Source organism: Trachemys scripta, chromosome 12 (genome assembly GCF_013100865.1).
Source record: "Trachemys scripta elegans isolate TJP31775 chromosome 12, CAS_Tse_1.0, whole genome shotgun sequence".
Classification (NCBI taxonomy): Eukaryota; Metazoa; Chordata; order Testudines; family Emydidae; genus Trachemys; species Trachemys scripta.
The window spans coordinates 34,823,260-34,962,112 of NC_048309.1; the positions used below are offsets into that span (position 1 = coordinate 34,823,260).

Consider the following 138,853-nt stretch of genomic DNA (forward strand, 5'->3'; position numbering starts at 1 on the left):
CCGCGAACATTTGAATTTCATTTCCTGTTTGCTCAGGATGGAGAGCACAGGTGACCACGCACAGCTCATCAGCACAGGTAACCATGATGGAGTCCCAGGATCGCAAAAGAGCTGCAGCATGGACAGAACGGGAGGTGCGGGATCTGCTCGCCATATGGGGAGAAGAATCATTGCTGGCTGAACTCCGAAGCAGTAAACGAAATGGCAAAATATTAGAAAAGGTCTCCAAGGCCATGAAGGACAGAGGCCATAACAGGGACGCACAGCAGTGCCGCGTGAAAATTAAGGAGCTAAGGCAAGCCTACCACAAAGCCAGAGAAGCAAACGGAAGGTCCGGGGCAGAGCCGCAAACACGCCGCTTCTATGCGGAGCTGCATGCCATTCTAGGGGGTGCAGCCACCACTACCCCAACCGTGTGCTATGACTCACTCACTGGAGAAACACACAGGGAATCGGGTTCGAGGTATGAGGAAGATGAGGATGGAGAAAATGTAGATAGCTCACAGCTGCAAGGAAGCGGAGAAACCGGTTTCCCCAACAGCCAGGATATGTTTATCACCCTGGACCTGGAACCAGTAACCCCCGAACTCACCCAAGGCATGCTCCCAGACCCTGAGGGCACACAGGGGACCTCTGGTGAGTGTACCTTTGTAAATAGTACACATGGTTTAAAAGCAAGCGTGTTTAATGATTAATGATTAATTTGCCCTGGCAATCGCGGCCAGTACAGCTACTGGAAAAGTCTGTTAACGTGTATGGGGATGGAACGGAAATCCTCCAGGGACATCTCCAGAAAACTCTCCTGGATGTACTCCCAAAGCCTTTGCAAAAGGTTTCTGGGGAGGGCTGCTTTATCCCGTCCGCCATGGTAGGACACTTTACCATGCCAGGCCAGTAGCAGGTAGTCTGGAATCATTGCATAACAAAGCATGGCAGCGTATGGTCCCAGTGTTTGCTGGCATGCAGAAAACATCCATTCCTTATCGCTCTTTGTTATCCTCAGGACAGTGATATCATTCACGGTCACCTGGTTGAAATGGGGCAATTTTATTAAGGGGACATTCAGAGGTGCCCGTTCCTGCTCTGCTGAACAGAAATATTCCCCGCTGTTAGCCACGCGGTGGGGGGGAAGGGTGAAGTGATCATCCCAGAGAATTGGGTGTGTGGGGGAGGGGAGTTAGTTGGGTTTGTGCTGCATGTTAACCCTGAAACCGCAGCCCCTCCTTTTACATTGCAAACCCATTTTAAATGGCCAACCCAACAGGTGCTTGGTATGGGAAATGAGAGCACTACCTTTTGAAACCATTCCCACATGTTAAGAAGGTTAAAAAAGCCAAAAGACTGTGGCTTACCATGGCTGCCTGCAAGCTGAAATCTGTGGCCTGGCACTGCGTAAGTGATCTCTCACATCAAACCGGCAGGCCCTCAATATAAAAGGAAAAATTCGACCTTGTAACGAAAGCACATGTGCTGTGTAATGTGAACAGCAAAATTTAACGTGAAAGAGTGTACCCATTGTTCTCTAAAATGTGTCTTTTTTAACCACCTCTCCCTTCTCCTCCACCAGCTGCAAATGTTTCTCCTTCACAGAGGCTAGTGAAGATTAGAAAGAGAAAACATAGGATGCGTGATGACATGTTCACAGAGCTACAGATGTCCTCCCACGCTGACAGAGCACAGCAGAATGCGTGGAAGAGGTCAATGACTGATTACAGAAAAGCACAATATGAACGAGAGGAGAGGTGGCGTGCTGAATCGCGGGATGAACAGAGCAAGTTGCGGGCTGAAGATGATAGGTGGCGTCAGCTTGCAGACAGAAGGCAAGAGTCGATGCTCCGGCTGCTGGAGCATCAAACTGATATGCTCCAGCATATGGTTGAGCTGCAGGAAAGACAGCAGGAGCAGAGACCGCCGCTACAGCCCCTGTGTAACCAACAGCCCTCCTCCCCAAGTTACATAGCCTCCTCACCCAGACGCCCAAGAACATGGTGGGGGGGGCCCCGGCCACCCAGTCACTCCACCCCAGATGATTGCCCGAGCATCAGAAGGCTGGCCTTCAATAAGAGTTAAAGTTTTAAACTGCAGTGTGTCCTTTTCCTTCCCTACTCCCCCACCCATCCCGGACTACCTTTGCAATTATCCTCCTAGTTGTGTGATGATTTAATAAAGAATGCATGAATGTAAAGTAACAATGACTTTATTGCCTCTGCAAGCGGTGCTCGAAGGGGGAAGGGGAGGGTGGGGTGGTTGGCTTACAGGGAAGTAGAGTGAACCGGGGGGGGGGGGGGGCGGGGGGAAGGGAACGGCCACACCGCCGTTCGACACTTTACNAAGCGGAGATCAAAAGGGGGAGGGGGGGGTGGTTGGCTTACAGGGAAGTAGAGTGAAGGGGGGGGGGGGGCGGAGGGTTCATCAAGGAGAAACAAACAGAAGTTTCACACCATGGCCTGGCCAGTCACAAAACTCATTTTCAAAGCTTCTCTGATGCGCACTGCGCCATGCTGTGCTCTTCTAACCGCCCTGGTGTCTGGCTGCGTGTAATCAGCGGCCAGGCGATTTGCCTCAACCTCCCACCCCGCCATAAATGTCTCCCCCTTACTCTCACAGATATTGTGGAGTGCACAGCAAGCAGCCATAACAACGGGGATATTCTTTTCGCTAAGGTCTGAGCGAGTCAGTAAGCTGCGCCAGCGTGCTTTTAAACATCCAAATGCACATTCCACCACCATTCGGCACTTACTCAGCCTGTAGTTGAACAGGTCCTGACTCCTGTCCAGGCTGCCTGTGTACGGCTTCATAAGCCATGGCATTAAGGGGTAGGCTGGGTCCCCAAGGATCACAATAGGCATTTCAACATCCCCAACGGTTATTTTCTGGTCCGGGAAGAAAGTCCCTTCCTCCAGCTTTCGAAACAGACCAGAGTGCCTGAAGACGCGAGCATCATGTACCTTTCCCGGCCATCCCATGTTGATGTGGGTGAAACGTCCCTTGTGATCCACCAGGGCTTTCAGCAGCATTGAAAAGTACCCCTTGCGGTTTATGTACTTGGTGGCTTGGTGCTCCGGTGCCAAGATAGGGATATGGGTTCCGTCTATGGCCCCACCACAGTTTGGGAATCCCATTGCAGCAAAGCCATCCACTATGGCCTGCATGTTTTCCAGAGTCACTACCCTTGATATCACCAGGTCTTTCATTGTCCTGGCAACTTGGATCACAGCAACCCCCACAGTAGATTTGCCCACTCCAAATTGATTCCCGACTGACCGGTAGCTGTCTGGCGTTGCAAGCTTTCACAGGGCTATCGCCACTCGCTTCTCAACTGTGAGGGCTGCTCTCATCCTGGTATTCTGGCGCTTCAGGGCAGGGGAAAGCAAGTCACAAAGTTCCATGAAAGTGCCCTTACGCATGCAAAAGTTTCACAGCCACTGGGAATCGTCCCATACCTGCAGCATGATGCGGTCCTACCTGTCTGTGCTTGTTTCCCGGGCCCAGAATCGGCGTTCCACGGCATGAACCTGCCCCAGTACACCATGATTTCCACATTGCTGGGGCCTGTGCCTTGTGAGAGGTCTATGTCCATGTCAATTTCCTCATCACTTTCATCGCCGCGCTGCAATCGCCTCCTCGACTGGTCCTGGTTTTGCTTTGGCATGTTCTGGCTCTCCATATACTCCAGGACAATGTGCGTGCTGTTCATAGTACTCATAATTGCCGCGGGCTCCATGATCCCAGTGCTAGCTATGGTGTCTGGTCTGAAAAAAGGGGTGAAACTAGTATCTGATGGACCAGGGGAGGGAGGGAGGGAGGGGCGAGTGATGACATGGCGTACAGGTACAGGGAATTAAAATCAAGAAAGGTGGCTGTGCATCAGGGAGAAACACAAACAACTGTCACACAGAATGCTCCCCCCCCCCAAAGATTGAACTCAAAACCCGGGGTTTAGCAGGCCATTGATTTGACGGAGGGAGGGGGAAGCAAATGAATACAGAACAAATCTATTTTTTACATCTTAAGACGACAGTGCAGCATGACTGATAGCCCTTGGCATCTTCTGGGTGCTTGGCAGCAAATACTGGGTGCTTGCCAGTTAGTGCACTAAGACTGATAGCCACATTTTTCCTGTATGATGATGATGGCCTTCAGGCCTATTGCACGATCTGCTGCTCAGGGAAAACTCTGCTAATGTGCGATGATCCAACTTGTAATAGGACGGTTACCAGTCGTAATACACCATCTACTGCCAAAAGGCAAAAGGCAAGGGGCTAGTGCAATGCAGCCCTACGGCTGCCAGCCCCACAGCTGCCAGCACCCAGATTGCCGATGAAGGCTACCAGTTATGCTGCACCGTCTACCGCCAAAAGGCAATTAGCTGCTGCTGCTGTGTAGCAATGCAGTCCCACGTCTGCCAGCACCCAGATGACATATGGTGACGGTGAGCTGAGCTGAGCGGGCTCCATGCTTGCCGTGGTATGTTGTCTGCACAGGTAACCCAGGTAAAAAGGCGTGAATCTATTGTCTGCCGTTGCTCTGACGGAGGGGGAGGGGCAGGTAAAAAGGTGCGAATCTATTGTCTGCCGTTGCTCTGACGGAGGGGGAGGGGCCTGACGACATGTACCCAGAACCTCTCGCGACACTGTTTTGCATCATTCGGGCATTGGGATCTCAACCCAGAATTCCAATGGGCGGAGGAGACTGCGGGAACTGTGGGATAGCTACCCATAGTGCAATGCTCCGGAAGTCGACTCTAGCCTCGGTACTGTGGACGTGGTCCGCCGACTAGAGCACTTAGAGCATTTTATGTGGGGACACACACAATTGGCTGTATACAACCGATTTCTATAAAACCGGCTTCTATTAATTCGACCTAATTTCGTAGTGTAGACATACCCTGAGAGTCATAGATTCTTAGCAGTTTTAAGACCTCAAGGGACCAGTGATATATAGTCTGTTCTGCTGCATAGCAGAGGCCAGAGACTCTTGCCCTTGTCTGGAGAAAACCTCCAACTCCACCTAACATGCTTGATTTAAACACCTTTTAGTCACAGATATTAATTCATAATATTAGTGAGTATCCATCATTTCACATGCAGTATTTTTAGATATATTTGTAGCCAATCCGTTCATTTTATCATCCATTTATCACTGTATATGTGATGTTATGGTCAACTCATATGCTATATATAAAACCAATGAATGCTAAATAGATTTATAGTATTACAGAAGTGTAGGATTGATAAATATTTCAGAGTGATGAGTGTGTTTTAGGTTTTAGTAAAGCAGGGCTGAGACTCAAGGCCTACAGGCTGAAACCTGCAAGAATTTAGCTTAGCCATATTATGCCTGTGATGTTGCACGCCATAAGGCTTTATGGAAATATGCTTATGGATGTATATATGACATAACTGGAATATGTTTTATGCTACATATGCCATGTAACATATCTCTACAAAGGTTATGATCTTATGAATATATTCATCCTATTTGTATGTATGTGTCATTTTTGTATTCGAAGTTATGAATATTGGCTGTGTACTTGCTTGATTTTAAGTAGCCTAGTAGAGCATTTTGTCAGCTTCTTGAGAAAGGAATGTTCAAATTAAGTGCCCAATCAAGAACCACTTAAGCCAACAATGAACTTGAAGACACCAATTCACATCTGAGCTTTCCCAGGAATGTGGCTTGGCTGGTAAGAAACTCAGTCATGCATGGACATGTGACTTGACCCTGTGATTCCAAAACTCCATTTTGTAGCTGGATTCTACACAGGGGGAGGGAGGGGTGTCCACCCACAAGAGAAAGTTTGTTTAATCCCTTGGAAGATCCCTCCATTTTGTCTCCAGCTGGCTCAAGACATAGCCTTTCCACCCCCAAAAGATACCTGAAACAAACTGGAATGAAGGACAGTAACCATGGGGGGTGTGAGTGATTGCTGGACCCAGACTAGAAGGAGACTAGCCTGTAAAAGGAAGCTTACTGTAACACCTCTGGGGTGAGGTTTTATCTGTATTCAGTTTTCTTACTGTATTAGGCAAAGAATTGCGTGTTTTATTTTATTTTGCTTGGTAATTCACTTTGTTCTGTCTGTTACTACTTGGAACCACTTAAATCCTACTTTCTGTACTTAATAAAATCACTTTTTACTTCTTATTTAATTCAGAGTATGCATTAATACCTGGGGGCGGGTGGGGGGGAGGAGGCAAACAGCTGTGCATATCTCTCTATCAGTGTTATAGAGGGTGAACAATTTATGAGTTTACCCTGTATAAGCTTTATACAGAGTAAAATGGATTTACTGGGGGTTTGGATCCCATTGGGAGCTGGGCATCTGAGTGTTAAAGACAGGAACACTTCTTAAGCTGCTCTCAGTTAAGCTTGCAGTTTGTGGGACGTGGTTCAGACCTGGGTCTGTGTTTGTGGCTAGCAAGCATGGCTGGCACAACCAGCAGGGTTCTGGAGTCCCAAGCTGGCAGGGAAGGCAGGGGCAGAAGTAGTCTTAGCACATCTGTTGGCAGCCCCAAGGGGATTTCTGTGATCCAACCTGTCACAAAGCCATAGGCTTAAGAATGCTTGACATGAGTGTGTGACCTAGGAATTACCCTATTCCTCAAAGGTCACAAGATTACTGTAAAGATGGGCCAATAGGTGATTGCAATAGACCGCAATGTATTGTCCGAGGCCACACAACACCTGATTGTAACATCTTTGAATGGCTGTCTTGATCGCAGGGTACATGTTGTGGATAGTTGCTAATGAAAATAAGAGGAACTACAAACAACCTCTAAAAAATGGGACACCCCAATATGCATGGGGTGTGGAAGTACCGATAAGGAAAAGAGGGTTGACATCTGCATGCATATGGATAAGATGTTATGTGTCATCAAAATTTCAATATAAATGAGGGTTCCCTGCTTGGGTAAAAGTGGGAAGACCCAAGGGATGACCCTACAGGAAACCCTAGCAGGAACATCCCTCTAGCAATGATTGTCTATTGAGAGGTCCATTGGACCCTAGAATATCATTGAGGATGTATGACTAAAGTTATAATTATTGCGTAGGTCTTTATAGGATTTCTATATGCATGGGTAATTGTAACTTTACTCATTGCTTTAATAACATTTTAGTACAGATAAGACTTTGTACTTGTGATTGTGTCTGTGGTAATTAGCACTGGGCTGCATGTGTTGAGTCTGAACTTTTGATGAGCTTAAACTTAACCCAGACTTGATGTCTCTGTCTGAACTTTTAACCAAAGCTCTGACCTGTGAACTATTCATGACACCCCCCTCCCCTTAAGTAGCCATCTCCCCTTTTCTCTTTCTGAATTTACATTTTAACCTGTTTTATCCTGTAGAATCTTGATTGATTATGCATGACCATTATGATCTGTTAATCACTTTGTTTACTTCTGTGTATAAATATTGATGCTCACCCCTAATAAACTTGCCACACTTACTCTGAAGCCTTTCAAGCTAAGGATAGTGTGAGCCCGTTGATCAACGAATTGGTGTCTGGTCTCTGACAGATTGTGAGCCCCATACCAACTCCGCACGAACTCGGGTGCTGGAGAGGTGAGTGAGGACTTGCTTTTTTACCTAACACATGTATTCTTAGAGCCTCCAGATTTGAGATAAGGACCTGGGGAAGCACTGACAGGAAGGGGATTGCAATGCATGACAGTTTGTTAGCAAGAGTCAGGCTAACTGTAACCCTAATAACGCGAGATTTGTAGAAGCAAGGATGTGTGAGGCGAGTGGGAAAGAACTGTGTGAGACGTTGTTTCGACCTTGTGTAGATAATGTGTAAACAATATGGAATGCAGACTGAGAGTCTACATTAGTGAGAAAAACAAGATATCAGAATGACCTATGTATAAACAAAATGCTGCGGTTGCTTTTCATTGTCTGTATCAAAAGGTATAAATGCTTGCTGTAATTGTTTACCTGAGAAGAGACCTGCCTAGGAGGGGGAGACCCTGTGTCCTAGTGCACTCTCTTCCTTTACACCGCTGTTAAAGAAAATAAAGTATCTGATTTGCTGTACCCAAACAAAAGAGTGAGAACTCTGTTATTCTCCGACAGACCAGAGGCAATTTCACTCTGTTGGGCTTGAAACAGTAGCAACTGGAGCCCAACCCATCACTAAATTCACTTTAAATAAAATAAAAGACTACATATTTTACAAGACATACCAAAATAATTGCAGTAGTATGTAGGGTATGAATACAGAGGTGTCTAGGATCACACGATCCCCATCCATTCTATCTATCTATCTATCTATCTAGTTGCTTACTTGTCCCTCACCACCATAATACTTAATGGTCGGAAGGTAAATCTCAGCCGATGTTGAGTAATTCCTAACTGCACCATGTTTCCATTGATTTCAAAGGGACATCTCTAAGGATATGTCTACATTGCAGTTAGATACCTGTGGCTGGCCCATGCCAGCCTTCGGCTCGGGCTGGAGTCCAGGCTCTAGGACCCAGTGAGGTGGAAGAGTCCCAGAGCTCAGGCTGGAATGTCTACACTACAATGAAACAGCCCCACAGCCCTAGCCCTGTGAGCCCGAGTCAGCTGGCATAGGCCAGCCATGGGTGTCTAATTTCAATGTAGACATGCTGTAGGAGTACAGTCCTACACAGTGTGAATAGTGTACTGGGTATCTAGAGTACTGTCTGCAGGAGACTATTACTTTTGGGACAGATGTCTGTCACTGTACTCTGTGTAAGGGTATAGCTAATGATGTTTTCAGTGAGCGGACCTGCGGTGAGGTGTGGTTTTGGCTGGTTCAGATATAACATGGTCCTCAGGCAGAGAATTGGTGGTGACCTCCGAGACTGGGTAAGCAAACTAAATGTTGAACATGCTGGGCAAGATCAATATAAATATATGACTTGGCTCAAATGGAGCTTGCATGTTGAATGGCTCCAGTTCCCATCTTTCCTTGGTTTCCCCTCACTCATAGAGAGTTAGGTTGCACTGGTAGCTGTCTGAAACACCGATGCTCTGTAGTAGAATGTCAAAGAAATATGCCAAGCTGCTTCAGTTATAATGACACAGAAAGGATTATTGAATAGAGCTGGTCAAGAGATTCCCATCACCACAGTGTTTTGATGGAAAATTGTGGTTTTGAATGAATGAATATGTTCCTGGAATGTACCTGATTTCCTTGAAATAGTTTTGGCTTTTTGTCAGGAAATTTGAGAACTAAAACATTTCCCATTTTCCACAGACCAAAACTTTTTATCCCAGCTAGCTCTAGCATTAGCCCATTAAACATTGATGAGATAGTTCAGGATTAGACATTTTTTAGTCCACAACTCATTCATCATTTAAACAGCTAGAAGAAATACATGAATGGAAAAGGGCTTATTTGTACATCAAAATTCAGTCTGGAGGGGCCTTTCTATACAACTTTCTACCTTCTAACATATGCTGAAGGCATGGTTTGGGGATCATGCTGGGGATTACATATGATGGGCATTCAAAGGCCTGGAGTGAGGGAGCAGGCATGTGCCCAGAGGAAGACATGTAGGTGTCTGAGGAACTTTTAGAGTGGAAAATTAGGGGCAGAGTGAGTTTGGGCACCGACAGAGTTGGATGGCAGCCAAGTTGGGGTTTTGTAGATCACAGTGGCACCTAAGTCAGGGATTTAGGACCTAAAACTGGGGTTTGGGCATCTAAGTCCCTGTGTGTAACTGGGCCATAGACTCTTGACACACATACCACATGCAGGGCATGGCAAAAAGGGAGATGTCCCTGGAGGCCGCACTGGGCATTGCAAAAGCCTTGGCGTGTGCACTGGTTTAACAAGCAACCTGGGATTTAACTCCCTGGGATGGCAATTTAAAAATGACCATTAGCAGCAGCCACAAGGGAAATACCAGTAGCAGCACAAGTCTGCATGAGGTGGCTCTCCCTTTTAAACTGTTTAAGAGTCCAGAGCAGGAAGCATTAGGGTTCTGTGTTATAGACACAAGCGTGTGTATCAAACTGGAAAGAAAGAGAAGCCCAGCCCAGTAGCACAATGTAGGTGTCTTTTCAGAGAGAACGAGAGTGTGTGAGACACAAAGTAGAGCAGAGTGATGGTGGGATCCGGATTCTGATCTCCGCACTTAGTCACCATCAATGGAGAGGTTGTCACTTCATGCTGAGGATTAAAGGTAAATCTGATCATTTCTGGGTCAAATCCTGAGGATCTTAGGCGGGGAAATGGCTATATTAGGAAGCCTAGAAGCCTGAACCCTCTCTCAGGTACAGAATTGGTTTGTGCATTTACTGTTCTGTATCATTCCCGATTCTCCCCTTGATATGTCTCATCACTGCTCTGAATATTGCTGAACTGGGACCCTCCAGAGAGTGGCTGTGGAAACTGCAACACAGAATCGGCCTGTGGTTCCTTGCCAACATCACACACATATGCTGGGTTACCATGTGCAGCTGGGGATGGAATGTGTCCCAGGGTTTGCTGGAGGTTCACTGAAAGGATAAAGCATCTGTGGGGTCTGCTCAGGACATTCCCTTTATGCATGGGGCAGAGTCATCTTCCCATCTGTGCTGTTGGTCAGTGCCACTGCCTAGTATCAGGCACAAGCATGATGCCATCACAATCATGTCCCTCTCTGGGGCAGCTCATGTGTGTGACCCTCACCTCTATCACAGCATGTTTAGGGATCACAGTGGGCAAGCAACTCAACCTGAGCTTCCAGTGCGATGCTGTGAAACAAGGAGCTCATGCAATCCTATAACGTAAAAACAGGGGAGTGGTGAGCAGGTGTATGGAGGTGATTTTACTTCTCTATTAGGCATTGCTGAGACCAAACTGCATCCAGTCCTGGTGGATGTCTACATTTAAAAAAAAAGATATTGAAAGATTGGAGCAGGTGTAAAAAAGAGGCACAAAAATATGTGAGGGCTGGAGAAAATTCTTTGCAGTGAGAGCTAAGGAGCTCAACCTGTTTAGCTTTTTAGAATGAAGATTCTGAAGTGATTTGATTACAGTGGATAAGTGCCTTTGTGGGCAGAAAACCCTGGATACTAACAGGTGATTTAATCTAGCAAAGAAGTCACAAGAACCAATGTCTGGATGCTGAAGTCAGACAAATTCATTTTAGAAATAAGGCACATTTTTTTAAGAATGAGGGAAATTAAACTTTGGAACCAAGTGCTAAGGGAAGTGGTGGCGTCTCCATCCCCTGATGTCTTCAAAATCATGACCGGCTGCCTTTTTGGAAGATTTGCTCTCATGGTCCTGATGCGGCTGCCCCTTCTTGGACCCTTCTCCTGTCCCTCAAGCACACCCCTTCCAAATGACTGGCCTATGCTTCCCATTTTCTTGGGTGGGATCCTGCAATCCAACTACTTTCCAAGTCACCACATTACCACCCCTTTGGTGACAGCGGTGTTACCCCAGCAGGTCTAAGTGGAAATTGGTTCTGCTATAGCTTTCCCTCCCGAAGCCTGTGACAGAGTGAGTTTGCAGGGCACAGAAACAGCTTTTTCAAAATAACATGGGATTTCTTTGCCCAACTCTACACAGCATTTAGGAAAATGGGTTAAAACAACAAAGAGTCCTAACAGCTCTTGTCATACCTACGCTTAACTTTTCTCTTCCTAGCTCAGGTTCTTCCAGATCCCACTTCTGAGTCTGAGGGATAGTTTGCCGCCCTACAGACCCTCTCTCTGTGTCTCCGGGTGAATCCTTTACCTGGCCAGACCTTTTGATCTCTCCCTTCTCAGCTTTGGTAAAACAACTGTGTAACTTTGCTGGTTGTTGTGTGTGACTGTTTGCTTGGATACTTCTTACCTAGGTTGTTGATTTTCCTTTCATGTCTGTTTCCTCTAACAACCCTATTTGATCTCACCCATGGCAAGTCATCCATCATAAACTAACACAGAGAGTGATGCACAGTAGTCGTACAAAATAATGCAGATAATTCCCAGTTTGTCACCTATGCTTTGCTCAACCAAAAGTTATTGGTCTCAGGGCAGGGGTAACCGGGGAAGTGATATGGCTTGTGATATACAAGAGGCCAGGGTAGATTATCACAAAGGCTCTTTCTAGCTATTTTTCTGAAAGATCTACTTTAGTACAAACAAGAATTAATGCAGGGAAGTTCTGTGTTATACAGACATGATGGCCTTCAAATCCAATGGTCTGTTCTAGCTTTTAAATCTATGAATGAACAAAGTTGGGGGTGGAAAAATGAGAAATTAACAGCTTAGCTGCTCTTTGGGGCTGGCGAGTGGGGAATTTCTATTTGAAAATTGTGTGTAAAATCTCGGATTTAAGGAGTTTCTTGTCTTAATGAGAGCATAAACCATACTCTCCATTTGCACTTTGAACTTTCCTTGAATGAAAGAGCTGGAAATCTAATAAGTTTAACTGTACATTAACCTGTTTCAATGCTCATTACATTTTTAATTATCACTAGGTAAATCTCATGGAGAATAGGAAAAGGGGACCCTGCATGAAGAAAGCTCATGAAGAAAGAAGAAGGGAAAAATCAAACATACATAATGGAATTCATCCTCCTGGGATTTGGGGATCGACCTGAACTGCAATATTGCCTCTTTCTGCTGTTTCTAGTGGTTTACATTGTGACCATGGCTGGGAACATCCTCATTGTTGCGCTAGTTGTGGCTGATCGGCACCTTCACACCCCCATGTATTTCTTACTGGGGAACTTGTCCTGCCTGGAGATCTGCTACACCTCCACCATCCTTCCCAGGGTGCTCGCCAGTCTCCTGACTGGGGACAGGACTATATCATTCTGTGGGTGTATTGTGCAATTTTATTTTTTTGGTTTCTTGGCAGCTACAGAATGTTGTCTCCTAGCAGCAATGTCTTATGATCGGTATTTAGCAATACATAAACCACTTCACTATGCAGCCCTTATGAATGGCAGAATCTGCCTCCAGCTAGCAGCTGGATCATGGATGAATGGATTTCTGACAACGACCATAATAACGTGTTTAATGTCACAGTTATATTTCTGTGGCCCCAATGAAATTGACCATTTCCTTTGTGATTTCACCCCAGTGATTAAGCTCTCCTGCAGTGACACCAGCCTGATTAAACTAGCGACTATAATATTCTCTTCCATAGACACCCTGCCCCCATTTCTATTAACCTTGGCATCCTATGTTTGCATTGTCTCCACTATCCTGAAAATTCCTTCCACCACCGGCAGGCAAAAGGCCTTTTCCACCTGTTCCTCTCACCTCATGGTGGTGACAATTTTCTATGGGACTGTAATAATTGTCTACATGTTACCAGACACTAACACACTTAGAGATCTCAACAAAGTCTTCTCTGTCTTCTACACGGTCCTGACTCCCCTGGCCAATCCCCTCATCTACAGCCTGAGGAACAGAGAGGTCAAGGAAGCACTGAGAAAAATAATCAGTAAATATATGGTGCTCCCATAAAATGAGAGTGACTGGTATGGGAATGATTCAATCTGGCTTAACTAGCAAGGGAGTTGGCATCTAGGTTGTCTCCCATTCATGCCAATGGGAGCTTCCTTGAAGACACAGTAAATTTTGGGATGGTGACATTCCTAATTGATATTTGCTACAGCCCTAACCAGAATCATAACTCTCATATGCTCTGAACGGCCATACTGGGTCAGACCAATGGTCCATCTAGCCCATGTCCTATCTTCCAACAGTGGCCAATGCCAGGTGTTTCAAAGAGAATGAACAGAGCAGGACAATTATTGAGTGATCCATCCCCTTTTGTCCAGTCCCAGAATCTGGCAGTCAGAAGTTTAGGGATATCCAGAGCATGGAATTGCATCCCTGGTCACTGAGACTAATAGCCACTGATGGACCTATCCTAAATTAACTTATCTAATTCTTTTTTAAACCCAGGTCCAGTTTGGGGCAGGTTAAAAAAAGAATGAAATAGGTTTCTGGAGAATAAGTCCATCAATGGCTATCAATAACTCTGCATTCCACACAGGGTAATTCAAGATTTTAGTTTTGTGTTTTATCAGCTTTTCTGCTCTGTTTGATTTGGGAAATGTCCACATTTTACATGGCACAAGTCTTGGATTCCTGGGTGTGGGCGTGGCTTGTTATCATATTTTGTCTCTGCTTGGTGTCCTGGATTCCCAAATGCTGCATAATTTTACATGTGGGAAAATTGCACTGGTCTTTCTAAATATATGTTCTATTGCAATGATTAAAAAGTGTAAAAGTTCCTAAACAGATTAATGGCTATCAAAATAAATAAATAAGTGATATAATTATTTTGTTTGTTTGTTTTGTTAGAACATCTCTTTATAACAACAACAAAAGCAACGTCAAGTAAAAATACGAAAAACATCTATGGAGAAAATGCTTTTCAATCCTATATTTGTTGTTCTCTGGAAAATGGGCACTGGCATCTGTGCAGAAATTTCTGAGACAGGGGATTGTCTATATGCTGTCTGTGACCACCTCTGTTCCATGACTGGTGCATCTATTGTACACAAACAAATTACAATGAGAATAAACCCTGACTCCACATTACTGATTTTTCCTCCAATTAAACTGGAAGGACCCAATCTCTGCTACCACTCAGAACAGGAGAGACAATAACATTATTTTATTCTACTTTTCTTTATCTTTTCTTAACATCCTGGAGAGGGTTTTCAGGTCCCATGAGGAATGGATCCATGCTATCAATCTCCTCCTCTCTTAGATTTGCATCTCATTTCTGGCCTAACACCTAGCTGTTGGTTCTGGCATTTCTCGTCATGATGACATTTAATACTATCTACAACATTATGGCCACATTCACTATTCTACTGTTCCATGACTCAGTCTCCAAGTAGTGTCACATCTCCTTTGTTTGTCCTGCCACTGCTCGTTTGTATGCTTAGAGTTCCTGGTGAAACACCTGTACTGGGAACTATGGGCTTATGTTAATTTTGGCTTTCCTCTGTAATAAATAATTAAGGAAGGGGCTTTCAAAGAAGAGGCAGTCTGGAATCCAAATCCCATTGGATGTCAGCAGAGCAAGGCATCCAACTCCTCTGGGACTCTTTGAATATCCCAGGTCATGTCTTTAATATTTATGGGTAGAAAGGATGGACAAGTGTCTAAGCCACTGGGTCTTTCAGCTGCCTCAGTGAAGAATCCCCCTTATACTCACTGTCACTGAAGTTGTTCTTTGGCTCGATGGGTAGAGGAGTCTGTCATTAGGAAATGAGGTCTATCCAGTGGACAGGCATTGCCCAGGGACTCAGGAAATGGGAGATCTGTTCCTGGTTCTGATACAGAATCCATGTGTGGCTTTGGGTAAGTTACCTAGGGAAAAATAAAAGTGGATATGTCCTATTTTCAAAAGAGGCTTTGGACTCGATTCACAAAGGGGTTTAGGTGCCTAAATCTCAGAATCAGTCCCCACTGGGATTCACAAAGCCCCCCACGGCTACGACTGAATGCTGTAGGTGCCTAAATTTGTTTAGCATCCAAGGTTTTGCTGTAGAAAAGCTCTTAAACATCTAGTTTTCTGCCTCTGGGCATGCACACTGCTGCTACACATTAGAAATCTGGATGCCTATACCCCAGAGCAATACACTGGACAGTCTAAAATGAAGACACCTGAAATCAATAGTCAGTTTTGAAAATTGTGGCCTGCATGCTTCTCTTGAAATCAGTGACAAAGGCTAATTGAACAGGAGATGCTGGGCAATTCTATTAGAGGGGTAGTTTGCATGGTGTTGAAGTCTCCCAACACAATGAAGTCTTCTGAACTTTCTCTCTGTGTCAGACATGATCTCTTTCAACTCCTCAGGGAATCCTTTGGTACCTGGGGGTTTATGGATTAGAAGGAAAGTCCATCTGAGGATAACCACTGGGAAAGGAAGAGTGGAAGTCTTGGAGAAGACCACTGGGGGTTTGTTATACTAGTCTGTTTTCCTGGAAGGTGCTCAGATAATACCATGATGGGCACCAAGATAAATGGATGGATGGATGGATGGATAGATAGAGAGATGATGAAGTCAGTGTATGATGAAACATTGCCTGTAAGCCTACAGAAAGGGTTTCTCCCAACAAAAGCGAAATATTCCCGTTGGGACACTAATCCAATTTAATTTAATGGCCACTGTTTTCTCCTAACAGAGAGCGATTCTCTGTAATTATTCCTGCTGTGTATAAACTAGAGCAAATACATTATTAAAAGCAGGGTATAGTGTGAATGAGAGGACTCAGGGAAGATCAGCATTGCTGCTGACGGCTTCTTCATTTATGAAGAAGGATGAAGTCGATAGCCAGGTCTGTTTGTTTTATTTATTTAAAATAATTTATTTAAAATAAATAACTGGGTTGGGGGGGCTATCAAAATGGGGAGTGTTAGCTCTGGCCCCCAAATAGTTGGGATGGTTTATTATGTAAAAGACTCATTCAGCTCAATCGTACAATCTTTAGTATTTGCCTTTAGCTAAATCCTGGAATGTTCATAACCCTCTTGCTCATCCAACCATCTCAGTTTCTTTGTAGAGATCTGGGACCAAATTCAGCACCAAGATAAGTGGATGCCATGGTCATTGACATGAGTGGAAAATTCAGAAATTCTCTGTCTCTCTAATCACATTCCCTTCCCTTGATCTAATATTTTAAAAGACAACGACATTTTTGTGAATACATATTTTTCCATTCTGAATATTTTTTCCTGAATTTATATTGCTAGAGCTAGTTTACCAGGCATAGGATGGATAATGCCATGGGAATGAAACATCCTCTAGTAAATGAGGCTCTTTGTAGAATCTCTATGTCATTTGCTCTAGAAGTTGGAAGGAGTGTAGTAGATAGCTGGAATAGGTGCATAAGTATACTAAAAAATATAAATGTAGGCATGATCAGAGCCCTAGTTTAGATGTGGAGAGTTGAGCTTTGATACCAATTTAACGTTGCTGATCACTGCTTGAGTTAATACATATTTTTTTCAAATATATATGTCTAGTGGGACACCATTGTCAACATTGCAAAGGAAAATCGAAGTGCCACCACAGAATTCATCCTGCTTGGGTTTGGAAACCTCCATGAACTGCAGTTCCTACCCTTCATGACAGTTTTATTTATCTACGTGATTGCTGTCTCTGGGAACATGCTTGTTGTCATCACTGTATTGGCTGATTGCAGCCTTCACACCCCCATGTACTTTTTTCTGGGCAACTTATCCATCTTGGAGATCTGCTACATCTCAACCATTGTCCCAAAGATGCTGAGAACCTTCCTTACAGAGCATGAAGTGATTTCACTCATGGGCTGTATCACACAGTTGTATGTGTTTGGTTCCCTGGGTATTTCTGAGTGTTTGCTCTTATCAGTCATGTCCTTTGACCGGTATTTAGCCATCTGCCATCCGCTAAATTATTCAGCAATAATGAACTTCAGGGCTTGCTTTCTGCTAGCAGCTGGTTCTTGGGCTGCTGGCTTTGCAGTTCCTGTGATAAGCATAGTTATGGTATTCAGGTTGCCTTTCTTTATTTCCAATGACATAGACCATTTCTTCTGCGATTTAATGCCTCTGCTAAAACTGTTGTGCACTGGTGCTTATAAGATTGAGGTTGTAACTTTTACCTTTTCTGCTTTTGTGGTTGTGGTTCCATGTGTACTAACCCTGGTTTCCTACTATAGGATCATATTGACTATCTCTAGGATCCCTTCCACCACAGGGAAGAAAAAAGCCTTCTCCACCTGCTCCTCACACCTCCTTATCGTTAGTATTTTCTATGGGGCCCTCATTATTATCTATGGTTTCCCAATAGGAAATCAGTCACCTGGTCTAAACAAAGTCTTCTCCGTGTTCTACACTGTCCTGACTCCCACAGTCAACCCTCTCATATACAGTCTGAGAAACAAGGAGGTCAAGGATGCCCTGAGAAGGATTGCAATGAAGGCAATCGCTTTCAGAAGTTAAACAGTTATCCCTGATGTCAGATGTTTGGCATGAATTGCATTTCCATTCATTGCTGTCAATGTAGATAGTTGATAAGTTAAAAACGCTGGGCTGTACATGGCATGAGTGCAAACAGGAGCTCTCTGCATTTAGTGCTGATGGTTTGTCACCCTCCTAGGTTGTTTTATAAATTTCAGGCAGAGTCACATGTTATTGGATGGCTATAAAAATAGTTTAAACTAAAAGCAATGTTGATGAAATAATGTTATCCATTACTTCTAGTGGGGAGAGTAAAGTCTCTGGAGGGGGGATGCATGTGTCCGGGCCATGGGTGCCCTGTGGCTGGGCCCTGGAAAGAGGGGTACAAGTATCTGGGGTGGGAGGTGCCCTGCAGCTGGAATCTGGGGGGAGGGTTTGTGGGTGTCTGGACTGGGGGGTGCCCCGCACCTGTGATCTGAGGAGGGGGGGATATGGATATCTGGGCTCTGGGAAGCCTCATGTAGCCCCCTCCAGCAGCCCCCAACTGGAATTGGTTGTTGTAGGGGGTTTCTTTCACTCTCTGCTCCTCGGGGAATCTTTGCTTTGTTGTTGTCTTTTTTGCTGACATACTTGTTGACAGGTATGTTGAAATAAATTAGCTAAGTAATTGAAACTGGAGTGATTATATTGTGTTATTCTGACAAATAAAATATGCAGAAGTTTTAATTTTTTGGTGCAGAATTCCCCCAGGAGTAGCATTTGTCTGCTATTCTGGAAGGTTTGACTCAAAAGCCATAATTATTTGGGTGCTGTCATTTCTAGGTGGTCAGCTTGAGACATTTTAAAGAAGCATGATTCTCAAAAAATAATCAGCACCCAACCTATGCAAATCAGAGCCATTTACATTCAATATTTTTGGCTGGCGTTTTCCAAAGGGTATGAGGGAGTTAGGCACCCAAATCCCATTGAAATTCAGTGGGATTTGGTCTTTCAGATCTGGATTTTTAAAGGAATTTAGGTATCTAGTGGGATTTTCAAAAGCATCTAAACACTTAAAAATCATCTTTTGCAATGAGAGTTAGGTATGGAGGTGCATTGGAATATTCCACTAGCTACCTAAATACCTTTAAAAAATTGTCCCTTAGGCCCTTTGGACATCCCAGCCTTAAAACTGTAGCTTGAAACAGCCATTAGAGCAAAAGAAACACCATGTGGGAGGCACAAAGAACAATGAAACATCCAAAGGCACTTAACAGGTCTTTGTAATTTTGAAAAATCTCACCCTATTTTGATTAAAAGAATACTAACCATTTCTTCTGTCATCTGTCTTGCTTGAGGAATGCCTTTGTTTTATGTATGTACTAACACTGAGCTAATTGTTAGTATTAAATAAATCATTAACATTTTTTCAATAGAGCCATGAAATTGGCCTTCTCCCCTTCCTCCCCATGCTGTAGTGGCTCTAGATGGCATCAGAACAGCATACAAGAAATTTTGCCACATGGAGAATGACACGTTCTCAAAATGGCATCCTCTGCACAGCATGACTTTACATGCACCCTACGTGAGAGGTCTTACTGCATGGACGACACCCTTTGAAGACCTACATGTCTCTCTCCCTCCTGACTGGGGTATTTCCAGGCTGCATAGTCCCCTGCCTGCACTATGTGACTTCCAGCAAGCCAGACTGCCTTATCAGGTCAGCGTGTGGGCTTGGCTTTCTATTCCAAGGCTATGAACAGCTGTAATTGAGAGCAGTTATAAGTCACCATGCGGCAAACACAGTTAAATTATTACAGAGAAAACCTCTTCAAAACAAGAAAAGAACCTACGAGTATGCTAATAAGGTTAGCGGAGATCACCCCAACTCCCTCCTTGGGCTCTGGTCCACGTGAGTCCTTCCAACCCATCCCTAAGGAGCGGGGGGCCCACGGGACAGAAGGTCCTGTCCATTCCTGGATCAGAAATAAGGCCCCGAGTCAGTTTAAACTCAGGCCTGGTCTACACTACGAGTTTAGGTCAAATTTAGCAGAGTTAAATCAAATTAAGCCTGGACACGTCCACACGACAAAGCCCTTTTTTTCAACTTAAAGGGCCCTTTAAACCGGTTTCTTTACTCCACCTCCGAAGAGGGGATTAGCGCTGAAATTGGCCTTTGCGGGTCAGATTTTGGGTAGCGTGGATGGAATTCGATGTTATTGGCCTCCGGAGCTATCCCACAGTGCTTCATTGTGACCACTCTGGACAGCACTCTCAACTCAGATGCACTGACCAGGTAGACAGGAAAAGCCCTGCAAACTTTTGAATTTCATTTCCTGTTTGCCCACTGTGGAGAGCACAGGTGACCATGCAGAGCTCATCAGCACAGGTAACCATGATGGAGTCCCAGGATCGCAAAAGAGCTCCAGCATGGACTGAACGGGAGGTACGGGATCTGCTCGCCATATGGGGAGATGAATCCATGCTAGCTGAACTCTGTAGCAGTAAATGAAATGGCAAAATATTAGAAAAAGTCTCAAAGGCCATGAAGGACAGAGGCCATAACAGGGACGCACAGCAGTGCTGCATGAAAATTAAGGAGCTAAGGCAAGCCTACCACAAAGCCAGAGAGGCAAAAGGAAGGTCCGGGGCAGAGCCATAAACATGCCACTTCTACGCGGAGCTGCATACCATGCTAGGGGGTGCAGCCACCACTACCCCAACCGTGTGCTTTGACTCCATCAATGGAGAATCATGCAACGGGGAAGCGGGTTCGGGGTACGAGGAAGATGATGATGAAGACAATGAAGATAGCTCACAGCAAGAAAGCAGAGAAACCGGTTTCCCCAACAGCCAGGATATGTTTAGCACCCTGGACATGGAACCACTAACCCCCGAACTCACCCAAGGTGTGCTCCCAGACCCTGAGGGCACACAAGGGACCTCTGGTGAGTGTACCTTTGTAAATAGTACACATGGTTTAAAAGCAAGCGTGTTTAATGATTAATGATTAATTTGCCCTGGCAATCGCGGCCAGTACAGCTACTGGAAAAGTCTGTTAACGTGTATGGGGATGGAGGGACATCTCCAGAAAGCTCTCCTTCATGTATTCCCAAAGCCTTTGCAAAAGGTTTCTGGGGAGGGCTGCCTAATCCCGTCTACCATGGTAGGACACTTTACCACGCCAGGCCAGTAGCACGTAGTCTGGAATCATTGCATATCAAAGCATGGCAGCGTATGGTCCCGGGGTTTGCTGGCATGCAGACAACATCCATTCCTTATCTCTCTTTGTTATCCTCAGGAGAGTGATAGCATTCATGGTCATCTGGTTGAAATGGGGTGATTTTATTAAGGGGATATTCAGAGGTGCCCATTCCTGCTCGGCTGAACAGAAATGTTCCCCTCTGTTAGCCACGCGGGGGGGGTGAGGGGGCCGGCCACTCAGCCACTCCACCCCAGATGATTGCCCAAGCATCAGAAGGCTGGCCTTCAATAAGTGTTAAAGTTATAAAGTTTTAAACTGCAATGTGTCCTTTTCCTTCCCTCCTCCCCCACCCTCCCGGGCTACCTTGGCAGTTATCCCCCTAGTTGTGTGATGAATTAATAAATAATGCATGAATGTGAAGTAACAACGACTTTATTGCCTCTGCAAGCGGTGCTCGAAGGGGGGAAGGAAGGGTGGTTAGTTTACAGGGCAGTAGAGTGAACCGGGGGGCGGGGGGGAAAGGGTTCATCAAGGAGGAACAAACAGAATTTTCACACCGTAGCCTGGCCAGTCACAAAACTGGTTTTCAAAGCTTCTCTGATGCGCACCGTGCCCTGCTGTACTCTTCTAACCACCCTGGTGTCTGGCTGCACGTAATCAGCGGCCAGGCCATTTGCCTCAACCTCCCATCCCACCATAAATGTCTCCCCCTTACTCTCACAGATATTGTGGAGCGCACAGCAAGCAGCAATAACAATTGGAATATAGGCTTCGCTGAGGTATATCCGAGTCAGTAAACTGCGCCAGCGTGCTTTTAGACGTCCAAATGCACATTCTACCACCATTCGGCACTTGCTCAGCCTATAGTTGAACAGGTCCTGACTCCTGTCCAGGCTGCCTGTGTACGGCTTCATGAGCCATGGCATTAAGGGGTAGGCTAGGTCCCCAAGGATAACGATAGGCATTTCAACATCCCCAATGGTTATTTTCTGGTCTGGGAAGAAAGTCCCTTCCTCCAGCTTTTGAAACAGGCCAGAGTTCCTGAAGCCGCGAGCATCATGTACCTTTCCCAGCCATCCCATGTTGATGTTAGTGAAACGTCCCTTGTGATCCACCAGGGCTTGCAGTAGCATTGAAAAGTACCCTTTGCGGTTTATGTACTCGGTGGCTTGGTGCTCCGGTGACCAGATAGGGATATGGGTTCCGTCTATGGCCCCACCACAGTTTGGGAATCCCATTGCAGCAAAGCCATCCACTATGACCTGCACATTTCCCAGAGTCACTACCCTTGATATCAGCAGGTCTTTGTTTGCATTGGCTACTTGGATCACAGCAACCCCAACAGTAGATTTGCCCACTCCAAATTGATTCCCGACTAACCGGTAGCTGTCTGGCGTTGCAAGCTTCCACAGGCCTATCACCACTTGCTTCTCAACCATGAGGGCTGCTCTTATCCTGGTATTCTGGTGCTTCAGGTCAGGGGAAAGCAAGTCACAAAGTTCCATGAAAGTGCCCTTAAGCATTGAAAAGTTTTGCAGCCACTGGGAATCGTTCCACACCTGCAACACGATGCGGTCCCACCAGTCTGTGCTTGTTTCCCAGGCCCAGAATCGGCGTTCCACAGCATGAACCTGCCCCATTAACACCGTGATGTGCACATTGCCGGGGCCTGTACTTTGCGAGAAGTCTATGTCCATGTCAATTTCCTCATCACTCTCGTCGCCGCGCTGCAATCACTGCAATTGCCTCCTCACCTGGTTTCGCTTTGGCATGTTCTGATTCTGTATATACTCCAGGACAATGCGCGTGGTGTTCATAGTGTTCATAATTGCCGCGGTGATCTGAGCGGGCTCTATGATCCCAGTGCTATGGCGTCTGGGCTGAAAAAAGGCGCAAAACTATTGTCTGACGGAGGGAGGGTGGGAGGGGGGGCGAGTGACGAGTGACGACATGGGTTATAGGGAATTAAAATCAACAAAGGTGGCTGTGCATCAGGGAGAAACACAAACAACTGTCACACAGAATGGCCCCCCCAAAGATTAAACTCAAAACCCTGGGTTTAGCAGGCCGTTGATTTCACGGAGGGAGAGGGAAGCAAATGAATACAGAACAAATCTGGTCCATCTATTTTTTACCTCTTAAGCTGGCAGCAGACGGTGCAGCATGACTGATAGCCATTGGCATCTTCTGGGTGCTTGGCAGAAGATGCTGTATTATGACTGCTAGCCATCATCATCAAGACGGTTCAATAGGACTGCTGGCAGGACTGAGTCTCCAGGAGACAAAACATGTCTGCCCAGGTGCCTCTGACCGAACTCACTGAGGAGTACGACGACGACAGATACCAGTCGTAATACACCATCCACTGCCAAAAGGCAAGGAGCTGCTGCTGTATAGCAATGCAGCCCCACATCTGCCAGCACCCAGAAGATATATGGTGACGGTGAGCTGAACTGAGTGGGCTCCATGCTTGCCATAGTATGTTGTCTGCACAGGTAACCTAGGTAAAAAGGCGCGAATCGATTGTCTGCCGTTGCTCTGATGGAGGGGGAGGGGCCTGACGACATGTACCCAGAACCCCCGGTGACACTGTTTTTGCATCATCAGGCATTGGGATCTCAACTCAGAATTCCAATGGGCGGAGGAGACTGCGGGAACTGTGGGATAGCTACCCACAGTGCAATGTTCCGGAAGTCAACGCTAGCCTCGGTACTGTGGACGCGGTCCGCCGACTTAATGCATTTAAAGCATTTTATGTGGGGACACACACAATCGACTGTATAAAACCGATTTCTATAAAACCGGCTTCTATAAATTTGACCTAATTTTGTAGTGTAGACATACCCTCAGTCTAGTTCTCCAGAAGTCCTTCCTTTGTCGTTGGCCTCAGGAGAATCCAGTTTGAGCCAGTATATGAGAGCCTCTCCAGGTGGGGGTACCTCACTGGAGGTGTTACAGACTAAGTGAATTTGCCTAAATACCCCCACCCACCTTTTCTTAGTTCCTGGAGGGCTGTAGTCACCCATCTCCATGGAATAACACACAGTCCCTTGTCTACAGTGATACATAAACTTATTGCAGTAAGATCTCCCAATGATATGGTAGGTACTTGCCAGATATGTCACGCCAAGAGTTTATATAGCACCTTGCCTGTTGGGGTTCTGACCATGACTGGGAGTCGTACACACTACAACAGCAATAAAATAACAGTAATACTATAATTCGGTGCCTCACAGTGTAAATTGCAAGACTGAGGCCCAGATGTTTGAAATTATGTGTAAGGGGACTGTTGGCCCCCTACTAAAATTCAGTGGGTTTTTTTGGGTTGGCTAGCTCACAGTACCAAAAGGAAGGGGAAGGGTCGATGGGAAATCAGGACCCTGAGACTGACAGTCCCCCGGAACAATGGGGAGAGGTCAATGCTTCAGTTCAGCCTGATTGACAGGACAGGCAAATTAATGAGGGAGTCAGGAGGCCAGGGGGGTCCCATCCACTGTGTGAGTTGGAATTGCCTGGAACAGAGTGGGGCTGAGCTAAGGAGAGAGCAGGGGGCCTGAGCTGTGCTGCGGAGCAGAGCTGTGCCAGCCAGAGAGAACCAGAGATGCAGCCCAGGAAGCAGGTCAGGGCTGGGAACAGAGTTACAGAAGCAGCCCAGAGAGCAGACCTGTGCTGGGAGGAGAGCTGTAACAAGCGGGCCAGAGAAGCAGCACAGGGAGCTGGAGGCAGAGCAGCAGCTATGCTGAGGCAGAGTGGAGCTGGGGCTGGGGCTGAAGCAGTCCAGAGCTGGGTGCAGTGAGCAGCTGGGGAGAGCGAGGGGCCCAGTGCAGGGAGACACCCCCAGCCGAGTGGCCTTGTAGGCCAGACTTGGAGGGCGTTTGTAACCCCCATGGGGCAGGTCGATGCTGGGAAGAAGGGTCCTGCCACCCAGAGCCCAAGGGCGTGTGGCCACTGCCAGAGCACGTGTCCGACCCGCAACCTCCCTGCAGCAAAGCCAGGGCCAAAAAGGAGGTCTGGGACTTGTGAGGAACAGATTGAGCTTCCCTTACATTCCAGAGATGCTGGTTGTGATGTCCTTGTGCCACAGAGTGGGGTTACCTGTTTTCCTTTAGTCTTTCCTATTTTTTCCTTATTTTTTAAAATTGGTTGCTGTTTAATAAATTGTATTTGCTTTGAACTGTATGTAATGATCAGTGGGTCAGGGAAGCATCCAGTGTAGAGACAGCACCCCGGAGTGGGGACACCCAAGCCCCTGCCCTAAGTGACCGCAGCAAGGTTGAGGGTTGAGCCCCTCAAGAATCCTGGGCCCAGCTTTGTTGGGGTTATGAGGACTCTGCCACATGGGAGATTGGAAGGGGAGTCCTCAAGGTCAGGCAGGGCTCTGGGTAAAGGAAGTGGGAGCGAGGACTCAGATTCTTTCGCTAGCCCATTTCACCGGGGTAGTGTGTAAGCCAGGAAAGTTCCCCACAATAGCAGGACCATTCCCAGACTTACATATGCAGGAGTAGCTGTGCTCAGCATTGAAATGCCTAACTTGTTTTACAGCTTAACTCACATTTTCAGAAAGGATTTTGGCACCTAGGAGCCAAAACCCCACTGATAGTTGATCGGGCCTTGACTCTGAGGTGCCTAAATCCCTTTTAAAATGAGATTTAGGCTCCTAAATCATTTAGATGTTGCAATGCTGAGTGAAACAACACCTAAATACCTTCTAAAATCTTCACCTAAGTTTGGTCTTTTTATTTTATTGTAATTATTTTATTTTATTTTATGTATTTTATTAGTAAAATATCTGAAGGTATATTCATATTTTCATGTGCCCCATCCAAATCCTTTCAGAGGCTGCCATTGACGTCCATGGGATTTGGATGAATCCCTGTCTTCATAGGAAAGTTTTGTGCCTGGGCTGATAAAGTCCCATAAAAATTCAGCCAAACCGTTTGCAGACCACAGAGAAATAGATTGTCCCTCTTGTAGGGAGGTGTAATTTTAGATCTTCATTGCCATTCTGTTTTCCATCAACCATGTCTCCTTAACTTTGACCTCACAAACTCTCCGTGAGATACACTTTGCACTATAATCCCATGTGCTGTGCATGCATCATGGAAAGGTCTTCAGAGACCAAGGCTCGAACAGTCGCCAAGGCAGATAAAAGAGCTCTGCCTATGTTCAAACATCTGGCTTTTGGACTGAATTGAAGAGACACAGCTCTGCTCCCCAGGTAGGTGGGAAAGCAATTTTGTTGCTTTTTCAAATGGGTAAAAGCTTCTCAGTTCTGACTCTATTATTGGGACAATGAGTTTCACTGCTGTCACAATTCAGGGCAACAACAGTTTTGGAAGGGATAGAAAACCTCATGTTTCAGGGATGAAGGCAATCTCTAACTATAGAGACCACTAGAAAGGCAGATTATCTGACATCTGCTTCATGCAGAAAACATCTTGTGCTAGCCTCTGTCAGAGACAGGATACTGGTCTTTCTGAACCTCAGATCTGACCAACCTGGCAATCCCAATGTTTCTAATAGAAATCAGTTAGTATGATTCTCCTCTCACTAGCAGCAGCAGAAATCAGGGGCAGCTTCACACATATCAGATCAGTATCTAGCCACGACTGGGTGGAAGAACAGGTGGCGTGGATGGCTTAAATGGCTGGGATTGTGATATGAGAATCAATCAGTGATTCAAGTGCATGTCACGTCAATCTATTCATTTAACTCTGTTATCATCACTCAGGGATTTGGTGGCCATTGTGAGTAAGAGGGCACCTGATACTATTCAGATGCAATATCAGATGGCTCAGGTGTATCAACACTTACAACTCAAAATCTGTGGAACTGATGGCATTGGACATATGCTTATGAATTACTTTCTTGATGAAAAAAATAATTTCAGAATTTTTATTTCTGAAAGGGATCATTCAACAAGTTGCTTGGAAAAGTTTGCACCACTTGGCACTTGTTTATATTTGAACAATGTTGCACCTAGCCGATCCTTATCAAAGCAGTGTGACTGGCCATCCCAGAGTCTTACAGACCAGTGACACTGTTCAATACCAGCACACTAATTAAAGCAATAATGAGAGAGAGAAAGAGAGTTCTAGAACACTGAGAAGAATGGCGCTTGATAGGAAGAAGTATGTATGGCTTCTATAACATCATAATGCACCTCAACACTTAGCAGAGTGTGTGTGTGTAAGAAAGAGAGAGAGTCAAGCAAGAGATGGACAGGAGTACATCAAATTTATTTGGGTTGCCAAAACAGACTTGATAAAGCCACTTGCCAGAAGCTGTGAAGGAAGCTGCATAGTATGTTGGTTAGTGTTCTGCCCTGGATTGAAATGGCAAAAGGTTAGCAGGTTATATTTAATAGTGTTTTGCACCCATATAAATGAGAAGGGGAAACAGCCCCACTGATTCCAGTAGAGTTATTCCTGATGTATGTGTGGATGTGTGAGAGAAGAGCGAACCCCGTTAAAGAGAGCAAAGCCTGCGGCAAGTATTTTCAGAGATTAGGCACCCAATTCCTGTTCGATTGCTTTGAAAATCCCAGTCAAATCGGTGTTATTTGCAGAATGTTCTTGTCTTTAAGACAAGGGCACTGAGGAGACAAAGATAACAAATGATCTTGTCAATCTGATTTGATTGACAAAGAAATGTAAATTTTGGGAAATTATCTCTGGATTTGCTTTTTCCATTTAATATTTTGTTGTGAGGGGGAAAGCAACCTACAGAAAACCATATTTTTTTTAGTATTGATGTCAGTCCCACCAGTTCATTCCAGAGTAACTCTTGAGTCCTCAGCATGGGGCAAGGCATTACTTCGGCTGATATCAGTTGAAAAGCGAAGCAAATCTGCCCTGCTAAAGAAAAGATCATCTCTTTAAAAAGAACTCACTGTTGCTCAATGGCACGAGAACGTCCAGGCATGAAATCTCCTGAATCTATCTATCTATCTATCTATCTATCTATCTATCTATCTATCTATCTATCTATCTATCTATCTATCTATCACTATAAGTCTAACATACGATACGCGTCTGTGACTGAACAATACAGTCCCTTTGTGCCATCTTCTTTCTCCAGATACACATAATCTCAGCCCTTTATCAATGCTTAGCAGAGGCAGACATTTACTATGGGACAGGAAACACTGATTAGTCCCTGTTAAAACAGCATGGGGAATGACCATTCTGAGCATCTTTGGAACCTATTCTGTGCCTATTTTTAGCTTAATCAGCAAAGACTGCTCTTTCTATCACTTGCCTGGAAACTTGCAGGGTTTCTGCAGTCTGAGTTCTTTATGGGCAGTTCGTGCCATCATGCTATTAATGTGCACTTTCCTTTGAAATCTCTGACAGTGAGCGGTACAGGGGATCAAATACTAGACTATTTTTATTATTTGTATGATTAGTGCACATAGGAGGTGTTGTATTAATTTAGATGTAATATGGGCCAAAAATGTTCCCTTGACCCATTCACTGTCCAATATTAAACAGTTTTAAACAAGCTCTGGGGTTTGGTAATACAGAGACCTCACCCTGCTTAGTCCCATGGAAAACACACCATTAAAAATCCTTTAAACCTTTTTTAAGATACAGAAGATAAGAACATAAGAACGGCCATACTGGGTCAGACCAAAGGTCTATCTCGCTCAGTATCCTGTCTTCTGACAGTGGCTATTGCCAGGTGCCCTGGAGGGAATGAAGAAAATGGACAATCATCAAGTGGTCCATCCTCTGTCACCCATTCCCAGCTTCCTGCAAACAGAGGCTAGGGACACCATCTCTGCCCATCCTGGCTAATAGTCATTGATGGACCTATCCTCCATGAACTTATCTAGTTCTTTTTTGAACCCTGTTATAGTCTTGGCCTTCACAACATCCACTGGCAAAGAGTTCCACAGGTTACCTGTACATTATGTGAAGAAATGAAGGAAAAACATTGAAAGCATTTGACATCTGAAGAATTAAATAAGCTTTTATTTTAGCAAAATCCCTTGTTTCCTTTCCCTTTAGCTGGAAAAAACATTTAGAAGGGGAAAAAACTCCCTTCTTTAGTGGTATCTCAGATGGTATCAAAGATGGCAATAATTGTCCATTTAGGGAAAGCACAAGAAGTTTGTGGAGAAGTGCTGGTAAGTGTTGTTGTTGCAGTCTGAACCCATTTCCTAGAAGACAAAGCAAGATACAAATACACACGAGGGGAAAAAGAAGAACAGATAAGATCGGAAATGCAGATTCTGTCTCTGGTGACTTTTACAGGCAATCTCACTGCTGAAAAAACACAGGCACAGCACACAGTCTTATCAGCCACTCCGACCAGCAACTGGTAAACTTGTACCAACATCAGGCTGTTTAGGGCATTGCTTTTAGCTGCCTCTTTCTGGTCACAGGTGTACAGCAGTGTTGCAAAATAGCCAGTCTTGGCTGGCCAAGCCAGACAATTCTTAGATAGAAGGAAAAAGGAGAAGGACAGGAAAGAGAAGAAATAAGGTGGAGAAGGGAAAAGACACAAGGTGGTTGGAGAGACAGACAGAGTCTCACATCCCAGCTGGTATTCAGGATTTAGCAGAAGCTGGTGGAGGTGGCCATGTTATCTGGGCGTCTCTCTCTCTGGCATGGTCTGCTCAGTACATGTCTCGGGATTAGGATCACGATGGCCCAGGATCCTAGGAGACAATGGGGATGGCAGCCAGGATGGTGAAGCTCTCTCCAGCAGCCAATTTTTCTCCCAAAGCTTCTTTCTTTAAGGACCCCAAAGGGAGTGATGGGCAGAATAGCCCATCCCCTCATTATTTTGTCCTCCAATTAGGCCTAGTTTCCAAAACTCCCATTTTGGTTAATTGATTTCCAGTCCACATTTTCTTGTTTACCAGGCATGATTTTAACACAGTCCTTGAATTATATTGGAAGGCCTTTTTGTTTGAATTAATTCTCTCTCTGTCTGTCTCACTTTTGTACCTTTTCCCATCGACATTTCTTGTTATCGGTCATTGTGACACTTTATAAATTGTTATCCATTCCCACATTGTTAGGCTCACAGTCAGGGTAAATGTGTAGGTTCAGTTATCGCAACAGAGCTGGGTCATGGAGCTAGACATGCTGCACAAACACAGAACAAAAAGACAGTAGATCACTAGGCTGATCCGATCAGGCAGTTCTTGGGTTCCTATGTAGTACAATGTTCTTCAAACCCAGTTCTGTCCTGAGTTACACCTTTGGAGACCCACCACCTTCATTGTGGCTGCAGGGATGAAAATGATTGGCCCTGTAAGTAGTCCTTGTTAAGCAAACCTTCCTGTCCCCCTCTCCCAAGCCTGAATATGGAAGATTTTACCGCACTGTGTGGAAGATGTGATGGTGGAGAAGTTGGAACCTTTTGCGGTAGTGAGGTTGGGGGTGGAATTTGGGGAAGCGAGGGCTGGAAGGCTGGTCTCCCCATCAGCAGAGAGGTAAGCATATGGTGCATTATCTGTGGTGCACAGTGGTCCTGCCAGCAATGACTTGTGGAGGAGTAGCGGGCATGAACTGCCATGTCAGGTCCGTTTTTGGTTTCCTTGCTATGCAGGTTGTGCATCAGAAATGTGCTGCATGCAGCATCCTGAACTGACACACAATGGATGCTGAGGTTTCCAAAGCCATCTAAGGGGCTGGGGGCACCATTTCCTATCCAAATGGATGGCAACGAGGCATCTGCCACTCTTAGGCAGGTTTGAAAATCCCAGGTGCAGAGTGTTTGTGCCTCAATTACACTGCCCATGCAGTGAGGACCACTGATAGACCCAGCTGGCCTCATGTTGGGCCTGACGGTGCTCTTGCTTCATGCCTTTCTGTAACTGAGGAACAGAGGCTTGTCCTCTGAGGAAGCTGAAGCGGTAAAGTGCTGGTGATAAGAGGATGGGTGGCATAGTGAGTATGGGTCTTTGGAAACCCCTCATTCAATTCCTTCCTCTGTCACAGGCCCCTTGGTCAAGTCACTTAGTCTCTCTCTGCCTTGGTTCCTTATCTGTAAAGAGGGGTAATTAATGCATCCATGTATGAAAGGGATTTGAGGGGGATAAATGTATTACAGGTTGTTAGATGCCGTTGTGATCGAGTAATGTAAGTGCATTAGATAGCTAAGAAATGCCACTTTCACACTCATGTAGTCATGAATTAAGTTGGCACCCTAAAAAATGTGTTGCAATTTCATTGGGTTTCACAGAAGCGAAAGTGGCTCTGACTATTAATACCTGATTTTGCTGTCAGGCACTTCAGTGTAAATCCAGAATAACTCAATTGACTTTGAGAGAGGAGATAACTCAAAACATTGGGGGCAAATTCTCCTCTCAGAAACCCTAGTATAAATCCAGAGTCATAGCCAAATTAACAAAAACTTAAGTCCTTCTCACCCACAGATCTCACAGCACTTTAGGTTGAAGTTCAGTACCATTACCTCCATTTTATAGGTGGATAAACTGAGGTATAGAGAGGGGAAGGACTTCCCCTAGGTCGTGCAACAGGCCACTACCAAAGCTGGGGATAAAACCCAGTAGAGCATTTTGTTCACTTGTGCACACTATCCTCTGGCTTAATTCCAAGATAGGACCCTGGCCTTTTGGGCCCAATTCTGTTCTCATTTAACCTGGTGTCAATCCAGAGTGACTCAGTGGAATTCTGCTGGCACAACTAAGATCAGAGTCTGGCCCCCAGCATTAAGACATGGAGATACTAGGACCAGCAGTGGAGGTTCCCAGCCCCTCTGTGATATTTCCCTTTCTCCTTTCCCCCCCGTCAGATCCCAAGTATGGGCAGTGGAAACAGCACCATGGTGACGGAGTTCATCCTTCTGGGCTTCATATCAAGCCCAGAGCTGCAAGCCCTGCTCTTCGCGCTTTTCTTGGTCAGCTACGTCACTGTTCTGCTGGGGAACGCCGGCCTCCTGCTGGTCATCTACCTCGACGCTCGCCTGCACACCCCCATGTACCTCTTCCTCAGGCACCTGTCCTTCGTGGACCTCTGCTACTCCTCTGCCATCGTCCCCAAGGCTCTGAACAGCTTTGTGACAGGAGATGGGACCATCTCCTTTCTGGGGTGTGCGGTGCAGTTCTGTGTCTTCGGCGGCATGCTGACCACTGAGTGCTGCCTGCTGGCCGTCATGGCCTACGACCGCTTTGTGGCCGTCTGCAAGCCGCTGCTCTACACGGTCACCATGTCTGATGGGGTTTGCACCGGGCTCCTGGCCTGCTCCTATGCCAGCGGCTTCCTGAACTCCTTAATCCAAACCCTCTGCACATTCAGCTTGCCCTTCTGCGGGGCCAACCAGGTCGACCATTTCTTCTGTGACATCACACCCCTGGTGAAGCTCTCCTGCACCGAGACCCGGAGCAATGAGACCATCATCCTGGCCTCGGCCTGCGTCATCGGTGTAAGCAGCTTCCTGACCACGCTGATCTCTTACCTGTATATCTTCATGGCCATCCTCAGGATCCCCTCCCTTCAGGGCAGGCGCAAGACCTTCTCCACCTGCACCTCTCACCTCACAGCCGTCTCCATCTTCTTTGGGACTCTGATCTTCATGTACTTGCGGCCCAAGCCAAGTTATTCTGCTCAGCAGGACAAAGCTGTCTCTGTGCTGTACACCCTAGTGATTCCCATGGTGAACCCCATGATCTACAGCCTGAGGAATAAGGAAGTTAAAGAGGCATTGAGGAGAAGGCTTCCTGTCACAGTCAGTGATTGGCATCTTCCCACCCTTCCCTCCCCAAAGAACCCGGCCTAAGCAGAGCTTTCTATAACACATAGGGGGAGAAGAGCCAAAGATTTGATGACATTCACAAGGGGCTTTGCTAATGATAATCTATCAAAGGTGAGCAGCAATTTTCAATGGACCCAAGGGAGCTAGGTGCTCAAATCCATTCATATGCAATGAGAGTCAAATGCCTTTCTCTCTTTGGCCTGATCTACACTGGCGGGGGGAGGCAATCGATCTAAGATACGCAACTTCAGCTATGAGAATAGCGTAGCTGAAGTTGACATATCTTAGATCGACTTAGAATCACTTACTTCGCGTCCTCGCTGCGCGGAATCGATGGCCACCGCTCCCCCGTCGACTCCACTTCCGCCTCTCGCCATGGTGGAGTTCCGGAGTCGACGGCAGAGAGATCTGGGATCGATTTATCCACATCTACACTAGATGCGATAATTGATCCCCGATAGATCGATCACTACCCACTGATCCGGAGGGTAGGGTAGACATACCCTTAGTATCCTATTAAAATCCCCGGGCAAGATACGACAGTGATGGGCAACAAAATAAAAATACCAAAATAAAAAATAGACAAATGATCAGACAACAGGTAATGATACATAGATAGATAGATAGATAGATACTGGACAGAAGTGGGAGGGGAATAACATTTTAATTTTTATCTACTTCAAGGAAGAGGTTAAATTACTGACCCATGGGGGTAACCTGAATGTATCTTTATAGTACAGAAAGTCAGCATAACCAACATTTTCCAAAGTGGCTCTTGGTTTTGGCTCCCTTGATTTGTAAGCACTCAGCTCAGACACCTTGGTCCTGAGATGTCAGAGGAAATGAGCAACTGCAGCTCCTATTGTCCATCTGTCTCTCCCTCTCTATCTCAGATGATGAGCTCTGCAGGTTGGCTTCCCTTTGGAGAAACCAGCTGCACAGATTCAAAGTTTCACATTTGTAATTTACACTATATAAATGGAACAGAGGTGGTCAGAAAGATCACACAGGCAATCCTTGGTATTAGAAATCTCAGCCCCCAAACCAATGCCCGATTCCCATGCAGTATCTTTGCCCAAGAATTACCTCTAGATAAAGAACAAATTTTCTTGCTATTTGCAAGAGCTTCCTGCAAAAAATATTATATCAAATTAACAACAATAGAGCATTTCTTCAAAGACTGAATAGAGCTTTCAAACTAAGAAAAAATGTAAGAGTGCCACCTATTGACTCCTGCCATAACAATATTTTAGTGGGGAAATGTATTTTGTTAAGAAAATCAATTAATGTAAATGTGAAGCAGAATATATTCAAGTTATCAGACTGGATGGAATAAACATTTAAAAGATGCCTTGAATCATACATATTTTTGGATTTTTTTAAATTCTTTCTTTCTTCAGAATAATTTGTTAAAATTATTCTCAGAATAATCAGTAATAAATTACTTCCATAAAAATGAATGATTAATAGGTAATTAATTATTAATTATTATGATGATTATATTAAGCAAATATCTACAAAACAAAGGCTGAAGAGACCTATTATTGCTCTCTCTAAATACATCAGAGGGATAAACATCAGTGAGGGAGAAGAGTTATTTAAGGGCCAATATTGTCACAAGAAAATTGGATATAAACTGGCCATTAATAAGTTTAGACTTCAAATTAGATGAAGGTTTCTAACCATGAGAGGAGTGAAGTTCTGGAACAGCCTTCCAAGGGGAGCAATGGAGACAAAAAAACCAACTTGCTTTATGACTGATCTTGATAAATTTATGAAGGGGATGGTAAAATGAGACTATCTACAATGAAGTATAACAGGGGTAACCAAACTTATTGACCTCTGAGCCGCACACGACAATCTTCAGAAGTTCGAGAGCTGGAGCACACCTGCTGGGACTCAGAACTTCAGCCCATGGGAGGCACCTGCCAGTGTGGATAGGGAGTCTTGGGGCGTGTCTGCCATGATTCAGGGTTTCAGCAGGAGTATGGCTGAAGCCCTAAGTCCCAGCAGATGTGCCCCAAGACCCCCTCTCCATGCTGGGCAGAAGCCCCTACCCCACCACCCTGCTGCAAGGCAGAGGTCCTAAGCTCATCCTGGCAGTCTGGTAGGTAGAGAAGGGGTTGGGAAGGTCTGAGTGGTTCCGTGAGCCCACTTTAACTGTAAAAGAGCCTCATGAAGCTCACTAGCCACAGTTTGGCCACAACTGATATATGGCCCATCCATGACTGGTATTAGCAAATATCCCTAACAGCCAGAGATGGGACACTACATGGTGCGGGCTCCATTTCACACAGAAATATGAAAAGAGACTTTTCATGGAACATTTCCATTTTTTGCACTGAGAAACCAAACACCCCAAAATAGAAACTTCTCACAGTCTAGCTGAGAGTGTTAACATCTGGGCAACAGCTCTCTCTGTCTGATCTTGGGAAGTTCTGCTTTGTAAAGAACAATTAACCATTTACTGGAGCAGGGACTTGGACCTGATTGTCCTATCTGCTAAAGGACTGCCCTAACAATCGGGCTGCAGAGTCATTCTCCTTCTTTTCTGGGCCAAATAATTAAGTATTTCATGCAAAGTGAATCATTCGCTTCTCAGATCAGAAGATGGCCCAATTCTGCAGGCTTTTTAGAGGATAAAATCCCCTTGATCTCAAGTGAGATTTACGTGGACTATGGGTTGCTGTATCAGACTCACTGTGATTGTTTACCATGGAAATCCCAAATGTTAATTATTGAATATCATTCTCAGGTAAATATGCTTAATGAGTCTCAAAATGTACCAATTTTTAAAAATAAATATCAAATTATAAAGGGATATGAATTCTGTCTGTTTTCAGAATATGAATAACATCCTCTCTTCATTGCTGTATGGCAAAACTGAAACTCTTTCTTTCTTTCTTTCTTTCTTTCTTTCTTTCTTTCTTTCTTTCTTTCTTTCTCACCACTCCTGCAAAATATTTAAAGCCCTAGAGTGGAACTCCTACTCTTAAACAGAAGCACACAGGGATGGATTTTAAAGGTATTTTACATTCCAATGGGAGTTAGGCACTTGAATATCTTTAAAATCTGTCCTTACTCATTTGAGTATTCTTATTGAGCCAGATTTATTTAGACGCCAAGTGGGATTCTCAACAGCATCTTGGTACCTAACACCCATTGTAATCAGTGTTAGTTGCCCATAGAGTAGATCCACAAAGCGACTTTGGCATCCAACTGCCAATTTGAAGGCCTAAATCCCACTCACTGGGATTCACAAAATCCCTGCTCGGCTGCTACTGAAACCCAGGAGCTGCCTGAACTAACTTGTCACCTAAGTTTTTTTGCAGTAAATGCCCCCTGGGCGCCTATGTTTCTGCCTCTGGGCATGTGCACTACTGCTTCCCTCTGGACATGCAGACACTTAAGCCCCAGAGTGATTCATGAACCAGCGGAATAGGGGTCTAACTCATCTAGCCTTCACTTTCGCTATTGTGCATTCAGTCTATGCCCATGTGAACCAAGGGGTATCACCGCTGAATTTCCAGAAGATAGATAGATAGATAGATAAGGCCTCAGATGGAGTACTATGTGCAGTTCTTAGTGCCACATTTCAGGAAAAAAGTGGACAAATTAGAGAAAGTCCAGAGAAGAGCAACAAAAATTAGTAAAGGTCTAGAAAATATGACCTATGAGGGAAGATTGGAGGAAAAAAAGGATTTGTTTAGTCTGGAGAAGACTGAGGGGCGCGGGAGGGGGACATGATAACTCTTTTCAAGTATGTAAAAAATTGTCACAAGGAGGAGAGAGAAAAAAAATATTTTCATTAACCTCTGATGATAAGACAATAAGCAATGGGCTTAAAATGCAGCAAGGGAGGTTTAGGTAGGACATTAGGGAAAAAAAATTCCTGTCAGGGTATTTAAGCACTGGAACAAATTGCTTAGGGAGGTTGTGGAATCTCCATCACCGCAGGTTTTAAAGAACAGGTTAGACAAACATCTCTCAGGAATAGTCTAGTTATTACATAGTCCTGCCTTGAGTTCAGGGAACTGAACTATATGACCTACTGAGGTTCCTTCCAGTCCTACACTTATAGGATTCTATAATTGATACTTTATCAGATGAAGAGATTCCAGTGTGTGAAGTGATTTTTCTGATTCTGTATGTTCCACAGGAGATAAGCTGTGGTTGTGTAACTTAAACAGAGTGGGACAGAAACAGCCAGGCTCGTATAAACCAGCAAATGTCCACTGAATTCAATAACTCAATGGAGGTATGATGATGTACACCAGCTTGATAGCTGACCCCATTGACTGACACGGGGCTGAAATTATTTACACCAGCTGGGAATCTGGCCCCATTCACTGCACTGGAGCTACATCTGCTTCATATCAACTGGGGTTTCAATTAGTTGAGTTCAATGGATCTTTGGCAATTGACACTAGCTGGGGATCTGGCCTTTTGACTGAGGTCAATGGAACGATTATCAGTTTCGTGTGAAGTTGAACTGGGCTTCTGAATGAGAAACATTTTGTGGATTTTCTCCATTAAGCATCATAATCAATTCTATCCAACTTGATCTGATTCAGTTCTGATTAGGTGCTTTCCAAAATCCCTCTTTAGGTGCCTAAATACCTTTGAAAATATGGCCCTAAGTGACTTGGGAGCCTAAGTCCCATATTTTATTTCTCTTAGACTTTTACATTAGCATCCATGAAAGGAGTACGTACAGTCTGACAATGTTCGGAGGAAAGGGTAAACAATTATGCAAAGTAGAATAATGAGTCTGGCTTTTTTCACGTGGGGTTGGCTGTCAGCTGTCCCTGTCCATGCATATCCAAGGTTCAAAGTTATCATATTAACAATGACTATAGATTCCACTTACATTCAGGGTCCCATTTTACCAGCTGCTGCACAGACACACAACCAGAGAAAGTTTGTGCTCCCAAAAACCTCACCATGTAACCAGATAGAGCTGGAGAAGAAAGTGTCAATATCTACATTTTACAGATGGGGACCTGAGAAACAGTGGGATTATGGTTAAGATTTTCAAAGCTGCCTAAGCATGTTGGACACTAAAATCCTATTACAGTCAATGAGAATTGGGCACCCAAATCCATCAGCATTTCAGCCTAAGCAGACTGCCCAGAGTCAACAAGGAGCTAGAAATAGATTCCAGATCTCTCAAGTCATAGTTCAGCATCTTCACCACAAAAACATCCATCACTATGTTTGAGAGAGCTCCTCTTCCAAGGGATATAGAGGTGGGCCTCCAATTCATCAGCCCTACATTTTGTCTGAGATTTTCAAAGGAGTCAAAGGGAGTTAGATGTTCAGCTGGGGGTCTAATGCCCTTAGGCTCCTTCGAAAGTCCCTGACTTTCCCCATAATATTCACCAGCTGAGATCATTGTTCCATGTCACATCCTTGCTGGAATTCCACTGTCTTTGGTGTCCATTGTCATCCATCCCAAATACCTGTCCATTCTTCAATAGCCTTGATCCTTCAGGGAGCTCAGTGGAAAAAGCCTTTCTTTGTTAGTTGTCTTCTCAGGGCCTCTTTCACCTCCTTGTTCCTCAGGCTGTAGATCAAAGGGTTCAGCATGGGGATGACAATCGTATAGAACACAGAAACCACTTTGCTTTGATCTGGGGAGGTTATGGCCCCAGGCTGGGCATACATAAAGAAGATTGTTCCATAGAACAAGCTCACAGTCACCAGGTGGGTGGCACAAGTGGAGAAGGCTCTGCGTCTTCCCTCAGCGGAGGGTATCCGCATGACGGTGGTGATGATGAAACCGTAGGAGATAAGGATAACCAGGCCAGTGCTCACTATGATGAAACCGCATACGGCCAGCATTGCCATTTCATTGGCAAAGGTGTCAGAGCAGGAGGCTTGCATCACTGCGGGGACATCGCAGAAGAAGTGATCGATTTTCCCCAGCCCACAGAAAGACAAGCTGAATGTAAAGCCTGTCTGGATGCTGCAGTTGAGGCAACCTGAGAGATAGGAGACCGCCACCAGGCAAACACAAGCCCTCTTGGACATTGTGATTGGATAGCGCAGTGGGTTGCAGATGGCGGCAAAGCGGTCATAAGCCATCACAGCCAGGATGAACGTCTCGGTGGTCCCAAAGAGAGAAAAGAAGAACATTTGGGCAGCACAGCCATTGTAGGAAATGGCTTTTCGCCCTGTTGAGAAGCATAACAGGGCTTTGGGGGCAATGACGGAGGAGTAGCAGAGGTCCAGGAAGGACAGGTTCTTCAGGAAGAAGTACATGGGGGTGTGGAGCCTGGAGTCAGCGCTGATGATGGTGATCATGCCGACATTCCCCACTAGGGTGACAGTGTACAGAACCAAGAAGAGGACAGAGAGGAAGACTTGCAGTTTGGGATGGCCTCCAAACCCCACCAGGATAAACTTAGCCACCATTGTGTGGTTTTCCATGGCTCTTTTTGTATATGGAGGAAAGAAGAGACAATTTGGAGAGAATGTTGTTTCCTCAATGAGCTCAAATCACTATGTTGGTATACACTAGCTATCAGTGGACACATGCAGTGGAACGATCCATTCCAACTCTGGACATGGGACAGATAAGACAATACATAAGAATTACTCTTGCTTGCAACAAGTGTCACATCAAACATCTATATGTGTAGTTTATCATGCTGGAAATAGACTGGTCCTGAAAGTTGAAAGAAGGTAGAGAATTAGTGAGAGAACTTCAGCAAGCCAGGAAAACCGTCATAAAAATGTAGATCTAAATAAATATATTACATAAAAATAGCTAGGAAAAAGAGAGAAGTGAGATGAACTAGTGAAAGAGATTAGAAAGAGAAGACAGAGAAAAAACGTGTGTGATAGATAGCTAGATAGATAGATAGATAGTAGCGCTGTCGATTAATCACAGTTAATTTACACAATTAACTCAAAAATTAATCACGATTTTAAAAATTAATCACAATAAATTGCAGTTTTAATCACTGTGAGAAACAATAGAATACCAATTGAAATTTATTAAATATTCTTGGATGTTTTTCTACATTTTCAAATATATTGATTTCAATTACAACACAGAATGCAAAGTGTAGAGTGCTCACTTTATATTATTATTTGTATTAAAATATTTGCACTGTAAATATGATAAACAAAAGAAACAGTATTTTTCTATTCATCTCATACAATACCGTAATGTAATCTCTTTATTGTGAAAGTGCAACTTACAAATGTAGATTTTTTTTTGTCACGTAATTGCACTCAAAAATAAAACAATGTAAAACATTAGAACCTACGCTTTCACTCAGTCCTACTTTTTGTTTAGCCAATCACTAAGACAAACAAGTTTGTTTATGGGAGATAAAGCTGCTGGCTTCTTATTTTCAATGTCACCTGAAAGTGAGAGCAGGCATTCGCATGGGAATTTTGTAGCCAGCATTGCAAGGTATTTACGTGCCAGATATGCTAAACAGTTGTATGCCCCTTCATGCCTTATCCACCATTCCAGAGGACATGCTTCCCTCCTGATGACATTTGTTACAAAAATAATGTGTTAATTAAATTTGTGACTGACCTCCTTGGGGGAGAATAGTATGTCTCCTGCTCTGTTTTACCCGCATTCTGCCATATATTTCATGTTATAGCAGTCTCGTATGATGACCCAGCATGTTGTTTGTTTTAAGAACATTTTCACAGCAGATTTGACAAAAAGCAAAGAAGCTACCAATGTGAGAATTCTAAAGATAGCTACAGCACTCAACCCAAGGTTTTAGACTCTGAAGTGTTTCCAAAATCTGAGAGGGACGAGGAGTGGAGCATGCTTTCAGAAGTCTTAAAAGAGCAACACTCCGATTCAGGAGCTACAGAACCTGAACCACCAAAAAAGAAAATCGACCTTCTGTTGGTGGCACCTGACTCAGATGATGAAAGTGAACATGTGTCAGTCTGCTCTGCTCTGCTTTGGATTTTTATTGAGCAGAACCCCTCATTAGCATGGACACATGTCTTTTGGAATGGTGGTTGAAGCATGAAAGGACATATGAATCTCTAACACATCTGACACATAAATATCTTGAGACGACAGCTACAAATAGTGCTATGTGAACACCTGTTCTCCCTTTCCGGTGATATTGTAAACAAGAAGTGGGCAGCATTATGTCCTGCAAATGTAAACAAACTTGTTTGTCTGAGTGACTGACTGAACAAGAAGTAGGACTGAGCGAACTTATAGGCTCTAAAGTTTTACATTGTTTTATGTTTGAATGCAGTTTTTTTGCTACATAATTCTACATTTGTAAGTTCAACTTTCATGATAAAGAGATTGTATTAAAGTACATATATGAGGTGAATTGAAAAATACAATTTCTTTTTTATAGTACAAATATTTGTAATAAAAAATAAATATGAAGTGAGCATTGTACAATTTGTGTTCTGTGTTATAATTGAAATCAGTATATTTAAAAATGTAGAAAACATCCAAAAATATTTAAACAAATGATATTCTATTATTGTTTAACAGTGGGATTTCCATGCGATTAATCACAATTAATGTTTTTCAATCACGCGATTAATCACGATTAAGTTTTTTAATCTCTTGACAGCCCTGATAGATAGATAGATAGATAGATAGATAGATAGATAGATAGATAGATGTGAAAACTTAAGTATTAATTCTTTTTGAAAGTTATGTGGGAATACATTCAATAACAAGCAACCCCTACATTTTTACAAGAGCCAATCTCATGACAATTTCATCATTCACAGTAGCAGAAAACTCAGGCTTTCACCTCACAAGAGTTCAGCCCAAACTAATCCAAGTCAATTAGTATTCAAGCTAGAAAACGCTTTGCCCGATTCAAGTCCAAAATCACTTAGTTAACCCGCATTGCAAGAGGAGAAAAAGGGTCCACATTTTACTTTTGCTGAGAGCAGTGTACATCAGAAACAGATGTTAAGTCACTTTCCTTAATGAACTACTAGAATGTGCTCGGATGCTAGCATGAGGAGTGCAGTATAAAACCTTATCTAGACTAGAACAGAAGAGAAGAGAATATGAAAATATGTATTGAACTCAATGGTTTTCTCCTCTCCCCGACCCTGATGTAAATCAGGAGTACCTCCATTAGAGTCAGCAAGACTGATTCTGCTCTCGCTCACTCCAATGTTATTTGACTGTATCCTCATAATGGTCAATGTACAGCTTTGTTGTAAAAATTTTAAGAGACAACAGAATCAGATCTCATGTGTCCTTACAACTAATCATCTGACTCCACCACAGGGCCAGTTTCTCTCTCCTCCCCCCCCCCCACATTATAAATTAGTAATTACTTTAAGTGAACTCTCTGCCTTTCCTAACTTACTTGTCTTCACACCCAAGAAGGACTAATATTTTGTCACTAAAAACTAAAACAGTGTAGCTACTGGAAATGTGACACAGCCATGAATTACTTACTTTTCAGGTATATCCACCTCCACAGTGATTTACAGATAACCCATTGGGTTTATTTCATTAAAAAAAGGTGGCTCTTCAGAAATGTGCTAAATAAACAAAATAAAACAAAATAACAAAATCCTGAGCTATGAATCATTTGGAAATCCTATGGTAGGGAAGCAAAGAACTAGTTTGCTAATTTCCATACGGTATCTGTCTAACCATGGATGCCAAGGGCTATATGAATACAAAGAAGCAGAGGCATGAAGAATAAAGCTTCCCTCAAACTGATTCAAATTTTTCAGGTTCTTCCAAAAGTTTGTTTCAGAAACTGATTGCCGTCCATAAAGACACCAGCCTACCACCAAAGGACAAGCCGGTCTCATGATCTCACTTAGAACATGCTGTCTTCACTCTGTTTACAAAGTTTAGATGCCTCCTTATATTTGTATCCTTCACAGGAGATGTCTGTATCTCTGTTGATCTCTCCCCCACCCCCACAAAAAAAGCAAGAGAAAGTTCTCCCTTCTCCAATTCTAAGTTTTTAATGAGACAGAATGCATCTGAAAACTTTTTAATTATGGTCACAGTTCACTCTATAACTGATATATCCATTTGTATAATTCCAAAGATTTGTTCCTCCTAACAAAGCCCAATGTGAGATATTTTTCCCTTACGCCATTGCATTTAAAAGAAACGAAAAATCTAATTAATCTGTGGGGAATGTTTTATGTTTGGCCAGGTTTCTGTTTATGAACTGTTATAATGTCTGGCCAGCAGAGGAATTTACTACATATTTCAATGATTTTATGGTAATTTATTAGTATTAGTATTATTTGTATTCGTATTTAATAGCAAATGGAAGGCCCAATCATGGGCCAGGTGCTGTACAAACAAAGAACAAATTGTTGTTTTGTGTTGTTTTTTGGTTAAGTTGTTTAAGTAAAACTTTTAAAAGCAAACATGCTGTTTTTTAAAGAGCTTCAAGCAGTTAGAAAGCTATGATACTTTTTTTACTTTTTTAAATTGTAAATCCCTTTTTTACATGAGCATTCTGTATAATATGTTTACTCCCCATGAGCTAAATTCTTCACAATTTACTTTCCTGTAATCTATTTTCACATGGGTTTTCTTACAATGCCAATTATTTAGACAGAAATTACTAAAAATGTTTATTTAAGATCTGTCACAGGGATGGTAATTATTTAGTTATGGAAATTAAGTAAACTTAACAATTTCTCACTCTTGGCACTTCCTTATGATGTAAAACTGTGCTTACATTATCTTAAACATTTATGATAATATAGCTTTTAATTACTTTATTTCAATTTTAATTTTATTTCATTTTAATGTTGTGATTAAATATTAGTTCACTGCAAAAGTTAGCACAAGTTTTGTGTGTGTGTGTGTGTGTGTGTGTGTGTGTGTGTGTGTGTGTTTTTAAAGCAGGAAGATATGTGGAGAAACATGCATCTTCATCACTAGATCATTTCTCTTATTCATGTTGTTACTCAATCCTTCATGATGACACATAGCTTTTGTGTTTTTAAACATCACATTTTATCAAAACTGTGACACTGACAGTCTGGTCAACTTGTGTGTGACCCACAACAACTTAACAAGAGGCGTTGAAATGTAATCAAGACAATCTATGTGTATGTGAATTTCAAAGAGGTGTCCAAAGCCAGCAATCATTAACTCATTTATTTGTAGTAATAGAAAGCAAGAGTAGATGCTAAGTGTATTTGTCTGTGTTTGCCTGTATCTTGTTAAAAGTTTAACAATGTGATCTAATTAGCTTGTAGTTGCTAAAATCCTGTCTTTTCATGATTCATTATTGTATTCTATTGACACAAAGATTAAAGATATAAGATATTTGAGGAACTAATTGTTTGAATGGCTCATTCCTTATGTGAATAAATGCAGCTAGTTTACCTGTATATACATAGGAAACAGAAGATTAGCTTCAAAGCAACAGTATACACTGTCTATTCTTCATCTGAGGAAAGTCCTGCTGTGACAATTGTTGTCCAGAGGCTTATCATCTTGCTAAAAAAACTATAAAGAAAAAATCCCAGGCCTGATCCTTTTTATTTCAGATCTGCTTAAACTTTGACAGGGAAGGTCTAAGCCACACGACTGAGGTCTCCAGGTTTACTCTGCATTTACCCTGGAATTCTCAGGGAAGAATTTGAACAAACCCTACATCTGGACTACTACCCTTTGGACTTTTAAATTGATTCCAGAGAGACTTTTACAAATCAGCAGCCTCACCATCTCTACTATGAAATTGACCGAAGGACTTTTCATATATCCGTATGTGTATTGATCTATTAACCACTGCAATTCTCTTTCTTCTTTTTTTTTTTCTTTTTATTATTAAAACCTGTAGTTTTAGTTCCTAAAGAGTTAACACCTGGATGATTATCGCATAAGATCTGAGACTCATATTGATCTACGTATCCTTTGGGACTGGTGGACCTAATATATGTAGAATCTGGTTTTCAATAACCGCTCACTATATTAGACTTGGCTGTCTAGATGGGAATCAAGGGCTGGGGTACTTAAAGGGGACTGTATCTAGCTTCTTGGTAACCACAGTGGTATTACAGAAGCTGTTTTTTTACGGACTTGGTGAATCTAATTATAGAATAAACCACCAGTTTGGGGGATTGTTTGCCCCATTTCTTGCAGTTTGCCCCGAATATAGCATCCTCAGTGTGACCCATCTATGTATCTGGTCACAGAAACACATTTGTAAATAAGGTTTATCCGTAGCCACCTTTCCACCTGTGTTTTAAATAAAATCCTCGATTGAGGATTTTTATATTATACCCACGCATCTATTAGCAAATTTCCCCAATGGCCAGACATGGGGCACCAGATGGGGAGGGCTATGAGTTATTTAAGTTAAGGGCTAATATTGGCAAAATAACAAATGGATATAAACTGGCCATTAATAAGTGTAGGCTTAAAATTAGATGAAAGTTTCTAACCATGAAAGGAGTGATGTTGTTGAACAGCCTTCCAAGGGGAGCAGTGGAGACAAAAAAACCAACTTTTTTTAGACTTACCTTGATACATTTATGGAGGGGATGGTGTCACGGAGTATTGGGGGACTCAGGGCCCTGCACCCCCGGCCTCCTGCGATTCACCATGACTCTCAGCCAGCCAGTAAAGCAGAAGGTTTATTTGGATGACAGGAATACAGTCCAAGACAGGTCTTGCAGGCACAGACAACAGGGACCCCCTCAGTTAGGTCCATCTTGGGGTCCCAGGGCGTCCCAGCCCCCCCTTGGGAGGTCAGAGCAATCTCTGCCTTCCCACCATCTCACCACCCAGCTTCCAAGACTCTGCCTTCAGCGACCCCTCCCACAGCCTTTGTTCAGTTTCCCGGGCCAAGGTATCACCTGGCCTTCAACCCCTTCCTGGGTTCTCATGTTACACGCTCAGGTATGCGCCCTCGGGCAGACTTCCATTCTGCAATGCAGACTATCCCAGCCACACTCCCCTGTCAGCATTCACAGACCACAGTAAGAACAGTCCCAGTTCGTCACATCTCCCCCCTTTGAGACCGAACTGAGCAGGGTCACTTTAGCCAGTGACCCGGGGAAGTTCGAACCTACCCCCGTTCCCATGGATGCCCCCGCATCCCTCTCATTCCTTGGTGAGAATTACACCAGGCCCCTCCAGTTTCACGCCCCCCCTTAGGTCGGGGGTGCTTGATGGCACTCGCAGTTCGCATGTGGGAAGGTTTGTGCGGCCCGTGCCCTTTCCCCACCCCCATACCTCTGGGGTTCCAACTGGGCTGTGGTCTTCTCCCAGCGCTCCAGTCTGGAGGTCTGTGCTTTGGGCTCTCTTGGTTTAGAGCCGCCCTTTTAACCTTGGCCACCCTCCGGAAAGGATCCTTTATGCTGGGCAAGGGTCCTAAAGCTGTTTTCCCCTTGTCCCAGGCCTTCTTCCCCCTCTGACAGGGGTCACAGGATCGGCAGTACTGTCGGACAGTAACAAAGACCCCAGGCCAGTAAAAGCTCCGTAGCAGCCTCTGCTGGGTACGCCAGGTTCCCTGGTGCCCTGAGAGGGGAATGTCATGGGCCCGGCACAGCAGCTGGCGGCGATACTTCTGGGGTACCACCAGCTGCCTCCTGATCCCCCCTGACTCCATTTTCCCTAGGGGAGCCCATTCTCAGTACAGGAACCCCTTCTCACACAGGAACCTTTTCCGGCCACCTCGTCCCATGGTCTGTACCGCATTGAGGTCGGCCAGGTCCCTTATCTTCCGCAAGGAGGGATCTCTCTGCAACTCGGCCTGGAACTCAGCAGCTGGGACAGGGATGGCCACCTGCTCTTTCTCGNCCACACTCCCCTGTCAGCATTCACAGACCACAGTAAGAACAGTCCCAGTTCGTCACAGATGGTAAAATGAGATCACCTACAATGACACATGGCCCATCCATGACTGGTATTAGCAAATATCCCCAATGGCTGGTGATGGGACACTGGACAGGGAGGGCTCTGAGTTACTACAGAGAATTCTTTCCCAGGTGTCTGGCTGGTGGGTCTCACCTACATGCTCAGGGTCTAACTGATTGACAGATTTGGGGTGGGGAAGGAATTTTCCCCAGGTCAGATTGGCAGAGCCCCGGCGAGGGGCGTCGCTTTCCTCTGCAACATGGGGCATGGAGTCACATATTGGCTTGAACTAGAGTAAATGGTGGATTTTCTGTAACTTGAATTCTTTAAATAAATATTTGAGGATGTCAGTAACTCAGCCAGAGATTATGGGCCTACTAAATGAGTAGGTGGGTGAGGTTCTGGGACCTGCAATGTGCAGGTGGTCAGACTAGATGATCATGATGTTCCTGTCTGGCGTTAAAGTCTATGGGTCTAGAGGCCCAGTCATAAATCAGGGAGTCAATGTGCAAACACATAACAAAGGGACGGTCCTTTCCCCAAAGACCGTATAGTATAAGGATAAGACATAAGACAGGAGTACACAACAAAGAGACAGAAGGAGCAAAAAGAAACAGAGACGATGCAGGTCAGCATGAAAGCATGGGCACAGCATACCAGCTACTTAACTGTCATCAAATACGGCTGGTCAAGAATTTTCCATCCAAACTGTTTTGCCCACAGAAATGTCCTTCTGCAGCACTTCACAGGAGCTGTAGCCCAACTTCTCACAGACTGAGTGTGTTAACCCTCGGGCGATGGCTGTCTCTGTCTGACCTGATGAAGTTGTTCCACCTTGTAAAGAACAATTAACTTTTTACTGGAGCAAGGACTTGGCCCTGATTGTCCTACCCTCTAACATCCAGGCTACAGAGGCCTTCTCATTCTTTTCTGTCTCAAAAAGTTAACTATTTCATGCAAAGTGTGAATAGCTTTAACAGGGCAAACTGAAAAAGCCCTGAACTAACATTCATAGAATATCAGGGTTAGAAGGTACCTCAGAAGGTCATCTAGTCCAACCCCCTTCTCAAAACAGGACCAATCCCCAACTATTTTTTCCCCCAGATCCCTAAATGGCCCCCTCAAGGATTGAACTCATGACCCTGGGTTTAGCAGGTCAATGCTCAAACCACTGAACTATCCCAACCTGTGAAACAAAGGCCCATAGGCCCCTGATAAGGGCAAACTACTGGCTGGGGAAATCCCTGAGTTCAAGTCCTCACTTCTCTCAAGAACAATAGGAGTTGGAACCTGTTTTCCCACATCCCAGGTGAGTGCTTTAACCATTTGGCTATAGGATAAAAAGGGAACAACTGTTCCCACAGCTGCATTTTGTGAAGGGCCTGGACTGGCGGGCATCTGGTAACCTCAAGCCACACCTACACATCAGACCCCACAGACAAAACAGGTGTGGGAATACCTAGTTTGGAATCTCCCCAGGACTGGGGCATCTTTGGGCATGCCCACTGGTGGAAATTCAGGCACTAACTAAGCAGGGATGTAAATGTTTGACTTAGGCACCTAAAATGGCTGTTAAGTGCTTAAATCCCTTGGTGGCTCGAGCTCCCAGTGGGGTTTTAAGAAGTATGTAAGGGCATGTCTACACTGCATCTGGGAGTGAGCTTCCCAGCCCAGGTCCACAGACTCAGGCTAGCAGGTTGAGTGCTAAAAATAGTGGCATAGACATTGTGGCATGGGCTGGAGCTTGTGCTCTGAAGTCTGATGGCAAAGCAATGGCTACACAGAATCTTTTAGTGCCCTAACGTGATCCACACTACCATAAGTGTGTGCACCCGGGTGGATGCCTTCCAAAATGTAGCTTGCAGTGTAGACATGCACTGAGTAAGTTAGGCAGCTAACTCCCATTGACTTTCCTTGGGAGCTAGATGTCTAACCTGATTAGGATATTATTTATTGTCAGTTACTAATGGAGAGGTGGGTATGCCACTAGACAATGCTGCTATAATTAACATTTACTGACTCTGTTTTTAGAATTCCAGCCCATAGACCAGAAGGACCATGAAGCCTGAATTCCACGCTCAATCTGGAGGGCTTTCCAGCCACAGAGTCCATTGAGTCTGTTGGAGCTCCTACCCATTCTGCCCCTGCTTAACAGATAGAGGTCTCCAGACCCCAGGGATCTCAATGGAGTATTGGTTCTCCAGCACAAACTTAGAGATAACTAACAGATATTCCTTGGTGACATCCTTAAGGGAAGTGCCACCTTCTTTCTTTTAGCCATGAGATCTCCAGTGGCTAGAAAGAGATTTTAAAAGCTCGTCTTCCACTGCATAATTACGCAGAGGCAGGAGCAGATGTAGAGGAGGAGAGAAATTCTTTCTTCCAGAGATAGGAGTGGCTGGAGTTGGTTCCATTTTGTAATCACACTAAGGGATGAATGGGGCAAAGGAGACTGCATGGCTATCTGAAATTCTCTGACCTGTGTCATGCAGCAGCTCAGAATAATTGATCTAAAATGGTTCTTTCTAGAGTGAAATTCTATGGGTGAAAACCTGGCTCAGTTGAAGTCAATAGCAAAACTCACATGAGTTTTATGAGCGATTGTGCTTTCAAGAATTTGCTCGTCTAACAGATCAACAGTCTTGAAAGAACTAAGAAGACTGTCGCTTTAAAAAATCAGGTCTGCACCCTTTGACGTCAATAGTAAAGCTCCCCTTGTTTGCAGTGAGAACAGAGTTTAGTCAATGCTGAGTGCTTTTGAAACTCCCACCAGAAAAAAGTATATATTGATTAAGGGAATGACAGGTAATGGACATGCTACAGGGTCTTCTGTTTCCTGGTTTGCCTTCAAAATTCAGCCCAGGTGAGGAAGAATGAAAGGTTCAATGCAGGCAATGGAGAATCCTTATGTTTGGCTTGGTCACCTGCCAGTGTAATTGTTACAAGTCACCTGCCAGTGCAATTGTTACAAAATAAACAGAAAAAGGAGAAGAATCCTGAGATTTCCCCGCCCATTTTTATTCAGTCCTTCCTCCAATTTACATCAGGAATAAGTAAAATCTGACTCGCTGCCTGAGGATCATGGTAAGGGAAACCTGGAGCCTTTATTCAAATTTCACACACTCGGGCAAAACTCCCAAACACTTTGAAAAGAGTAAGACTTGACTAAAGCCTGAGTGCGGTCCTCTGGATTTTACCCAAGGACCAGGGAGCTATCAGATAATGCAGTGCTGATTGCTAGGACATGCTGCTAGTCCGGATGTGACCCTCAGAAAGTGATCTGTGTCGGTACTCCACTGGGGTTGTATTTGAGAGAAAGCAATGGAGAGAAAACAAACTCATATTAAATTGTATTTTATTCCAAAATCTTTCTACATATATACTCATCTCTCTCACACACACTCATATGTGGACACACATACAATATCACATGGCAAGCACACTTCAAAAGGAATGAATATGCAGCTTGCTAAATCTCATGTGCTTCAAACCCTTGGAAATCTCCACAAAGAAGCCCTGCTGGCTCATGCTTGCAATCTCCAATTTTCAGAATCATCTGACCTCCCCTGAGGTTTGCAGAAAGTGGGCAAATATCACTTTTAAATACAAACATTTTAATCTCTCACCCAATTAGTGTAACCACTGTGAAACCTGGGAAGGATTCTCTGTAGGCAGAAGCTTCTCTGATTGATTCACTTTCTTTCTCTGGTATGCGGGTAGCCTGTTCCTCAGCATTATTTTACAGGTTGGAGCCCCAGTGTGAACCAGATTACAACCCCGTACAATGAGTTCTTCAGATCTGAGGTTCCACTGGAGGCCCATCTCTGGCCATTAAGATTGATTGATTACATGATGAGAATAAAATATGCAACTAGAGCTGGTGGGAAAATGGAATTTCTGCCATGTGGGAAATTTTGGACATTTCAAAATTTGTTTTCCTCCTGAATCAAGATGAAAGGTTGAAAATTTGAAATGTCATGAAACGGAAATTCTGAATGACTTTATTGAATTATTTTTTTGCTAATGTTGAAATGTTTCATTTCAATAATTTCAAATCCTTATAATTATAATGTAATATAAAATCTAATACATTACAATATTAAATATAATATAGAATACCAAATATAGTCTTCCATATGATTTATAAATATAGTAATGTATTTAATATTCAGTTTTAATAACATAATATGACTTGAAGATAAAAAAAAACACAGAATAAGAAAATTGGAACACACTGAAATGTGAAAGTGTCATGTTCTGCAGTGCAATTCAGAAGAGTGAGGGGTTGTGTCACCGCTTGTATTATAACTCTGAGTACCCCAAAATGCTTCTGCTACTCGTGGCCCCCTGCCTGGGGACACACACATACAGTCCCAGCAGCCAGCATGCACCCAGTGTCCTGCATACTGTACGGCTCTGATTAGAACACTTTGAGTCCAGCAGTTATCACAGATACACTCTTGTCTTTACCAAACGTGGGAAATGTTAGCAGGTGACCTCCAACACACCCCCAGTCCCCAATTTCCCCAGACCCGTGTGCTTTGCAATATCCAGCCCTACCCAGCATCAGTCAGAGGAATAATCAGATCTGCTAATGCCTTTAAAGAGACAAAACCCACCAGTTTGCCACATTAGCTAGAGTGAACATTCACTTTAATTCAAAAACTGCACTGTTGGTTTAGGTTAATAGTAAAACAAGTATATTAACAAAATGAGATAGGATTTTAAGTGAATTCAAGTATCAGAGATAAAGTTAGAAATGATTACAAGCAAAGAAAAGTGAAAACAAACATCTAAAAGTCTAAAACTTAATCTAGCAAGGTACAGCCTCAATTCAAGATGACTTTTCTCACTCGCAGTCTTCCAGCAAGATGGTGTCTGACACCCCCACACCCCAGCCAGGATCTCTTCCAGAAGCCCCAAAGTGCTGGTTCTTTTGTCTTTGTGAAACAGATAACTTGGGGGTATTCTGCCCCTTTCTTTTATAGTCCACTGAACCTTTGAAACAGAGGCTTCTGAAGGTTTCAGAGTAGCAGCCGTGTTAGTCTGTATCCGCAAAAAGAAGAACAGGAGTACTTGTGGCACCTTAGAGACTAACAAATTTATTAGAGCATAAGCTTTCGTGGACTACAGCCCACTTCTTCGGATGCATATAGAATGGAACATATATTGAGGAGATATATATACACACATACAGAGAGCATAAACAGGTGGGAGTTGTCTTACCAACTCTGAGAGGCCAATTAATTAAGAGAAAAAAAACTTTTGAAGTGATAATCAAGCTAGCCCAGTACAGACAGTTAAGAAGTGTGAGAATACTTACAAGGGGAGATAGATTCAATGTTTGTAATGGCTCAGCCATTCCCAGTCCTTATTCAAACCGGAGTTGATTGTGTCTAGTTTGCATATCAATTCTAGCTCAGCAGTCTCTCGTTGGAGTATGTTTTTGAAGTTTTTCTGTTGTAATATAGCCATCGCAGGTCTGTCACTGAATGACCAGACAGGTTAAAGTGTTCTCCCACTGGTTTTTGAGTATTTTGATTCCTGATGTCAGATTTGTGTCCATTAATTCTTTTGCGTAGAGACTGTCCGGTTTGTCCAATGTACATGGCAGAGGGGCATTGCTGGCACATGATGGCATATATCACATTGGTAGATGTGCAGGCTTCTGAAGGTTACCCATCAAAGTAAAGTTTATTCAAGTTGTGAGAGAGGTGAAATGGAGTCTAGTGGCCAAGGAAGGTCCATGCCATCCCCCCACACACATGCTGCCGTTTGCTAAAATGCAAATTGTTCTGTTTCCTGCAATCTCCTCCCCTTGTTAGCTTGATGATCCTGTTTATTGCCTATATGTAAACTGAGGTAAACCTACATTCTTTTGTTAGGACTGATTTATTTACCAACTCCCCAGCCATGCCTGCATCAAATACTCTTTAGCCACAAATCCAGCATATATCCATAACTCTTAATACAAACTGAGTCCATACATCGTGCAAGAATATTGATGAGCAGTGAGTTATTAGTGTTCAAATGATAGCTGACAGGGTACATTTCGTACAAAGATTGTTACAAAAGTGTGTAGGGTGTGAACACCTGGATGCTTTGGGTCACCAGCTGCGATTTTCAAAATTTCCTGGCAAAAGTTTAGTTTGATTTTTTTTTTATTTCAACAAATCAGCATTTTCCAGTAAAAGAAACTTTCATCACACAGAGCCTGACCAGCTTTGGCCTATACTTTTCTATCAAATTTGAATTGCACGTAACAACTGTATGAGATGATGTAAAGTTTACAGAAATGTGTAACACCAGTCACATGATCTCAACAGGCTTACTCACATGAATGAGTTACTCATGGGCATCAGCTTTCTAGGCTCAGGCCATGAAAGATGACTACCAAAGCTCAGTCAAACATCTCAGATCAGGTATTTAACTGCCTAACAGAGCTTTAGAATGACCAAGGGTGAGAATATGAAAGTTACTGCACATGGCAGGCACGGTAACTCTGCCTCTTCTTTTACACAGCCAGAATTATAAAGAATACTATTTTTTTTAGTGCTAACAGGGAAAAAATTCTCACTAACATGAACAAGAGAGTTTTACCTTCTTCAGATGCAAAGACACAACAGAGTAAGGCCTATTACTCCACAATTCCAGTGACACATTCTTCTGCACTACACACTCTGGCCTCCTCCCTGCTTTGACCTCTTTTGGAAAACACTTGGATGTCTTTAGAAGAAGAACTTTCCATCAGTCTCTCCCAACTTGCCTATGTACTGGTAGCCAGTCACCTCTAGCGGAGTGACAGAGCAGAGGGCATTGGTTACATTGGTGCTCACTCATTTTCCAAAGGACTTTGATAGCAAAGCTAGAAACTGACTCTGGATGCTACCAGGGGACTTGGTCTCTTTAGCTGCATCTGAGCAGCATCAGAAATAGTTCCCTGAACTTTTATATTTATTCTGGCCAAATTGAGCAGTGAGTGGAACCTTCTCACTGCCCCACAACCAGCCCTGACCCCGATGCTCCAATCATTGCATGGTGAGTCTGACATTCTAAGGTTTAAACACTGTGTAGGATGCATGTGATGGTTCCTTATAGTTGTACAGGATTGGAAATCTCCTGTCTGTCTATGGGTGAGCAGCAGGTCTGTCACTTCAAGGTCATTGCAGGGCAGGTAACACACTGTGTTCATGCTGGCCTAGAGATTTTATGGTCCTGATTCAGCAAGACACTTAAAAATGTGCTGAACCTTTAGCATGTAAATACTACCACGGACTTCAATTAGACTAATCATATATTAAACATAGGCACATATTTAAATTCTGTGATGAAACAGGGTTTCTTTCTTTCTTTCTTTCTTTCTTTCTTTCTTTCTTTCTTTCTTTCTTTCTTTCTTTCTTTCTTTCTTTCTTTCCAATTATCATCTGGATTGAATGCACATGCTCTGCTCTCTGTGTAAGGAAAAAGTATCAGGAACTCCTAATTTCACAACTGTCCTTTATCTCTGTGTTTGGAAAAAATGAATCTTACTGTTCAGAGGCTCTCAGCATTTGAAGGTTGTCATAACCATAAAGGGAAGGGTAACAGCCCTCCTGTGTACAATGCTGTAAAATCCCTCCTGGCCAGAGATTTTACCTGTAAAGGGTTAAGAAGCTCAGGTAACCTGGCTTACACCTGACCCAAAGGACCAATAAGGGGACAAGATACTTTCAAATCTTGGTGGGGGGAAGGCTTTTGTTTGTGCTCTTTGTTTTTGGGGGGAGTTCGCTCTTGGGACTAAGAGGGACCAGACATCAATCCATGCGCTCCGAATCTTTCTGAACAAGTCTCTCAGATTTCAAAATTGTAAGTAAACAGCCAGCCAAGGCGTGTTAGTTTCATCTTTGTTTTCTCAACTTGTAAATGCACCTTTTACTACGGTGTTTACCTCTGTTTGCTGTAACTTTGAACCTAAGGCTAAAGGGGGGTCCTCTGGGCTCTTTAAGTTTGATTACCCTGTAAAGTTATTTTCCATCCTGATTTTACAGAGATGATTTTTACCTTTTTCTTTAATTAAAAGCCTTCTTTTTAAGAACCTGATTGATTTTCCTTGTTTTTAGATCCAAGGGGGTTGGATCTTGATCCACCAGGAGTTGGTGGAAGGGAGGAGGGGGGATGGTTAATTTCTCCTTGTTTTAAGATCCAAGGCGTTTGGATCTGTATTCACCAGAGAATTGGTGAAGAGTCTCTCAAGGCTACCCAGGGAAGGGAATTAGCACTTTGGGAGTGGTGGCAGCGGACCAGATCTAAGCTGGTAGTTAAGTTTAGAAGTTTTCATGCAGGCCCCCACATCTGTACCCTAAAGTTCAGAGTGGGAAAGGAGCCTTGACAAAGGTAGTGCTTACCATCCATACCACAATGTTTTGGCTCAGAGCTAGAATTGTTTGGAAAATGTCTTCAGCCCCACACCCCATCCTCCCAGAAAATTTTGACATTTATTCCATGTTTTTTTTTCTAGCTGAAGATGTTGGGTGGTTTTTGTTTTTGTCAGAAACACATACACAAATACACACAAACTTGAAAAGAAAAAAATGTTCCCTTTCCCTGTTGACCCCTCCTCCCCAGGATGGCTTTCAGACTTTCAGCTTATGTATCTCAGGGCATGTCCAGTTCTAGCTCATGGCAAGCTGAAGAGTAAATCTACCACACATGCACCTGCTGAGTACTAAGTGCACATGAGGAGTCTGCTGTCAGGCACTAAAAGTTCACTAGGGCGCTTTAATCTACTCATATGAACATAAGAACTGCCATACTGGGTCAGACCAAAGGTCTATCTAGCCCAGTATCCTGACTTCCGACAGTGGCTATGTGTTTCAGACAGAATGAACAGAACAGGGCAAATATCAAGTGATCCATCCCCAATCGCCCATTCCCAGCTTCTGGCAAACAGTGGCTAGGGACACTTCAGATTATGGTTTTGCATCCCTGCCCATCCTGGCTGCTTCCTGCAGCTCCCATTGGCCGTGAACGGCGAACCGTGGCCACTGGAAGCTGCAGGGGGCTGTGCCTGCAGACTGTCAACATCAGCAAAATGTCTCGTGGCTCACAATCATATTACCCTGATTGGCTGCATGCAGCCCACGGGCCGCAGGTTGCCCACCACTGATCTAGATCATACTTAGTCCTGCCTCCATTCAGGGCACTGGACTAGATGACCTATTGAGGTCCCTTCCAGTACTACATTTCTATGATTCTATGATAACCTCTCCTTTAAAAGGAAAAGGGAAAAGGACAGGGGGGATAGAAAAGGTAAAGAAAAGAAGAGAAGAAAAAAAGGAAAGAAAGAAAATAATGGAAAAGATAGAAAAGGGGGAAAAAGAGAAATGAAAAAAGAAAAGAAGAGAAAAAAGAAGAGGGAAAAAAAGGTAAGAAGGTAGAGAGAAAATAAAAGAATTGTCACAGTTCTCTGAGTGATCCAGTTGTCAGGCCGTGATCGTTCACCACCGTGGGGTGGAGTCCTGTGATTCTCCCACTCCCAGAGCACGACCCTGGGTGACAGAATCATGGGTATCAACCAGGATTGCTCAGGCAATCCGACTGGACTCATTACCAGTACATGATCCCTCGGGGATCTGTGTCCAGTGGTGAATACAGTGATCCAAAACAGCCTTCTTAAAACAAAGTATTGTTTGACTTGAAGAGTAGGAGCACAACATAGGAGAGGATTAAAACAACAAAAGGCCTACACACATTTATCTTACCTAAAGCCAGATCCCCTAGGCAGGCTAAGCTTCCTTGAGGTCTGGAGGGCAGTTTCTCCCTCTAAACCTTCTCACCAAACCAGCCTCTCTTCTATTCAGAGACTGTGTCTCTTTAAATCCCCTCAGACTTTTGATCTTCCTTCCTTTGTAAGGGAGGGATTCAGTCCTGGGACAGCTGGCCTGGAAGGCCTACCAGGGGCGGGCAGAGGTAGCATATCACAGTTAATTGTCCTTGATGTTTGCTGAGGAGCTCTTATCTCGGTTGTTGTGCTTCTTCCTGGATAGTTCCTGGCCATCGAGCTCTTGAATTAGCCATATATGTGCATACAAACAACATCTTTACAATATACAAATGTACAGAATTCATAGATTGCTACAGGCAGCTCCAAATCTACCACAAGAACATTTAAAAAACAATATTTTTACAGGTTTCAAATAAATATTTTTCTATCACTCTTCTCAGGGCTTCTTTTACCTCCTTATTCCTCAAGCTGTAGATCAAAGGGTTCAGCATTGGGGACACCACTGTGTAGAACAGGGAAAGCAGTTTGTCAATGTGGAGTGAGTAGCTGGTTTTGGGCTTCAGATATGTCATGATAACGGACCCGTAGAACAAGGTCACCACAATGAGGTGGGAGGAGCAGGTGGAGAAGGTTTTGCTCCTGCCCGTGTCTGACGGTATCTTGAGGATAGCATAGAGGATACGGACATAGGACACAAGGATGAGTAGGAAGGGGACCATAATGAAGAGGACACAGATGGTGTAAATAGAAATTTAATTCCTGTAGGTGTCTGTGCAAGCCAGCTTCAGCAGTGGAGGCAGGTCGCAGAAGAAATGGTTGAGACTATTGGGCCCACAAAAGGGCAGAATGAATATGAAAGTTGTCTGCCCTAATGCCACCAGCAGACCAATGAGCCAGGACACAGCTGAGAGCTGGAGACACACACTTCTGCTCATCATGGCCCTGTAGCGCAGAGGGTGGCATATGGCCACGTAACGGTCATACGCCATAGCAGCCAGCAGGCAGCACTCTGTGATCCCCAAGAAGGTGAAGAAATACATCTGTGTAGCACAGTCCAGGAAGGAAATACTTTTGTCTTTGGAAAGGAAGTTCACAAGCATCTTGGGAATGGTGGACGAGGTGTAGCCAATTTCCAGAAAGGACAAGTTCCGGAGGAAGAAATACAAGGGGAAGTGAAGGGCAGGGTCCACCACTGTGATCGTGATGATGACAACGTTGCCCACCAAGGTGATGAGGTACAACACCAGCACCAAGACGAAAAGGGAGACCTGCACCTCCAAGAATTCAGAGAAAGACACGAAGAGGAACTGTGTCACAACTGAGTGGGTCCCATTAGCCATGTCCCCCCGTTGTTTTCCATCTGCAGAGATAATAATATCATTCATTCACTGGTTAAGCTGGAAGGATCCACCAGTATATACATATATAGCCCATGACAAATCTTTTCAATAGTGGCCACTGATCCTGGGTTCCCCCCATTTTTGGATGCCTAACATAAGACCCCTGTTGGTTGATGTTTAGTGGGACTAAAACGCACAGCTCCTATTGACTGGGCTTAGAAAATCAGTCTGAAGGGACTAGCTATACAAAGGGACTTAGACACCTAATTGCCACTTTAGGTGCCTAAATCCCAGAATTAGACCCCAGTGGGATTCACAACCGCCCTACTCAGATGCTCCTGAACCCTATAGGCCTCTGAACTCATTCGGCACCTAAGTTTTTGCTGTAAGATCTCCCTAGGCTCCTCTGTTTCTTCCTCTGAGCATGCCCACTGCTGCCCACTCCAGGTATCTGGACACCTAAGCCCCAGAGCGATGTGTGAACCAGGGGCAGCCAGGCATTCCTCCACCTAGTTCACCTGCAAGGCCTGATCTGTCAGTATGCTCAGAGCTCACCTAACTCCATAAGAAACAGCTGGGAACGGATAGTGGGGTGGGGCGAAAGACCTCCCTCCCAGCTTTCAGCCCAGTGGTTAGGGTGCTCACCTGGAATGTAGCAGACCTTTGGTTATTTAATTTATTTATTAATTATTTAGCCACAGTGGAACGGCTTCAAGAGGAGAGACTGAAGGAGCCCCATGTCAGGATAGCTCATAGCCCAGGGTTTGGGACACTAACCTGAAAGGGAGCAGATCTTTTTGCAAGGGGGTTAAGGGGGAACTTGAGCCAGGGTCCCCTGCACTCCTGGTGAGTGCCCTAAATACTGGCCTCAAAGTTATGAGCAAGGCCGTCCTCCTGCAGAAATGGTGCAGGCACCTGACTCCAATAGCGAGTTCACAGCTGAGGCTCCCAGGCAGAGAAAGGTGCCTCCCTGCAGCCTGGATCTAGGTGTCAAACTCTGTGAGGTGGCGAAGATTAGTAACCTGCCCAGGTTGTGCCATGTTTGTCTTTCTTCCACAGGACAGAACGACTTTGTCTGTACAAAGTGCAAGCTGGTCTCCATATTGGAAGAGAAGGTTCGAGGTCTGGAGAAACGAGTATCGACTCTGCGTTGCATAAGGAAAAATGAAGATTTCCTGGACAGACGTCAGGAGATGCTTCTATGGCCACAATGTTCTGAAGATTCAGAGCAGGCGCAGCAGGGACAGGATGGTGAAGAAGTTTGGCAGCATGTGACCTCCAGAAGGAGAAAGAGGAGCGTCCATGGACCAGCAATGGAGATACAGGAGAGCATTTCCATGTTCTCTCTACAGGTACTAATGCGGAGAGTGGACTAGATGATCCATCTGAAGGAAGGGAGCAGAAGGAGACTCCATCAATTGGAAGGCAAAAGATGAACTGTCCTAGGGATGGGGTTTCCATGGTCACCACTCCCAAGAGGAGGAGGAGGGTGGTGGTGGTCGGGGACTCCCTCCTCAGGGGGACTGAGTCAATTATCTGCCACCCTGACCGGGAAAACCGAGAGGTCTGCTGCTTGCCAGGAGCTAGGATACACGATGTGACAGAGAGACTGCTGAGACTCATCAAGCCCTCGGATTGCTACCCCTTCCTGCTTCTCCACATGGGCACTAATGATACTGCCAAGAATGACCTTGAGTGGATCACTGCAGACTACGTGGCTCTGGGAAGAAGGATAAAGGAGTTTGAGGCACAAGTGGTGTTCTCGCCCATCCTCCCTGTGCAAGGAAAAGGCCTGGGTAGAGACTGTCGAATCGTGGAAGTCAACGAATGGCTACGCAGTTGGTGTCGGAGAGAAGGCTTTGGATTCTTCGACCATGGGATGGTGTTCCAAGAAGGAGGAGTGCTAGGCAGAGACGGGCTCCACCTAATGAAGAGAGGGAAGAGCATCTTCGCCAGCAGGTTGGCTAACCTAGTGAGGAGGGCTTTAAACTAGGTTCATCGGGGGAAGGAGACCAAAGCCCTGAGGTAAGTGGGGAAATGGGATCCTGGGAGGAAGCACAAGCAGGAGAGCGCAAGAGGGGAGGACTCCTGTCTCATACTGAGAAAGAGGGACAATCGATGAGTTATCTTAAGTGCCTATACACAAATGCAAGAAGCCTGGAAAACAAGCAGGGAGAATTGGAAGTCCTGGCACAGTCAGGGAACTTTGATGCGATTGGAATAACAGAGACTTGGTGGGATAACTCACATGACTGGAGTACTGTCATGGACGGATATAAACTGTTCAGGAAGGACAGGCAAGGCAGAAAAGGTGAGGGAGTTGCATTATATGTAAGAGAGGAGTATGACTGCTCAGAGCTCCGGTATGAAACTACAGAAAAACCTGAGAGTCTCTGGATAAAGTTGAAAGGTGTGAGCAACAAGGGTGATGTCGTGGTCGGAGTCTGCTATAGACCACCAGACCAGGGGGATGAGGTGGATGAGGCTTTCTTCTGGCAACTAGCAGAAGTTGCTAGATCGCAGGCCCTGGTTCTCATGGGAGACTTTAATCACCCTGATATCTGCTGGGAGAACAATACAGCAGTGCACAGACAATCCAGGAAGTTTTTGGAAAGTGTAGGGGATAATTTCCTGGTGCAAGTGCTGGAGGAACCAACTAGGGGCAGAGCTTTTCTTGACCTGCTGCTCACAAACAGGGAAGAATTAGTAGGGGAAGCAAATGTGGATGGGAACCTGGGAGGCAGTGACCATGAGATGGTCGAGTTCAGGATCCTGACACAAGGAAGAAAGGAGAGCAGCAGAATACGGACCCTGGACTTCAGAAAAGCAGACTTTGACTCCCTCAGGGAACAGATGGGCAGGATCCCCTGGGAGAATAACATGAAGGGCAAAGGGGTCCAGGAGAGCTGGCTGTATTTTAAAGAATCCTTATTGCGGTTGCAGGAAAAAAACATCCCAATGTGTAGAAAGAATAGTAAATATGGCAGGCGACCAGCTTGGCTAAACAGTGAAATCCTTGCTGATCTTAAATGCAAAAAAGAAGCTTACAAGAAGTGGAAAATTGGACAAATGACCAGGGAGGAGTATAAAAATATTGCTCAGACATGCAGGAGTGAAATCAGGAAGGCCAAATCACACTTGGAGTTGCAGCTAGCAAGAGATGTTAAGAGTAACAAGAAGGGTTTCTTCAGGTATGTTAGCAACAAGAAGAAAGTCAAGGAAAGTGTGGGCCCCTTACTGAATGAGGGAGGCAACCTAGTGACCGAGGATATGGAAAAAGCCAATGTTCTCAATGCTTTTTTTGCCTCCATCTTCACGAACAAGGTCAGCTCCCAGACTGCTGCACTGGGCAGCACAGTCTGGGGAGAAGGTGACCATCCCTCTGCGGAGAAAGAAGTGGTTCGGGACTATTTAGAAAAACTGGACATGCATAAGTCCATGGGGCCGGATGCGCTGCATCCGAGGGTGCTAAAGGAGTTGGCGGATGAGATTGCAGAGCCATTAGCCACTATTTTTGAAAACTAATGGCGATCGGGGGAGGTCCCAGATGACTGGAAAAAGGCTAATATAGTGCCCATCTTTAAAAAAGGGAAGAAGGAGGATCCAGGGAACTACAGGCCAGTCAGCCTCACCTCAGTCCCTGGAAAAATCATGGAGCAGGTCCTCAAGGAATCAATTATGAAACACTTAGAGGAGAGGAAAGTGATCAGGAACAGTTAGCATGGATTCACCAAGGGGAAGTCGTGCCTGACTAACCTAATTGCCTTCTATGATGAGATAACTGGCTCTGTGGATGAGAGGAAAGCAGTGGATGTGTTATTCCTTGACTTTAGCAAAGCTTTTGATATGGTCTCCCACAGTATTCTTGCTGGCAAGTTAAAGAAATATGGGCTGGATGAATGGACTGTAAGGTGGATAGAAAGCTGGCTAGATCGTCGGGCTCAACGGGTAGTGAACAATGGCTCCATGTCTAGTTGGCAGCCGGTTTCAAGCGGAGTGCCCCAAGGGTCAGTCCTGGGGCCGGTTTTGTTTAATATCTTTATTAATGATCTGGAGGATGGTGTGGACTTCACTCTCAGCAAGTTTGCAGATGACACTAAACTGGGAGGCGTGATAGATACGTTGGAGGGTAGGGATCGGATACAGAGGGACCTAGACAAATTAGAGGATTGGGCCAAAAAAAACCTGATGAGGTTCAACAAGGACAAGTGCAGAGTCCTGCACTTAGGACGGAAGAATCCCATGCACTGCTACAGACTAGGGACCGAATGGCTAGGTAGCTGTTCTGCAGAAAAGGACCTAGGGGTCACAGTGGACGAGAAGCTGGATATGAGTCAACAGTGTGCTCTTGTTGCCAAGAAGGCTAACGGCCTTTTGGGCTGTATAAGTAGGGGCATTGCCAGCAGATCGAGGAACGTGATCGTTCCCCTTTATTCGACATTGGTGAGGCCTCATCTGGAGTACTGTGTCCAGTTTTGGGCCGCACACTACAAGAAGGATGTGGAAAAATTGGAAAGAGTCCAGTGGAGAGAAACAAAAATGATTAGGGTGCTGGAGCACATGACTTATGAGGAGAGGCTGAGGGAACTGGGATTGTTTAGTCTCCAGAAGAGAAGAATGAGGGGGGATTTGATAGCTGCTTTCAACTACCTGAAGGGGGGTTCCAAAGAGGATGGAGCTTGGCTGTTCTCAGTGGTGGCAAATGACAGAACAAGGAGCAATGGTCTCAAGTTGCAGTGAGGGAGGTCCAGGTTGGATATTAGGAAACACTATTTCACTAGGGAGGTGGTGGAGTCTCCTTCCTTGGAGTTTTTTTAGGCCCGGCTTTACTGAGCCCTGGCTGGGATGATTTAGTTGGGAATTGGTCCTGCTTTGAGCAGGGGGTTGGACTAGATGACCTCCTGAGGTCCCTTCCAACCCTGATATTCTATGATTCTATGATCTCCTTGGCATCTCCCATTGGCTAGCTTAGGCAGAGAGCTGCATAGCATGCTGGGTTCTATGGGTCCCATTCCTAGGCGCCTGTCTCTCTCCATTCATTGCGTAAGAAGCCTGGGCTTTGTGAATCCCAGCGATTTCCTACGTCCCTAATTCCCTTTGTGCACCTAGCCCCAAGTGTCACAAACTAGGCACCCAAAACTGGAGGCACTTAATAGCAGCAGCTAGTTGTGAGCGTATCAGCCTGGATCTCCCTGTTCTGTAAAATGAGGGCAGTGCTCCTCTGTCTAGTAGAGGTACAAGCAGGTAACATGTGGATTTTATTTCTTGTTGCCTGGGTGAGAATGATAAAGCTTGATGTCCCTGGGTTCCTCTGCAGCCAGACCACATTGGGGTCTGATCCTGAAAACCTACAAGTAGTCCTGGCTCACTGATTATTCTGAATAATTGAAAGGTGTCTGCCTGCTGTACAGTTTTGGGTTTCATTCTACAGGAGATTTCATGCAGGGAGACACATACTTATTGAGTGCACAAAAACACTGCCAACATATGCCCACATCTCTCTCTCTCTCTCCCTCCCTCACACACACACACACACACACACACACATTCCTATTCAAACCTGTGGTCTCACAAACCATTTGTTCAAAGATGGCTGAAATGCTAATCAACTTTCCAGCCAGATTCTTCCTTCAGTTAACAGCTCCAGTGCAGCAGCAGGGTGAAATAATACTCCTTTTTGGCAATTTAATATGCCTGACTTCCCTCTCTGTCCGGCTTTACACCGCCATCCACTGTAACTCAATTATCTTCACTAAAGTTACTAATTTTCATTTGATGAAGTGAGAGGAGAATCAGTGCCATGGAAATTCAAGTTATCCACCCATCCATCCATCTATCCATCCATCCTTCCATCCCCAAACACACCCCTCTATCCATCCCACCATACCCATACATACCCATACATCCAGAGGCAGCAGGAAATATATGGATCCAGGTCACTGTGAGAGCCAAGAGCAAGCTATGAAGGGGGCATTTAGTTATTTGCACTTGTGCAAAGCTCCCAAGACTTCTCCATGCCCACACACTGCAAGCAGCATTTTACAACCACTTGACACAGAGGTAAATGATTACACAAATTGGACAGCCGTGCAGACTCAAGCCTTGACTTCTAACAGACACTGCAGCAATGAGCACGGCATAAGAATCCATCGAGAATTTTATATAGATTAGAATATTTTACTTAATGCAAAATATAGTGGGGGCTGGGACAAATTAAAAATCTAAATGAAAAAAATAACCAGTTGTCATAAAATGTTTATGACACCAGAAATGGTTGGTAACCCTGGGTGGAAGGAGCAAAATCAGTGCTAAGCAGAAGCAGTAGGGGAAATAGCACTGACCTGAAACTCCAGGATGTTTGCAGCTTGAAGTAATGACCTCTTATTTCCCAGGGCTTGTTGACTAGGATTCATGTCCCACAGCTCAGATTATCTCTGTGTTTTCTCCACAACTTGGATTCTCTCGCTAAAGAGCCTCACATCCCAGGAGCTGGGACTGGACGGCAGGGGATGGATCACTCAATAATTTCCCTGTTCTGTGCATTCCCTCTGGGGCACCTGGCATTGGCCCCTGCAGAAGACAGGATACTGGGCTAGACGGACCATTGGTCTGATGCCATATGGCTGTTCTTAGTATGAGCACAAGTCACAATCTCATGTGCTTATAAAGTAGAGATGCTTGCTCATATTGGTACCTTTTCAGGAGAAAGCTGTGTCTCCCCCGACAGCACTTGTGAAAGAGATTTAAATGACTGAGTCTGGGGAGTTATTTCTGTGTCTTCTCTGTTGATGGCACAAACAACAGCCCTGGTGCAGACAACTTTCTAAGTCACATGAGATCTCCCTGATGACATTAGATCACTGGGGATGGTCAAAAAAATTGTGAAATCTTTTTCTGAAGGAAATTTAGGATTTTAACTAAAGGACAATTTCACACAAATTGTTGGCTTTCCTCAAAAGGTTTTGATTTTTTTTTTTACTGGAAAATCTAAAAAAAAAAGTCCAAAAATTAGATTTTGGACCAATGGATAGTGGGTTAAGTAAGTTTTCAGCTAAAGATATTTGGCTTTTCAACTTTTTTTTTCTAGTTTTCAGCAGAAAACAATATTTTTTGTGGATGATAAATTGAAATTTCAATCAAAACGTTCTATGCTAGAATTCCTGCTAGTTTTACTGCTGACATTATAATGTATTATTTGCATTGTGCAGTCAGCTAAGATCCCCAGTCATGGCCCACAACCCCCTTGTGCTAGGTGCTGTACAAACACAGGATGAGCTGATTGCTCTCAATTGCTGAAATGTAACTCTGAGCCCTGTTATGTCCCAGTGCAGGCTAGCTGGCCTCACTCCAGCAGTCCTTATTCACACCAGCACCTCTAACCACCAGGTGACAGACTCATTCTCTTAGTGGTTGCTCTGTTTCTGTCTCTCTCTCTCTCTTTCTGGCCCATGGGCTCTTCATTTATTTATCCTCAGTGGAATAGCTTCAACAGGAGAGAATTCATTGAATGCTGGATCACAGCCAAAGTGAAAGAAGAACTGTGGCCACTGGTTTCAGTGGAGTTAACTCCTGAGTTTTTTATGCCCAGTGAAGAGTCTCACACCTGCTCCATTTTACTGTTTGATATTTTCTCCTGCTCACACTCACCTGCTGCTTTACCTCGATGAACGCAGGCAGGGCTCGTCCAGCGGGGAAGGGATCTGGGGCCATCCTGGAGATCATTCCGCTCGCAGGGTGCCTCTGAAAGCTCTGTGTTTGCAATCCCACCTCCAGTTGGATTGAGCCCACAAGTGTCAGATCTATGAGCACATGCCATACTGCCGGTGCTGAAGAACCAGTTCCCACAGCTGAAAATCTTCAGAAGACTTGTCGTTTATACGTGATCTAGTCACTAGAGGGGGACAAACAGCATGACAGGGCTACCATGGGTTATGCAATGCCCAGGACTGCAAGAGCTCGTCTCAAGCAGCAGAGATCAATGTCAGTTCAATTCCCCATAGGGGCCAGCACTTTGTCACTCCGCTTGCTCCTTCTCAGCCAGATGGATGAAGAGGGTCAGACTTGAGAATTTTCAACATGCGGCTCTTCACACCATGAATATTTGAGTCTGCATGTTCATATTGGTACCCTGCAGCCAGGGGAAATTGGAAAATGTGGGAAAACATTGGAAATGTTGGAAAAAAATTGTGGACATGATTATGTTCCCCATTACATCTGTATGAAACTGGAGTGATTCCAGTAACTAGAATGGATTGGAACAAAAAACTCATCATTACTCCTCTTATTTTCTTTCATTTTTATCTATGTTTTTTAAATCAGAATTTACCAGTGAAAAACATGATCAAAATGTTCCATTTATCCAAAATATTGTTTTCTGTTAAAAAAAGGTGCTAACTATTTCAACAACATTTTCAATAATGTTTTCACAAAACATACACTTAGAACTTAGAGATGAAAAATGATTCTTCCCCCACAAAACTGGGTTATCATTTTTATAACCCCTCTATGCATCAAAGGCACTATAACATGATAAGAGCTAGGGGAGATGGCTTTTACCACAGGTGTTAGGTGCTTGTGCTTTTGCAGGCTATTTCTAGTATGGAGGTACTGTGTGCAAATGCTGTGATGCTATAGGCTTTATTGATTGAACATTAATTGTGCGGCAGGAGACAAAGGCATCTGGCATCACACAGAGCAGAGACTGATTGAGCAATAATCCACAACAGCAAGCAAAGAATGATTTATACCAAGAGAGAATTTTTCTTTGACTAATGCACAGAATCAGAATTGCTGAACTAATGTGCAGTCAAGTTACAGGGTTAACTCGCAGGCTAGATACTCATGCTTTCATAGCAGAAGCTGAGATTCCTCTCCCCACTGTGATCCCAAATAATGACATTTTCCAGCCAGGTGACAATTCTGTCATTTTCAGAATCTACTGGGTGTCTTTAACGTATGCAGGGCATAGATGAAAAAGTCTTCTTAAGAGCTTGCCTTCTTGCTGCAGTGAGCCAGAATGTGTTTGATCTCCTGCAGAATCTTGTCTTTGTTGTTCAACACATTCAGCCTGGCTGACTGGAGGAGTTTGTGGATGTGTCCCTCATTGTAGAGAAAGCGAATGGGGGTGAATTTAATTCCCCATTCCTTCACATAGCCTGAAAGCAAAGAGAGAGAAGATGTGAATGCGTTTTTAGGATGAGGATATTAATGTTACTAATGTAGTGTCAATAACAAATACTACTATTATTAGGACTGAAAACACAGGTAGACGTCTTTATGGATATTTTGAAGATTCACGTTTAAATTAGTTAAAATTAAAAGAATGGATGGGATATAGAACCAGATTTTCAGAGGTATTTAGGTGTGGAAAGATAGGCGACTAATGAGGTTTTTGAAAGCACCTGGGTAGGTTAGGTATCTAATTAACGTAGGCACTTTGTAAATCCCACTAGGTGCTTATCTGCATCTGTAGGCCCCTAAATACCTTTGAAAATTGAAATGTTACAGTTCAGCACAGAAAAAACAAAACAAAGCAGAGGCTAGTAACAAATATTCCGTATGGCAGAATACTCCATAACTACCTACTCTGTGATTTCTCCCAAATTCCTCTTAAGTGTCTATCACTGGATACTCTCTAAGATAGGACACCGGACTAAATTGATGTGACTTATTTTCCCAGTGCCTATGTCCCTTTGCTATGCTACCCCAGTGCAAACCAGACTCAGCTGTATTTAAGTCACCCATGTAAGTGAAATAAGAGTGAGGTCAGGACCCTTTAAGAAAGTTGGTGTGACATGAAAGTTACCTGGGCAATTCACTTTGTTGAAAAGTGGGAAATGCATGATGGTAGGAGCACCCTCTCCTCTGAAGATGTAGCAGTCGGATGGGTTATCTGGGTCTTGGAGCAATTTCTCATCCACCTTAGGAAACGGGATGCAGTTTTCTTCACAGTATTTGGCAGCTTGCTTGAGTGTCTAAGAATGAGGGAAATGTGATTGTTTTATTTAAAAGAACTGCTGCTGTCCACAGAAAGTCAAATACTCAAGACCAGGTAGCTCAAAACACAAAAAGTCTCACTTTCTCTCTAAGGCCTTTAATAAATTCACTAAGCAGAAAACCTCCAGTGGAAACCAGACCCTCTGCTCTTGGGATAGGAAGAATGTTTGTGTAGCAACACATGGCTGTCTACACAGAGACCCCCCTGACTGGGATTTCCAAAAAGCTAAAAGGAGCAAGAATTTTCCTCCCTGGAAAAGTCAATAGGAGTTGGGCACTTAACTCACTTAGGTGCCTTTAAAAATCTCAGCTCACAGCCATAAGACTGGATCAAACATGGCACTTTGACTCCAGTACCCGAGCACAGACCTATAAGGTTCACAGCAGCTCACAGCTGTTCCACAGGGATAGATCTGAGTGGTTCAGTAGGACCCGAAGGAGAGCTCTGCGTAAACTCAAAACCTTGTCTCTCACACCAACACTAGTTGGTCCAATAAAAGATATTACCTCACCCACACTGGTTCAGTAGGACACATTTCCTCTATGGCTCAATATTCACCCCAGTACTCATCACATCAAAGCTCAAAGCCACCAAAGGTTCATCTTTCGGTTAACAGATTTCCTTCCCTGTGGTCACTATGGGGTGGATTTTCAAAGTCACCAACTCTGTTGCCTGACTCCCATTGATTAAGGCACCAAACTGTCCATTGTGAATTTGAAAATCTCCTCCAACAGAGATCCATTGGGCCTTGGGACACCTCACAAAATACTAGATTTGACTCAACTGTGCTGACCAACTTCCTACTTGGATGGTTGGATTCTTTCCACTAAACATTCCCCCAGCAGGTTCAGAAGGGTCTGGGATTCTTTGCTCCCTTCCTGTCCTGAACTGTTCTCCAGCAATGAAGTAAATAAAATAATGTTTGTTTTTTAAAGATTCTAAACTCCTTTTTTGGACTCTTGTCTCTTGGGGTCAGGGACAACATATTTTTTCTCTGTTCAAACATAACCTGGCACAATGGGCCCTCAATCCTAACTGGAACAACAGAAAAAAATGGTAACAATGATAGAAGTTACCTGAAATGGATTGAAAGGCCCATAGTCAAAGGAGAGGATCAGTTTCACTTTCCTGTCCGAGCGGAGAAACAGGGGGTAAGCACAGTTTATGGCTATGCCAGCATCAACCAAGGAGATGACTTTCTCGTTCACCAGCTCAGGGGTGTCAATACCAGCTAAAGGAATGTATCCAAAAATAGAGTTTTAATACTAAGAGATTAGAATCTGCACTTGCCCAGTGGCATGCGAACAAGATTTATAAATAATATTCACTGCAGCTGTGCTTTGGTAGAGTCTGTATTCTGTTCCCATTATACAGTATAGCCACCACTTCCCCACCCCCACCCTCTGCTGCCCCTAGTGCCCTTTATACAGTATAGCCGCCAATTCCCCACCCCCACCCTCTGCTGCCCCTGGTGCCCTTTATACAGTATAGCTGATCCTTCCCCGCCCCCACCCTCACCCTCTGCTGCCCCTGGTGCCCTTTATACAGTATAGCTGATCCTTCCCCGCCCCCACCCTCTGCTGCCCCTAGTGCTCATTATACATTATACCCCTTTCTTATTCTTAATCCTTCTATCCACTGGCCATTATACAGTACAACCACCAATTTCTGATTCCTGAGCTTCTGCTCCCATCTACGGGGCATCATTATAGGCACTGTTGGAAGCAGCACCTATAGTTAAGTTTGCCTAACACTTCCCATTACCCTGTTTTCTGTTTTCAATTTTCTTATGAGTTCAGGTGGGGGGGATATTATATAACTGTGTAATTAAAGCTATACCATAATGCCTATGCAGAAGGCAACTTTACTGCAATTGCATGGGCAACCTTAACTCTGATCTGTCCTAATCTTTGAGTGCTTGACTCTGCAATCTTAACATAATATTTTGTACACAATAATTTGGATTGGAAGTATTAGATTTTTATCGGTCAATAAACATGGAGATCACCTTATATATACCAATGAAAACCTATTTCCACTGATAATCAAAATGTACTGATAGGCAAAGTAAGAAAAAGGCTTCTTGAGAATTTAAAGTCAAAATCCAGTGATTTAGACTTTTTAATTACGGTAGTTATAAAATAGACTAGCAAATGAATATTAAAAACAGGTATGATTTATTGAATTAAGAATATTTATTTTGTATATTTTGACATGTGATGTTGACAATTTGTGTTTTAATAGTATATAACGATTTCATTTTTTGACTCTCAGTGTCTACTGTCATTAAACAATCATTTGAATCTCCCTGTAGTTTTCAGTAATTGTGAAGATTTAAATCAATAAAAATAAAAATATAATGTTTAAAATCCACAATTCCATGCAGCTGTGAAAATTTAAATAAACATTTTTTAAAAATGCTTAAAATAAACATTGATATTGTCTGTCAACATTTTAAAAAAATAAAAATCAAATTCTTCCAATGCTAAAAATACTGTATAGGAAGACAACCCTTTCCTGTAGGTTTCTGTGTAATATATTTACTGTCAAAACAGGACCCTAGGAAAGAGACATCCATACCACAGAGTGACTAATCCATATTTTACTTACAGCATTTGTAAAGAAAGTTACTAATGGTTCCCCATTTCCAGTGCAAGAGATCGTAAGTGGTTTTAGACAACATCCTAGCTAAATCCACTGCCGAGCCTGTTAGAGGGCACAAACCAGAATTAAAATATCAAATCTGAGTATTAAAACATATTCAGGAACTTCTGAAAATCAGAGTTTCTCTTATCTCGTATTTGCTAGTATAGACAAGCAGCTGTGGAAAAAATTACAGTTTATCTTTTATGGAGAAGAAACTGCAAAGCAAAGCTGATTCTAAGGAAAGTAAAGTGAACTCTTTCCTGAGACAGACAGGAGCTGTGGTATTCTCAGAATCCTGGATCCCACACTGTGCCACATAATGATCCACACTTGCTTCTCTGGATTAAGATGCCAAGTTCTCCCCTTCACAAAACAGCTGCTGGAAGTTATAAATCATTTCCTATATTCCACCATGTGCGATATGTTGCCTAGTTCTGTTAGCTGCTGAATTGAGCTGTGTAAATAACGGATTTTTTGGTTCCATGAACAAAAAGACAATTGTAATTAAAAAAATGATTTTTTTCCCCAAATTTGTCAGTGAACAGAACAAATAAAAAAATATAATAATTTTAGGTAGAATGAAATGTTTGGTTTGACTCACAATTAAACATTTCATTCTGTTTCTAGAGTTTTGAAAGGTGTTTTTTAAGTGAAATTGAACACAATTTCTAAATAAAAAGGTTATTTTAAACCAAAACATTTCACTTTTAAAATGTTGAAATGAAATGTTTTGTGTTTGCTTGAAGTGCTTGGAAAACCTCAGCTCAGGAACAGGGGCTGGTGCATGTCCTCCCAACATTGAGGGAGGGGCAGACTGGGTTATAATGACTGGTCAGGCTTCTGATCAGGGCAAGATGGTATGGTTGTGGGGCCCTAGGCTAGGGAGCTGGGGGGCATTGGCTGGAGCCTCTCTGTTCTTGGTTCATGAGAAGCATTCATGTCACTCAGCTGGGGCTGTCCCTGCCTGTGGATGGCTGAGTAAGTGCAGTACCTGGAGGGCTTTGCAGCTTGTCACAGCATCACAGTGAGCAAGGGAGCCCAGGCTGGTAAGCCAGAGGGCCCAGTGGTACCCCGGTTCCAGGTTGCATCCCGGGGAACCCATCACAAACAGCCAAAACAGACAAAATGGTCAAAATCAAAATGAGCCCCCTCTCCCAATAATCATTTTGAGCCAGTCTAAACATTTTGGCCAACACAAAACGGGCTTTAGATGCCTAAATGCTTTTGAAAATACCACCAGGCACCTAAGTGCCTTTAAAAATCTGATGCTAAGTGACTTAGGAGCATAAGTCCCACTGAAAATCAACAGGGCTTGTGCTCTGATCCCCTTTACATGCCTTTTGAAAATCCCACCATACATCTGTCATGATACCTCCAGTCCACATCTGTAACGCAGGGATAATCACGTTGCCCCAGCTGAAATGGACATTCTGAAAACACATTAATCAATATTGCTGAAGGGGCCCAGAAACTTTCGTAAAGGGCATGACTCAAATAGGGCTAGTCCGGAATGGCTTTGTCCTGTCTGTCAAAAATGAGAATTATTTTTCATGAGGCAGTGTGCACAAGACCCAAGGGATTTGTTTAATTCAAAAGTGCACTCGGCGTTAGTCTTGTCTCACAAAGGCGCCAATAACGCCTCATGCAGCCAGTATACAAGAGGAAGTAAGTCAAACTCAGTGCACAGGGGATTCGAATGACTTACCTACGCTGCTCACAATTTCTCCAGTAATTGAACTGTCCATAGTACCTGAAAAATATATTTGGGTTATCAGTCATTGCACCTTATCACTGACCATAATACAAATCACCTTGGAAACAAAATTCAGGGCAAATAAGTAAGGTCAAGTTAACATTTCCTGCAGGTTGTATCATAGGAAAGAAAAAACTGGTGGAACTACGTCTAATATACAGTATCTTCGATTCTTCTATAAGGCTGTGCCAGTACCTTGCCACTTTCCCCTTTGCAATATATCTAAATTTACCCTTTGGCTAAAATCCTTTTCCCAGGATCCACCATCTCTGTAGCTTCCCTGATGCACAGAGCCCCTCCCCCAACACACACCACACTGCAATCTGTCCACATTATAGCTGCTAAATGACCTTTGCTTGGATTCTGATTAGCCAGTGTCCTCTTTGAATCTCCCCACTGCAGACTGCTTGCGTATTAGAGGTTAAAATTCTCTTCCTCTTTTTCAATGCCCCCTCACAATTTCATCCTTGACTACTTAGATAGGATTCTAATTCTGCTTCTGGCTTTGCCAAAAGCTTTCTCTGTGACATTTGAGAAGTCGCTTAGGCTGGGCTATCTAAGGAAGTTATCACTCATATCCCACTAAAATTCAGTTTTAACTTGTTTAGATTCCGTTGAATTTCCCAACTTTATTTCTGATTGGACCCTCAGTTTCCCATCCTGAATTTTCTTAGGGTTCTCAGATACTTTGGTGGTGACCATCAGAGAGTTGCCATATATTAAAGAAATATGAGCTTCGCACAAGGCTTTGGTCCTGAGCACATACTCAGCAAACAGAGAACATTACTCATGAAGATCATTTATGTCATTAACAATCTGGATATGATTATCCTCTCAGGCAGGAGCAGATCAGAAGCAATTCCACAGCTATCAATGCAGCAGTGCTGTAATGAAAACATGTTAGCTATCACTTTACTTGTAAGGGGTTTCCTGGTCATGATTGTAGGCTACAGGGGCTCTGAAGGAGGCATGTGATCTAGGTTTTTCAGCAGTCATTCTGCAAAAAGCCAGCCTAGATCAAGGTGGGGAGAGTTGTTCCTCTCTGCCTTAGGTAGCAGCCTGCTTTTTCTCTGTTTTTGTTTTCTGTGTGTGAAGGTTCTGGATTTTAAAAAGACATAAAGTAATATTACATTTCAGCCTTCTAGCAAGAGTATTTAATGTTTTTTTTTTAATCTAACTTCTCTGTTTGAATGGTGTGAACATAATAACAGTTATAGCTGTAGGGTCAGGGCCAGAGATCCAGGAATATATAAACTACCTGGTGAAAAGGTACGTGGTGAAGGTCCTCCTGGCCCACTCTGTAAAGCACCTTCCATATCACCTGAAAATGTCATAGGAATTTCCAGTCATTTCATACAGCCACAGACAATAACACAAACATCTAAGGGCTGGTCTACACCTAAAACATAGGTAGACTTAGCTACTTTACTCAGGGTTGTGAACAAGTCACACCCTGAGAGATGTAGTTAAACTGACCTAAGCCCCAGTATAGAATTCTTCCATCAGCCTAGCTACTGCCTCTCGAGGGGGTGGGTTAACTACAACGATGGAAAAAAACCCTACTGTCACTGTAGGAAGTATTCACAATACAATACAACAGTACCATAGCTGTGCCACTGTAGCACCTGTAGTAGTGTAGACAAGCCCTAAGAAACAACACTCAGATTACGATGAAGATATTCATCAGTAGCCCAAGGAAAAAATATGAGTTGAAATACCGCAGGATAGAATCTTCCCTCCTCTGCCTGTAATCTGGGTTCTCCAACATTTTGCCAGTTTTTTTTCCTTTTCATCTTATGAAAAATTATCCCTTCCTGTGTGTGCACATGGCTAAAATCAATGCCCAGACATTATCATTTCCCCTCTCAGCTACTGCATCCTCTTCCTCTATTGCCTCCACAATATATTCATTAATCCCCCTCTGGTAGGTTCAAAGTTTTACCCCTAATATCATCTTCCTCAACTGGCAATATGGGCACATCAACATTAGGGCTCATGGAAAGTATTCTGTCAAAACTGTTTTAGCTTCAAAATTAGGGTGTGGGTGTGACATTGCACTCTATATAATTTTATGAAAATATGCTAATGAGTATGAATATAATGTAATTGGAACATGCTTCATGCAAAAGGTCTCTTGTAAGGTATCATTACAAAGCTTATAATCTACTGAGTGTGGTCATTCTATTTGTATGAATGTATCACTCTGGTATCTGAAACTAGAAATATGAAATATAACTCTGAGGTCCTACTGTTGTTATGCAAAGTGCAGGCCATTAATGGTGGTTTGGAATCTTGATGGCTCCCATTAACCAGGACAATTGACTGTAGATGGCTCTGTTTTACTTGTATGTCTTCCTGTATACATGTCTGCTGGCAAGTGGGTAATGAAGTCTTAGGCCTTGGCTACACTTGCGAGTTACAGCGCTATAAAGCCACCCACAGCGCTGTAACTCACTGACTGGCTACACTGGCAAGGCACATACAGCTCTGTATCTCCCTGGGTACACCGCTGCAGTTACTCCACCTCCCCGAGAAGCATAAGAAATACAGCTGAGTGGCTACAACTCTCCCCTGTGAGTGTGTACCAGGAATCAACCTGCAGCACTGTACTGATCACCTTGTCAAGTGGCCAATCCTCTCCATTGTTGTGACCGGCTGCAGGAATGCGGAAATGCCAGTTTCAAAGCACGTACCACAGAGAAAAAGCAAACAGTTTGCTGTTTGCTTTGAGTGAGTGAATGAATAAGCAGGGGGCCGGGAGTTTGGAACTTGCTAAATAGAGTGCTCACGCGCTCCAAAAAGCACTCTCTCTCCCGCCACACTCCCTGTCATACTCCACCATTTTGAAAAGCACGTTGCAGCCACATGAATGCTGGGATAGCTGCCCATAATGCACCACTCCCAACTCCGCTGCAAATGTTGCAAGTGTGGCCACGCCACTGCGCTGTCAGCTGTCAGTGTGGACAGACTGCAGCGCTTTCCCTACTCAGCTGTACGAAGACAGGTTTACCTCACAGCGCTGTACAGCTGCAAGTGTAGCCAAGGCCTTACAGTGACATGTGATCATGCTACCTGAACTGGAATCCATCTTTAACCTGGTGCTTTTCCTTTGAGAAGGAGGGGTGGGAACTCAGAGGGACAATGGATTCCTGCCTTATGCAAAAGATATATAAGTAGGTGGAACAGAACAAAAGGGGCTGCAATCATGAGAAATCCCCTAGCTATCACCTGAACAGGAACAAGGGCTGTACAGGGGAAAGGATTGTGTCCACACTAGGTGTCCAGTCTGTGAAACAAACTTATTGAAACATCTGAGCGTGAGATTTTATCTGTGTATTCAGTTTTATTACTGTATTAGGCTTAGACTTGCATGTTTTACTTTATTTTACTTGGTAATTCACTTTGTTCTGTCTGTTACTACTTGGAACCATTTAAATCCTACTTTCTGTATTTAATAAAATCACTTTTTACTTATTAATTAACCCAGAGTATGTATTAATACTAGGGGGGGAGGAAACAGTTGCACATCTCTCTCTATCACTGTTATAGAGGGTGAACAATTTATGAGTTTACCCTGTATAAGCTTTATACAGGGTAAAATTGATTTATTTGGGGTTTGGACCCCATTGGGAGTTGGGCATCTGAGTGTTAAAGACAGGAACACTTCTTAAGTTGCTTTCAGTTAAGTCTGCAGTTTTGGGGCACATGGTTCAGACCCTGGGTCTGTGTTGGAGCAGACTGGAGTGTCTGGCTCAACAAGACAGGTTGCTGGAGTCCCAAGCTGGCAGGGAAAGCAGGGGCAGAAGTAGTCTTGGCACATCAGTTGGCAGCCCCAAGGGGGTGTCTGTGATCCAACCCGTCACATTGGGGAGTTTGGATTCTCAGGGATATTTTTATGAAAATCCCCAAAATGTCAATGAAAAGAGAAATTTTATATTTTTAAAATAATTCCATTTAATTAAAAAAAGCTATTTTTCACACACACACATGACCTGGTTTACTTTGTTGATTAGCACCATTGTAAATTCAATAAATAAAAAAAAAAGATATATTTATATATTTTCTTCTTGAGCCATCTTTTGTCAAACAGAGAATGTGTCATAACTATAAAGGGAAGGGTAACAGCTCTCCTGTGTACAGTACTAAAAAATCCCTCCTGGCCAGAGACTCCAAAATTTTACTTTTACCTGTAAAGGGTTAAGAAGCTCGGGTAACCTGGCTGACACCTGACCCAAAGGACCAATAAGGGGACAAGATACTTTCAAATATTGGCGGGGGGGAAGGCTTTTGTTTGTGCTCTTTGTTTAAGCGGTTGTTTGCTCTTGGGACTGAGAGGGACCAGACATTAATCCAGGTTCTCCCCATCTTTCTAAACAAGTCTCTCATATTTCAAACTTGTAAGTAAAAAGCCAGGCAAGGCATCTTAGTTTTACTTTGTTTTCTCAACTTGTAAATGTACCTTTTACTAGAATGATTATCTTTATTTGCTGTACTTTGAACCTGAGACTAGAGGGGGTCCTCTGAGCTCTTTAAGTTTGATTACCCTGTAAAGTTATTTTCCATACTGATTTTACAGAGATGATTTTTACCTTTTTCTTTAATTAAAAGCCTTCTTTTTAAGAACCTGATTGATTTCTCCTTGTTTAAGATCCAAGGGGTTTGGATCTGTATTCACCAGGAGTTGGTGAAAGGAAGGAGCGGGGAAGGGTCAATTTCTCCTTGTTTTAAGATCCAAGGGGTTTGGATCTGTATTCACCAGGGAATTGGTGAAAGGTTTCTCAAAGCTTCCCAGGGAAGGGAATTAGCTTGTGGGAAATGGTGGCAGCGGACCAGATCTAAGCTGGTAGTTAAGCTTAGAAGTCTTCATGCAGGCCCCCACACTTGTACCCTAAAGTTCAAATTGGGGATACAGCCTTGACAGAATGTGAATGTTAATATTTATTGTAATGGATAACCAATAATCACAATGCAATCAGCCCAATCCAGGTACAAACCAGAACTAACATGACTGCTGTAAAGTACAACAGGTACTTTATAGGTTTCTAGGAATATAGTGCTATAGGTTTCTAGGAATATAGTGCTATACTGAAACATGTTAATAGCTGCCATAAGTGTTTTCTTTGATCTGAAGACCGCCACAGATCTTTTCAATGGGTCTGCCATGCATCCTTCAGACTCATCAGAAGACATATAAATCAGGCTACTTGGGAAATGGTTTTCCCATTCTACAAGAATTTTGGAGATTTTCAACATTTTCATGCGTTGAATTGAGATAGATAGTCAAGATCTCAAAATGTTTTGCAAACCAACATACCTCACCGCAAAAATCAGTTCTTATCAATTGAAACATTTCATTTCAATTATTTTGAAATGTTTCATTTTGACTTTGAACTTTTAAAACTTTTCCCTTAGTATAAATGACGTTGAATTTTAAAATGAAAAGTCATTTTCAACTGAAAAAAAATGACATTTTTAATTTAAAAGATGCAAAAACAATGAACAGTTTCAGTTTTAGCAAAGTGGCTGAAAAAAAAAAACATTTTGTCAAAAACTTCCGAATCAGCTCTACAATTAAGAACATAAGAACGGTCACACTGGGTCAGACCAAAGGTCTATCTAGCCCAGTATTCTGTCTTCCAACAATGGCCAATGCCAGGTTCTTCAGAGGGAATGAACAGAACAGGACAAGCATTGAATGACCAATCCTCTGTTGCCCATTCCCACCTTCTGGGAATTACACCCTTTTAGCAAAACGAATGCATACAGTGGAGAGTATTTCCTGCCACAGATAAGAGTTCAGACATGCATCCTGAGGTGTTTTCCCGCTTGCAGATGCAGAGGCTACAATACTGGTTGAAAACTGGGAATCTCACAGGAAGAAAGCTAAGAGAAGGAGTTGTGAATGTGACCTTGAGAGGAAGCTCAGCGATAGAGCTGCTTGGGCATAGAGCTCATTAAAGTGGCAGCTTTGGAGATTTCTGAGCAAGGAAACTGCTGAGTTTTTTGGTTTTACTCTGTTCAGGGAGACAGATTTTAGTGTACATATTTTGTAAATAAAGAGGATTAGACCAAATATACCTGACTTGTATCATCTATTTTTCCTCTTAACAAAATGGTCCCAAAGGTCCCAAATATTAACTACCGGTAACAACTCAGGACAAAACAGGTAGCCATATGTATATACTTACTGGCTTCAGGTTCAAGGGTGGGTGCTGGAAACCCCTCCAATGTTCCTTCCCAACCACCTGAACATGTAATTTGGATTATCAGTCATTTCATATAGCCAGGGACAATCATATAATCAACTGGGAAGCAACATTCAGATTACAGTGATCAGGGTCCAGTCAATATTTTCAAGTTTCATAAGAAACAAAATTGGTAGCAATGAGAAGAAATAAAATTTTCTTTTAGCTGAAACAGCTTTTCAACCAAAAATAAATTAAACCAAATGAAAATTTCTGCACAGCAACATTTTTCAAAACTTATTTTTTCAATATATTTGTTTTGGTTTTGGTAAAAACAATTATCGCTTTTTCAGAAAAAAAATAGTGAAATATTTTTGATTTCTGGTATTTCAATAATCAACCAATATTTTTTTCCCTCTCAAAAAGAAGACTTTCCCCCGGCAGGGTGGGAATGGCCCTTTTCAGACATCAGCAGTACAATGTAGCACCATTCACTTCTCTCTCGCCTTACCACATAGGCACATATGGTAAGTAATTCCACTTGTGTGATTGGAGCGACCATGGACTATAATGACCTACTTTCGTTAGCCACCGAGAATGGTGAATGTGATCCCCTGTTTCTCTTAAAGATACCAAAGAACATATCTAAAAAAAAAAAACAATCAGTCATTTCACAATACATTGACAATAACTCAGTCCTTTAGGAAACAAACTTTAGATCACAATGATTTAGGAAAAAAAAATATATCGATGAAATTATAGCACATCCATTTCTGTCTACTCCCCACCAAGCTTGTCACGAAATCTCTATCTTGTCACTATTTTCTTCATCCCATGTTGAACATCCACTTAGCGTGGCACTGTGTCCCCCTCTGAAGGTGCTTGGGACACTTACAGATGTTGATGTCACCTCTATTTATGGTTGAACTAGAGGAGACCAAAGTGACACTTCGAGTAGGAGTAGCTTATATATCCCTTCCTGTATGTCCATATGGCTCAAACCATCATCTAGACCTCATTACCCCCCATTTGACTTATTGACTAATTAATTAAGGGTTTTTTAAATATATAAAATTATAGCTGATGTAAACATTTTGATCAACATTTTTTTTCCTGTCTGAAAATGTGGTTTCATCAAAGTTGAAATCTTCCGTAGGAATATATCAGTTTTGACCTTTTTTAAAAAAAATGTCCAGTAGGAAACTATGAAAGGAAACAAACAACAAATCAACACAATATGACACTTTATTTCATTTTTTAGAAATAATTCCCCATCCCCATTTTTGGCATTTGAATTTTCACTGTATTTTATAATCTTTTTCTCCCTTTTAATACTCCACACCTTCTTATTATTTTTTTTAAAACTCACTGGAGAAAGTGAAGGGTAGGAGTATATGAAAAGACATGAGAAATGTGGAGTAAATTTTTTTTCACACTTATTTTACTATTTTCCAACTAGAAAAAGTTGAGTATTTTTCCCACCAAAAATTGTGGTTTTCTGATCTCGCCTAATAAAGATTAAAAAGTCAGCTATCAGTCAGTCTAGAACCAATTCCATAAATTAAAATAGAATAAATAAATAAATTAGACAGTCTGCAAAACACAAAACACCCTCAACCCTCAGCAGCATACACACAGAGATGCCCTTTGCAGTGTGCTGTAGAAGTCCCTAGAGCTGGGTTATTTCAGACCAGTGCAAGAAGCTGGTTCTGGAGCTGATGAAGAAGACACCACTCTAAAAAATACCATCCGGCAGGACATACTACTGCAGTACCTCTTTTATACAGCACCTGTTGTGTTTATGTTGAGGACCTGGACGCCGACTCCATTGTGCTATGAGGACAGAAATTGCCATACCTTTTATGACTTTTTCATTTTCTTCTTTGCTGCCAATGCAACTTCCCCACAAACCTGAAAAGAAGAAGGAAAAGAGTATAAAATGATTTGACTCTCTGTTTACTAGGACAGGCTCTGCTTAGGGCTGATCAACATATTCTCTTCTAATTATTTTTCAATAGGAAATTGGGGTTTAAACAAAATGAAAATTTCAAGAAAAATGTCCGCTTTTATCAAAATATTTTTTCATTAGAAAACTGATTTTTACTTTTATTTTTATTTATTTATGGTTGAAAATTGAAATGTTTTTGGTTTTCAGTAGGTTTTGGACAAATGTGTTTTGGTTTTCACTGTTTTGCCACTGAAATGTTTTATTGTGCAGGATTTTTTTGTTTTGTTTTGTTTTGTTTTATGAAATGTTAAATTTCCCACTGAAAATTTTGATAACAATTAAATAATATTACATTTTCCACATTTCACTCATTGTTCTGTTCACTCCCTCTGAAGCATCTGGCACTGGCCACTGTCAGAAGCCAAGACACTGGGCTAGATGGACCATTGGTCTGACCTAGTATGGCCGTTCTTATGTTCTTATTGACATGAAATGTTTCAACTGACCTGAACCAAAATGTTTTTTTGGATTTTTAGTTTGTGAACATTTTTGAGATTTTGACTTTCTGTTCTGATTCAGGAAAGGAATTTCTATTAATAACTTGATTTTTTTCCCAGCACAGGAAAACTGTTTTCTGCCCAGCTCAACTATCTATATATAAGCTCGATGTTATTATGTACGGCATTCGTTCGGTATTAGAAGAAGTGAGAGAATGGAAGGAGGGATGAGAGGGTATATGTAGCTGGAATGAGAGCTGGTAGATTGTGTGGCTGGACACTCTCCACACTTCTCTATAATATATGTAAATATTACATATTTACATTTTAGAATTAAATGGTTGACTTGCGATATCTAGCCATCTAACCAGCCTCAGTTCTCTCCATCTGCAGGGACATGAGCATTCACCTTGTAGGTAACTCATGTTTTTCTCTTCTTTCTGCTTCTTTATCACCCCATTCTTGTATTCACTTCCAAAGTATTCCATGGATACACTTGCTCCATAGCCAAGAAAGCTGGCTTCATGGGGGGTGAACTCGAACCAGGTTTCTGAAAAATAAAAACAAAGAGTTTGGAAACAAGCCCAGCAATAGTTTTGAGGTGGCAGATGAATCACAGGAGGTATCCATAACTCAGTGGAATGTGAGCATGCTTCAAACAACACCTACATTAATAAAGTTTCTTCCCATCCATGTTGTCCCATCTTCACATTCACTCTTGACTCCTATTCACATTCTGTATGAAGTCATTGGTCCTCACCTCCCAAACCCACACCACCTGTGTCTCAGTTCAGAGTTTTTACCACTGAAGCTGAGCAAATAATGTAATTTTATTTCAGGGGCTGAACCAAAATCTCTGGAGAAATATCCAGTCTGGTTAAACTGAAAAAAAAATCTATATTTTTGCCAAATTAAAAAAGGTTTTTAAAAAATCATTCTGAGTTGACACAAAGTGAAACTTTGTTTTGTTTTATTCAAGTCACAGAAAATATTTTAGTCAATTCATTTTTCCCTCCTTGATTCAGCTGTTTTCACTTATTTTTAATGGTCACATTTAAAAATTGAAAGACCCGTTTTAAATTGAAAAGTAGAAACAAAATGATTTTGCTCTTTAGAAAATTTTTCCCAACTGAAATTATTCATCATATTTAAAGTGACCTCAACAAACAGGGTTCTGAAAATGCAGTTTTTAGTGAAAAATCAATTTATTAAAAAAAATTATCCTAGCTCTACTTGTTCACCCCTTTTGCTCCACCATTGAACTCCCTACCTCCCAATTATCTTCTCCCATTGTCATCCTCATGACATCTTCCAAGAGGCCCCAGCCATGCAAAGTTATCTTCAAGTTCCAGAAAGCCCACATGATCCACTAATTCATCTGCAATTCCTCCTATTGGTTCCACTGCATATAAGTCCCTCTGAACCCTCTCCAAAATGTGTAAACCACCACCTGGTCCCAAGCTCCATCCAAAATATAAGAGAAAAACTGGGCAAGTCTAGGGCTGTGCAGAAGTTGTATTTCCTCTTTAGAGGGAAATTCCACAGTTTTGACATTTGTTTTTGTTCTGAATTGGATTGAAAACAAAACAGAAACAATCAAAATTTCCTGCAAAAAGAAATGTTTAAGACAATTATGGTTTGGGTCAATCAACAAAGTTTCATTTTGATTTTGACTTTTTATTTCACGTTAATTTATTATTTATAAAACCTAAAATAAAATACATTTTGAAGCAAAATGTCACCTTGAAACTAAAAATTGAAAGGCTTCATTTGGGTATTTTTCTAAATGATTTTTTTGTCAAAACTGACACATTTCCATGGGAAGTTTTGATTTTGTTAGAACATTTTTGACCAGCTCTAATCAAGCCTAAAAGTGAATGGAGAGATCGCTTGTGAGTTTCTTGTGAAATTATTCTTTCATGGTACTGGAATTTTGCTGTGTTATTAATGATGTTAGCTTCCCACATGCTTGAAGGGGCATAATTTGTATTGCTAAATCAAAATAAGTAAATAAAATAATAAAGTGTGTCTCCACCTAAAAAGATATACTAATGTAAGAGGAAGGGAAAAAGAAAATGAGAGTGAGTTTGAATTTTGCTTACAAAAAGTTTTCGCATGAAAAGTAGCCTTTTTTCAAAACCAAAACGTCTTGTCAGCAGTAGTAGATGTTACCTGAGGTTTCCAGGTTATGTGAAATTTTCTGCCATAGGTTTTTACTGAACTTTTAAGCAAAATTTGTATGGATTTGTTTCACTTATGCTTTTCTTAATGAAAATCAAGATTTTGCTAAAGAAAATAAAAATAAAGATATGTTTTTGATAAAATGTCTGGGGGAAAACAAGGGGAAAATATTGTAGATAATGTCATGAAGTATGGAAAAAAGGTCCATTAACAATCCTGACAACCAGACAAAGATTTAAAATTTTGAAATTGTTTACCATTTTTTTATTTCCATTTTTCAACAAGCTCTAAAGACAACCTTGGTGTCTCTGCCGTGAGGAGTTGCATGTTGATGTAATAAACTACAGGCTTCTTTACACTGAGATTATCTAGAGATTTGTGTGTTTGGTTTTACCTGGAGAGTATTCAGTTACTTTGCAGAAATTTCGCTCATCCACAGCTGCATAGATGGGGTAGGGATTATTTCCATTCTCAGACGCACCCCTCTGCTCCGACAAGTGCCCCTTGTCCAGCTGTGAAGACAGGATTTGATAGGTTCAGACAAACACATGCCTAACTTTAACCTATGATTTTAACACTGTCTATATTCCCTCCCTTGACAGCTCAGTCCAAGCCTGAGCTCAGGGCACCAGCATGTTACCACATGCTGAGACGATAGCTAGACAGATGTGGAGTTTTCTCTCAGTTACCCAAGTGTATAGATGAACTAATTCAAGTAACTTTACTGAATTCAGCAGAGCCAGTCAGCATTTATACAGGTATAACTGAGAACAAACCTTCCTCAATAACTAAGTGGTCAAGCCATTAGCCTAGGACTTAATTCCCTGCTTCCCCTGCAGTCTCCCTGCAGGGATGGGACAATGCACAGAGATACAGAAAATCCATTCAAGCATGTTCTGGGTGGAACCCAAAGCCTGTTTAGGGAGATTTCACACATCTCCCCTACTCTGAACACTAAACCCGGGTTCTGACTCAGGTGTGAGCCCAAGACCTGTTTCTGTGCATGCACAAATCAGTCTGACTTGGCTCAGCATGTGCTCAGGACCCAGGTCTTAGGACCTAAGTAGAGGAGTGGGTCAGAACCAGAGTCCCACAGTGACTTGGGTCCAAGCCCTCTCGTTTTGCAGTGTGGATGCAAATCAAGCCGCAGACCTGAGTTGGAAGGTTGGGTAGTGCAGTATGACCACATTAGCATGACATCTGGGTCCGGCAGCTGCAAAGAGAAACCCACGGCACCAAGTCTCAGAGTGTGGGTCAATTGACTTAGGCTTTTGGGGCTTGATCGGTGGGACTTAAAACACTAGCGTAGACATTCTCCTTTGAGCTGGAGCCCAGGGTCCAAGACCCGCCCCCATTGCCGGGTTTCAGAGCACAGGCTCCAGCCCGAGCTGAAACACCTACACCACTATTTTAGCCCAGAAGCCAGAGCCCCAGGAGTCCAAGTCAATTGACCAGGCTCTGAGACTCAGCACTGCAGGTTTTTCTTTGCAGTGTAGACGTAATCTTTAAGCCCAGGTTTACAGTGAAGTGTGGACATTCCAGCCCCGGCTTGGAAATGCCAGGTACACCAGCCTGGGTCCCACAGACCCAGATTTACAATGCGGTATAGACATACCTGGTGTGGCCTTGAGCAAGTCAAGCCAGTCCAGTTTTTAAAAGGTATTTAGACACCTAGTAGGATTTTCAAAAGCATGTAGGCTCCCAAAGCCCATTGAAATCAATGGGTGCTAGGTGCCTGCGTGCTCATCCCACAAGGTGATATCTTTAAAAATCTGGCTCTGGGATGCTCCGTGCCTCAGTTTCCCCTCTGTACACTTCCCAACCTCACAGAAATGTTGTGAGGATAAACACACTTCATGAAGAGCCCTGATACTTCAGTGATGGGGGCCAGACAATGACTTTAGAGAGTTACAAAACAGAAAGTTTTTCACCCACCTCATGTAACATTCCATAGACCACAGTATAGGCCCAGAACTCAGTCAGGGAATAGTTTTCATCCTTAGCTGCCTCGAGTAGCATTTCCGTTGCCTTTCTGAGGTTCCAGATGGATTTGGTAAGTGCATCACACATGTGTTTCTCCAAGGCCTGCAATTTCTCTGCCCAGTCCCCATTGTTGTAGAGAGATGACATACACCTATTACAGAGACAAAACACACACTGCAAGGGGAATGGGATGTGGGCTATTTTCCCCAGCCCTTTCAATCTCTGCACAGTTATTTATTTATTATCATTCTACCATTGCAATGCATCTGTAAGCCGCAAGGATTGCGTGGCTGGCTAGCTGCTATGGGAAGCCATGGCCTCAGCAGAGATAAAATTCAAGTCCCCCAGGTCCTTATCAGACTAAGCAAAAGGAGAATCTCCTTTAGCAATATGCAGGGTCCATGACACATAGTGTGAACAGTTCTGATTACATCCAGGACATTTGTAACATCTGCATACCTGTCCAGCCCATCATGACTCTGCCGCCCTAATGCTGACGTCAGTGGGACCTTTTGTGCAGAAAGGTCGGGAGGGGAAAGATGGTTCAGTGTTTAGGGTGCTAGCCTACAACTCGGGAAATGTGTGTTCCACTCCCTGCTCTCCCACAGATTGTACCCCAGTCACTAATTCTCCCTGAGCCCTGGTTCCCCATAGGAAACGGGAGACAGGCACTTCCCTACCTCATAGGGGTGCTGTGGAAATAAATATGGCGGTACTCGGATGCTATGTTAATCGGGGGGGGGGGGGGAGATAAATACCTATGATAATTAGAAAGTCACCCACTTGTGTCAGTCTCCTGTTGAATTGCACCAACAGCTGAGTGCCTAACTCCCTTAGGCTCCTGTGTCTATTGCTACTCCCTGTAAGGCTGTCAGTGTTTGGCCCTGTTAGATCAGATGTTCTGAAGGACAGTCTCCTTCTCCACTAAGAAACTAACTCTGCACTCTATCCTACAATCTTGCAGTCATTTGTTGTCTCTTTTTGCCCTGGATTTCCCCATCTTGTGTTACATCCAGTCACTTGTTCCTGTTTAACGACCCCCAGTTATGTCCATTTCTCACTATTCCCATGGCACAAACCATTGTACACACCCTGCCCCTCTTTAAGGACAACTAGAATAAGAGACAACAGAAGGTACTAGGCACCATTCTGCTATCCTGCTTTCAGCACTAATGCCAACAACAAGTGTGCCAAAAATCACAAGTCAGGTCACATAAAATCCTGAGATTGGCTTAAAAATCATGAGCTTTATTTTAAAAACGTGGGTTCTTTTTATTTGACTCTTGGCATTTTTTCTGGTAGGGTTCACATTTCCAAGCGTCTCTCCACAACCACCAAGGCTAGAAACTTATGCTTCATAAAATCATGAGAGCTGATGCCTGGTTTACACTAGCCTGTAAAGTCAGCATAATTGTGTTGCTCGGGGGGGGTGAAAAATCCATACTCCAGAGTGGCATAGTTAAGCTGACTTAAATCCCTATATAGGCAGCACTAGGTTGAGGGAAGAATTTTTCTGTTAGCTTAGCTATGGTCTCTCAAGGAACTGGATTAGCTACGCGAACGGGAGAACCCCTCTCTCTGCTATAGGCAATGTCTATACTGAAGCGCTACAGCAGCACAACTGCAGATTCGCAATAACATTGCAAGAGCTATAAATATTAAATTAGAACTATAGGCCTGGGCCCTATCACTTTTGCCCATGTAGAAATCTTAGGAGGGTCACGTCCACACAGGCTCTTTGTCTGTTAACCTGGGGCTTGAGCGTCTATACTCAGTTGTAACCCCAGGTTTGGAATTGTTGAACTCTGGGTCTTAACATGGGGCTCCAGAATCTACACTGCATCATGCGGAACTGAATTCAGCCACCCATATCCCAGACTTTCAAACGTCCTCCCAAAATGTAGCTGCATTAGCCCTTTGTTTGTGATGCAGTGTGGGAAAAACTTGACTGTCCACCAAACCTGACTGTCCAGAGGACAAAGGAAGACAGCCTGTGGGACATCTTTGGTGGACTCCCACAGCATGAGTCCAGTGGGACTGCATCTAGACTGCAAAGCAATAGAGCTTGAACCCTGGGTCCTGCCCTGATTCAGGCTCAGACCCTCCACTCTCATGGAGCCCTGGGACCCTGGGTCTAAGCCCTGGGTTAGCATGATTTGGTGTAGAGGGAAGAGGGCTTGAACTTGAGCCTGAGTTTGAACCCTGGGCTTACACTGCAGTGTAGATATACTCGCACAGTCTCACCTCCTCAGAAAATGGACAGACAGTGTTTTCCTATTGGTGATGGAGTACCCAGTATGTCCTTTGGCTAATAATAACAATGGCAAGAATTGTCCCTAGTTGTCAGTTCTATAGAGGGATACACTTTCACTCACACTTCTCTTGGCATGTGCCTACCATGTTGCACCTGAGACCCCACACAGATACATGATGGTGTCCAGGAGACCATGCTTTTGTAGCTCCTGCAGGGTTCCATGAAGGGCGATCATGGCCCGCAGACCTCCCCCAGCTCCCAGGATGGCAATATTGGGCACATCTTCCTGAGGAAGGGAAAAGACACAACAACATATAAACTAGGATTACTGAGGAATCTCCCTTGCTCATGTAAAATACTTGTGTGGTATCTACAGTCACACACTTGCCATTCCCACCTGGGACAACCCCCATCACGTAGTTTAAAAGAGTATCTTGTAGGACCCAATCTGGCAAGTGTTTACACCTGTGAGTGTCTTTATTTACATGGGGAGCTCCACTGGCTTAAATGCAACAACTCCCATGAGTAAAATTATTCACAAGTTTTCCTGATTGCTGCAATGAGTTCTGATTTTACCTCTTGATCTACAAGAATAACTGCAATAGCTGCTTCAATGTAAGATATGTATGTGTATAGTATGTATTACATGTATCATAACTACTGTTAATGATCAGAACTGCTGGAAAATATTTCAACGTGAGGGTTTGTTTGTTGGTCAATTTAGGAGGTTGGGGGATGAAAATGCATTTTTGATTAAAAGGAATTTTTTTATTGATACATGTTGGGGGGTTTGCCCAAAACCTGGGGGAGGGGGGACCATTGTTTAACAACCAAAAACTGCAAAATATATATGTTTGACATCAGTGCCACAATATGTTTGGTTTTAGGAAACAGAAAAAAAATCAATCAGTTTTGAGGTTTTAAAAGAAAACTTTTTTTAAAAATCTGTGGGGAAAAATCAGCATAAACGAAAAAAATAGAATAGAAAATAAAATAGATTTCCCAATCTGTTTTATCTGTCATTTATATTTAAGCATGCATTTACATTCATCATAATTCAGCAAAGCTCTTAAATGTGCACTTAATTTTAGCCATTTACTGAAGTCCCATTGGCTTCAATTTGTTTTATTCTATTGAAAAAAAAAAAAAACAGAAACAGACAAACAAACAAACAAAAAACCACAACTTTTTGATGAACACATTTTCACCAGCTCTGCATGAGTAATTATTACTATTGTCAATGTTCCTCTACAATTCAATAAAACATTGATGGACTCTACCAGATTACAGGGAATCCCAAGGCTATCCAGGCATTTCTTCACCTGCACCTTTCTGTTGCTTGTGCCTAGTTTTTCCCCTTCCGAGAGCTCATAGGAAATTCGGACTTTACCTTCACCCTGGGGGAGGGGGGGGGAAATGTCAAGAGAATGTATCATCTCTGAAAAATCTGCCAGGGATGGGACAATGCACAGAGACCCAGAAAATCCATTCAAGCATGTTCCGGGTGGAACACAAAGCCTGTTTAGAGAGATTTCACACATCTCCCCTACACTGGAACAACAGGGGGAAATCCCCATGAGGAAAAAGAGAGACAAGGTGAATGAGGTGATATCTTTTATTAGACCAACTTCTATTGGTGACAGAGACAAGCATTCAAGCTCCACACAGCTCCTCTTCAAGTCTGGGAAAGGTACTTCGAGTGCCACAGCCACATACAAGGTGGAACAACTTCTTAAACATAAGGAGTTAACACATGTTGCAAGAAATCACTCAAAATCTCATATCCTGGGACCAACATGGCTGTACGTACAATGCAAACAACTATGAGGAGAAGCTCATGGACACTTCCCAACACTTCCCCGTTTTTCTCCACCACCATTCTGGGTGGTGAACAGACCCACTGACTGCAGCAGGAACACATGAAGGAATAGATTTTGCATGTGTCATCTGCACTACATAATGCCTTCTCTCTACCCTCCACAAAATGATCAAACGTGGTACCTGCAACGATGGTTGCAGGGCTCAGCTTGGTCCCCACACTGTTCAAAAAGTCGTGCTTGTGTGCAAGACCTAAGATCCACAGGCATGCTCAGTTTCTGACCATTTAACTATATGCTTCTGTAGCTTTTGGCTGCAGAGTGGGAATGAGGCTGTGGAACTTATCTAGAGTGCATTTCATTAAGCAGTGTAAATAGGAAATGGTCAAAATGAACCCTGCAGCTTGGAGTTTCAGGTGTATATTAGCTACCCTCAAATATAGCAAGATTGGGCCCCGAGTCATTATTACATAGCTACAAGGAAACAATGTAACATTGTCTTTGAATAAATGAAATACATAAAATTTCAGAATAATTTGAACAAAAAAATCTGGAGATAAAATTATTTGGTCGCCCTTCATATTATAAATAGTAAATAGATGTTATAAGCACATTAAAGAAAGTGATATAGACAGTAATAAGCACATCAGTGGAAGATATTATAGATGCTTATACCCCATAACTAAAACAACCCGTTGAGCTGCTGGGCCCTATAACAGTTGGTTAGCCATTTATTCAAAAATGTATTTGTCGTTTATGAACTCTTTATGAGCTGTTTGTGAATGTACCCTAAACATTAAATATGATCAAGCATTTCAGCATTTCCAAGTAACAAGAGGTAGTGAAAATGCAAACTATAAGAGGAATAGTATACCTGGTGTTTGTGAAATATTTCCATCCTTGCTTTCCTGTTTCTCCGTTAGATGCCCTGGGATTTCAAATTCCTCCTTCAGTGACAAAGGAAAACTCCACCTCTTCCAGGACTTCCAAGAGCTTGGGACAACATCCAATTTATTCTCCCCTTGACTAAAAATATACAAGAGAAAATGAACATTTAATATAGTATACAAGAGAAAATGGGCATTTAATATAGTAAGATAGGCAGCACTTAGTATTGGATCAGACTCTAGGTCCATCCAGCTCTGATTGCTACCATGCACGTTGGCCAGTACCAGGTGTATTTCGGAGGAGAGTGCAAGAAACTCCAAAGTGAGTTAGTAAGGAATAATGTGTCCTTTTCGAAAATTTCTTCCTAATCTCTTCAGTCATATTGCTGAATGAATGGAGGTGCAGGCTGAGGTGGCAGGAGGGAGGGTGGGGGGGGAGGGAGAGAGAGAGGGAGATCCTGGGATTTTCAAGCAAGCATATTTTTTCCAGGCACCCAACTCCTTCTGAATTTCAATAGGAGTTGGGCACCCAACTCTCATAGGCTCTGCTGAAAATCCTAACCAGAATAGCAATGTATTTCCCTCTTGCTACAAGACAACAGAGACTTCCTGCATTTGCACCCCTCCAATTCTTTTAAAGTTAATTATAAACAAAGGAAAAAAGCCCACTCCAATGTTATCATTGGCACTGTTTTCTGACAAATCATCTGGAGAGAGCATACTCACAGAATGGACCCAGGAGAGAAGGACTGTGGGACACAGCTGGCAAGGTTGTTTTCAATGGATGTCAGGATATCTATCTATACTGATGCTACCCTGCCTGGATAGCTGCTGGGTCTCTGCATATATTTCATAGCCTTGGCTCTGAGTCACTCTCTTATCTCTCAGGTTTGATATCTGCCAGAAGATCCTTGTTTTATAATGTTTACTGAAGTGTTATCTGATGACAACTCAGCATGGCCTGCAAGCCCTAGCTAACTGCAGAGCATTGAATGCAATGTTTTGGGTGCTGTTCGGAGAAAGCAGGATGATAGCACGGGGAGAGAAACTGAAGCCAGCTCGCGTGAAGGTTAATGTGTTGTAGATCACAATGAAGAGCTGGGAAGTCAGGATCACTGGAGTCCATGAGGAAGCAAGTGTATAATAGTCAGTGAAAACAGAAGTTCCCTGAATGATTCTTATGTGGTTGGGATGTGCTTTGGGACAGCTAGTCAATGATTGACCATGTGCTGTTGACATTTCCATTAGATGTCTATATCTCACTTAGTCAATACCTTGCCACTGCAGGGGACTCGGGCATTGGTGCACCTCAGTCCTGTTGTAATAACTGGGCCTACAAGTTTGCTCTCAATGTTAGATCAGCTGTGGGGAAACAGATACAAGTTTACAAAATCTTCTGATCAGGCATAAGTATAAATGGCGATGGGAAACACTGTAAAAGGGAGACAGGGACTGAATTGGGTCAAACAAACATGCTTCCTGGTAAAACTCAAAAATGTATATGTTAAAAATGAGTCCTGATTGCTGACCAAAATAAGGAAAGTCTGGGTTTTCCTGTCCATCAGTCACTTTTGGGGTCCTTAAGAAAAACGGATTTGGAAAGAAATGTGAGTGCAACAATTGATGACTGAAAGGAGGGGGAGGAGCGAGCACCACCATCATGATGGCAAATCTCACCATCTCCTGAGACGGCAGGAAGCACTGTGACATAATTTGTCCTTTATCATGACCCTCAGAGAAGTCCTGACTGGACCAGGCCAGGTCAGAGACAGGGCCCCAGATGATACCACAACCTCTGTCAGCTCTGGCTGAATCCCAATCATCACCTGGGTTATGAAAATTTGACCCCCACTTTTCCCCTCTGTATCCATTTTCCTTCCCTGCCTTATTTCTTCTCTTTCCTATCCCTCTCCTTCTCCCTTTTCCTTCTGTCTAATAAGAGTCTGGCTTAGCAAGCCCAGACTGTATATTTTGCAACACTGGTGTGAGCCTATGACCAGAAAGAGATAGCTAAAAGCAGTGACCTAAAGAGCACAACCCTGGTACAAGTTTGCCCTGTCTGAAGGCTGCTGATAAGACCACATGCTGGGCTTGCGTTTCTTCAGTGGTAATGTTGCAAGTGAGAGTCGACACCACAGTGAGAAGCTGCATTTTCTCCTCTTGCTGTTTATTTTTCTCTCCCGTTTTGCACATGTTTGTTTTCTTTGGTGTTCTAGGAAATGGGATCAGATTTTAACAGCAGCAGCCACCACAGCCCCATCCCACCTCAACTCAACTTCTTCTCTTTCCCCCAAAAGAACAGTTATTACCATCTCTAAGAGCACCCAAAAAACAGTCCTACAAGTGGTTTTCATGCTAAAGTCTCTTTACAGGTAAAGGGAATGGGAACAGGGAATGTTGTCAATTTGAAAGCCTTATTTAATACTTTACATTTCAAATACTTTAACTGTTTTTCCTTTTTAATGCATCTTTTATAAAGGGTTTAAATGATGTTTAATGGTGTGTTTGCCGTGGTGCTGAGCAGGCTGAGGTCTCTGTATACCAAACCCTGAACCTTGTTTCAAACTGCTTAATATTGAGGAGTACTTGTGGCACCTTAGAGACTAACACATTTATTAGGGCATAAGCTTTCATGGGCTAAAACCCACTTCATCGGATGCATGCAATGGAAAATACAGTAGGAAGATATATATATATATATATATATATATATACAGAGAACATGAATAAATGGGTTTTGCCATACCAACTTTAACGAGATTCATCAGTTAAAGTGGGCTATTATCAACTATTTCCCCAGGCTAATTTTTCCCCCTACTGTTACTCACACCTCCTTGTCAACTGTTTGAAATGGGCCATCCTGATTATCACTACAAAAGGTTTTTTTCCTCCTGCTGATAATAGGACCTGGAAGAGTGGGGCCCTGACCTCAGCTATAGTATCAATAATACTATAATACTTGCACAGGGATTTATTGCAACAGTGCAAGTACCAACTCCAGCATACACGGGTTGCTAAACCCCCCAGATCAGATACAACAACAAAATAACATACCAGACAACAACTTAGCACTAAGATAAAGATGCAGAACCTTCTGTTGGTGGAGGTGCTGTTTGCGCTGATCATTACAATTTCCTCGCTTTAGTTAAATAAGAACTTTAAACAATAACTCCTAGGAATCCAGATAGTCTTTCATCCATGCAGGTTTCCAAGTTGGTCTGTCTGCTCCAGTCCTATATTCAGTCATGGAGACAACACTCATAGTGTGTTTAGATTATCAGCAAGTTCAGGGCTCATGTCCTCTAGGTCAGGTCTATCCATTGTGGACAGACTGTTTGTTGAAGACGGCAGTGTGTTGAGATTCCTAGAACACTCTGACAATTCCTCCTCCACACCCAGTGTCCCACCACAAGCCACAGGTACTGACTGAGGGGCATCAAAATCCTTCTCTGCCTTCCTGGGGGATAGTGGTTGAGCATCCTCAGTGTTTGCCCTCCAGTTTCTTCCAATGAATCTGTGCACCAATTCTCCATGCACTACAAAAAGCAAGTGCTCTCCCCACTAGGTATCAGCAAGGATAGTTTTGTAATCACTGTGTAAGGCCTCCTCCAAAAAGGACTAAGTTTGTTGTTTTTTTCCAAGCTGTCTTTTCCCACTTGCATAACCACACCTTCTCACCTTCCTGGATGGACATGCCATTCTCCTTTTTCCTGGCATCTTATATCTGGCATGCTTGCCACCAGATCATCTGTTCCTCCACTTTCTGAAGTGCTCTCCTCAGGTGACCGATATAAGACTCTGCGTGTCACCCACCTGTGCAGGTGCCTGGGGCCCTGCCATTTTGGGCTGCCTGAGCATCAAGTTACGGGGAAGCCTGGGTTTGCAGAGTCAAATAACAATATCATAGGAGAGCAATGGATAGTTGAGTTGGCTTTACAAGCAAAAACAACCAAAGGTGTCTTCAAATCCAGACTCTGTGGTCTTCACTGACTCAGACTCTAAGCACAGAGCCAATGGTGCTGTGTTCTTTCTCCACACCCCCATTGCTCACTCAGGAGATGAATCTGGTCCTCACCTTGATTGTCCAGAATTGTTGGCAAATGTGTGTAAGACCTGGGATTCAAATTCCTGCCCCTGAGCACCTCAAATGCAGCTGAGTGAGAGAAACTGCAACACAACGTGTTTTATCAATTATCTGTGACTGTCTCAGTCTTTTTATCTGTCTGTGTTTGTACCACCATGCACCTTGAGAAAGTGTTGTACACTACAAACACCAATTTTCAGCTGGAGCTTCTGGTAGTGGGGCTTTCAAGTTGATCTGCATGAACTCCCAGGGCTTACTAGGTTGGAGCATTTCCCCCAGAGGAGTTCTGCCTCCCCTTACTGATACTTTCCAGGCTTGACAGGTAAGACAGAAGAGTACCTAGTCTTAACATCTGCAGCCATCCCCAGCCAAAATAACCTGTCAGTGTCTTTTCATACCCCAGGTGTTCTGCTGCTGCATTATCACGAGGACCCTCCAGTATTGTTTTCTGAAAGCTTGCTGGCAGGTCAGTCCTGTTAACCTCAGACACCAGCAAGTTGGTAGCTGGATCAAAGGACTGTGTTGAACCAGCCCACTCCATTCTGGGCCTCCTTCGGTAGATCTGTTGGCACCAAACATAACTCAGGGGGCTTAGACTGTTCTTGCCACACGTCCTCCCAAAACCAGCCTAAGCCTATTCTCTTGGCCCTCACCCCACTGAGAGTGTCCACAACCACACATTGCTTTCCAGGTTTATGGGGAGCTGTGCATGTGAATTAAGAGAGTTTGTGAATCCATCTCCACAGGCATCCTGTGTTATGCTTTGTAAGGGGCTGCCACAGGGCACTGGTCTGTGTGTGCACTGAATTCCACGCACAGACCACAGGGCCCTGGGATGATTCAACCCATACCAGCACCATGACTGCCTGTGCCAAGCAACATCTCTGCTCCAAACACCCGTTGTGAGGATGCTACATCCAGAATGTTTGAGGGGATCAGGGCAAACCCAATTCCATCGCTATGCATAGACCTCTTTGACCACCCAAGAGCGCACTCCTCAGGGAGGCCGCCATTGTGGGCCCACTTGCCCTACCCAGTTTTCTCTGTGACATTGATGTGGTGTGAAGCAGCAGCATTGACGCACCTAACTTTGAGGCACCTAGAAAATTGTTGGGACACACCAGGCCTGAGTTCCACGCTCAGGCTCTCTGAACAATGAATGGCGGGAAATGGGCACCTCAGAATGGGATTCACAAAAGCCAGAATGCTAAGCAGCTCTGCCATCAGGGAGCTCAGCCCCCAAGTGCCAGCCGGCACCCGTCTCTGAGCTGTAAAACCTTCACTGGCTTTAGGCACAGATGTCACTTCTATGCTACACCTTGATCATGCTGCCCAGGAGGCTGGCCAGTCTCCTGACTGATTTTCTACTTGACCCTCGTGATTGTTTATATGTTAATAAAAAGCAACCAGCTGAGGGCCTTTAACAAAGTGTTCTCTGTCTGATACACTGCCCTGACACTCCTGCTCAATCCACTCCTACAGAGCCTGAGAAACAAAGAGGTAAAGCAGGCCCTATGAATGCCAGTCAGTAAATTTCAGACTTCCCATAGAAAACATAGCTAGTTTTGGTTTGGATAGAACAAAATGGAAGTGGTTAGAGTTGATCTGTAGGGTACATATGATTCCTTTGGACTCACCATTTGGTTAATCTGGGTGAAAATGAAGCAGTGTAGCTGAGTGATTAGTTTGTATTGATTTGTTCATTCGATAGATGTCACCTCCTTTTTCATCTGAATGGTTGATGAATAAATGATCTTTTCAACTGTATTTGTTATTCCACATGATTCTCTGTTGGGGTAAATTGTGCATTTAGAGACAGACTTTCAGGCTCCACAGTTGAGGCCAGATGTCCTGAAGGGCCTGGCTCTCATTTAAGCACCACAATTAGTGAGCAACCTTTCAAAAGTTCTCAGAATGTTTTCAGAAGTTGTTCTCAAAAGCTGTTTGATGGGATAACGTGATTTTAGTCAATAAGTCAATAACGTGACATCGCTGGTAATTAGTATCAATGGTCAATGTGGGTCTGGCTGGAGAATCTTGCCCGCATGCTCAGGGTTCTGCTGATCGCCATATTTGGGGTCGGGAAGGAATTTTCCTCCAGGGTAGATTGGCAGAGGCCCTGGAGGTTTTTCGCCTTCCTCCGCAGCATGGGGCAGGGGTCGCTTACCGAAGGATTCTCTGCGACTTGAAGTCTTTAAATCATGATTTGGGGACTTCAACAGCTGAGTCAAGGGAGAGAATTATTCCAGGAGTGGGTGGGTCAGATTTTGTGGCCTGCATCATGCGGGAGGTCAGACTAGATGATCATAATGGTCCCTTCTGACCTTAAGTCTATGAGTCTATGAGTCTATGAGAACTAGTGACCAACCTTTCAAAAGTTCTCCGGGTTAGAAAGTCAGTGTTGCAACAGCAGAGATGCATGCAACTCATGCAACTTTATCTTGCTTCTTTTGGTATTTGCTGTTTTATTGTAAAGCTGCAGCTCCTCGATGCACACAATTATGTTAGAACCTCTCCAGGGATTTGGGAGAGAATTTCTTTCCCTGTGCAATATAAAGAAGGGACTTGAACAGGGTCTCCTACAACTCTTGCATGTCCTAACCACCACACTGTGAAGTCTTTCTTGCTTTCTATCTGGCATAATGCATATTTAATTATTTACATGCAGGAGAACAGCTTCAATGGGAGGGACTAAGAGAATAGCGCATAGCTTGGTGGTTAAGGCACGACTCTGGTAGGTAGGCTGGGACTCATAGTTAGAAAGGTTTTTCCTACTATCTAACCTAAATCTCCCTGGCTGCAAATTAAGTCCATTACTTCTTGACCTGCCCATAGTGGACATGGAGAACCATTGATCCCTGTCCTCTTTATAAGCCTGTACAATATTTGTAGACTATTATCAGGTGCCCCCGCCCCCAGCCTTCTTTTTGAAAGACTATACATGCTCAGGTTCCCCCCCCCCTTTTTTCCTCCTAGGTCAGATTTTCTAAACCTTGCATCATTGTTGTTGCTCTCCTCTGGACTCTCTCCAATTTGTCCGCATCCTTCCCAACTACCTGGTAGTTCGGTTTGACTTCACCTAGTCTGCTACTTTCCTGGACCTGACCCCTTGCCCCATTTCCCTGCTAGTTTACTGGTCTGGTGGACTCTGCAAACTTTGCAACCAGATGAGCCCTGACCCCCTGCTAGACTCAGCAGATCCTTGCCAGGCTGCTGCATGTCTCGGTCTAAAACCAGTTTTCTAGTTCACTTGTATAATTGCAATTTAGTCCATTTTGAATCAGATCCAAATTTGGAGCGGGGGAGATTTTCAAGACAGCTCAGCGGAGCTTACCTTTGGATTGGCAACCTAAGGGAATGTTCATGCTTTCAATTTACCAAACCCTACAGCCCGTCTCTCCCCTCTAGCTAATTTGGGCTAGACTATAAGTAAATAGAATTAATTAGGGTTGATTTGGAGAGTATGTATGATTCCTTTGAATTGGCCATTTGGCTAATCCTGGGTGAAGGTGAAGTAGCAGAGCTGGAAGAATAGCTTGTATTTATTTGTTTACTCAATAGATGTCACCTCTTTTCTCTGAGTGAGTTTTTCATGAATAAATAGTGATTTTCTTCATTATACTTCTTACTCCATGTTATTCTCTGAGGAGCTACATTGTGCTTTTAGAGACAGACTTTCAAAGGGGCTCTGATTTCACAAGCGAGGCCAGACATTCAGAAAGGCCCAGTTCCCATTTTAGCACCACAATCAAATGAGAAGACTTCCAAAAGTTCTTAGACGTTGTTGCTCAACAACCGTTTCTCAGAATTAGTGACCAAACTATCAGAAGTTCACAGTATTAGAAAATCATTGCCAAAGTACAGCAATTGCAAAACTTATGCAACTTTAGGTGTTTGTTGTGAAACTGCAGCTCCAAGAGTCATACAAGTGTGCTAGAATCTCATTAGCGAGATGGGAGACATCACTTCATTTCCCCTCCCCACCCTGCTTGAGTTAAAGAAGGGATATGAACAGGAATCCCCCCCCACACACACACAGGGCCGGCTCTATGTTTTTGGTCGCCCCAAGCAGGACAGTCAGGCATTCCGGTCGTCGTGAGGGTGGGAGTCAGGCAGCCTTCAGCAGCATGCCTGCGGGAGGTCCGAGGGTGCTGCGGATTCAATGGCATTTCTGCGGGTGATCTGCCAGTCCCGCGCCTTCGGCGTACCCGCCACTGAATTGCCGCCGAAGCCGTGGGACCAGCAGACTTCCCACAGGCATGCCGCTGAAGGCTGCCTGACCCCCGCCCTCATGGCAACTGGAATGCCGCCCCCCGCTCCTTGCCGCCCAGGCACGCGCTTGCTGCGCTGGTGCCTGGAGCCGCACCTGCCCCCTTAAGTGAGTGCTTAAACTACTGGGCTATCCAGTCATTCCCACGCTGTCTGGCCAAATGCATATTTAACTATTGCACCACAGTGGAACGGCTTTGAGAGGAGAGATTCAGAGAGCTCCACACCAGGGTGGACTGTCACCCAGCCATTAGGGCAGTCGCATCCCGTGACATTTTGTGTGGTGTTAGACATGCTCTCAGCATGGGTAGAGTCCTGAAGGTGAGCTAGGCCAGGAGAATGCCTCTCTTCACTTGGTCTGAGGATCCCGCGAGGGAGTAGGCATGAGATAAGGGTCTGGATGCCCAGACTGAGTTTTGTGTATGCCCGATGGCAGAAATGTAGGCTCACGGGGGACTTTTATGGGGAAAAGTTGGGAAATGAAGGATTTTAGGAGCCTACAGAGTTAAGGAGCTTGGCTTGTTTAGCCTAACACAATAGAGGAGGAGGGGAGATATGGCTTCTCTTTATAAATACTTCAGAGGGAAAAACACTACAGAGGGAGCGGAGTTATTTTAGTTAAGGGCCAATGTTGGCAAAAGAACAAATTGATATAAACTGACCAGTGATAAATGTAGGTTTGAAACTAGATGAAGGTTTCTAACCATCAGAGGTTTGAAGTTCTGGAACAGCCTCCCAAGGGAAGCAGTAGGGGCAAAAAACCTAACTTCTTTTAAGACTGAGCTGGATAAGTTTATGGAGGGGAAGGTAGGATAAGATTGCCTACAATGGCATATGACCCATTCGCAACTGCTATTAGGAAATGTCTCTGGTGGTCGGAGATGGGACACTATATAGGGAAGGCTCTGAGTTACTACAGAGAATTCTTTCTGAGATGTCCGACGGGTGGGTCTCTCTGTTATGCTCGGGATCTAATATATCACCATATTTGAGGTCGGGAAGGAATTTCCCCCCAGGTGAATTTGGCAGAGACCCTCAGGGGTCTCACCTTCCTTTTTAGCATGGGGCACAAGTAACTTGCTGGTTTGAACTAGAGTGAATAGATTATCTGTAATTAGAAATCTTTAAATCAAGATTTGAGAATTTAGTAACTCAGCCAGAGGTTATAGGCCTATTGCAGAAATGGATGAACATAAGAACATATGAACAACATATTGGGTCAGACCAATGGTCCATCTATCCCAGTATCCCGTCTTCCAACAATGGCCAATGGCAGGTGCTTCAGAGGGAATAAGCAGAACAGGCAATCATTGAGTGATCCATCTCCTGTCGTCCACTTTCAGCTTCTGGTAATCAGATGCTAGGGACACTTAGAGCATGGGGTTGCATCCCTGGCCATCTTGGCTAATAGCCATTGATCGGCCAGTCCTCCATAAACTTACCTAGTGCTTATTTGAACCCCATTATAGTTTTGGCCTTCACAACATCCCTGGCAATGAGGTCCACAGGTTAACTGTTCATTGTGTGAAGAAGTATTCCCTTTTTTTGTTGTAAACCTGATGCCTATTAATTTCATTGGGTGACCCCTGGTTCTTATGTTAGGTGATGGAGTAAATAACACTTCCTTACTCACTTTCTCCACATCCATCACAATTGTATAGACCTATATCATATCCCTTCTTATTTGTCTCTATTCCAAGCTGCTTCAGACAGTAAGCAAGTATTGTAAGAGTTGTGACTTATGTCGGAAGTGTAAGAGATTAGTTGGACCCTGCAAAGCATGGCTGCAACATTTCCCCATCATTAAAGAGGTGTTTGCCAGAGCATCTGTAGCTATTGTGGGGCCCTCTCAAGAAACCACCCAGAACTGGAAAGAAGTACATACATGTGGTGGATTCTGCCACCAGGTACCCTGAAGTCACTGCACTATCATTGGTGCTGGAATGAACCTTTTTTCACATGGATCATTTACTTGAATGCTCTATCCCTATTTGCAGTTATGGCTGCTAGTTTGTATATTGCTTCTCTTCTACTTGACCACATCTAGTTTGCTATTTTCCTGGACTTGACCCCTTGCCACATTCCCCTGCTGGTCTACTGTGCTATTGGACTCTGCAAACTACAGCCTTGTTAGCCCTAACTGTCCACTGAGTGTCAGCAAAGGATTTCTGGTCAGCAAGTCCTCTCCAGGTTGGGTCGAAGTGTGAGGCAGTTTCTAATTCACTTGTATAACTGTTGTTTAGTCCATTTTGAATCAGATGCAAATTTGGGCCTCACTCCTTCTTGATGTGGTCACAGGAGCAGAACGTCTCTTGTGACTGATGTGAGCAAAGGTGGGCCCACTAGATTGCAGGCTGGGGTCCTTCCAGCATAAGACCAATAATTTCACACCCTAATTGGTAACTATTTGGGTAAATTTTCTCTGGCTGCAGTGTTGGTGAAAGAGGTCCTATGCAGTCCTGCCTCCTGCCCCCTCCACCCCCCCCCCACATAGAATCTGAAACACAAGAAGATAGAGGAGGGTCTGAGGAAATTTCTCAGGAAATAATCCTACCCATACATGTGTCCTTTTCCTTCCCCACTTTTTTATCTTCTTTCATATATCTCCTATCCTTTTGCCTTCTCTCTAAGAAGAGTCTTGTTTAGATGGCCAAGACTGCACATTTTGCAAAACTGCTGTGAGCCTGTGATCACAAAGAGGCAGCTAAATGCAGTTCTCTGAACTGGTACAAGTTTGCCAGCTCTCAGAGTGGCTGATAAATCCATGTGCTGAACCTCTGTTTTACCAGAAGCGAGTCTGCAAGTGAGAGTCAACACCAGAAACAGAAGCTGCACTTTCAATCTTTGCAGTTCTCTTCTTTCCCCTTGTGTTTTGCCTTCTTGGAAAGGTATCACCATGAAATAACAAGAACATGACCACAGGATTTGGCCCATCTCAACTAACCTCTTCCTTTCCCCCCACAAAGGACAGCCATTACTGTCTTTAATACCATCCAACAGAGTGTTACATAAGGTACTAGTGGTGGGGTTCCATCTAAAAACTCCCTCTAACTAAAGGGAAAGGGGACAAGGGATGTTGTTAAAATAAAAGCCTGATTTAGCACTTTACATCTCAAATGCTTTAACTGTTCTTCCTTCTTGTCTGCATCTTTAATAAAAGGTGAGAGAAACAATGAAACAAGGAACAAAGAGATCTTTTCTAACATTGGGATGTTTTAGTCTGTGGAATTGCCTATTTGGAAAAAGGAGGGAAGCTATGTTACTAGGAATTTATAAAAAAAAAAAATTGAACCCTGTTATAGTACTGGCCTTCACAACATCCCCAGGCAAGGAGTTCCACAGGTTGACTATGAATTGTATGAAAAAAAAATACTTCCTTTTGTTTGTTTTAAACCTGCTGCCTGTTAATTTCATGTGGTGACCCCTAGTTCTTGTGTTGTGAGAAGGAGTAAATAACACTTCCTTATTTACTTTCTCCTCACCAGTCATGATTTTAAAGACCACTATCATATCCCCCCTTGGTCGTCTTTTTTCCAAGCCGAAAAGTCCCAGTCTTATTAAACTCTCCTCATACAGAAGCCGTTTCATATCCCTAATCATTTTTGTTGCCATTTTCTGAACCTTTTCCAATTCCAATATATCTTTTTTGAGATGGGGTGACCAGATCTGCAGTTAGTATTCAAGATGTGGGTGTACCATGGATTTATACAGAGACATTTTACAAAGGGCTCAGTGCTGGCCTAACTCTGCTCCCAATGTGATCAATGGGAGTTGTACACCTATAGTTCTGCACTAGATAGCAACTTTTTTTTTCATGCTGGCCACTTTAACCATAGGCAAACTACCATGCTTATAATTACATTCCACAAATACTTGCCTCCCAGAGGCAGATTCCTGGATCCAAATGTGGTAAATTGATGTCTGTCCCTGAGAGACAGCTCCCATCATCCCGGGAAAAACAAAAATATACCAGTTTTTCTTAAGGTTGGAAATTCTGGCAATGTTTTTTGCACAGACCCAAGGATCAAACCTTAGCTAAAATGGTCTAAACCCTAAACCCCACCTAGTGCACAGCACCCACTGTCCATTAGAAGAGCAAAACTGAAAAAAAGTATTCAGAAAAGGGGTTAGCTCCATACCTAGCCTAATGCTTCGGAGACAATCAGCTCGTATTAAACACATGCAGAGAGAGAAAGAGAGAGAGAGAGAGAGAGAGACCAAGAGTGTTCATAGATTCCTAGATCCCAAGGCCAGAAGGGACCAGTGTGAACATCCACTTTGACCTCTTGCATAACGCAGGCCAGTGAACCAGGACCGCCTCCAGCTTTTTTGCTGCCCCAAGCAGCAGCAAAGAAAAACAAATGAATGACTGAGTGGCCGCTGAAGTGCCACTGAAGAGGAAGCGGTACTAATGGGCCTGCCGCTGAAATGCCGCCACAGTCCCGGACATGCTGCCCCAACAACTGACTGAGCGCCACCCCTTTCTATTGGCCGCCCCAGGCACTTGCTTCCTTTGCTGGTGCCTGGGGCCGGCCCTGCAGTGAACTGCCCCCAAATAATTTCTGTTAAAAGGTAACTGCAACTTACAGGACCTGGCTGGCTCTTTTACAGCCACTGACCCTGAGTGCTATACTAGGTTGATTGCAAATTGGGGCAGAAGTTTGAAACACAGAAGGTTCTGCAATCTGCTTTTGTCATTTTAAATTTTGGGGAAATGTAATCTAAGTGCAGCAGAAAATTCAGAAGGTGAGCAAACAATTTTGAAAAGAAAACAATACACACACAGATGCTTGCTGTGAGAGCTCACAATCTGTATCGGGCTAACGCTGGGGTTTTCAGAATAATGGACCTTGTATAATGGATACTGGGGGTAGTAGATTGTGAGGCGTGGAGAAGGGTTGAGTGTACTGTATAACAGGCACTAGAAGGGCAGTGTGAGGAATGGGAAAGGAGTGGCTACTGTACAATATGTGTTTGGTGGCACCAGATGGTAAAAGGATGGGAAATCGGTGGCAGCTATTCTTCATAATGAGCACTAGATGGCAGCAGTTACAGAAGATCCAATATTCATAGAATCATAGAAGATTAGGGTTGGAAGAGACCTCAGGAGGTCATCTAGTCCAACCCCCTGCTCAAAGCAGGATCAACCCCACTAAATCATCGCAGCCAGGGCTTTGTCAAGCTGGGCCTTAAAAACCTCTAAGGATGGAGATTCCACCATTTCCCTAGCAAACCCATTCCAGTGCTTCACCACCCTCCTAGTGAAATAGTTTTTCCTAATATCCAACCTAGACCTCCCGACTGCAACTTGAGACCATTGCTCCTTGTTCTATCATATGCCACCACTGAGAACAGCTGAGCTCCATCCTCTTTGGAACCCCCCTTCAGGTAGTCGAAGGCTGCTATCAAATCCCCCCTCACTCTTCTCTTCTGCAGACTAAATAAGCCCAGTTCCCTCAGTGTCTCCTCATAAGTCATGTGCCCTAACCCCCTAATCATTTTTGTTTCCCTCTGCTGGACTTTCTCCAATTTGTCCACATCCTTTCTGTAATGGGGGGGCCAAAAACTAATACAGTAGAACTTCGGAGTTACAAACCCCTCGGGAAGGGAGTTTGTTCATAATTCTGAAATGTTCGTAATTCTGAACAAAATGCTCTAGTTGTTTTTTCAAAGTTTACAACTGAACATTGACTTAATATAGCTTGGAAACTTTACAATGCAGACGAAAAATGCTGCTTTTAACCATCTTAATTTTAATGAAACAAGCACAGAACGTTTCCTTACCTTGTTGAATCTTTTTTTTTTAAACGTTCCCTTTATATTTTAAGTAGTTTAAAGCACTGTACTGTATTTGCTTTCCCCCCCCTCTCTCTGCTGCTGCCTCATTGCGTACTTCCAGCTCCAGATGAGGTGTGTGGTTGACCAGTCAGTTCATAACGCTGGTGTTCATAACTCTGAGGTTTTACTGTAAAGTGTTGGTACATGAAGGGAGATTGTCACCTTGGGTAGTTTTCCATTAGGGTTAAGCTAGATTTTCATCATTATGTGATGTATTTTCCTGAGAGATTTCTTAGATATTAAATAAATAAATGAATTGCATATGGGACAAGTAAATCACACATGACATCAGTAACAACAAAACTCTGAAGGCACAAAAGTAGAGTAGATACTAATGGGGAAGAGATTTTAGTGGCATCTAACTACAGAATGAAAGGAAACCATTATTATATTGTTGTTATTATTAATAATAATTTTAATTTTGTACATAGTGGTGGTGTTTGATTGTTTTTACCTTACTCTTTTTTGCTTCTGTCTGCCAGACGGCTTCAGTAATAATACAATATTTCCAATGCATCTAGTGCAGAAAATGTGTCCAGATCAATGAGAATTTCCATTTTGTTTCTGCAGTCCACTTAAGTGGCTGGTCTCTTTCTTCCTGGATGGCTGGAACAATTTCTCTCAAGGGTTTATGGGACAGATTTAATCCAAAATCTGTGCGCTGAAAGTAACAACTTCTGGGAAGCAAATGTGGGGAATGTGTTGTGATGCACAAATACAGTAGTTCCACACCAATATTACCGTGAGCTTGCTAGCATGTGTGTGCATGTGCACACATGCATGTTTTTTAAATGCTGCAATCTACTGACTTGGATCTTCTCCAGTGTGCAGCCTTTGCACTTTCCCTTGAAGAGCTAGTGCACATCACTTTAACCAGTTAGGCGCCTATATTAATGAGAAGTGGGAGGTTCTATGTTTGACACTTTCTGTTCCTATGAAATTTCAAATGGCCACGCTGCACAGTTTATGCAACACAGCAAAGTGAACTTTCCCCTTTTGTACAGACTGCTCTATCCCACTATGGGCTTTCTGAAATCCAGCGATTTACTAATGACATGTGGGTAAAGGCAGCACTCCTTCCCCCATCTCTTATACCTTCCAGAACTAAAATGGGGAGCCCTGTGCCTATGTTTCTCTTCCCAGTAGGGTTCACAGCCACCTTTTCATTTAGTTTAGTTGGTGTGTGCATGCCCCAATTCAGCAAAGCGCTTTATCATGTGGCTAACTTTAAGCACGGGAATTGTCCTATCTTGCCGCATTGGGGCCATATGTAAAAGAAGAGATTTGAGTTCCCTTTGTGTAGCAGTAGGTGGGTGTCACTGTCCTGTAGACAGAATGGGGATGGGGGTAGAGGGCAGAGATAAGACTGGAGCTGGAAACTTCAATGTGAATTTCCTAACTTTTGACTCTGCATTATTCCTCATTGTCTTCTGTCAGTGGGGGACATTGGTGCCCTAGGAAAACAGCATCAGAACCTTCAAATGTAGCTGCTTCCAATGGTGGCATATTGCTTCACTGCTAACCCGACATTCATCCTGTAAGAGCGCAGAAAACAGTTCTCTGAAGTCAGAAGTCCTTCTCTCCCTATGACCTTCCCTGGAGGCTAAGTATCAGAGGGGTAGCCATGTTAGTCTGGATCTGTAAAAAGCGACAAAGAGTCCTGTGGCATCTTATAGACTAACAGAGGTATTGGAGCATAAGCTTTCGTGGGTTTGACTCTGTTACCACTGATGTTTATTTGTCTAAAAATAAAATCAATCCTTATTCACATGCTCTTCTCGATAATTGAAGACACTCGTTAGCAGAGGTGCCAAGGGAGATTTCACTTCTTGTTTGCAGCATAAATGATAAAACAGGAGAGACATTCACGCTCTGCTAGCGGATACAAGGCAAGGCGCACCAAGGATGTCAGCAGCACCAAAGTGTCCAGTGTAGGCAGGTCTCGTTACGGAGAGTTTGGTAGCACATGAAGTAGGTGGGAATAGAAGACTGCAGAACCTGAATATTTGTCTATGGATCACTGAATGAAGCAGTCACAACAGAGATTTGGGCTTCTTCTGCACCTGTGTTAAGGTAAACAAACTTCCCCCGTGCTTTTAACCTACAATAAAATTACACAATAAAGAAAATATTTTCCACTAAGCCTGCCCGATGTAGGATTTTTCTGCTCAGGATCTCTACATAAATCACAGGATTATATAAAGACTGAACTAGTTTGGTCCTTTTTTAGCTCTCATGCACCTAAGTCCCATTGAAGTCAATGGGAATTAGGCACATGCATAAATGTAGACAATACTAAAGTGATGTGTGGAAGAAGGAAGGGGTTAAACATGTTCTAAGTTGCCTGACTGAACTGGAGCCTTAATATTGTAAAATACTTTGAAGAGGAAAAGGACTCTATGCATGTAAATTGTTCATACTATTTTAGTGATAAAATGGGAAACTCTCTCCTAAGAGATTCTGGCTTGTTCTATAGCAGTCTTATGGCAAATGAAACTTCAGCCCTCTTTTTGATCAGAAACAAAGATGTGTTTGTTTACCTTTTCTATTCACCCTATTTAAATGCAAGGCTTTCCCACTGTAAGGGCTGGTTATATTTTGCAGGAGTTTGTCAGTAATAAGCCAACTGAAAAAAAGTCAAATATTTTTGCACAGGAAATTTCAATTTTCTCCCCCATTTTCTTCTAAATTTCCCATAAAGTGGTTTTTTTGTTTTTTTTTTGTTTTTTTTTGAAAGCCAGCTTTGGTTAGAAATAATCAGGTTTCCATAGAGGTCTGGTTTTCAAAAAGCATTTTTTACTGAAAACTGAACCAAGATATTGCATATTTTAATGAAAAAAGAAAAAAAATGAGCCCCAAATTTTAATTTTTTCAACAATTTTTTTAACACAAATGAAGAATTTCCATTAAGATGTTCCTTCTGTCAAAAACCCATTTAACATTTAAGATGTTTAAATTAAAAAGTTTTGATTAACAAGTAAGCAGGTAACAAATATATGTTGTGAAGTTTCTTTAAATGAAACATTATTATTATTATTATTAACACAAACCCAGCTATCTGTAGTGCAGTTGCAAGCTGGATATTTATCTTCCAGATGCCACATTTGTGACTACCAGCCTCAGCTATGTGGGACACCCTATAACAGGCAGGAGAAATTTTACTGTCCAGCCCCAGATTTATGTACATTCCTCTGTCCTAGTACACTGCAGGGAGTTGAGGGATTTGAATCCACAGCTGTGAACACCAGCATTCATGGGATCTCCTATCATAGATCATCAGCACATAAGAACATAAGAACAGCCATAGTGGGTCAGACAAAAGGTCCATCTAGCCCCGTATTCTGTCTTCCAACATTGGCCAATGACAGGTGCTTCAGGGGGATTGTACAAAACAGGGCAATTATGGTTCAGGGTCACCCAGAGCAAAGGGTTTCATCCCTGAAAATCTTGATTAATAGCTATTGATGGACATGACACCCATGAGCTTATCTAGCTCATTTTTTAACCCAGTTATACTTCTGACCATCACAACATCCTGTGAAAATGGGTTCCACAGGTTAATTGTATTTGATGTGGAAAAATACTTCCTGTTTTTTGTTTTAAACCTGCTGCCTATTAATTTCATCAGGTGACCCCTGCTTTTTGTATTACAGAAAGGGGTAAATAATATTTTTCTATTCACTTTCTGTGCACCATTCATGATTTTATTGACCTCTATTGTGTCTCCACTTAGCCATGTCTTTCTAAGATGATCAGCCCCACCAGGTCCAGCTGATCACCAAAGTCACATAAGAATTCAAAGGCAAAAGATCTCTTCAGTTGAGAGGTGACAGCTGGCTAAATTGTACAGATGCCAAGTTTCCAAATCCCCTGTGTGGTTTTGAAGATCCCAGACTTCACTTCCATTTATTTACTTTATTTTGATTTATAAATTGCTCGTGATGGAGTATCCACCACAACCCTTGGTAAATTGCTCCAATGGTAAATGTATGCCTTATTTCCTTTCTGAATGAAGGGGCATCTGCATCTTACAAATAGAAGGGAAAGCACATGTTGCAGCACAGATTGGGTGAGTCCGGCACCTGTGTTTCTCTGTAGTGAGTAATTAAATGTGTGAGGAAAGAGAGAGTAGAATCGGAATCCCAGAGCAATGAGAGATCATTGTTCCAAGCTTGAAATATTCTGGCATTTCAGGTAAGCATCATCTTCCATATTTAACAAATGTTTTGTTGTATGTCAATAATTCCTATTTCCTACAGCGAAGAAATTAATGAGAACATTAAAACTACCGGGTGAAATCACAGTCCTGTTGAACAGAGCAGACTAAAAAAGCTTGGCTTGTTAAGCCTAGCAAAACAAAAGCTAAGATTGCTCTCTTTAAATACATCAGGGAGGTAAATGGCTGAGATGGGGGTATATCTATAGATGTTGGCACTGTAACAAATGGGGATAAACTGGTCAGGAATAAATGTAGTCTGGACTTATGTTTTATATTGTCTGGGAATATTGGTTTCTCATTCAATAACAGTGTTTGAACATCGACATTAGAAACACTTTCTAACATGTTTGCTGGTTGTGGTTAACCCTAGTGGAAAGGGGAAAAGTCATGGTGGATGTGTTTTTACCTATATCCCACCATGTCAAACGATGACTTCTTTTCTCAAATTAAGGAAGCCCTGGGATACAACATGACTAGCTCACATGACTTTTGTGCAATGCTGGGGAGGAGCTGGTGGTTGTGGTACATGTAGGTACCAATAACATAGGGAAGGATAGAACAGAGATCATGGAGGCCAAATTTAGGCTGCTAGGTAAGAGATTGAAGCCCAGGACCTCCATAGTAGCATTCTCTGAAATGCTTCCAATCCCACGGACAGGGCCAATTAGACAGGCAGAACTGTAGGGTCTCAATGTGTGGATGAAATGATGGTGTAGGGAGAAGGGTTTTAGATTTATTAGGAACTGGGGAAACTTTTGGGAAAGGGGGAGCCTATCCAGGAAGGATGGGCTCCACCTAAACCAAAATGGAACCAGATTGCTGGCACTTAAAATTAAAAAGGTCGTAAAGCAGTTTTTAAACTAAGGGCTGGGAGAAAGCCGACAGGCGCAGAGGAACAAGTGGTTCGGACAGAGACATGCCTTAGGGGATGTCATAAACAGATAGTTAAGGGTTAATACCTCTTTTACCTGTAAAGGGTAAAGAAGTTCACCTATCCTAGCTGACACCTGACCAGAGGAACCAATGGGGGGACAAAATGTTTCAAAAGGAAGGAAGGAAGTTCCCTTTGTCTGGGTCAGTTTCAGTTTTGGCCGGAGTGGAAAAGATCAAGGAATCAGCTTCTTATCACAGTAGTGAGTATTAGAAAAGGAATAAATAGGTTTTGTTTATTTTCTTTTTGTAACTTGTCTTGTGCATTAGGGGAATAATCAAATTAGGTATTCTTTTGTGTAACTAAGTTTTGCCCAGGGGAACATCCTCTGTGTTTTGAATCTGTTGTCTGTGAGAGTAGCTGGAATGCTAATCTCTCCCAGAGGTTCGTCTTTCACCTTTCTTTTCTTTAATTAAAAGCCTTATTTATAAGAAGCTGATTGATTTTTCCCTGTTTTTAAGATCCAAGGGGATTGGATCTGGACTCACCAGGAATTGATGGGGGAGAGGAGGGAGAATGGTTAAATTCTCCTTGTGATAAGATCCAAGGGTTTGGATCGGTGTTCACCAGGAAATTGAAGAAGTCTCTCAAGGCTACCCAGGGAGGGAAAGGTTTTTTTTGGGGGGGAAGACAGAGTTTCCCAAATGACTCAAACTATTTGGGTGGTGTCAGCCAGACCAGATCTAAGCTGTTAATTGAGCGTAGGGGTTCACATGCAGGTCCCCATATCTGTACTCTAAAGTTCACAGTGGGGGTGAAACCTATGACAGGTGAGGATCTATTAATAGAGATTCTCTATGTCCTAGTAAGGAGGAGAAGATGGAAGAGGGCAATAAACTGGTGGGATATGATGAGAAACAGTCAAATGAAAAGACTTCCATTCAATTACATCATGTAATGGCAAACAGCTAAAAAGTTTTTTTTTAAGTGCATATATACAAATGCTAGAAGTCTAAATAATAAGATGGGTGAAATAGAGTGCCTCATATTAAATGAAGATGTTGGTATGATAGGCATCACAGAAACTTGGTGGAATGAGGATAATCAATGGGACACAGTAATACCAGGGTACAAAATATACCGGAAGGACAGAACGGGTCGTGCTGGTTGGGGGAGTGGCACTATATGTGAAAGAAAGCATAGAATCAAATGACGTAAAAATCTTAAATGAACCAAACTGTACTATAGAATCTCTATGGATAGAAATTCCATGTTCTAATAATAAGACTATAGCAGTAGGGATATATTACCAACCAGCTGACCAGGATGGTGATAGTGACTGTGAAATGCTCAGGGAGATTAGAGAGGCTATACAAATAGAAAAACTCAATAATAATGATGGATTTCAACTATCCCCATATTGTCTGGGTACATGTCACCTCAGGACAGGATGCAGAAATAAAGTTTCTTGACACCTTAAATGACTGCTTCTTGGAGCAGCTAGTCCTGGAACCCACAAGAGGAGAGGCAATTCTTGATTAAATCCTAAATGGAGCACAGGATCTGGTCCAAGAGGTGAATATAGCTGGACCGCTTGGTAATTGTGACCATAATATAATTAAATTTAACATCCCTGTGCCGGAGAAAACACCACAACAGCCTAATACTGTAGCATTTAATTTCAGAAAGGGGGACTACACAAAAATGAGTAAGTTAGTTAAACAGAAATTAAAAGGTACAGTGCCAAAAGTGAAATCCCTGCAAGCTGCATGGAAACTTATTAAAGACACCATAATAGAGGCTCAACTTAAATGTATACCCCAAATTAAAAAACATGGTAAGAGAACCAAAAAAGTTTTATTGTGGCTAAACAACAACGTTAAAGAAACAATGAGAGGCAAAAAGCAAGTTAAATACTAATGAGAAAAAAAGAAAGGATCATAAACTCTGGCAAATGAAGAATAAAAATATAATTAAGAAGGCCAAAAAATAATTTGAAGAACAGCTAGCCAAAGACTCAAAAAGTAATAGCAAAAAAAAAAAAAAAAAAAGTACATGAGAAGCAGGAAGCCTGTTAAACAACCATTGGGGCCACTGGACAATCGAGGTGCTAAAGGAGCACTCAAGGACAATAAGGCCATTGCAGAGAAACAAAATTAATTCTTTGAATCAGTCTTCACGGCTGAGGATGAGAGGGAAATTCCCAAACCTGAGCCATTCTTCTCAAGTGACAAATCTGAGGAACTGTTCCAGATAGAGCTGTCATTAGAGGAGGTTTTGGAACAAACTGATAAACTAAACAGTAATATGTCACCAGGACCAGATGGTATTCACCAAAAAGTTCTGAAGGAACTCAAATGTGAAATTGCAGAACTACTAACTGTAGTTTGTAACCTATCATTTAAATCATCTTCTGTGCCAAATGATTGGAGAATAGCTAATGTAACACCAATTTTTAAAAAGGGCTCCAGTGGTGATCCTGGCAATTACAGGCCAGTAAGCCTGACTTCAGTACCGGTCAAACTGGTTGAAACTGTAGTAAAAAATAAAATTTTCTGACACATAGATGAACATAATTTCTGGGGAAGAGTTAACATGTGTTTTTGTAAAGGGAAATCTTACCTCACCAATCTGCTAGAATTCTTTGAGGGGTTCAACAAGCATGTGGACAAGGGAGATCCAGTGGATATAATATACTTAGATTTTCAGAAAGCCTTTGACAAAGTTTCTCATCAAAGGCTCTTAAGCAAAGTAAGCAGTCATAGGTTAAGAGGGAAGGTCCTCTCATGGATTGGTAACTGGTTAAAAGATAGGAAACAAAGAGCAGGAATTAATTGTCAGTTTTCAGAATGGAGAGAAGTAAATAATGGTGTCCTCCAGGGGTATGTACTGGCACCAGTCCTATTCAACATATTCATAAATGATCTGGAAAAAGGGGTGAGTGTCAAAATGCAAAGTGGCAAAATTTGCATGTGATACAAAAAATTACTCAAGATAGTTAATTCCCAAGCAGACTGCAAAGGGCTACAAGAGGATCTCACAAAACTGGGTGACTGGGCAACAAAATGGCAGATGAAATTCAATGTTGATAAATGCAAAGTAATGCACATTGGAAAACATATCCCAACTATACATATAAAATGATGGGTGTCTAAATTAGCTGTTTCCACTCAAGAAAGCGATTTTGGAGTCATCGTGGATAGTTCTGTGTAAACATCCACTCAAGGTGCAGCGGCAGTCAAAAATGTGAACAGGATGTTGGGAATAATTAAGAAAGGGATAGATAACAAGACAGAAAATATTATAGTGCCTCTATATAAATCCATGGTACACCCACATGTTGAATACTGCATGCAAATGTGGTCGCTTCATCTCAAAAAAGATATATTGGAAATAGAAAAGGTTCAGAAAAGGGCAACAAAAATGATTGGGGGCTTGGAATAGCTTCCATATGAGGAGAGATTAATAAGACTGGGACTTTTCAGCTTGGAAAAGAGACGGCTAAGGGGGAATATGATAGAGGTCTTTAAAATCATGATTATAGTGGAGAAAGTAAATAAAGTGTTATTTATTTCTTCTGGTTACACAAGAACTAGGGGTCAGCAAATGAAACTAATAGGCAGCAGGCTTAAAACAAACAAAAGGCAGTATTTCTTCACACAACACACAGTCAACCTGTGGAACCCTTTGCCAGAGGATGTTGTGAAGCCCAAGACTATAACAAGGTTAAAAAAGGAACTAGATAAGTTCATGGAGGATAGGTCCATCAATGGCTATTTACCAGGATGGGCAGGGATAGTGTCCCTAGCCTCTGTTTGCCAGAAGCTGGGAATGGGCAACCGGGGATGGATCACTTGATGATGACCTATTCTCTTCATTCCCTCTGGGGAACTTGGCATTGGCCACTGTTGGAAGAGAGGATAGTGGGCTAGATGGACCTTTGGTCTGACCCAGTATGGCCGTTCTTATGTTCTTATGACTTCACAGGTGTTAAACTGTATATGACAGAGTGTTAAGGGTTGTTTGAAAGCCAAATCATTTTTATATTTTGTACGTCTAACTAGGGTCTAGGTGAAATGCGAATGACAATGTTGACCTTTGTGTATTAGCAAACACAATGTTAACTTCCCCCTTTCTTCTCACACTAGACAACTCTTAATGGTAAAAAAAAATTAGCTAACTTGAGCTTGGAAACAACTCTCAAACTAATTATAAATGTTGCCATTTCACTAGTAATACCTTCAGATCCTCAGTGTATAACTTATATTGTTCTGGGCCATATGGTTCCCAGGAGAAAGTATAGAATCTCTGTAATGTACAATTATGTATTAATTAACCAATTATGGAAGTTTCTTCATAACTGCCATTTGCTAATGTTTGCCTATGACCTGAACAATAAGGATGTAATTCTTTTATCAGTTTCTGTCCTAGCTATTAGAATGATGGGCTATATCCTTATTATTCACAATAATTCTCTAACCCTTTTTTTCAATCCACCTAAATTCCTTTCCACACCAACGAGTTACACAGATAAACAGTATCACATTCAAATAGATGCAAAGAATCACCAATATGATACAAATTAAATGGGGAAAAATAAGACTGAGATTTTCAAAAGTCATGAGAATTGAAAGAAGCCTGGGAAAATTCCAGCATCGTAAATTATGCTTTAATTTTATGCTATTATTACTTTGCTTATGATGTAGCTTTAAACACAATAAAAGAAATATTTCCATTGTGTTCAACACTGCACAAACACATAGTAAGTAACTTGGGCAGGTTCAAATATAAATACACAAGAAAGTTTAAAGATGGGAGGGGAAGCTAAGAGAAAGAAAATGAAAAGTAAATTATAATCTTTATTTTTTGATCATGCATTTCCTTTTCCCTAGATAAAACCATGGTGAATAGAGAACAGGGAAATTAAACATCCGTCACAGAGTTCATCCTCCTATGATTTAAAAATATCCCTGAATTACAGACTCTTCTCTTCCTGCTCTTTCTAGTGATCTGCATTGTGACCATGGCCGGGAACATCCTCATTGTTGTGGTAGTTGTGGCTGATCAGCACCTTCACACCCCCATGTACTTCTTTCTGGGGAATTTGTCTTGCTTTGAGATCTGCTGCACCTCCACCATCCTGCCCAGGATGCTGGCCAGTCTCCTGACTGGGGACAGAACCATCTCAGTCAGGATCTGCTTCTTGCAATATTATTTCTTTGCTTTCCTGGTAGTTGCTGAGTGTTATCTCTTATCTGTGATGTCTTATGATCGGTATTTAGCGATCTGCAAACCCCTGTATTATGCAGTGACACCCATCTGGTTGAACTCGCAATCCTCATTATGTCTTCAATATTCAGCCTGCCCCCATTTCTTACCCTGACGTCCTATGTTTATATCATCCTCAGTATCCTGCGAATCCCTTCCACCCCCGGCAGGCAAAAGGCCTTTTCCACCTGCTCCTCGCACCTCATCGTGGTGACAATTTTCTATGGGACCATAATCTTTGTGCATCTGCTCCCCAAACCAACACACTGAAAGCCCTGAACAAAGTGTTCTCAGTCTTCCACACTGTTCTGATCCCCCTGGTCAATCCGCTCATCTACAGCCTGAGAAACAGAGAGGTCAAGCAGGCCCTGCAAAAAGCTGTCAATACATTTGCAGTTTTCACAAGACTTGAGATAGTCTTACCTGCTTGTTCCACCTTGGAGAGAAAATGAGGGAAGAGAACACTTTTGGAAACATTTTAATATTTTTAACTGCATTGGAAAAGTGAAAAAGATTGTGTTTTGCTTTTATTTTTACTCTTCTCCCCACATTTTTAATGGAAAAAGTTAAACAAGTGAGAGATTTCCGCCCTATTTTACTTCAATTTCTTAGCCTGTAAGAATGTGAAAAAAGTAAAAAGAACATGTAGAGCTAAGAGAAAATAATATTTCCTCTCACTGGAAAAGAAACAGACTTGGATCTCACTTTTCTGAAAATAATAAATTAAAGGGAAAGTTTGAAAACCAAACTTTTTCCCACCAGAAAAATACTGAAATGAAAATGAAAAAATGAAAGGGAGGGAAAGTAACACTTTGTCCTCACCTCGCCATTTTTAATGCATGTTTCCAGGGAAAGAAGTAAAAACTAAAAGAAAGTGCAGTTTTTTTCACTAGAAAAAAAGGTGGAGATAGTTGAAATGTGAAAGTGGATGGGGGTATACCCCAAAACATTTTTTTCCAACCAAAAATAGGGAAATAAGTAGAAATATTCAGACAAAATCAGAAGTTTGTTTTCTTTCAACAATTTTCAGGGAAAAATCCCCCTCAACAGCTGTAACGGGGAGGAATCTGAATTGAATTATTGACTCTGGGAAGCAGGTTCTAGTTGGCCATTACCTGGAAAAATTTAGGGGATCATGAATATGTAATCCATTATACAGGAAGATACTTAAGGATACAGTTGATTTTAAGCACTTGACTACAATGGGACTAATTGCATGCTTGAATTAACCATTTTTTTCAGAGACCTCAACAAAGTGTTTTGTGTCTACCTCTGTGTCTACCTCTGTCCTAAACAACCTAGGAAACAAACACCCTTTGTGAATCAGCGCCACACTGGCTGTTCTATCACTCACTCGGTTTCAGGACTAATATTTGCCGTTTCACTGAAGCTGAGGTTTCTACTTGCATGAAATTTCATACTCATTTTTAAGGGTCTGCTGAAAAGTGTTATGTACATGGTGTCTATGTCAGATTTTGAGACAACAGAACAAGGTTTAGTACAGAGATCTAAGATTGTGCTGGCGGGAAAAGAACTTGCAGAAACAATCCCAGGGTCAATGAATTTTAAAAATACAATAAAATTGAAGTGAATGTTATCAGTTTATATAGATATGTCATCTTAAAATATTTTGATTAAAATGACAATAAAAGAATACTAATTCAATTAATATGCTCATTTTGTGTCAGTCTGGTATGGGGATGTTTCACAGCCTTTTCCACCTCAATTTTAGTTTTTTGTGAGAATCTTCTGCAATGAAAAAATCAGTTTTCAATGAGATAAATGCACCCCTAGCAGGGGAAGGGAAGGGAGAGAGTGAGGAAAACAAACATAATAATAATAATTAAAAAACAGAATATTTCATTCAAAATCTACAATTTCCATTAAAGGTTTCCATTTTAAAAAGGCCATTTCCCAACTTTGTTTCCCCTTCCAAATGAAAAGTTTTGAGCAGTTCTAAATGTTTGTTTTCATTTGCTCCCATTTTTTTCTTTTCCTTGGGAAGGAAACTTCAAGAAAATGGCCCCAGTTTCAGGACCAGGTGTGGTAGATTTTCTGGCTGAGCTTGGAAGGGGAGGCAAGTCTGGGTGGGGAAAATAAATGAATATTCTCTGCCTCACACCTAGCTCTGTCTGAGATTGAGCTGTTTGCCAAGGTGTGCTGCACTATGGTATATTCACCTTGAATTTACTGGGGCTTTTCCCATTGGACTGGTCAAGTGGCGATGAACTGGACTGGGTTTAGGCTTAAGTGGGGATTAAAGAGACTTGGGTTCTGTGCCCAACTCAGCTACAAATACCCTGCATGATTTTAGGAAAGTCCTTCAATCTTCCTTATTCCCTAGATCCTCATCTATAAAATGGCTGTAATCCTCCCCGACCTCACAGGGGGGTTGTGTGGAGAAAATCTATTAATGTTTGGGAGATGCTCAGACAGTCATGAGGGCACCTACACAAAGACAGAGCTCTGCACGCCTTTATGTTCCCTGGTACAGCTCCCAGACTGGGATGTTTCAGCATTGAGCTTGTTAGATAGAGTGGGATTTTCCAAGACCACTAAGCTGTTTAGGAGACCAAATCCCAATGACTCTAGCAATGTGAGTTAGGTTCCTAAACCATTTAGGTACTTTTGAAAATGCCATCCGTAGGGCCATATTTCCAGCAGCTTGGCACCCACAACTGCGGACAGATTTCCCAAAGAGGCTCCACTCCCATTTTGGCAAGGAAAAGAGCCAGGTTTTCAAAAACACCTATCAGCCAGCAACTCCTGAGTCAGATTTTTGACACAGCTCGTCACCCGCCGCACTGAGGGGTTTGGATAATATTGCCCTTAGTTTGTGCCCTCCCTTTGCCTCCTGCCCTGAGTTTGGTAGATCTGTCTGGCTGCTCCCTTTGGGTATGTCTACACTACAGTTAGACTAGACCCCCATGGCTAGCCAGTGCCAGCTGATGTGGGCTGCAGGGCTGTTTAATTGCAGTGCAGACTTCCAGGCTTGGGCTGTAGTCCCCGCTCTGGGACCCTCCCACCTCACAGGGGGCTAGAACCCAGGCTCCAGCCCAAGCCCAGATGTCTACACTACCATGAAACAATACCACAGCCCGGAACCCCATGAGCCCGGGTCAGCTGGCACGGACCAGTCACAGGTATCTAATTACAGACACTCTTCCTCTGCTCTACCTCTCCATCCTGGTCTGAGAGGTCAGGCCTAAATGTACAGACCATCCAACCACCAGCTCCCTTGGCCCTTTGAGAAGTCAGGGGAAGACTCACTCATTCTTCTCTCCCATTTCCTTGGGCCACAAATGGAAAGCTGCTTCTCTGCTTAGGGGGGTTAATCTACATTTGACTGAGACACAAGCACTAAAGCAGGGGCTCTCAAACTGGGGGTCCGGACCCTTGGGGGGGTCACAAGCTGTCAGCCTCCACCCTAAACCCCACTTTGCCTCCAGAATTTATAATGGTGTTAAATATATTAAAAAGTGGTTTTAATTTATAAGGGGGGGGGGTCACACTCAGAGGCTTGCTATGTGAAAGGGGTCACCAGTACAAAAGTTTGAGAACCACTGCACTAAAGGACCTGAATTCCCAGAGTCACATGGTTATGGCAGAATCTCAGCTTTAATTTAAGAACAAGTTTCTAGGTTTTTTTAGTTACAGTGGAAAGCTCGAGGATGGCTCCCAAGTGTAACTGAGACAATGATATCTGCCCGAGTGTGCAGAGAGCCTGAGACAATAGCTCTCAGTGGGGAGAACTGCACCTTTTATCTCCATGGAGTGTTGGACCCACTGGCCTTGGAAGGGGGGTGAGGCTGGACCCACTGTGATCTTCACTTCCTTCTACACTCACAGTGTCCTATGCTGAGATATGATTGGTGGGGTCCTCCCAAGGCTAGTGGGTCCAACACTCCATTGACATGAATGGTGCAGTTCCCCCAACTGAAAGCTATTGTCTCAGGCTCTCTGCACCCTCAGGCCAATGTTATTGTGTCAGTTAAATTTAAGTCAGCTTCTCCCCTCCCCAAAGAGTGATTGTCTCAGTCTCTCTGCTGACTCAGACAGGAGTTGCTGCATTGATTACACTCCGGGCAAGTCCCACTTTGGAGAGCTATTATCTCAGGCTCTCTGCACACTCAGGCAGATGTCACTGTCTCAGTTACACTTGGGAGCCATTTTCAATCTTTTCATTGTATCTAAAAAAAACTAGAAACTTGATTTTAAATGCAAGCCAAGATTCTGATGTAGTCACATGACTCCAGGAATTCAGGCCATTTACTCTGTGTGTCTTAATTCAAATTTAGGTTAATCTCCCAGCAAAACAGCAGCTTTCAGTTTGTGGCCTGAGGAAAGTAGAGGAAAGGATGAGTGAGTCCGGAATCACAATAGAAATAGTCAATTTAATTCGGGCCACAGAATATGAACTGTGACATGAATAATATAAAGATGGCAGTAGCCAAAGAACCATTGAACCATGACCCAGCAGCCAACTGGAGACAAAACCTGATATTCATCAGAGCTGAATAGTGCAGAGGTTTACATATCGCTAAATACCGATCATAAGACATCACTGCTAGCAGACAGAATTCCATACCTACTAGACCACCAAAGAAGTACAGTTGTGTAAGGCAGCCACTGACTGAAATGGTCCCATCCCCAGTCAGGAGACTGGCCAGCATCCTGGGCAGGATGGTGGAGGTGTAGCAGGTTTCCAAGAAGGACAAGTTCCCCAGGAAGAAGTACATGGGGGTGTGAAGGTGCTGATCAGTCACAACTAGCACAACAATGAGGACGTTCCCAGCCATGGTTGCGATGTAGATCACTAGGAACATCAGGAAGAGAAGGAGCTGCAGCTCAAGGAGATCCCCGAATCCCAGGAAGATGAATTCTGTGATGGCCGTTTGATTTCTCCATTCTGTGTCGGCCATGAGTTGATATTAGGAACCAAAAAACAAACTTTGCCATCGAATCAGAAGAACACAGAGTTAAAAGTTCATCAAATGTCATCATTTAATTCCATAAAGGTGCAAAATCTCCTTTCCCTCTCCTGGTGATCAGCTCTTATATTATTGTCTAAATTTAGACACTGGGGCATGTGTCTCAGGCCTAGAATTGCACACTGTGAGAGGAGCACTGGAAAATGATTTCTGCTTCCCTGCGGTGGAGGGGTTCTCAGGAAAGTGGTGATGATACAGACAATGGATGTCAGAAGAGTTACAAAGGGATCTGACTAAACTCGGTGACTGGGAAACAAAATGGCAGATAAAATTCAATGTTGATAAATGCAAAGTAATGTACATTGGAAAAATATAATCCCAAATATACACACAAAATGAGGTTCAAAATTAGCTGTTACCACTCAAGAAAGATCTTGGAGTCATTGTGGATAGTTCTCTGAAACATCCGCTCAATCTGCAGCAGCAGTCAAAAGCAAACAGAATGTTAGGAACCATAAGGAAAGGCATAGATAATAAAACAGAATATATTATATTGCTATTATATCAAATCCGTGGTACACCCACACTTTGAATACTGAGTGCAGTTCTGGTTGCCCCATCTCAAAAAAAGATATATTAGAATTGGAAAATGTGCAGAGAAGGACAATGAAAATGATTAGGGGTATTAACAAGAGTGTCATATGTAAGACACAAGAGGTAATTGTCCCACCCTACGTGGCGATGCTGAGGACTTAGCTGAAGTATGGGGTACAATTCTGAGCACCACACATTAGGAAAGATGTGGAGAACTATGAGAAGAGTCCAAAGGAGAGCAACAAAAATGATAAAGAGTTTAGGAAACTTCACCTATGAAGAAAGATAAGAACAGAAGATTGAGGTGGGACATGATAACAGTCTACACATAGATTAAGGGTTGTTAGAAAGAAGATGGGGATAAATTGTTCTCCATGTCCTCTGAAGGTAGGACAAGAAGTAATGGGCTTAGTCTGCAGCAAGGGAGATTTAGGTCAGATGTTAGGAAAATCTTTCTATCTCTAAGGGTAGTTAAGTTATGGACTAGGCTTCCAAGGGCAGTTGTGGACTCCCTATCACTGGAAGTTTTTAAGGTCAGGTTGGCCAAACATCTGTCAGGGATGGCCTAGGTTTACTTGGTCCTGTCTAGGCTCAGGGGGCTGGACTAGATGACCCCTTGATGTCCCTTCAGCCCAAAACTTCTATGATTCTATGAAACATTTCATTCTGCCAGATTGCCATTTTCTGATGAAACTGAGTCTTGGAAAATTTCCTTCCAACTTTAGTCCTTATCGTTATTCCCTGAGAGTTCACTGGATCCACATAGTCTTTCAGTTTCCTGATTCAGACAATCTGAAAGAGTTTGCTGCTTGCTTTTAACTCAGAGCACTTGTTCTTCAAATTCGTGATGACAGTTGAACCTCTTCTCATATCAGACACTGCCGCTGCTTCCATTTCCCGCCAGCCCTCCATCAAACCAACTTCCACTGTTGGTGCCTTTGAATTACCCTCCCCTTCCGAGGTCTTCTCTATTGACCTGAAATAAGGGTTTTACTCAGAGCCAGAATCTCCCGGTAAACCCCTCCTGCTCTTCTCATTCCCTCTCGAGGGTGTGATCCTACCCCTCACTGCTGTTATGGAGAGTTTCTTTCCCACTTCTCTCTTGGTCCCCATACAGCCCTATCCTCTTTCCCTGGGTTTCAGGCCCAGCTCTCTGACAGCTCCCCACATCTCTCTGAGCAGGGGATCTCAGCTGCCTCCCCATCCCCAAGCTACCGTCTTGTCACCCAAATATAAATTAATTGGCTGGGTTCAGAGGACAAAGCAGAGGTGGGGGCAGAGCCCATCTCCCTCCAAAGGCCAAGCCACCTTTTGCCTTCCTGCTAATTTCCTCCTTACATTTTACATGTCATTTTTATGGTCCTTTCTATCTGCTTCACTTTGTTTGGATTCCCATTATGCTACTCCAGGCTTTGGCCTGGTCACACTGACCCAGAGCTCTGGCTGGTGTGAATGAACCATAACTCCATTGGACTCAATAGGCCAGATCTCTAGCTGAGGACCTTTCACAAGACATGTATCTCAATTTTCTCACTGTTAAATGGTGCTATGAACACTGACTGTCACTGCTGTGGGAAGGTGAGGCTAAGACTGTTCATATTCACAAAGCCATTTCATGCCCCTTTCTGGATGGTGGAATAGTAACGCAGTCAGGAAGATGGTGATCACCTGTAACCACAGAACAGCCAAAGCTTGAAGTGATGAGCTCTTGTTTCTCTGTGCTCAGCAGCCAGAACACAGATTCGTAAGCTGAAGTTCTTGTCTCTTTTCTCTCTGCAAAATCTGGATCGTCTCAGCAAAGACACCTGCATCTATCTGAATGGACAAGCAGCTGCCATGTGCTGTGTTAGAACATGCTCTTTCCCCTCTATTTACACAGTCCAGAGGTCACCTCATATTTGTATCCTTCTCCGTGGCAGGCTGAGTCTCCCCTGATTCCATCTCCAAAGGGGCTGAGCCTGGGGAGTTAGCGCTGTGTTTTCTGTGCAGTCAGTACAAACAACTGTCCTAATGAAACTCACTGCCCACACCCAGAGGACTCACCTTTCTGCTCCCAGCCGTAGGAGGTCATTGCTCTGCACGACTGAAATGTAACACATCGCTCGTGGAATGCATGGCCCTGCAGACACTGACACTGCTGATTAATCTTTATGCATGTTAGTTGTCCCATTGTCTTCAGTGGAGCAACTCCATAAGTAAGACTGCCTAAGAAAAGTGAGGCCTGTCAGATTGATTGTTCAGGTCATGCAGTTTAGCTAAAACAAAAGGTACAGAAAGTAAATGTAATCCGTAGTTTGCAAGTGAAGGCTTTGTATGAAAGGAAATCCCTCTGCCACACACACACATTCAAAATGCACACACCCAACCCCAATGGAAATATTTATACCAAGGAATTTTGATATGATTACTAATTACTAATCTTTATTTGTTTAACAATATTCTCTGGCCTCTGCTGAATGGTAGCAGAATCCGGGACTTGAAGATTGGTTTCCCATTGGAGGAGAAGCCAGTGGATTGTTTCTTGGTGTAACTTGACACTACATGAACCAATCCTGTAACAGAGGTGGTAAGAAACAACATGCATGGAATTCCTTCTTTTTGCTTGACCCATGCACCTAGGTCTGGTTCCAAAGAAGCAGCTCTAGCCCAATATTTGACTCTATTTATGGACATTACAACAGGAAGCAAACTCTTCTGCTGCTTGCAACAGGTCACCACAAGGAAATTGCATCACAAACCAAAGAGCACTACAGGACTTTTTCAGAGACTCACAAGCAAAGGCAAATAAAATCTTTTAAAACAATGTTTAACAGCGCCACCTGGTGACTAACCCATAACTATTTTCCAATTATTCCCCTTGTGTTCCAAAGCTTCAAGGCATCTCAGAGAGCTATCTGTTGCCTCACTCCCGAGGGTCTCAGTGCATTGCTGTGCATGCACTGGAAATAGCTTCCTCTGTGTCTCCAGCCTTCAGGAGGGAGGGCCCCCTGTAGCTTCATTCCAGTTGATGGTAACATGGTGACAGAGTAAAAGAGCAGCATTTCATTCCTGGCTACCAGTCAAATGCAGGGTTAGGGGCCCTGATGCCAATTCTTGGGTGTGAGAGAGAAATCAGTGCCATTCCCCTAACCTTTCCTCTCACCGGTCTGCTACCCTTATAAAACACAAGACCTCTTAATTTGACCAGTTGCATTGCAAAGTTTCTCTGTGGCAGAGGACACTACCTTGATAGCAAATTCATGCAAAAATAAAGTGAAGTTAGTTTACCCAAAAGGCTGCATTTTCATGGAGGTTGTGCATAAAAATCTTGCTTTGTGCCATTAAAAACACATTTTCAAAGAAAGTCACAGGCTGTGGTGGACCTCAGGGGGGTTCAGATGGTGACAGACAGGGTCTGGGGACAAGTTTTTTCCATCCATGGAGTATTTAGATAGATACAAACTTGTGGAGAGACACCAATCTCTTGCGCCTCAAACAGTAGCCATAGTCATGAGATGAAAAATTCGGGCTTCACCCCAAAGGGGCACTGTCTGTGATCCCAAGCCCACTAGCATGAGGATGGAGAACACTGGACATCCCCTTCCTCTCATTTCCTGCCAGGCCACACAGCAGATAGGTGGCAGATCCAGGAAACAAATTCATTTTTCCAGTGCCTGGTCCACCACACCTGCCGGCATTAGCCTGGGAAGGAAGGAAACATGGCAGCCATGCTGCCTAAATGCTGCTGCATGACTGCATAGAGTTACAGATGAGAATTTAGCATGTATACTGTACTGCACGACTGATATGAGAAAGGAGCAGCTACTTTTGCAAAATGGTGCCCAGATGTTGGCAGAAGCTCTGGGGTGGGAAAAGGGGTGGCTATACTATATACAGACCTCTACATGGCTGTAGGAAATAAGGGATAAGAAAAGGGGGCTCTATAGGGCTAGACTCTCAGTTCTAGTAAACCCGTAACTCTCTTTACTTTAATGGGGCTACACCAATGTGCATAAGCTGGGGATCTGGCCCATTGTCTCCAATGGAGCTACGGATCCTCTCCACCAGCTGGGGGTCGGGCCCACTGATTCAGTGGAGCTACATCAATTTACATCAGAAGAGCATGTTGTCTACCGACTCCAGTGCAGATATATTGGTTTATTCCAGCTGAGGATCTGGCCCATTGACACAGATGGTGTTATGTCAGTGTAAACCAGCTGGCAATCTGGCCCACTGTCATCACTCCAAAAGGTAAACTAGTGCTTCATCATGATGTGAAAGCTTTCTCCCCAGAGACTCATTAGGCTATTTCACTAAATGCAATTACACTAGGGGAAAAAACAAGTCAAGTCACAGCGAGCATTATTAAAAACAAAGCTTTGGAGACACCAAAGCTTAATGGCAATGGGTTGAAGTGAGACTACATTAAAGTTTTGGTACTTGACTGTACTTATTAAAAACTTTGAACTGGACTGGACAATATACGGTGATGCATAAATGCAATGGTTATATTGACTATGCCAGAAGGTTTACATTCATTGATGTGTGTACACACACAAATGGGCATGTATGTCCATCTGCACAAACCACTGACCAATTCTGCATGGCTTTAGATCTTCTTAACTCTGCTCTTTTTCACACTTCATGGAACAAATTTTCTTGAGCTCCCGTAATGGCCAGTACTTCCAAATCCATGATAACCTTGGTGTGTGGCAAAAAGGAAGACTGGGATTTGCAAAGGAAGGAAGCAAAGGGAATGAAGCACCCAAATCATATTTGGATATGGGTGCCTATCTCCTTTAGGCTCCTTGGAGATCCCACCCAAAGTTCATATTTGGTCAAGGATTAGTTCCAATATTAGCACCTCAACTACGCAGTGCCATACTATTTAGGATTGAGAACATGGACTCCGTTCAAAAAATTCATCACAGCTGCCTTACCCTCCCTCAAACCATGAATACTTCATCACGCATAAAGTTGTATACCCAAGTTTTCTATTTTTTTATTTTTTTTGGAGGGGATCCGTGCAGGTAAAGATAGGGGAGAGGAGCTGTTATTGTGTGCATGGAGGAATGACTGAGAGGGAAATCAAAGATAAGAACATAAGGAAGGCCATACTGGGTCAGACCAAAGGTCCATCTAGCCCAATATCCTGTCTTCCGACATTAGCCAGGTGCCCAAGAGGGAATGACCAGAACAGGCAGTCACCCATTCCCAGCTTCTGGCAAAGAGAGGCTAGGGACACCATCCCTAGATCTTAGAAACATCAAAGGCACCAACGTTTAATGTCCTCATTTCCTTTTGCCACCATGCCAAGACACTTCAATAACCCCATGCACCTCTTCCTGGGAACTTATCCTGCTTGGAGACCTGCTACACCTTCACCATCCTGCCCAGGATGCTGGCCGGTCTCCTGACTGGGGATAGGACCATTTATGTCAGTGACTGTGTTGCACAGTTTTATTTATTATTTTGCTTCGCTTTCAGACACAGAATGTTGTCTCTTCTCCGCAATATCTTACAATCAGTATTTAGAGATATGCAAACCACTACGCTATGCAGCCATTATGAACAGTAGGCTCTGCCTCAAGCTAGCAGACATGTCTTGGATAAGTGGCTGTTTGGCTACTATCATCATATCATCCTTGATGTCACAATGAACTTCCTGTGGCCCTAACAAAATCAACCCCTTCTTCTGTGATTTCACCCCAATCATAAAACTAGTGTGCAGGGGCACCAACCTGATCATGCTATTGGATTTAATCCTGGTCTCTCTTTGAACTCTCTCCCTATTTCTATTAACCTTGTCCACCTATGTTTATATGATCATCTCCCACCTGAGAATTCCTTCTGCACCTGGCAGAAAAAAGGCCTTTTCCACCCGATATTCAGAGATCATTGTGTAAACAGTGTTCTATGGGACCATACTCATTGTGTACCTGCTACCAAAATCCAACCCACTGGCAGACCTGAACAAAGGGTGCTCTGTGCTCTGTGGTATCCTGGCCCACTGAATAACCCTCTCATATATGGTCTGAGAAAGAAGGAAGTTGATGCAATGAGCAAAGCTCTCAGTGAGTTTGTGGCCCCATCAAGAATTCAGACGCCCCTGGCAAATTGCTTGCGGCTGAAAAGAAATGATGATGATCTGAGGTGATTCACTGAGTCATAAACACAACGTCCATGCAGAGAAGCGTTATATCCTTTGATGTCATAGTAAAGCTCCCCTTAACTTCAACAGCGTCCAGATTTCAACACATGTCTCCTCTGTTTCTGGCCAGTTGAAACAACATGTGCGAAAATGATGACATGCTGAGAATTTCTGACATCCGCTCACATTTTGGCAGAGCAGGTAGAAGTTTTTAAATGCAATATTATTTTGTTCATGGAAAGGTCGGCTGTTTTTGAAATTTGTATAGAAAAAATATATTTTTTTTATTATTTTTCCATTTTATTTGATGGCACCCCAAAATGAAAATTATTCAGTTTGGATTTTTTAATTGTTTAGATGGTTACTTGTTTTTTCTTTTCCTTCCACTTCCCCATTTTTCACCCTCTTTACCCTGATTTTTGTGGCAAAATGGAAAGAGGACAAAAGTGAGGGAGAAAAAAGTTGGTAGGGGAAAAGGGAAAAAAAGGAGGAAAAACAAACAAACAAAAAAAACCCGTGAAATAAACCCCCAAAATGTTCCAAAACATTGCCAAGATGTTTCAAATATATGAAAATCGCTTCTTTTGCAAAGCTGCAGAATGGAAGTTATTTCAAAATTTTCACCAACAATTTCCTTACCATTTTCCAAAGAGTTCTAGCTTTGAGACTTATAATTTTCTACTATTTTTCTTGGTGCTGGTTGGAAATTCAGACAATGAAACATCATGCAAGAGAAGGCCATTAAATTCTGAGCATTTTCAAGCCAAAGTGATAGAATGGGATGATGTTATGTCAAGGATCATTAAATTCAAAGGAAAGTTTCTGCGCATTCTTCCTGTAATGTGTTAATATTTCTCTGCTACCAAATTCTTAATATTAAATAAAAATGGGCTCCATTTTCCTAAACGGTGCATGTATACATTTTTAATGTTGTTCTTCTTCATGCATTTTGAAAGGAAATCATGATTAGAATTCAGGTCATTAATGTCCAGTTGAACTTGTCCTGCTGAGAATGCCAGGGTGGGAGCTTTGGCCACAAACAAATTGACAGCTATGAAAGCTTCACGGCACCATCTAGATCTGGTCAAAATTGCTCTGTATTTTCCAAAGGGAAAAATCAAATTAAATCTTCTTTTTTAAAAAATATATTGTCAAGTTTTTTGATTAAACAAAAAACATTTGTTTTTGTTTTTTTGGATTTAGAGGATTGTTTTTCCTTATTTCTTTTCCCTCTCGAATGGAAAAGAAGGGTGGGGGAGAAAACCCCCCCAGAAAAAATGGTTTCTTTGTCATTTCTAAAGTAAAAATAAAATCATTTAAGTGTGAAAGATAGAAAGAAAGAAAGAACTTGTTTCATACACCACAAAATCATTTAATTTTAGAATTTTTTCATGGAATATTTCTAGTGTTTTTACCCTTTTTTCATTGGAAAAGGAGGGGAAGAAAAAAAAACCCACTTAAATGAGCGGATGGAAAAAAACACCTAAACTATTTTTTGTAGTTTTTGAAAACAAAACACAAACAAACATAAAATCAGTTTTATTTTAATGAAAAAAAAAAACATGACAATGCCCCATAACACTTTTATTTATTTTTTATGATAAAAAATCCATTTTCATCAAAATAAATATTTGGGAGGGGGGGAACAAACAGAAATGACTCCTGTTATCAGTTGGTGTGTGTGTGCTCGCTCCATTTGCTGTCCCAGCCCTGCACAGACACTCGGCTCAGCAGAACTCGATAGTACTACCCAGAAAGATCACTGGCTCGATTCGATGGCGAAGGTGCTCAGCCTGGTTTATTGCCGATGAAGCATGGTCCTAGTGCCCCGTAGGAGCTGCAGGGACACAAACACATGGACCAGCTCAGTCAGCAGCGGGAGTATCTGCTGCCCCCTCAGCTGGACAAAGGTGCCCCTCCTATGTCTTCTCTTTTATACATTGATACTAACAATTATGTATCACACTCCTGAAATGGGTAGTTACCGACCCTACATCTTGTACCTGCGGGTTCGAACAAAACATTCCCAGTCATTATTCTGTCCTTCCATCCTTGCCTTCCTTGGGGCCAGAGTGTTCCTGCACCATCCCCAGGAATGTGTTTACATGAACACCCAGTACCGAGTACTTAGGAGTGCCTGTGTTTTAGCAATGCCAGCTGTACCTTTGCCAAGTTCATGCACCGGAGAGTGACGTCAGAAGCAAGCGTCTGTTCTATGACAGGGCCTGACTTTGGCTCCTAGTATGGTCTGACTGTGATTCAGGCCTAAAGTCTTGCACGAGGCCCCGTGCTCCAGGCTTCCTCTCACTACTACAACTACCTTTGGGTGAATTTGTGAGTGAACTTAAGCACTGAAAATCTCCACATCTGCAATTGTCTCCATTAGTCCAGCTGGACTCTACTTGGCCATTGTTACTTATGGAATATTTCCATTGAAGGCAATGGGACATCTGACATGAGTAAAGACTTCTCAGTAGAGTCAATGTCTGCAGGGCCATGCACTCCCTGGGCGCTGCATTACAGTTCAGCCCTGCAGAACAATGACCACCTATGGCTGGGAGCAGAAAGGCGATTCATCTGGGCGTGGGAGGTTGGTTGCATCAGGATATTTATTTGTACCATCTGCACAGAAAACACAGCACTAACTCCCCAGGCTCAGCCCCTTTGGAGGTAGAATCAAGAGAGACACAGGCTGCCACGGAATAGGATACAAGTATGAGGTGAACTCTAGACTGTGTAAATAGAGGGGGAAGAACATGTTCTAACCCAGATCACGGCAGCTGCTCATCCATTCAGGTAGATGCAGGTCTCTTTGCTGAAAAAATCCAGATTTTGCAGAGTGAGAAGAGACAAGAACTTCAGCTGAGGATCCTGAATCCTGGCAGCCAAACCCTAAGAAACAAGAGCTCATCACTTCAAGCTTCAGCTGTTGTATGGTCACAGGTGAGCACCATCTTCTTGACTGTGTTTCTATCCCCCCTTCCAGACAGGGGCATGAATGTGCTCTGTGAATATTAGCAGTTTTAACCTCCTCTGCCCACAGCAGTGATGGTTTTAATAGCACCATTTCAGAACAGGGAAATTGAGATACATCTTGTGAATGGTCCTCAGCCAGGGATCTGAACCACTGCTTCCAGTAGAGCTACGGCTGATTCACACCAGCTGGGGTCTGGCCCACTGTGGCCAGCAGAGCTATGGGCCATTAATCCTATCTGGGAATCTGGTTCATTCACTCCCTATGGCGCTATGGCCAATTCACACCAGCTGGGGGCTGGCTCATTCACCCCAGTGGAGCTACGGACGGTTCACACCAGCTAGAATCCAAACAAAGTGAAGCAGTTAGAAAGGAGCATAATAAGGATATGGAAAATGTAAGGAGAAAATTAGCAGGATGGCACAGGGTGGACTGGTCTTTGGAGGGAGATGGGCTCTGCTCCCACCTCTGTCTTGTCCTCTGAACCCAGCCGATGAGTTTAGGTTTGGGTGACAAGATTGTAGCTCAGGGATGGGACTTCCTAAAAGAGGGAGCCAGGTGAGCTCCCCTGCTCAGAGAGATGTGGGGAGCTGTCAGAGAGCTGGGCCTGACACCCAGGGAAAGAGGACAGGGCTGTAGGGGGACCCAGAGTCAGAGAGGAGTGGGACAGGAACTCTCCCTAGCAGCAGTGAGGGGTAGGAGCAAACTCTCGAGAGGTAATGAGAGGACCAGGAGGGGTTTACTGGGAGATTCTCGCTCTGAGTGAAACCCTCATTTCAGGTTAATAGAGAAGACCTCGTAACAGGGGGGAAGGGGGAGATAATTCAAAGGCACCAACACTGCAAGTTGGTTTGACGGAGGGCTGGGGGAAAATGGAGGCAGTGGCAGGGAAGAGGTTCGACTGCCAGAGGGAATTTGAAGTACATGTGCTCTGAGTTAAAAGCAAGCAGCAAACTCTTTCAGTTTATCTGAGTCGGGGAACTGCAAGACTCTGTTGATCCACTGAACTCTCGGGGAATAAAGATAAGGACTAGAATTGGTCAGAAATTTTCCGAAACTCACTTTCTTCAGAAAATGTTGATTTGGAAGGAAAATTTTAAATAGAATCAGAAATGTAGGGTTGGAAGTCATCAACTCCAGCCCCCTGTGCTGAGTCAGAACCAAAGAAATCTAGCCCATCCCTGACAGGGGTTTGTCCAACCTGTTCTTAAAAACCTCCAGTGACAGGGATTCCCTCGGAAGCCTATTCCAGAGCTTAACTCCCCTTGTAGTTAAAAAGATTTTCCTAATAACTAACCTAAATCTCTCTTGCTGCAAACTAAGCCCCTAACCTTTTGTTATACCTTAAGTGGATATGGAGAACAGTTTATCCCCATCCTTTTTTGAACATCCCTTAAAATATGTGAAAACTGTTATCACATCCTATCTCAGTCTTCTTTTCTGAAGATTATACATTCCCTATTTTTTTCATCTTTCTTCACAGGTCAGGTTTCCTAAACCCTTTATCATTTTTGTTGCTATCCTCTGGACTCTCTCCTATTTATCCCCATCTTTCCTAATATGTGGTGCCCAGAACTGGACACCATACTCCATATGAGGCGTCACCAGTGCTGAATATAGCAAGTCAGTTACCTCCCGTGTCTTGCATATGACACTCCTGTTAAGACCCAGAATGGTATTAACCTTTTTGCAATGGAATCACATTGTATATTCAATTGCTGATGCACTCTAACCCCCGATCCTTTACAGCAGTGTTACCACCTAGCCATTTCTTCCCATTTATAAGTTGTACATTTGATTTTTCCTTCCTAAGTGTAGTACTTTGCAATTGTCTTCATAGAATTGCATCTTGTTGATTTCAGACCAGTTCTCTTATTTGTCAAGATTGTTTTGAATTCTTATCCTGTCCTCTGGCAATCCCTTCCAGCATGGTGTCATCTGCAAATTTTATACATATTCTCCACTCCATTATCCAAATCATTAATGAAAATATTGAATAGTACCAGACACATGACAGAATCCTGCAGGACCCACTAGATTCACCCTCCCAATTTGACAGCGAACTATCGATAACTACTTTTAAAATATGCTCTTTCAACCAATTGTGCACTCACCATAAAGTCATTTTGTCTTGACCACATTTCCCTAATTTGCTTATAGGCTATATCCTGTCTACTGTTTTTCCTCTAGCCACTATGCTGCTAATTTATTAAAGAAGGAAATTAGATTGGCCTGCCTCCTTGCCTTCTTGCCAGAGTTTTTGAACTGCCCCAGCTCCCACTGACTTCAGCTGCTGTTGTTAGGCTCAGCACTCTGTAATCAGCTCCCGGTGTATCAAGTTGGGCACCCAGAGAAAAAGGATCACACAGGTAGTGACTACTTCCCAAAGTCTAGCATCTCATAGGCAGGGATAGAACCTATTTCTTCTGGATGATGTTCACTTGCCTTAACTACAAGATCATAATTTCTCTCCCTGCAGTCCCCTACCTCATTCTTCCTGGAATTTCCAACTTCTAGACTGAAGGATGGAAGGGTCCTACAAACAACAGTCTCATTCACTACACAGCAAGGAGGGGGAGGTGTGGTGTATTGAGGACTGTATTGGAATTGCAAGCTAATGCTATCTCTTTAACAGTAGGAGGTGGTTTCCTGGTCCTGCTTGCAGGCTAGAGGGCTCTGTAGTAAAGCATGCAATCACCAGAGTCAGTCTGAAAAGGGCCATCTTTCAGGAAAGGTGGTCCATCGTGCCTCTCTCTGTATTAGGAATCAGTCTGCTTTGTCTCTCTCTCTCTGTTTTGTGGTTCTTGTGTGTTATTCTGAATTCTAAAAAATAAAAATTAAGTACACTTCAAACTTTCAAGAACAATATTCTTTGTTTTAATCTAATACCTTTCTGTATCTGCCGTGAACGTAACAAGAGGCACAAATAGAGAATGCATCACCTCAGCAGAAGAGATAAAATGAGTGCAGGTGAAGAGTCACTGATCACAATCTGCCAGTCCAAACAATAACCACAGTGTGGCTAGGGCAAGTGTCTTCCCTCCCAGTCCAGTCCAGTGATCCAGGCCTGGTACTGGCCTCCTACTGAGGACAAAACCAAACGCAAGGAGTAAGGATCTTTCACCACAAACTAGTTTCAGCTTGGGACGCTATATAGGAAAATATGCCAATGTAAATATACCATAATAATTATACTGATAAAACTCTGCATGGACGCACTTATTCTGGATGGAGTGCTATTTTATGGCTCCATTTACATTGCTTTGAAAATGACATAGTCTACATTGGAAAAAGGCAATCTTAGTTGGGATAAAGGGGTTCTGATGAGGAGTTGCACTGGTATTATTATACCTGGGTAAATCTCCCTGTAGACAAACCCTAGAGCATCCCCGTGACTAGGAACAGGGCTGAGTTTATGTCGGCTTAGCTAAGCCTGTTCACTTTCCCCAACTCTGCCGAATGAGACCTGAGCAAGCAGGGCAGGGTGCTCATTAGTCATTGTTAGAAGCCCTTTGTCAGGGAAATCCAAAAGTTAGTATGTGAAGATCACAAAGCAGCATAAGAAACGGATCTACATGGTACAGCACAAATGATATCAAACAATGACTATCTAAAAAGACTTAGGAGGTGACGGTTTACACTGGCACAACCACATTCATCGAGCGTTGGTTTCTGTTGAGGACAAGGGAACCTTCTGAATTCCAAACCAAGCCAATTCTCAGCCAGCAAAATTGTGGGGTGTTTTACCAGCCCAAACAAGTCTTGCTGAATTCAGGGAATCCAGAGCCTACACTTCAATTGACAGATGCCCCATGGTGAACTGGTTTACTCACTGCAAACCACTAGTGCAAGCTCTGTGGATTGGAATCAAGGAAGCAAGGCTTAGTCTGTTGTTAGTCAAATAAATTAGGTTCTTTGTACAAATCTGAGCTTGCCTTAGCAGTGGATTTCTGTGTCTGTCTTTCTCACTCACACTCCAATGTCGTCAGCCCCCATTGTATGACTCTCGCCCATCAGCCTGTGTGTTCAGCCCAGTATTTGGGCCGGTGGCCTGAAGGAGAGGGAGCCTTCCAACATTAAAGCATTTAAATTGATAATGTGATATTGATGTTTAGTAAATGCTGTTCTCGTTCTATTGCAGGGTTTGGTTCATTTCCCCCATGGCAGACAAGGAACTTGGAAATCAAACCTTCCTCACAGAGTTCATCCTCCTGGGATTTGGGACTAGCCCCAAACTGCAGATCCTTCTCTTACTGCTGTTTCTAGTGATCTACATTGTGACCATGGCTGGGAACATCCTCATCATGGCAGTAGTTGTGGTTGACCAGCACCTTCACATCCCCATGTACTTCTTCCTGGGGAACTTGTCCTGCTTGGAGACCTGCTACACCTCCACCGTCCTGCCCAGCATGCTGGCCAGTCTCCTGACTGGGGACAGAACCATTTCTGTTGGTGGCTGTATCGCACAATGTTACTTTGTTGGTTTCCTTGCAGCTACTGAGTGTTATCTCCTAGCAGCGATGTCTTATGATAGGTATCTAGCGATATGCAAACCACTGCATTATACAACCCTTATGAATGGCAGGTTCTGCCTCCAGCTAGCAGCTGGGTCTTGGGTGAGTGGGTTACTGGCTAGTTCCATAGTAGCAGGTATGGTGTTACAATTAACTTTCTGCGGCCCCAATGAAATTGACCATTTCTTCTGTGAATTTAAACAAATAATAAATCTCTACCACAATGACATCTACCAGGTGGAGTTTTTAATTACCACTGCTTTATTGACACTGCCGCCATTTGCTTTGACTGTGACATGCTATATTTGTATCATCTGCACCGTCCTGCGAATACCTTCCACCACCGGGAGGCAAAAGGCCTTTTCCACCTGCTCTTCTCACCTCATTGTAGTGACGATTTTCTATGGGACCCTGAGCATTGTGTATCTGCTACCAAAAACCAAGACACTCAGAGACCTCAGCAAAGTGTTCTCTCTCTTCTACACAATTCTGACTCCTATGGCCAATCCCTTTATATACAGCCTGAGAAATAAAGAGGTGAAAGAGGCTCTGAGAAAAAAATGTCAGTAAATGTGTAGACTTGACAAGAATTCAGAAAGGACAAGGTATTTTTTGAAAGACAAATTAATGATGAGTGCAGCTGATTTACAGGGTAATGTTCAGATGTTGTGTAGCCCCATATTTCATGCTATGTCTTTGGTATTGTGAGCTCATAACATTTGAGAATGTGCAAAGATTTGAAACTGTAAGTTCCATCAAAACCAGGATCTCTGTGTTCAGAATAAAATCGAGCTGTATTTTCCTTGTTGAAGGTTGGTGGTTAATAAGATTTTGGTGAATTCATAGACTGAAACAAAGTCAGCATGTAAAATAGTGACTTGGGGCTGGATCTCCAAAGGGACCTAGGAATTGCAACGCCTCACTTCTAGTGCTGTGCCAGCCAGTGAAACCCACACCCAGACATTGGGATTCAGGGGGCACATCTACATTGAAATAAAAGACCCACAGCAAGGCTGGGGATGGCCCAAGTCAGCTGACCTGGGCTTGTGGGGATTTGGGCCACAGGGCTGAAAATGGCAGTGTAGATGTTTGGGCTGGAGCCCAGGCTCTGAAACCCTGCAGTGGAGGTGGGTCCCAGCCCATGCTGCAGCCCAAGCCCAGACATCTACACAGCTATATTGAGCCCCTCAGCCTGAGCCCTGCCACCCCCAGTCAACTACCCAGGCGCTGATACTTGGCACCATGGGATTTCTACTGCCGTGCAGATGAACCAATAGAGTGTCAGGCCAGAAGGGATCACCAGATCATCTCGTCCAATGCCCTGTACAGCACAGGCCACCACCACCCCCCACCCCCGCCCCACCAGCACCTTGACACCGAACCCCACAACCCAAAGGAGACCGAAGTATCACAGCCCTCAGGAGACGGGGCTGTGATGTGCCACAGGCAGTGAGCAGGAGGGACCAAGGTGTTCTGGTGCCTGAGGCCCCCGCAATGGCAGGGAAATGGTTAAGTGAGAGACACCCAGATAATCCTGGCAAGTGACCCGCACACACACCCTGCAGAGGAAAGTGACCCCCACACACACCAAGGTCACTGCCAGTCTGAGCAGGGGGGAAATGCTCCCTGACCCCACACATCCGATCAGTTAGACTCTGGTCACGTGAGCAAGAATCATCCAGGCCAGCACCTGAGAGAGAGAGAAAACGCTCGGTGCCACCTCAGAGCCCCAAGCCTCTCCGCCAATGTCCCATCTCCAGCCCTGGCCATCCCTGATGCTTCAGGGGAAGGAGATTAAAAAAAAAAATAGGGTAGAAAAAAATCCCTTCCTAACCCCTGCAGGCAGCCAGCTGAAATCCTGAAACATGACCTGTAAGGGACATAAGGCATAATCCAGGAGGCAGTCCTTCCCCCCACTGCTGTCTGTGCAGAGCAAGATGTTTGACTCTGTCATAAGCTGTCTCCATAATGGCAGAATCCCTTTTGTTCTGGCCTAGGAATAGTGTCATTGAGAACTCAAGTCTCGTTTTGACTATCATTATATTATATTATAATAAAGCCAAAACAAAACATTTCAATAATTCCCCATCAAAAAATTCAACTAAATCAATAGATCCTCACAAAACACATCAGTTACATTGAATCAGTGTTTTTAAATGGAAAGCTGGACATTTCAACCAGGTCTAATGATGATGCACCATCCAGTGCTATATTCAGAAGACAGAACTGTAAACATCAATTTCACTGCACATATATAAACTTAGAAAAATATTTTCATTGATAATAACTGAAATTTATGGATATGCAAAGGAAAAAATGGTGCTTAAAATTATTAGTGTCAAAATCCAGTGATTAAGACTTTTGAATTAGGCTTGTTACAAGCAAAATAATAGTAAAAACAGGTATGATTTGTTTGAAGGATATTTATTGTACATTTTGATATGGGATGTTGACAAATTGTGTTTTAATGGTTAATAAAGCTTTAGCTTTTTGAACCTCAATGTCTACTGTCACTAAATACTCTCCTCCCCCGCCCCTAATTTCACACAACTGTGAAAATTTAAATCAATAAAAATCTAAAAAAATGATTTAAAAAGCATTGATATCATCCATCAAATTAAGAGACATGAGTTCTGCCAAACCTGTGCACAACACAGGACAGAGATTCTCACTCCATGATTCCTGCATTAAGCGCATCACTTCTAGTTGTATCTTCTAGGAAGAAACATCCAGTCTTGACTTAAAGACTCCAACTGATGGAAAATCCACCACACCCCTTGGAAAATTGTTCCCATGGTGAGCTACTCTTCCTTTTCATCTCTTGTGTCCTGGGCAGAGGACAATGATTGACTCAGTAAAACACCCCTGTGCAAATGTTGGGCCCTGGCCCAATCAGAGGTTGCTTGCTGGCCTGCTGTAGTGGAACTTTGTTAATGGGGATGTGGAAAGGAGATACATATTCTTGGTGCCACAGAACCGTGGCTCAAGATTTTGCCTGATGCACTGTTCTTTCACCCGATATTTTCGTAAGTATTTTACAGTCTACATTTTGGGAAGCTCGTCCTTTCTTTGGTGGGGACCCAGGGGTGTGCAATAAAATAAAATGTTCAATTGCAAGTTTTCCACTTGCATCACTTGTGAACACATTTGATTTCATCATATTTCTTCCTCCCAGAATGGGGTCCAAGGGTTACCCAAAATCTTGAATCGTGTGTGTGTGTGTGTGTGTGTGTGTTGGAAAAGACAGGAAAGATGGGGAGTTGTTATATACAGAAACCCTGAACAATTTATGGTTGTTGCTTTCCCTTTAGAAAAGTTTTATTTTAATTTATTTTATTTTAGTAATGTCTACTTTAGAAATTTGATTATGTCAAGATGTCAAGCCATATCTGTCTTTTTTTGCTGGAAGCCTCCCTTACTGGATCCAGAGATGTGCACTATGAGCTTTCTCACTCCTTATTTTAAAGTGTTTGAATGTTTAACACAAAGAGCTTTTCTCCACATTGTGCTTGGGACTTTGAGCTAAAAATTAAGAGTCACGATTATATGGCTCGCTGCACAGCTGTCCACTTCTGAGTTTCTTAGAGAGCACTCACGCAGATGATAGGTATCTTGGCCTTATCTGTCTTGGGGTGACATTTCCCAATTTTTCCAAATCAAGCCCGAAAGCCAATTTTTACCAAAGTGTCCACTAAATTTGAATAACTCTTCTTTTTTATGCCCCATTTGCGAGCTTGTGACTGGTTTGTTTTGTTTTGTTTTTACTGAGTACCCTTAGTAGGCGTGGCTGGGGTGGTCGGTGCTCAGCACTTTTAGAGAAAAAGATCCAGATTGGCTGAAATTAAACGGAGGAACCCCAAATTAGTGGTCTCATTGTTACCACGTAATTCTTGTTTTAGAAGCAAGGAGCTGAGCAACAATGGCCCGTAAGAGTCCAATGCTTTGCTGAATCACACCGTTAGCATACAGTTCTGATGCCATTACTTAAAACCCCTTTTCTGCAAATCCTTCCATCCTTTCCCGAGTGGCGCTTTCCCAGGTGAGCAGGACCCATTGAAGACAATGAATAAAAGTCTGCAAAATCCATAATATATTTTAAGGTCCCATTTCATCTGACCTTCGGCATAACACAGGGCAGTGAACTTCATCCAGTGATTCCTGCATGCAGCCCAGCAAATTATGGTTGAACTTGAATGCGTTATTCAGAAAGGCATCTGATCTTGGGTTAGGCTGGTATTTTCAAGAGACCTGGAGGGAATTAGTGCCTGATTCTGACTGAATTCCAGTGGGATTTGGTCAGCTCACTAACACAGTTTCTAAGATTCAAAGAGATGGAGAATGTGGCCCATCACTTGTCATGCTGAGGTTAAGGTCCTTGCTCCTTGACTGGAAAAAGTCCCATAGTAGCTCTGGTGTATATAGCTCTGTAACCAGGACTGGATTAAGACAGGATACATGGATCCAGTGCCTACGCTGAGCAAATGCCCAAGGACATACAGAGGTTACCTACTGCCAGAGAGTATTTGAATCTGCTAAGAGGACAGCACTGGCAGCCTGTTGAGCCAGAAATGTCATAAGCTCTTTGCTTTGTGGATGGTCCTATGGCTGGATGGAATCCTGGTCCTAATCCACCTCACCCCACTATTGACCTTCTCTGTGTGTTGTTCTTTAAGGCCCCAATTCAGCAAGGTACCTTTGCACATGTCTAGTTTTTAAGCATATTCTTAGTGCCATGAAACTCAGTGGGAATTCTCACATGCTTAAAATTAAACACATGTTCAAGCATAGTGCTGAATTGGGGTCTAAAGTGCTTGGAGTCTGCTTGTGACAGCTACCATGTTGCACTCACTTATGATGCAAATAGTTAATGAGACTGTGCTTTTCCTTTTGTTTGTTCTTCTCTCATGGTTAACCTTTAATAGAAAATACAATCTCATTTAGACAGAGGCTGAGGATTTCAAAGCTGCTTAAGGGATTTTATCACCTTCTTTCCATTAAAACCAATGGGAATTGTGTGTCTAAATCACCTAGACAGCTGGGAAAAGCTAATCTGGAGAATATATGCTTGCTATTTGTCTATGGGAAAGATAGTGGATGTCAAGATAGTCATAACAGAGTTCAAGATCACAACTCAAGGCTGGAGAATTATGGCCTGAACCACTGCTGAGTATGGTGGGATTTAGTATTTTTATTTAATTAATTAATGTATTACTTTTTGTACTTCTCTATGATAACATATAATTCAGCTCAGCGGAACATGTGCTCCCAGTGTGATGCTATGGTCATAAAAGCTATTG

General features: G+C 43.2%; 5 protein-coding genes and 1 pseudogene across 10 annotated transcripts; 3 read left to right on the forward strand and 3 right to left on the reverse strand.

Annotated features, from left to right (window-relative positions):
- Positions 1 to 12,479: 12,479 nt before the first annotated feature.
- LOC117886109 (olfactory receptor 1020-like) lies at positions 12,480 to 13,427 on the forward strand. The gene has a single exon (XM_034787748.1). The coding sequence runs from the start codon at positions 12,480 to 12,482 to the stop codon at positions 13,425 to 13,427; it is 948 nt and encodes a 315-aa protein (XP_034643639.1).
- A 2,507-nt stretch (positions 13,428 to 15,934) lies between these two features.
- Positions 15,935 to 17,913, forward strand: LOC117886110 (olfactory receptor 10A2-like). Its single transcript, XM_034787749.1, has 2 exons — positions 15,935 to 16,015; positions 16,954 to 17,913. Exons 1-2 carry the CDS (start codon positions 15,935 to 15,937, stop codon positions 17,911 to 17,913), a joined length of 1,041 nt encoding a protein of 346 aa, XP_034643640.1.
- A 13,924-nt stretch (positions 17,914 to 31,837) lies between these two features.
- Positions 31,838 to 32,812, forward strand: LOC117886111 (olfactory receptor 1052-like). The gene has a single exon (XM_034787750.1). It carries the CDS (start codon positions 31,838 to 31,840, stop codon positions 32,810 to 32,812), a length of 975 nt encoding a protein of 324 aa, XP_034643641.1.
- Positions 32,813 to 38,287: 5,475 nt separating this feature from the next.
- Positions 38,288 to 39,312, reverse strand: LOC117885857 (olfactory receptor 12-like). 2 transcript variants are annotated; one of them, XM_034787373.1, is made up of 2 exons: positions 39,253 to 39,312; positions 38,288 to 39,193 (listed from the first exon to the last, which is right to left on the reverse strand). In XM_034787373.1, the coding sequence occupies exon 2, from the start codon at positions 39,092 to 39,094 to the stop codon at positions 38,288 to 38,290; it is 807 nt and encodes a 268-aa protein (XP_034643264.1). In that variant the 5' UTR covers positions 39,095 to 39,193; positions 39,253 to 39,312. The 2 variants fall into 2 exon arrangements, with proteins under 2 accessions (XP_034643264.1, XP_034643263.1); XM_034787372.1 differs by lacking the exon at positions 39,253 to 39,312 and having other exon boundaries at positions 38,288 to 39,220.
- A 16,653-nt stretch (positions 39,313 to 55,965) lies between these two features.
- On the reverse strand, positions 55,966 to 65,553 carry LOC117885910 (annotated as a pseudogene).
- A 167-nt stretch (positions 65,554 to 65,720) lies between these two features.
- On the reverse strand, positions 65,721 to 90,866 carry LOC117885909 (cytosolic phospholipase A2 gamma-like). 5 transcript variants are annotated; one of them, XM_034787450.1, is made up of 17 exons: positions 90,591 to 90,866; positions 89,852 to 90,003; positions 88,441 to 88,557; positions 87,304 to 87,446; positions 84,859 to 85,057; positions 83,318 to 83,435; positions 81,152 to 81,292; positions 80,155 to 80,208; positions 78,877 to 78,942; positions 78,301 to 78,357; positions 73,371 to 73,433; positions 72,065 to 72,109; positions 70,324 to 70,419; positions 68,790 to 68,944; positions 67,522 to 67,690; positions 66,711 to 66,871; positions 65,721 to 65,844 (listed from the first exon to the last, which is right to left on the reverse strand). In XM_034787450.1, the coding sequence occupies exons 2-17, from the start codon at positions 89,873 to 89,875 to the stop codon at positions 65,803 to 65,805; spliced, it is 1,650 nt and encodes a 549-aa protein (XP_034643341.1). In that variant the 5' UTR covers positions 89,876 to 90,003; positions 90,591 to 90,866; the 3' UTR covers positions 65,721 to 65,802. The 5 variants fall into 5 exon arrangements, with proteins under 5 accessions (XP_034643341.1, XP_034643343.1, XP_034643345.1 ...); XM_034787452.1 differs by lacking the exon at positions 88,441 to 88,557 and having other exon boundaries at positions 90,591 to 90,862; XM_034787451.1 differs by lacking the exon at positions 65,721 to 65,844 and having other exon boundaries at positions 66,338 to 66,871; positions 90,591 to 90,863.
- Positions 90,867 to 138,853: the final 47,987 nt, after the last annotated feature.

Excerpts from the sequence above, each read along its gene's own strand:
- LOC117886109 (XM_034787748.1), top strand. The coding sequence starts at position 12,480 with ATGAAGAAAGAAGAAGGGAAAAATCAAACATACATAATGGAATTCATC.
- LOC117886110 (XM_034787749.1), top strand. The coding sequence starts at position 15,935 with ATGGGCACCAAGATAAATGGATGGATGGATGGATGGATAGATAGAGAG. Across the intron at positions 16,016-16,953 it reads TGTATGATGAAACATTGCCT|TGGGACACCATTGTCAACAT; the intron begins GTAAGCCTACAG and ends ATATATGTCTAG.
- LOC117886111 (XM_034787750.1), top strand. The coding sequence starts at position 31,838 with ATGGGCAGTGGAAACAGCACCATGGTGACGGAGTTCATCCTTCTGGGC.
- LOC117885857 (XM_034787372.1), bottom strand. The coding sequence starts at position 39,220 with ATGGAAAACCACACAATGGTGGCTAAGTTTATCCTGGTGGGGTTTGGA.
- LOC117885909 (XM_034787450.1), bottom strand. The coding sequence starts at position 89,875 with ATGGAAATATTTCACAAACACCAG. Across the intron at positions 85,058-87,303 it reads GGGGTCTCAGGTGCAACATG|GTGTATGTCATCTCTCTACA; the intron begins GTAGGCACATGC and ends TCTCTGTAATAG. Across the intron at positions 68,945-70,323 it reads TAACTTTCTTTACAAATGCT|CTGGTATTGACACCCCTGAG; the intron begins GTAAGTAAAATA and ends ACATTCCTTTAG.